At 39.0% G+C, this 144,179-nt stretch overlaps 2 protein-coding genes across 2 annotated transcripts in view; both read left to right on the forward strand.

Moving 5' to 3' along the window:
• Nucleotides 1-8,973, forward strand: part of ptpn9b (protein tyrosine phosphatase non-receptor type 9b) — a 44,807-nt gene extending 35,834 nt beyond the window's left edge. The window contains exons 11-13 of the mRNA XM_061977029.1: nt 316-466; nt 683-890; nt 7,751-8,973. Of these exons, the coding sequence (XP_061833013.1) occupies nt 316-466; nt 683-890; nt 7,751-7,974 (583 nt within the window). The 3' untranslated portion in view covers nt 7,975-8,973. The remainder of the gene's footprint in view (nt 1-315; nt 467-682; nt 891-7,750) is intronic.
• A 16,722-nt stretch (nt 8,974-25,695) lies between these two features.
• On the forward strand, nt 25,696-70,825 carry melk (maternal embryonic leucine zipper kinase). The gene is made up of 18 exons (XM_061977369.1): nt 25,696-25,893; nt 26,059-26,158; nt 29,759-29,844; nt 35,979-36,095; nt 36,163-36,306; nt 36,393-36,461; nt 45,742-45,834; nt 45,966-46,064; nt 54,437-54,505; nt 54,583-54,681; nt 54,795-54,881; nt 59,598-59,729; nt 59,818-59,976; nt 61,768-62,056; nt 69,801-69,897; nt 69,977-70,130; nt 70,196-70,299; nt 70,391-70,825. The coding sequence occupies exons 2-18, from the start codon at nt 26,080-26,082 to the stop codon at nt 70,566-70,568; spliced, it is 2,055 nt and encodes a 684-aa protein (XP_061833353.1). The 5' UTR covers nt 25,696-25,893; nt 26,059-26,079; the 3' UTR covers nt 70,569-70,825.
• Nucleotides 70,826-144,179: the final 73,354 nt, after the last annotated feature.

Genomic DNA, 144,179 nt, shown 5'->3' on the forward strand with positions numbered 1-144,179 from the left:
TATGTATGTATGTATGTATGAAATACTTGACTTGGTGAATTCTAGCTGTCAATATACTCCTCCCCTCTCAACCACGCCCCCCCTCAACCACGCCCCCGTCCCGACCACGCCCCCCCACCCCACCACCTCCCGAAATCGGAGGTCTCAAGGTTGGCAAGTATGCTTTTGGGTCCGAGGAGTAAGTGTGTCTTGTCAGTCTTAAGTTTGCTGAAGGCGTAATGAGCAATAGATGCACACATCATGCATAAAGAAGTAATTATATTCACAAAGGTAGTGGCAATGTGGTCATATGTGTATACATTATTTCCGTTTCAGAGTAGTGGAGCGAGGGCGTGACAAGTGCGGTCAGTACTGGCCGATGGAGGAAGGCAGAACCGAGCAGCACGGATGTTTCCTGGTCAGGAACACACGCATCCAGGTGTTCCAGGACTTCAAACTCTCCCATTTGGAACTCTACAATACTCAAGTGAGTTAGTACTTCTGCATCATGGGTCAGCCATCCGCTCGTTATTGTATTTGGGAGTGTTAATTAAACCGTCACTTATCAAAAGAAAAGAACATACTTGTTATATCTGAGAATAATGTACACTCTCACACTGTATTGACTAGCTTGGTAATAATCTACCTTTTAGTTGGGTAACCAAACAAAAACATTAATTGTCCGCTTTTTTTTTTGTCTTAGTCTGGGGAGAGACGAGACGTCTGCCACTACCTTTATGTCAGCTGGCCAGACTTCGGGGTGCCCAAAAGTGCGTCCGCCATGTTGGACTTTCGCGAGCATGTACTTCAGAGGCAGGACGCCGCCGTCCAGAGTCTGGGCTCCGGTTGGAACGGGGATCCGGGGGGCCCTCCTGTGGTGGTACACTGCAGTGCGGGCATCGGCCGTACAGGTAACATAAATTGTGCAAGTCTTGTCGAAATCTTTTACAAGCACTCAGAGGGCGGCTCGTAATGATTAACGATATATGAATATACCGTATTTTCTGGACTATAGAGCACACCGGTATATAAGCCGCGCCCACTATCTGCTGTAGGACATGGGCATTAAAAGGGTAGTAAAACATGAAATTACCATATTTTCTGGACTATAGAGCACCGGTATAAAAGCCGCACACACTAAATTTTAGTAAAAAAAATGTTTCCATATTTTAGCCGCAGATATATACGTTGTGAAATTAGTTATTTACACAGAAAAATTATGTACATGTTTATTTACATACCTTAAATGTTTCCAAACAGTGTCTAACTTGGCAGTAAAGTGACTGATCTAACAAAACAGAAGTCATGGTAATGGACATAGACATCTTATAAGTAGACGCAGCATTGGCTGCTGTGACGCGAGAAATTGGGCCGCCATCTTGAAGTGGTGATGAGAAGCCGGCGAGCAGCCTAAACTGACAGTCGACAGGTAGAAAAAAAAGATGGTGTTCAGCGTTTTCCTGCTCAAATGAGCGGACTGTTGAAAATAGGAGTCGGGGGATTACTTTTCACAAGTAAGATTTAACATTAACGTACTATTTGTTGTGTTTTGTGAAAAGAATATTACCACAGAGTTGAGAAGGAGCAAAGATCTTCAATAGTACTGAAATCGTAGCCGCTAGCAAACAAGAGTATGACCATAATAGAATTGCTTGTCAATGAAATCAATTCAATTAAAAAATGTCATACTTGAATAACATAAAGTTGAAATAAATGATGAAGATAAAGATTGTAAAAGCCAACGGGTAAAAGTTAGGACCACAGTCCAGATTGTTAGCTAACTAGACAATCAGATGGACAGTGGCTATACAGTATTATACAAGTTAAAATTTAGTCTAGCTTCAAGTAACAATATTCAAATACTAACATTGTTGGGTAATACAGAATTTGGTATTATTCTGAATCCAGTGAAACAGATTGGTGGTTTTAGCTGATATAAAGACTTTCAGGTGTTTATGTTGAAGTATTTGGCAGACGCTTTTATCCAAAGCGACATACTTAAAAAATGCATATAAAACAATCACTGTAAACATTATCATTTAAGGGAATAATGTACCGTATTTTTCGGAGTATAAGTCGCACCGGCCGAAAATGCATAATAAGGAAGGAAAAAAACATATACAGGTAAAAGCCAGTAAATTAGAATATTTTGAAAAACTTGATTTATTTCAGTAATTGCATTCAAAAGGTGTAACTTGTACATTATATTTATTCATTGCACACAGACTGATGCATTCAAATGTTTATTTCATTTAATTTTGATGATTTGAAGTGGCAACAAATGAAAATCCAAAATTCCGTGTGTCACAAAATTAGAATATTACTTAAGGCTAATACAAAAAAGGGATTTTTAGAAATGTTGGCCAACTGAAAAGTATGAAAATGAAAAATATGAGCATGTACAATACTCAATACTTGGTTGGAGCTCCTTTTGCCTCAATTACTGCGTTAATGCGGCGTGGCATGGAGTCGATGAGTTTCTGGCACTGCTCAGGTGTTATGAGAGCCCAGGTTGCTCTGATAGTGGCCTTCAACTCTTCTGCGTTTTTGGGTCTGGCATTCTGCATCTTCCTTTTCACAATACCCCACAGATTTTCTATGGGGCTAAGGTCAGGGGAGTTGGCGGGCCAATTTAGAACAGAAATACCATGGTCCGTAAACCAGGCACGGGTAGATTTTGCGCTGTGTGCAGGCGCCAAGTCCTGTTGGAACTTGAAATCTCCATCTCCATAGAGCAGGTCAGCAGCAGGAAGCATGAAGTGCTCTAAAACTTGCTGGTAGACGGCTGCGTTGACCCTGGATCTCAGGAAACAGAGTGGACCGACACCAGAAGATGACATGGCACCCCAAACCATCACTGATGGTGGAAACTTTACACTAGACTTCAGGCAACGTGGATCCTGTGCCTCTCCTGTCTTCCTCCAGACTCTGGGACCTCGATTTCCAAAGGAAATGCAAAATTTGCATGGTTGGGTGATGGTTTGGGGTGCCATGTCATCTGCTGGTGTCGGTCCACTCTGTTTCCTGAGATCCAGGGTCAACGCAGCCGTCTACCAGCAAGTTTTAGAGCACTTCATGCTTCCTGCTGCTGACCTGCTCTATGGAGATGGAGATTTCAAGTTCCAACAGGACTTGGCGCCTGCACACAGCGCAAAATCTACCCGTGCCTGGTTTACGGACCATGGTATTTCTGTTCTAAATGGGCCCGCCAACTCCCCTGACCTTAGCCCCATAGAAAATCTGTGGGGTATTGTGAAAAGGAAGATGCAGAATGCCAGACCCAAAAACGCAGAAGAGTTGAAGGCCACTATCAGAGCAACCTGGGCTCTCATAACACCTGAGCAGTGCCAGAAACTCATCGACTCCATGCCACGCCGCATTAACGCAGTAATTGAGGCAAAAGGAGCTCCAACCAAGTATTGAGTATTGTACATGCTCATATTTTTCATTTTCATACTTTTCAGTTGGCCAACATTTCTAAAAATCCCTTTTTTGTATTAGCCTTAAGTAATATTCTAATTTTGTGACACACGGAATTTTGGATTTTCATTTGTTGCCACTTCAAATCATCAAAATTAAATGAAATAAACATTTGAATGCATCAGTCTGTGTGCAATGAATAAATATAATGTACAAGTTACACCTTTTGAATGCAATTACTGAAATAAATCAAGTTTTTCAAAATATTCTAATTTACTGGCTTTTACCTGTATAAGTTGCACTGGAGTATAAGTCGCATTTTTGGGGAAATGTATTTGATAAAAGCCAACACCAAGAATAGACATTTGAAAGGCAATTTAAAATAAATCAAGAGTAGTGAACAACAGACTGAATAAGTGTACGTTATATGAGGCATAAATAACCAACTGGTATGTTAACGTAACATATTATGGTAAGAGTCATTCAAATAACTATAACATATAGAACATGCTATACGTTTACCAAACAATCTGTCACTCCTAATCGCTAAATCCCATGAAATCTTATACGTCTAGTCTCTTACGTGAATGAGATCAATAATATTATTTGATATTTTACGCTAATGTGTTAATCATTTCACACATAAGTCGCTCCTGAGTATAAGTCGCACCCCCGGCCAAACTATGAAAAAAACTGCGACTTACAGTCCGAAAAATACGGTAATACAAAATATCAATACAAAGTTTCAAGACAGGATAAACTCTCTGCTGCTGCAGCAACAGAGATACAGTCTATAGGTCCCTAAGATATATAGATATCTAATGTATTCATACATTGTTCATGTAGGACATACGCATGCATATATACCGTATTTTTCGGAGTATAAGTCGCACCGGCCAAAAATGCATAATAAAGAAGGAAAAAAACATAAGTCGCATTTTTGGGGGAAATTTATTTGATAAAAGCCAACACCAAGAATAGACATTTGAAAGGCAATTTAAAATAAATAAAGAATAGTGAACAACAGGCTGAATAAGTGTACGTTATATGAGGCATAAATAACCAACTGGTATGTTAACGTAACATATTATGGTAAGAGTCATTCAAATAACTATAACATATAGAACATGCTATACGTTTACCAAACAATCTGTCACTCCTAATCGCTAAATCCCATGAAATCTTATACGTCTAGTCTCTTACGTGAATGAGATAAATAATATTATTGGATATTTTACGCTAATGTGTTAATAATTTCACACATAAGTCGCTCCTGAGTATAAGTCGCACCCCCGGCCAAACTATGAAAAAAAACTGCGACTTATAGTCCGAAAAATACGGTAACCTAATCATATTGTTTCTTCAACTTAAAAATAGTTGACAGTTTTTTTCCCCCCCTTCTCTGGGATTATATTCCCAGTTTTGATCTCGGACGTCTGGTCACTTATAGCATATAAGAATATTCTATTACTGTTAAGCAAACTATGAATAATAAAACGTGTCCTTTATCATAGCTACACGTATGACAAAAAAACGTGTGAAAATCAGTGGTATTCAGTGAGGTAAGATGAATTAAATGTGCTGACAGTTCATTGTTCCTGCCAAATGAATTGCACTGAGTGGAGCGGATCACCACTCCAAGATGGCGGCCCCGCGTCTCATCAGCGCCAGTAGGCAGTAGCGCTCCATGCTGCGTATACTTATAAGATGTCTATGGTCATGGACCCGCTAGCTGCGGAAGCTGAACAGACTCCATAACTCCACGGTGACGTTTTGGTGAATTTACTGAGGAATTTGGGAAACTGAACCAATACAAAAAGAATGGCATTGTAAGTTAATAACACTAACGTAGACAACTCAATCATGTTAGCATATTAGCTATTGCTAACGACGCTGGCATCATTACATTACGATAGCACGTACAAATATGCATGAAAACACTCCTGCAGACATCACACATGGGACGGTTTCGTAAGTAGCAATTGTTTTAGTTATATTGTAAAACTTACAAACGTCGCTTGGAGTGACGAATGAAGAATCCACACGAGTAGAAACTCTACGGACGGCTAGAAGACGGAACGGCACTTCTACTTCCGGTTGAAATTACTAAATGAAAGGACACTCCAGCACCTGCAGTGAGCAAACTCGTCCAAAAGATGGTGCCATAGCGGAATAAAAACAACACATTTTCAATGTATTTGCTCTTTTTTTTTTTCTTTTTTTTTTTTTAACTATTTGCATCATAGACATCAGTAAAGAAAAATCCCTAAATTAGCCACAGAGTTTTATAAGCCGCAGTGTGCAAAGCGTAGGAAAATTGGTAGCAGTTTATAGTCTGAAAGTTAACCTCTTAAGGCCCAAGCTGTTTGTTTACATGCTTTTTTAATTTCTCTTTGCTATTTGGGCTTATTGGACCCTAATTAGAATAAAAACTAAGTATCATCTTCTTCTTTTTTTTTTAAGAATTTATTAATCAATCAAACAAAACAATACACAACAATACCATAATAATGCAATCCAATTCCAAAACCAAACCCGACCCAGCAACATTCAGAATAGCAATAAACAGAGCAATTGAGAGGACACACAAACACGACACAGAACAAACCAAAAGTAGTGAAACAAAAATGAATATTAACAACAATATCAATATTAGTAACAATTTTAACATAGCAGTGATTAAAAATCCCTCATTGACATTATCATTACAGACATGAATAAAATAATAATTAAAAAAAAAAGAACAATAGTGTCACAGTGGCTTACACTTGCATCGCATCTCATAAACTTGACAACACACTGTGTCCAATATTTTCCACAAGGATATAATAAGTCATATTTTTGGTTCATTTAATAGTTAAAACAAATTTAAATAATGGATCCCATATTCCAATATATGACTCATTATTATCTAAACTAAATGCAGTTCAAAAAAACATCTTTTGATATGATGTACTTAGACTTAAGTAACAAACGTGTACCGTATTTTTCGGATTATAAATTGCTCCGGAGTATAAGTCGCACCGGTCGAAAATGCATAATAAAGAAGGGGGAAAAAAAAACATAAGTCGCACTGGAGTATAAGTCGCATTTTTTGGGGAAATGTATTTGATAAAAGCCAACACCAAGAATAGACATTTGAAAGGCAATTTAAAATAAATAAAGAATAGTGAACAGCCTGAATAAGTGTACGTTATATGAGGCATAAATAACCAACTGGTATGTTAACGTAACATATTATGGTAAGAGTCATTCAAATAACTATAACATATAGAACATGCTATACGTTTACCAAACAATCTGTCACTCCTAATCGCTAAATCCCATGAAATCTTATACGTCTAGTCTCTTACGTGAATGAGATAAATAATATTATTGGATATTTTACGCTAATGTGTTAATAATTTCACACATAAGTCGCTCCTGAGTATAAGTCGCACCCCCGGCCAAACTATGAAAAAAAAATGCGACTTATAGTCCGAAAAATACCGTAATAAAAAATATCAATACAAACTGTCAAGACAGGATAAACTCTCTGCTGCTGCAGCAACAGAGATAGTCTATAAGATATATAGATATCTAATGTATTCATACATTGTTCATGTAGGACATACGCATGCATATATACCGTATTTTTCGGAGTATAAGTCGCACCGGCCGAAAATGCATAATAAAGAAGGAAAAAACCATAAGTCGCATTTTTTTGGGAAATGTATTTGATAAAAGCCAACACCAAGAATAGACATTTGAAAGGCAATTTAAAATAAATAAAGAATAGTGAACAACAGGCTGAATAAGTGTATGTTATATGAGGCATAAATAACCAACTGGTATGTTAACGTAACATATTATGGTAAGAGTCATTCAAATAACTATAACATATAGAACATGCTATACGTCACTCCTAATCGCTAATTCCGATGAAATGTTCTTCCTTGGTGTCGCTTCTAAACAACTCTGCCAACTCCAAAGGGAGACAATGCGCCGTAATGTATTAATCATTTCACACATAAGTCTCTCCAGAGTATAAATCGCACCCCCGGCCAAACTATGAAAAAAAAACTGTGATTTATAATCCGAAAAATACGGTACTTCATGTTTAGTGACATGCTAATTCTTATTTTTACACTTTTTTTTGCCAAATTCCATTGTATGTTATACTCTTCTGACACCACCAGATGGCAGTATAAATGTCCACATAAGTGGCCATAAGACCCCAATTCAGTAGTGTATACAATTTTAAGATAGATTTGCTGACATCTGCAGAAACCCTGGATTGGCTAATGAAAGTATCTCTTTTACCGTTTTTTCCCCCCGCCGATATCGACTTCCTCTCCTATCCCCGCCTCAGGCACCTTCTGCACACTGGACATCTGCCTGTCCCGGCTGGAGGACATCGGCACAGTGGACGTGCGTCAGACAGTGCGGCGCATGCGCACGCAGAGGGCCTTCAGCATCCAGACCTGGGACCAATACTACTTCTGCTACACCGCCGTCATCGAGTACGCCATGCGCCGGGGCAAGCTGAGCCCGGTGCAGTGGTCCGACTCGGACATAGAGACGGACAGCGAGTGAGTGACGCGTCCCAAACGACGTGGTCCGACCTAAGCCATTAGCGCGGGCGTCGTGTTTTTGCTCCGGATGCTGCGATACTTGCTCGTCCCTCACGCCAACTCAGAGAGAGACAGACAAAGTGCTTCCTGGGAGTGGAAATACAGGAAGTGGAGAGTGCGCGCTGCATCTGTGATCAATTCCTGCCAATTTCAGAGTCAAAGCGCAGGGGAGCTGGGCCCGACCTGCACTTGTCTTCTTGACAAGAACCTTGTAGCATTTTTCTATTGACTTGCACATGAGGAGTGGCAAACCTGAAGCCGCCACGACCCTCATCCAGGTTCCTCTCCGCATCCTTCTCAGCCTCAAAACTATTCCTCCACGTCTCAGATCGTCTGGATTTCTATTGGATTATTTGATTTTCGCCCCGTGTTTTTCCTTCATATGTAGACTAGACTTCGCAAAGCCAAAGTCATCCCCTCCAATGGTTGGATGTAGTCCTTACTCAGACTGAAACATGTATATTCTTGTAACGTACAGTCCGTTTATACATCGTTGTGCAGAATAACCTCTTGGAAGAAGTGCAGAAATGCCTTGTTTAATATTTTAGGCTGTAAGAAAAAGAGTTGTATCGGAAGTGATCTCATGCCAAGTCTGACATCTTTACTCTTCGTTCATTTCACATCATTTGGCCTAGAAGTGTTTCTCCTCTTTCTGCATTGAGACATTTTGCCTCAGATAATTGTGCCTTCAAATTTTTCTTGTTTAATGTTGCAGTACAACAGGTATCTAACCGGCCATTGGTCACGGTTTACCTGACACATGAAACGTGACAAATTAGGGGGTGGATACCTTTTGCCTTCAGTGCTGCCGCTTAGAAGTAATGGGACATACAGTAGGAAGGGGATTCATATGGCCTTGTTTGTCACGGTTTACCTGACACATGAAACGTGACAAATTAGGGGGTGGATACCTTGTGCCTTCAATGCTGTCGCTTAAAAATAAAAGGATATACAGTAGGAAGGGGATTCATATGGCCATGCTTGTCACGGTTTACCTGACACAAGAAACATGAACAGTTGGGGGGTGGATACATTTTGCCTTCAGTGCTGCCGCGTATAAATAATAGGACATACAGTAGGAAAAGGTTTCATATGGCCTTGTTTGTCACGGTTTACCTGCCACATGAAACGTGACTAATTCTGGGTGGGCATGTTTTGCTTTCTGAGCTGCCACTTAAAATAGAACATACAGTAGGAAGGGGATTCATATGGCCTTGTTTGTCACGGTTTACCTGACACATGAAACGTGACAAACTAGGGGGTGGATACCTTTTGCCTTCAGTGCTGCCGCATATAAATAATAGGACATACAGTAGGAAAATGATTCATATGGTCTTGTTTGTCACGGTTTACCTGACACATGAAACGTGACAAATTGGGGGGTGGACATGTTTTGCCTTCAGTGCTGCCACTTAGAATAGAACATATAGTATAGGAAGGGGATTCATATAGCCTTGTTTGTCACGGTTTACCTGAAACATGAAACGTGACAAATTAGGGGGTGGATACCTTGTGCCTTCAATGCTGTCGCTTGGAAATAATAGGACATACAGTAGGAAGGGGATTCATATGGCCATGTTTGTCACGGTTTACCTGAAACATGAACAATTAGGGGGTGGATACATATTGCCTTCAGTGCTGCCGCGTATAAATAATAGGACATACAGTAGGAAAAGGATTCATATGGCCTTGTTTGTCACGGTTTACCTGACACATGACAAATTGGGGGTGGGCATGTTTGGCTTTCAGTGCTGCCACTTACAAAAGAACATACAGTAGGAAGGGTATTCAGGTGGCCCTGTTTGTCACAGTTTACCTGACACGTGAAACGTGACAAATAAGGGGGTTGATCCCTTTTGCCTTCAGTGCTTTCGCTTAGAAGTAATAGGAAATACAGTAGGAAGGGTATTCAGGTGGCCCCGTTAGAAGTAATAGGACATACATTAGGAAGGGGATTCAAATGGCCATGTTTGTCACGGTTTACCTGACATATGAAACGTGATGAATTTGGGGTCGACACAGTTTACCTGACACATGAAACGTGACAAATTGGGGGTGGACATGTTCTGCCTTCAGTGCTGCCACTTACAAAAGAACATACAGTAGGAAGGGTATTCAGGTGGCCCCGTTTGTCACAGTTTACCTGACACATGAAACGTGACAAATTAGGGGGTTGATCCCTTTTGCCTTAAGTGCTTTCGCTTAGAAGTAATAGGACATACATTAGGAAGGGGATTCATATGGCCATGTTTGTCACGGTTTACCTGACACATGAAACGTGATGAATTTGGGGTCGACAGTTTACCTGACACATGAAACGTGACAAATTGGGGGTGGACATGTTTTGCCTTCAGTGCTGCCACTTACAAAAGAACATACAGTAGGAAGGGTATTCAGGTGGCCCTGTTTGTCACAGTTTACCTGACACGTGAAACGTAACAAATAAGGGGGTTGATCCCTTTTGCCTTCAGTGCTTTCGCTTAGAAGTAATAGGACATACAGTAGGAAGGGTATTCAGGTGGCCCCGTTCGTCACAGTTTACCTGACACATGAAACGTGACAAATTACAGGGTTGATCCCTTTTGCCTTCAGTGCTTTCGCTTAGAAGTAATAGGACATACATTAGGAAGGGGGTTCATATGGCCATGCTTGTCACGGTTTACCTGACACATGAAACGTGACGAATTTGGGGTGGACACGTTTGACCTTCAGTGCTGCCGCTTAAAAGTAATAGGACATACAGTAGGAAGGGAATTAATTTCGTCTCGGTTTACCTGACTCATGAAACGTGACAAATTAGGGCGGGACACGTTTTGCCTTCAGTGCTGCCACTTAGATGTGATAGGACATATAGTTGAAAGGGGATCAACTTCGTCCTTGTTTACCTGACACATGAAACGTGACAAATTAGGGCTAAATAGTACTATATAGGACTAAATAGGACGATATGTCTTATTTAATAGGACATAAAGTCCTATTAAATAGGACTATATGTCCTATTAAATAGGACTATATGTCCTATTAAATAGGACATATAGTAGAAAGGGGATTAACTTTGTTCTGTTTTTTTACCTGACACATGAAACGTGACAAATTGGGGTGATGGTGTTTTACCTTCAGTGCTGCCACTTAAAAGTAATAGGACATACAGTAGGAAGGGGATTAATTTCGTCTCGGTTTACCTGACTCATGAAACTGTGACAAATTAGGGCTGGACACGTTTTGCCTTCAGTGCTGCCACTTAGATGTGATAGGACATATAGTAGAAAGGGGATTAACTTCGTCCTGGTTTACCTGACACATGAAACGTGACAAATTAGGGCTAAATAGGACAATATGTCCTATTTAATAGGACATAAAGTCCTATTAAATAGGACTATATGTCCTATTAAATAGGACATACAGTAGAAAGGGGATTAACTTCGTCCTGTTTTTTTACCTGACACATGAAACGTGACAAATTGGGGTGATGGCGTTTTACCTTCAGTGCTGCCACTTAAAAGTAATAGGAGCTTCAGTAGGAAGGGGTATGGTTTCGTTTCGGTTTACCTAACTCATGAAACGTGACAAATTAGGGCTGGGCACGTTTTGCCTTCAGTGCTGCCACTTAGATGTGATAGGACATATAGTAGAAAGGGGATTAACTTCGTCCTGGTTTACCTGACACTTGAAACGTGACAAATTAGGGCTAAATAGTACTATATAGGACTATATGTCCTATTTAATAGGACATAAAGTCCTTGGCTACCCCTGTGGTAAATTTTAAATGTGCTTTATAAATAAAGTTGATTTGATTTGATTTGATTTATTAAATAGGATATATAGTAGAAAGGGGATCATCCTGTTTTTTTACCTGACACATGAAACGTGACAAATTGGGGTGATGGCGTTTTTACCTTCAGTGCTGCCACTTAAAAGTAATAGGAGATACAGTAGGAAGGGGTATAGTTTCGTCCTGTTTACGTGACAAATTGGGGGTGGATACCTCTTGCCTTTCAGTACTGCCATGAAGAATAGGACATACAGTAGGAACGGGACTCGTCAGGGTTTACCCGACACATGAAACGTGACAAATTTGGGGAGGTTTCTATCCACTTCAGCTGCCAGCTGGCCGTAGAATGTTGAATATCCTAAAAATGTGTTTTATGGCAAGTGCTACGTGGAGTGGTGCTCTCCGTCATTTTTGGCAGACTAACTCTTCCTCTCGCGCGAGACCCGTATGAATCCCTTTCCCTGCGCCACAGCGAGTCCTTCCTCTTATCATTTGACCTCAGGGTGCAATTTTCTTTTGTTCCTCAAAGATCCGTTACTGCACCGTGCATCTCAATGATCATGAACCATACTTGTTCTTTTGTCCTGCTATATTTATGTCTTCATTAAAAAAACCACCAAAACCCCTGGAATGTTGGTACGAAGCCCAAGAGAATCATGTGACGAGCTGAACAAATGGGATGTATTTTTGGCCCAGTATTTTCACAGGAAGTGTGTTTGTTTGCATGGACGAGAGAGCCTTGAATGTTCTCTTGCTGGCTTCATGTTTGTAACGCCAAAGCCCCAGACTCGCCCTCCACGTCCCCCAGCATGGACCTACCAAGTCCCGGCCTCACTTCCCTCACAGTCTCAGGAGCATAACAAAGGACACGCTACGTGCGTTTCTTTAATGCGTCACACCAACAAAGATCACGGTTCACCATGGATGTTCTTGTGACTGAATGGTTTTATGCCTGGCTGGCCCATTAAAGCAACGCTCTCACTAAAAGTCTCCTTTTTTTACCTTTTTTTTTCAAAAACAAGGGACGATATTCTTTCTTTAGTTTATTTGGAACATGAACACACTTCCATCATAATACATCACACAATTTCATATCATTTCATTTTACATCATGCCCGAAAAGGAGTAGAAAGAAGCAAAGCTTATTTAATCCGACCCCTTTCCCACTTGAAAGCGTTTACAAATATATAGAATCATTTACTGACCTTTTTATATAATACAATAACATCTATGAACTAGTCCTAAGTGTCCCAATACTTGTGTCAAGTTTTAGTCCCAAGTGTCCCAATACTTTTGTCCAGTGTAAGTGTCCCAATACTTTTGTCCAGTGGTAATCCAAAGTTTCCCAATACTTATGTCAAGTTGTAGTCAAGTGTCCCAATACTTTTGTCAAGTTTTAGTCCCAAGTGGCCCAATACTTTTGTCAAGTTGTAGTGCTAAGTGTCCCAATACTTTTGTCCATTTTTAGTCCCAAGTGGCCCAATACGTATGTCAAGTTGTAGTCCTAAGTGTCCCAATATTTTAGTCTATTTCTGGTCGTAAGTGTCCCAAAACTTAAGTCCAGTTTTAGTCCTAAGTGTCCCAATACTTTTGTCCAGTGTAAGTGTCCCAATACTTTTGTCAAGTGATAGTCCCAAGTGTCCCAATACTTTTGTCAAGTTTTAGTCCCAAGTGTCTCAATACTTTTGTCAAGTTGTAGTCCTAAGTGTCCCAATACTTTTGTCCAGTGTAGGTGTCCCAATACTTTTGTCCAGAGGTAGTCCTAAGTGTCCCAATACTTTTGTCAAGTGTAAGTGTCCCAATACTTTTGTCAAGTGGTAGTCCCAAGTGTCCCAATACTTTTGTCCAGTTTTAGTCCCAAGTGTCTCAATACTTTTGTCAAGTTGTAGTCCTAAGTGTCCCAATACTTTTGTCCAGTGTAGGTGTCCCAATACTTTTGTCCAGAGGTAGTCCTAAGTGTCCCAATACTTTTGTCAAGTTTAGGCGTAAGTATCCCAATACTTTTATGCAGTGTAAGTGTCCCAATAATAAAATAACATCTATGAATTAGTATACAACAGTTTTGTAATATGTAATTAATTAATTCAGTCATTATTAACATACTGAGATGAACAGTGACGTGCCATCATGGAAAGAAAAAAAATGTAAAAAGAAAACATTTTTATTAAATTGTTATATGTATCCAGTGATTATACTATAAAGTTATTTTCCATTTAACTTCACCAGTTTTAGATTATTTTTATTCAAAATCGCTGAATTTTCACATTTGCCGTTCAAATACTGAAAAGAGACGGTGCGGTGATCAGCAGCCAGTTGAGGCACGTCACTCAGTGCCTCACCATGGATTGCGCAATGACTCGGCTAACTGCTGGCCTGCTGTGCAGTGAGACTGTATTGCTATATGAACTATATTATACATTTCCATAGTTTAGTTAGCTGAGGTATATAATGTACAGTGTATTTGGTCAACAACTGTATGTGTGTAACGTATTTCTTGTGCTGAGCGATCATAAAACGGCTGCAAAAGACGCACTGGCTGAGGCTCACCTCCTGCACCCCCGCCGTAGAATTGTTATATCAACTAAAGCCCACACTTAAACTTTCCACGTGCAAGATTGAATCTATTTAAAAAAATTATTTCATAAGAAGCCAAAAAGTGCAAAAACAATAATGTTCGTGTTGGAGGAGTTGTGAATGACTGCAGGGCCACAACATTAGGTACACCCGCAGACTGCAGGTGTACCTAATTCACAACTCCTCCAACACGAACATTATTGTTTTTGCACTTTTTGGCTTCTTATTAAATAACTTTTGTAACCTATTTTTATGGGCTTTCCTCTTTGTGATGTTAAGTTCCTGTTATGCGCTGTTATACAGTATATGCCTTGAGCTCTTATTTTGAAGGCGCTAAGAGCGGAAGTGATGCCACGTTGGAGTGGAGCGGAAGTTTTTGAAAGAATGTAAATAAAGTGGTCCTCGTGTAAACTGGAGCCTCCGTGTTTGTTATTTTGTAGTTTCATACAGTATAGGCGACATTTATAAACCCTCCGTTACACTTTTTTAAATAGATTCAATCTTGCACGTGGAAAGTTTAAGTGAGGGCTTTAGTTGCAGCGCATGGACTTAATTTATAAGTAAAGGTAAGACCTCTCGCCACACCTAGTGTGTGTGTGTGTGTGACAATCATTGGTACTTTAACTTTAACTTTTTAATAATAACGTTTTTTTTAAACCCGACCTCGGATAAGCGGAAGAAGATGGATGGATGGATGGATGGCTTTTGTTAAGTCCATGAATACTGCGGCCGCACATTCTTTGGTAATTTCCTCTGTTATTTTGATTAATGCTTTTGATGTTGAGATATTTGCTCGGAATCCATATTGGTTCTCCACAAGCGTCCCACTTTTGTTAATAAATAAATCTAATCGACTATTGAAGAATTTTTCCATGATTTTGGAGAATTGTGGAAGTAATGAAACTGGTGTGTAGTTAGTAAACTGCTGTACGTCTCCATTCTTATAAATTGGTACGATTTTCATTATGTCAGGGAATTTGCCGGTTAAAAATGATACACTGGTGATATATGTCAGAGGTTCTGAAATGTCTTGTATAACCTTTTTTATTGTTACCATATCTCATAGTTGCCAACCTTGAGACCTCCGATTTCGGGAGGAGGGGGGTGGGGGCGTGATCGGGGGTGGGGCCGGGTGTGGTTGGGGGCGTGGTTAAAAGGGGAGGAGTATATTGACAGCTAGAATTCACCAAGTCAAGTATTTCATACATATATATACAGAGGTGGGTAGAGTAGCCAGAAATTGTACTCAAGTAAGAGTACTGTTACTTTAGAGATTTATTACTCAAGTAAAAGTAAGGAGTAGTCACCCAAATATTTACTTGAGTAAAAGTAAAAAGTATGTTGTGAAAAAACTACTCAAGTACTGAGTAACTGATGAGTAACATACACACACATATCATACATATATATATATATATATATATATATATATATATATATATATATATATATATATATATATATATATATATGTATACACACACATTTATATATATATATATATATATATGTATATATATATATATATATATATGTATACACACACATTTATATATATATATATATATATATATATATATATATATATATATATATATACAGTATATAATTTATATTTATTTATTTTGCCGTTTTTGTTTACATGTTAAAGGTGTTTCAATGAATATACATGCATGTTTAACACATATAGATTCCTTTCTTTCATGAAGACAAGAATATAAGTTGGTGTATTACCTGATTCTGATGACTTGCATTGATTGTAATCAGACAGTAGTGCTGATAGCGTCCACGTTTTCAAATGGAGGAGAAAAAAGTTCCTCCTTTCTGTCTAATACCACATGAAAGTGGTTGATTTTTGGCATCTTATTTGTCCAGCTTCCATATTCGTTTTTATACACTTTACAAGAAATACATTGGAGGCAAACTACGTAGCTTGCTAGCTTGTTTGCGCTGGCTTTCGGAGACTCTTGTTTTGAAAGCGCAGGCGCGATGGAGCGGCACTTTTATTGTGAAGACAGGAACTGTGCAGTCAGTCTTCAGGCTTTTGACGGGAAGTACGGTTGAAATAAAAGGGTCTTTTTTCCTTAACACTTTTGATTGATTGATTGAAACTTTTATTAGTAGATAGCACAGTACAGCATATATTCCGTACAATTGACCACTAAATGGTAACACCCCAATAAGTTTTTCAACTTGTTTAAGTCAGGTCATGTGACCACCTGGCTCTGTTTGATTGGTCCAACGTCACCAGTGACTGCATCTGATTGGTGGAACGGAGTGAACGTCACCAGTGACTGTATTTGTTGAAACGCAGGCACTATGACAGACCAAAACAAACAAAGCGTGCATTAACAGATCGATAAAAAATAGTAGCGAGTAGCGAGCTGAATGTAGATAAAAGTAGCGGAGTAAAAGTAGCGTTTCTTCTCTATAAATATACTCAAGTAAAAGTAAAAGTATGTTGCAATAAAACTACTCTTAGAAGTACAATTTATCCCAAAAGTTACTCAAGTAGATGTAACGGAGTAAATGTAGCGCGTTACTACCCACCTCTGTATGTATATATATATATATATATATATATATATATATATATATATATATATATATATATATATATATATATATATATATATATATATATATATATATATATATATATATATATCTACATCCTGAAAATATGCAAACAAAACTGTGTTTAGATAATTGATACTTCAAACTTGTATAAATAAATATTAAGGTACATAACATAATTTGGCTTCTGAGAGTTTCAAAATCCATCCATCCATCCATTTTCTACCGCTTATTCCCTTTGGGGTCGCGGGGGGCGCTGGAGCCTATCTCAGCTACAAAATTAATGAATAAAATGCTAAAGTTGTTGATAAACAAGCAATTATTTTAATAATTAAATATGGTCATTTTAAATGAATTATTATGATAATTTAAAATCAATTATTTCAAACATGTTTATTTTAATGTATAATTCTATGGCTGGATGTAATAAGGAGTCAGGAAAAAACACAAATAAAAATACAATTAATTTAGATGTTTTTAGCAAAATATAGTAAACATGTATTTAGTTGTTTTTTTTGTAAATTAATAAATATATTTATTTTTAGGTAAGATAAACATAATAATACAATTTATCTCTAGTCTGGATGATTTAGTTCTTGTCACCCTGTTGTCCTCCCGTCGTGAAAAAAGGCTGTCCTCACTAAAGGTCCGCATGGAGCTGGAGGGGGCGTGGCTTCCAGCTCCGGCTGAAAATCGGGAGATTTTCGGGAGAATATTGTCCTGGGAGGTTTTCGGGAGAGGCGCTGAATTTTGGGAGTCTCCCGGAAAATTCGGGAGGGTTGGCAAGTATGCCATATCTATTCCATGACAGTCGGTTGAGGTCTTGGATTTACAATTTATTACAATTTTGATTATTTCTGCTTTTGTTACGCTTTTAAGAAACATGGAATCGGGATTTCTGTCTATGAGCTCACTCAAGGCCTCAACTGACCCATCATCTGCATTTGGAATTCTTTGATCCAGATTTTTTCCGATATTGAATTGAAGTACCGTATTTTTCGGACTATAAGTCGCAGTTTCTTTCATAGTTTGGCCGGGCTCCAGTGCGACTTGTATATGTTTTTTTCCTTTTTTATTTTGCATTTTCGGCAGGTGCGACTTATACTCCGGTGCGACTTATACTCCGAAAAATACGGTATTTATTTCAAACCTGCACAATACAACAACACTTTTTTTAATTTTTTTTTTTACATCTTGGCAGAGACATTTATGCAAGGCTTGAAAAGGGATTGGATGAAGCAGATGCTTATAATATCCCAACCCCTCTCACTCATTCCACATTTAACATAAACAATATACAAACCCCGTTTCCATATGAGTTGGGAAATTGTGTTAGATGTAAATATAAACGGAATACAATGATTTGCAAATAATTTTCAACCCGTATTCAATTGAATATGCTACAAAGACAACATATTTGATGTTCAAACTGATAAACATTTTTTATTTTTTTTGCAAATAATCATTAACTTTAGAATTTGATGCCAGCAACACGTGCCAAAGAAGTTGGGAAAGGTGGCAATAAATACTGATAAAGTTGAGGAATGCTCATCAAACACTTATTTTGAACATCCCACAGGTGTGCAGGCTAATTGGGAACAGGTGGGTGCCATGATTGGGTATAAAAGTAGATTCCATGAAATGCTCAGTCATTCACAAACAAGGATGGGGCGAGGGTCACCACTTTGTCAACAAATGCGTGAGCAAATAGTCAAACAGTTTAAAGGGGAACAATTTCAGAAGGGTTAAAACCATTAAAAATCAGTTCTCAGTGACTTATTATATTTTTCAAAGTTTTTTTCAAAATTTTACTCATCACGCAATATCCCTAAAAAAAGCTTCAAAGTGCCTGATTTTAACCATCGTTATATACACCCGTCCATTTTCCTGTGACGTCACATAGTGATGCCAACACAAACAAACATGGCGCATAGAACAGCAAGCTATAGCGACATTAGCTCGGATTCAGACTCGGATTTCAGCGGCTTAAGCGATTCAACAGATTACGCATGTATTGAAACGGATGGTTGTAGTGTGGAGGCAGGTAGCGAAAACGAAATTGAAGAAGAAACTGAAGCTATTGAGCCATATCGGTTTGAACCGTATGCAAGCGAAACCGACGAAAACGACACGACAGCCAGCGACACGGGAGAAAGCGAGGACGAATTCGGCGATCGCCTTCTAACCAACGATTGGTATGAGTTTGTTTGGCATTAAAGGAAACTAACAACTATGAACTAGGTTTACAGCATATGAAATACATTTGGCAACAACATGCACTTTGAGAGTGCAGACAGCCCAATTTTCATCAATTAATATATTCTGTAGACATACCCTCATCCGCGCTCTTTTCCTGAAAGCTGACCTGTCCAGTTTTGGAGTTGATGTCAGCAGGCCAGGGAAGCTAGGGTCGATATTCTTCTCTTGATCATCTTCGGTGGCATAAGGGACGGTGTGAGCCAAGACATCCAGGGGGTTTAGCTCGCTCGTCTGCGGGAACAAACTGCCGCCATTGCTTGCCGTGCTACCGAGGTCCTTTGTCCCTGAATTGCTCACACACTCCGGCAGATTAAATGGGGGTCTGGCGGCAGATTTCTTTGACTTTATCGTTGGAAATGCATCTGCTTTGAGTGTCGCAGGATATCCACACATTCTTGCCATCTCTGTCGTAGCATAGCTTTCGTCGGTAAAGTGTGCGGAACAAACGTCCAATTTCTTGCCACTTTCGCATCTTTGGGCCACTGGTGCAACTTGAATCCGTCCCTGTTCGTGTTGTTGCACCCTCCGACAACACACCGACGAGGCATGATGTCTCCAAGGTACGGAAAACAGTCGAAAAAACGGAAAATAACAGAGCTGATTTGACTCGGTGTTTGAGAAAATGGCGGATTGCTTCCCGATGTGTGACGTCACGTTGTGACGTCATCGCTCCGAGAGCGAATATTAGAAAGGCGTTTAATTCGCCAAAATTCACCCATTTAGAGTTCGTAAATCGGTTAAAAAAAAAAAGGTCTTTTTTCTGCAACATCAAGGTATATATTGACGCTTACATAGGTCTGGTGATAATGTTCCCCTTTAATAACAACGTTTCTCAAAGTGCAATTGCAAGAAATTTAGGGATTTCAACATCTACGGTCCATAATATCATCAAAAGGTTCAGAGAATCTGGAGAAATCACTCCACGTAAGCGGCATGGCCGGAAACCAACATTGAATGACCGTGACCTTCGATCCCTCAGACGGCACTGTATCAAAAACCGACATCAATCTCTAAAGGATATCACCACATGGGCTCAGGAACATTTCAGAAAACCACTGTCACTAAATACAGTTGGTCGCTACATCTGTAAGTGCAAGTTAAAGCTCTCCTATGCAAAGCGAAAGTCATTTATCAACAACACCCAGAAACGCCCGCCGGCTTCTCTGGGCCCGAGATCATCTAAGATGGACTCATGCAAAGTGGAAAAGTGTTCTGTGGTCTGACGAGTTCACATTTCAAATTGTTTTTGGAAATATTTGACATGGTGGAAGCGAACCATCCCGACTGTTATCGACGCAAACATGTTTACAACACAAAGTAATGTCAGTGTTATTTCTATATTTGCAACAATAAGGGGGCCAACTTTACAAACTGGTGCTAGAGGGCAGGAAAAACCCCTCCAAGGTGAGAATGACCTATTTCGGCGGCGCATGGTCGTGTGTTGCATTCTTCTGGGCTGTCAGGGGTCAGTGTGGGGTCACAGCGGGGGGCTTAGGGCCATGTTGTCCCATCAGACAACGCACCTCCATTGCGGGAGCACTGTCATTGGACCAAACAATATTTGTTTACTTTATACAAAATGGTGCATTTTTGTTGTCAAAAGTTGACATACACTTGTAAAGAACATCATGTCATGGCTGTCTTGAGTTTCCAATCATTTCTACAACTCTTATTTTTTGTGATAGAGTGATTGGAGCACATACTTGTTGGTCACAAAAAACATTCATGAAGTTTGCTTCTTTTATGAATTTATTATGGGTCTACTGAAAATGTGCTGGGTCAAAAGTATACATACAGCAATGTTAATATTTGCTTACATGTCCCTTGGCAAGTTTACCTGCAATAAGGCATCACACACACGACTGAAACGCTCTCATACACAACTGGAATACTGTCAGACACACGACTGAAACGCTCTCACTCACACAACTGAAACGCTCTCATACACACGACTGAAACACTTTCATACACCCATGCACACTATTGAGACACACTCATAAACACGACTGAAACGCTCTCATACACACGACTCAAACACTCTCATATACACGACTGAAAATCTCTCAAACACACAACTGAAATGCCCTCATACACACTACTGAAATGCTCTCATACAGTACACACTACTGGAAGTATGAGAGGTCGGGACTTTGCCAAATAGTGTACCGACAATGATGCAAATTGTGCATGAATGACATAAATCATGCGTTGGATGAGCAGACATCCTACCTTGGCTCCGGGACCACCAACACCTGCTGTTGGCTGGATACACAAAAGGTCTGGAGGAGAACCAGCTGCAAGGAGCAAAGGTCCTGCCACCCCATCCAGCCATGGAGAGACTGAGGGAAGGTACACACACACACACACACACACACACACACACACACACACACACACACACACACACACACACACACACACACACACACACACACACTCTTGTATTTCTTAGAAAAATGCCTCCCTCTTTAGGACCAGCCTTTCTAGATATATACAGATTAGTATTGACAACATTAATAATATATACATGCTATGCACATATAAAAAAGCTTGTTGTGAAAAATTATTTGGAATTTCTCAAGAAAAAGGTCACAATTTCACAAGAAAAACTTTTGGCAGTGTTATAATAAAAGTCATAATTTTACTCAACGCAAGTCCAAATTTGACAAGAACAACTGAATATTTGTGCAATGTCGTGATAAAAATTTGAATTTTACAAGAAAAGCTTAAAATGTTGGCAATTTTGTGAAGAGTCGTAATTTTACTTGACAAAAGTCACTATTTCATAAGAGAAACTTAAAAATGTTGGCAATGTTATAATAATAATCGGAATTTTACTTGGCAAAATGATGACAAAAGTTATAATTGTACTCAAAAAATGTCACTGTTTTACAAGAACAACAAAGAAATTGGAAATATTGCGATAAAAGTCAGAAATGTATGACAAATTTCGCCATTTTGCATGAAAAAGTAATAATTTTACATAAAAAAGCAATCATTTATGAGAAAATATTGCAATATTACAGAAACAGAAAGAATAGGAGAACTTGTTTCCAGTTTTATAAGAAAAAAGTTTGTAATTGATTTTTAATCTTCATTATTTACAAGGTTTTACAAAAAAGGTTTCACAATGTCAAAATAATGTTTCACTAACTCAAAATAATGTTTCACAAAGTCAAAAAAAAGTTTTCACAAACTCAAAAAAAGGTTTCACAAACTCAAAAAAAGGTTTCACAAACTCAAAAAAAGGTTACACAAACTCAAAAAAAGGTTTCACTAACTCAAAATAATGTTTCATAAACTCTAAATATTTCACAAAGTCAAAATAATGTTTCACAGAGTCAAAATAATGTTTCACAAAGTCAAAAAAAAGTTTTCACAAACTCTAAAAAAGGTGTCACAAACTCAAAAAAAAGGTTTCACAAACTCAAAAAAAGGTTTCACTAACTCAAAATAATGTTTCATAAACTCTAAATATTTCACAAAGTCAAAACAATGTTTCATAAACTCAAAAAAAAAAGGTTTCACAAACTCAAAAGAATGTTTCACAAACTTAAAAAAGGTTTCACAAAGTCAAAAAAAGGTTTCATAAAGTCAAAATAAAGTTTCACAAAGTCAAAATCAAGTTTCACAAAGTCAAGATCAAGTTTCACAAAGTCAAAATCAAGTTTCACAAAGTCAAAATCAAGTTTCACAAAGTCAAAATCAAGTTTCACAAAGTCAAAATAATGTTTAACAAAGTCAAAATAATGTTTCACAAAGTCAAAATCAAGTTTCACAAAGTCAAAATCAAGTTTCACAAAGTCAAAATCAAGTTTCACAAAGTCAAAATAATGTTTCACAAAGTCAAAATAAAGTTTCACAAAGTCAAAATAAAGTTTCACAAAGTCAAAATAAAGTTTCACAAAGTCAAAAAAAGGTTTCACAAAGTCAAAATAATGTTTCACAAAATCAAAATAATGTTTCACAAAGTCAAAATAAAGTTTCACAAAGTCAAAATAAAGTTTCACAAAGTCAAAATAAAGTTTCACAAAGTCAAAATAAAGTTTCACAAAATCAAAAAAAGGTTTCACAAAGTCAAAAAAAGGTTTCACAAAGTCAAAAAAAGGTTTCACAAAGTCAAAATAAAGTTTCACAATGTCAAAAAAAGGTTTCACAAAGTCAAAAAAAGGTTTCACAAAGTCAAAAAAAGGTTTCACAAAGTCAAAATAATGTTTCACAAAGTCAAAATAATGTTTCACAAAGTCAAAACAATGTTTTCACAGAGTCAAAATAATGTTTCACAAAGTCAAAAAAAAGTTTTCACAAACTCTAAAAAAGGTGTCACAAACTCAAAAAAAGGTTTCACTAACTCAAAATAATGTTTCATAAACTCTAAATATTTCACAAAGTCAAAACAATGTTTCGTAAACTCAAAAAAAAAGGTTTCACAAACTCAAAAGAATGTTTCACAAATTTAAAAAAGGTTTCACAAAGTCAAAAAAGGTTTCACAAAGTCAAAATCAAGTTTCACAAAGTCAAAATCAAGTTTCACAAAGTCAAGATCAAGTTTCACAAGTCAAAATAATGTTTCACAAAGTCAAAATCAAGTTTCACAAAGTCAAAATCAAGTTTCACAAAGTCAAAATAATGTTTCACAAAGTCAAAATAATGTTTAACAAAGTCAAAATAATGTTTCACAAAGTCAAAATAAAGTTTCACAAAGTCAAAATCAAGTTTCACAAAGTCAAAATAATGTTTCACAAAGTCAAAATAAAGTTTCACAAAGTCAAAATAATGTTTCACAAAGTCAAAATAAAGTTTCACAAAGTCAAAATAAAGTTTCACAAAGTCAAAATAAAGTTTCACAAAGTCAAAATAAAGTTTCACAAAGTCATAATAAAGTTTCACAAAGTCAAAAAAAGGTTTCACAAAGTCAAAATAATGTTTCACAAAATCAAAATAATGTTTCACAAAGTCAAAATAAAGTTTCACAAAGTCAAAATAAAGTTTCACAAAGTAAAAAAAAGGTTTCATAAAGTCCAAAAAAGGTTTCACAAAGTCAAAAAAAGGTTTCACAAAGTCAAAATAAAGTTTCACAAAGTCAAAATAAAGTTTCACAAAGTCAAAAAAGGTTTCACAAAGTCAAAAAAAGGTTTCACAAAGTCAAAATAAAGTTTCACAATGTCAAAAAAAAGGTTTCACAAAGTCAAAAAAGGTTTCACAAAGTCAAAAAAAGGTTTCACAAAGTCAAAATAATGTTTCACAAAGTCAAAATAATGTTTCACAAAGTCAAAATAATGTTTCACAAAGTCAAAATAAAGTTTTCACAAAGTCAAAAAAAGTTTTCACAAAGTCAAAATAAAGTTTCACAAAGTCAAAATAAAGCTTTACAAAGTCAAAATAATGTTTCACAAAGTCAAAAAAAGGTTTTACAAAGTCAAAAAAAGGTTTCAAAAGTCAAAATAAAGTTTCACAAAGTCAAAAAAAGGTTTCAAAAGTCAAAATAAAGTTTCACAAAGTCAAAATAAAGTTTCACAAAGTCAAAATAAAGTTTCACAAAGTCAAAATAAAGTTTCACAAAGTCAAAAAAGGTTTCACAAAGTCAAAAAAAGGTTTCACAAAGTCAAAATAAAGTTTCACAATGTCAAAAAAAAGGTTTCACAAAGTCAAAAAAGGTTTCACAAAGTCAAAAAAAGGTTTCACAAAGTCAAAATAATGTTTCACAAAGTCAAAATAATGTTTCACAAAGTCAAAATAATGTTTCACAAAGTCAAAATAAAGTTTTCACAAAGTCAAAAAAAGTTTTCACAAAGTCAAAAAAAGTTTTCACAAAGTCAAAATAAAGTTTCACAAAGTCAAAATAAAGCTTTACAAAGTCAAAATAATGTTTCACAAAGTCAAAAAAAGGTTTTACAAAGTCAAAAAAAGGTTTCAAAAGTCAAAATAAAGTTTCACAAAGTCAAAAAAAGGTTTCAAAAGTCAAAATAAAGTTTCACAAAGTCAAAATAAAGTTTCACAAAGTCAAAATAAAGTTTCACAAAGTCAAAATAAAGTTTCACAAAGTCAAAAAAGGTTTCACAAAGTCAAAAAAAAGGTTTCACAAAGTCAAAATAAAGTTTCACAATGTCAAAAAAAAGGTTTCACAAAGTCAAAAAAGGTTTCACAAAGTCAAAAAAAGGTTTCACAAAGTCAAAATAATGTTTCACAAAGTCAAAATAATGTTTCACAAAGTCAAAATAATGTTTCACAAAGTCAAAATAAAGTTTTCACAAAGTCAAAAAAAGTTTTTACAAAGTCAAAAAAAGTTTTCACAAAGTCAAAATAAAGTTTCACAAAGTCAAAATAAAGCTTTACAAAGTCAAAATAAAGTTTCACAAAGTCAAAAAAAGGTTTCAAAAGTCAAAATAAAGTTTCACAAAGTCAAAATAAAGTTTCACAAAGTCAAAATAAAGTTCCACAAAGTCAGTTGCAACATTGAATCCTTCAATGCTTCATGGCTGCAGTACCTATACCCACCAACAGGAGGCTGGGGGCGTGGCCTTAAACGGAAGCAGAAAGTTAAGGATGACGCCGTGCGAAATTCAAATTAGTTTGACAAACCATTTCGGTCAAAGTGACTTTTTGTCAACTGTTGCTTCACCGAAGACGGATTCAATCGCTTTTAGGCGTCTTGTGCACCCGCTGGCATATTTATAACTCCAACAAACGCCATCTGTTGTAAGTTATGTTTCTTTCATTCTTTTGTTTACGCGCCTCGCTGGGACGAACCTAGCAGAGCTAATTCGTGTTAGCTGCTGGTCTTGACATTTTAGCAACGCACTGGTTTGTAATGCCAACTATTTATGATGTCTCTACTTTAATATCAGTGTTTTGTCCCCCCAGCGAGCGGCTGGAGAAGCGAGGATGCCGGTGGAAAGGAGCGAGCCCCGCTTGGCCGAGGAGCTTCACAAATACTACGAGCTTTATGAAACTATCGGCTCGGGTAAAGTTTGTTGATGCAACAAATGCTGTTATTGCCGGTGTAAATGTAACATTACAATGGTTTTGTTCATAGACATCTTTTAAGTAGACGCAGCATTGGCTGCTGTGACGCGAGAAATTGGGCCGCCATCTTTAAGTGGTGATGAGGAGCCTAAACTGACAGTTGACAGGTAGAAAACAAAGATGCTAAACTGACAGTTGACAGGTAGAAAACAAAGATGATAAACTGACAGTTTATAGGTAGAAAATAAAGATGCTAAACTGACAGTTTACAGGTAGAAAACAAAGATGCTAAACTGACAGTTGACAGGTAGAAAACAAAGATGCTAAACTGACAGTTGACAGGTAGAAAACAAAGATGCTAAACTGACAGTTGACAGGTAGAAAACAAAGATGCCGGGTTGGTGTTCAGCGTTTGCCTGCTCAAATGAGCGGACTGTTGAATATAGGAATCGGGGGATTACTTTTCACAAGTAAGATTTAACATTAACGTACTACTGGTTCTATTTTGTGAAAAGAATATTACCACAGAGTTGAGAAGGAGCAAAGATCTTCAATGGTACTGAAATCGTAGCCGCTAGCAAACAAGAGTGTGATTAGGGCTGCAACAACTAATCGATTAAATCGATTAAAATCGATTATAAAAATAGTTGTCAATTAATTTAGTCATCGATTCGTTGGATCTATGCTATGCGCAGAGGCTACTATTTAAATTTTTTTTTTTTTTTATAAACCTTTATTTATAAACTGCAACATTTACAAACAGCTGAGAAACAATAATCAAAATAAGTATGGTGCCAGTATGCTGTTTTTTTTCAATAAAATACTGGAAAGGATAGAAATGTAGTTTGTCTCTTTTATCCGATTATTAATCGACTAATCGACAGATTAATCGATTATCAAATTAGTTGTTAGTTACTGCCCGAAGTGTGACCATAATAGAATTGCTTGTCAATGAAATTAATTACATTTAAAAATGTCATACTTGAAACCTATGGTGGCATCATGCCTTCAGTGTGCATATTGTATATACCGGTAGTTCTCTGCAAACCTATGAAATTTTCTATTTTGTCTTCATTATTTTTTATATTTGTATGTTAAAATTAAAGTACCAATGATTGTCACACACACACACACACACACTAGGTGTGGTGAAATTTGTCCTCTGCATTTGACCCATCACCCTTGTTCACCCCCTGGGAGGTGAGGGGACCAGTGGGCAGCAGCGGTGCCGTGCCCGGGAATCATTTTTGGTGATTTAACCCCCAATTCCAACCCTTGATGTTGAGTGGGAGGTAATGGCTCCCATTTTTATAGTCTTCGGTATGACTCGGCCGGGGTTTGAACTCACAACCTACCCATCTCAGGGCGGACACTCTAACCACTAGGTCACTGAGTAGGTGAAAATCACAAAGAAATCTTCTGGGGGAGGATGACCCCCCCTACAGGGGTTTGGTTTACAAACTTTCAGCCCCACCTAAAACAAAATTCACCAGCCGCCACTGATTATGATGCATTCTCATTTTAGGCAAAGTATAAGACAATACTTTCTTAACAGTATAATTGTAACCAGGAATAAGTCTTCAAGTAACAATATTAAAATACTAACATTGTTGGGTAAGACAGAATTTGGTTTTATTCTGAACAGAGATACAGTCTATAGGTCCCTAAGATATATATATAGATATCTAATGTATTCAAACATTGTTTATGTAGGATATACGCATGTATACATAACCTAATCATATTGTTTCTTCCATTTAAAAATAGCTGACCGTTTTTTCCCCCTTCTCTGGGATTATGTTCCCAGTTTTGATCTCGGACGTCTGGTCACTTATAGCATATAAGAATATTCTATTACTGTTAAGCAAACTATGAATAATAAAACATGTGTCCTTTATCATAGCTACACGTATGACAAAAAACTGCGTGAAAATCAGTGGTATTCAGTGAGGTAAGATGAATTAAATGCGCTGACAGTTCATTGCTCCTGCCAAAGGAATTGCACTGAGTGGAGCGGATCACCACTCCAAGATGGCGGCCCCGCGTCTCGTCAGCGCCAGTCGACAGTAGCGCTCGATGCTGCGTCTACTTATAAGATGTCTATGGTTTTGTTGATGCAACAAATGGTGTTATTTTTTATGTAAATGTAACATTACAATGGTTTTGTAGATGCAACAAATGGTGTTATTTCCGGTGTAAATGTAACATTACCATGGTTTTGTTGATGCAACAAATGGTGTTATTTCCGGTGTAAATGTAACATTACCATGGTTTTGTTGATGCAACAAATGGTGTTATTTCCGGTGTAAATGTAACATTACAGTGGTTTTGTTGATGCAACAAATGCTGTTATTTCCGGTGTAAATGTAACATTACAATGGTTTTGTTGATGCAACAAATGGTGTTATTTCCGGTGTAAATGTACCATTACAGTGGTTTTGTTGACGCAACAAATGGTGTTATTTCCGGTGTAAATGTAACATTACAGTGGTTTTGTTGATGCAACAAATGTTGTTATTTCCGGTGTAAATGTAACATTACAATGGTTTTGTTGACGCAACAAATGGTGTTATTTCCGGTGTAAATGTAACATTACAATGGTTTTGTTGATGCAACAAATGGTGTTATTTTCGGTGTGAATGTACCATTACAGTGGTTTTGTTGATGCAACAAATGGTGTTATTTCCGGTGTAAATGTAACATTACCATGGTTTTGTTGGTGCAACAAATGGTGTTATTTCCGGTGTAAATGTAACATTACAATGGTTTTGTTGACGCAACAAATGGTGTTATTTCCGGTGTAAATGTAACATTACAGTGGTTTTGTTGATGCAACAAATGCTGTTATTTCCGGTGTAAATGTAACATTACAATGGTTTTGTTGATGCAACAAATGGTGTTATTTCCGGTGTAAATGTAACATTACAATGGTTTTGTTGATGCAACAAATAGTGTTATTTCCGGTGTAAATGTAACATTACAATGGTTTTGTTGATGCAACAAATGGTGTTATTTCCGGTGTAAATGTAACATTACAATGGTTTTGTTGATGCAACAAATGGTGTTATTTCTGGTGTAAATGTAACATTACAATGGTTTTGTTGATGCAACAAATGGTGTTATTTCCGGTGTAAATGTAACATTACAATGGTTTTGTTGATGCAACAAATAGTGTTATTTCCGGTGTAAATGTAACATTACAATGGTTTTGTTGATGCAACAAATGGTGTTATTTCCGGTGTAAATGTAACATTACAATGGTTTTGTTGATGCAACAAATGGTGTTATTTCCGGTGTAAATGTAACATTACAATGGTTTTGTTGATGCAACAAATGGTGTTATTTCCGCTGTAAATGTAACATTACAATGGTTTTGATGACGCAACAAATGGTGTTATTTCCGGTGTAAATGTAACATTACAATGGTTTTGATGACGCAACAAATGGTGTTATTTCCGCTGTAAATGTAACATTACAATGGTTTTGATGACGCAACAAATGGTGTTATTTCCGCTGTAAATGTAACATTACAATGGTTTTGATGACGCAACAAATGGTGTTATTTCCGGTGTAAATGTAACATTGCAATGGTTTTTAGGCGGCTTCGCCAAAGTGAAACTCGGTCGGCACATCCTGACAGGCGAGAAGGTGGCCGTTAAGATCATGAACAAGAAGGACCTCGGGGTAAGTCTACAAATTATGGATCATTTCTTCATTGTTAGGCACCCACTCTGATGAGTTAAGCCACAATAATATTCAAATACTTTTAGGGTGTATTTGTATTTCTTCCTCAACGTCTCAATGAACTCCTTTGTGAGCTGCCACCTTATCAATCAATCAATCAAAGTTTACTTATATAGCCCTAAATCACGAGTGTCTCAAAGGGCTGCACAAGCCACAATGACATCCTCGGCTCAGAACCCACATCAGGGCAAGAAAAAACTCAACCCTATGGGATGACAATGAGATGTCGGAAACAGCGGGAGGAAGTGTGCAGGTAAAAAGGTATCTAATGCTTAAACCAAATATAAACAAAAGGTGAGTGCCCCTAAGAAAAGGTATTGAAGCTTAGGGAAGGCTATGCAGAACAAAACTAAAACTGAACTGGCTACAAAGTAAACAAATACAGAATGCTGGACGACAGCAAAGACTTACTGTGGAGCAAAGACGGCGTCCACAAAGTACATCCGAACATGACATGACAATCAACAATGTCCCCACAAAGAAGGATAAAAACAACTGAAATATTCTTGATTGCTAAAACAAAGTAGATGCGGGAAATATCGCTCAAAGGAAGACATGAAACTGCTACAGGAAAATACTAAAAAAAGAGAAAAAGCCACCAAAATAGGAGCGCAAGACGAGAACTTAAACACTACGCACAGGAAAACAACAAAAAACTCCAAATAAGTCACGGCGTGATGTGACAGGTGGTGACAGTACACCTACTTTGAGAGAAGAGCTATAGTGATGCATGATTGGTTATGGTTTGAATTCATATCCAACAATTGCGACAAGGGCTTTTTACTGTCAACTGAGTTTCATTTTTTAATGATTTCTGCTGGTGGTGTGCGTTCGGATTTTTTCAACGCAAAAAATGTGCCTTGGCTCAAAAAAGGTTGAAAAACAATGCGTTACAGTAGTCGAGACGAGACGTAACGAACGCAGGAATAATGATCTCAGCGTCGCTAGTGGACAAAATGGAACACATTTTTGCGATATTACGGAGATGAAAGAGTACCACTCTTAATGTGTGATTCAAACGAGAGAGTTGTGTGGAAGATAATACCCAGATTCTTTACTGAGTCGCCTTGTGTAATTGTTTGGTTGTCAAATGTTAAGGTGGTATTACTAAATAAATGTCGGTGTCTAGCAGGACCGATAATCACCATTTCCGTTTTCTTGGCGTTGAGTTGCAAAAAGTTAGCAAACATCCATTGTTTAATTTCATTAAGACACGCCTCCAGCTGACTACAATCAGTCAGCTTTAGGGGCTGGTAGAGTTGGGTGTCATCAGCATAACAATGAAAGCTAACACCGTATTTGCGTATGATGTCGCCTAGCAGCAGCATGTAAATACTAAAGAGTGCAGGGCCAAGAACCGAACCCTGGGGAACTCCACACGTTAACATAGTCCGAGGTCACATTATTATGGGAGACGCACTGCATCCTGTCAGTAAGATAAGAGTTAAACCACGACAAGGCTAAGTCTGACATACCAATACGTGTTTTGATACGCTCTAATAAAATATTATGATGGACGGTATCGAAAGCAGCGCTAAGATCAAGAAGCAGCAACATAGATGACGCATCAGAATCCATCGTTAGCAGTAGATCATTAGTCATTTTTGCGAGGGCTGTCTCCGTAGAGTGATTTGCCCTGAAACCGGATTGAAAAGGTTCACAGAGATTGTTAGACACTAAGTGTTCATTTAGCTGCTGTGCAGCAATTTTCATCAAAAAGAGACAGACTATTTTGGAGGGCGGTATCCGTCGTATATACAGTCGTATCTGTGTTAATAGAACCCAGTTGTAGCTAGGATGCGTTGTCTTTAATCTCCTTTTTAATGATTTTTATTAAAGAAATTCATAAAGTCATCTGCCGAGTGGGTGGAGCTACTGGGAGGAGTCCCTTGTTGGGTTAGTGATGCTACTGTACTAAACAAAAATTTAGGATTGTTTTTGTTGAGGCGGATGAGATTTGAGTAGTATTTAGCTTTAGCTAAGGTAAGCATGCGTTTATAAATGATTAAACTATCACTCCATGCTTGATGGAAAACCTCAAATTTAGTCGCGCGCCATTTGCGTTCCAGCTTTCTACATGATAAATAAAAAAAAGGTAGGAAAAAGGTCAAACATGGGGTCAGGCGAATGAGGTGAAAAAAGCAAATCCCAATTTAAGCTCCTATAAGGGGCTTAGTTTGAGACCAGGAAAAAACCTTGAACAAAGCATATATACACATTACAATACACAAAACTCAAGATTTGCAATGGGGCGAAGGGACGGGCATAGGGCCCGGATTCGCTGCCACCAGGGGGCGCTGCTGCCTTCATCATAACACAGGGGTGAGCGGTGAAGGCGTGTTGTGTACTGTATGCGTGCGTAACTGTGGAGGTCGTCCATGGGTGCGTGTTTGTCCGTATGCCTGGAAGTCGCTCCGTTCGGCATCACGGAACAGAGTCAACATTCCATGTGTCTTTGAAAAGGGGGAAGGGATTTAGGGGGTCTTTCGCTGCACTGGTCTCACTGCTGTGTTTGCTGCCAAGGTCAATGCATAGGGAGTTAAATTGTAGATAAGGATTGTTTTGGTTAGGGCAAGCAAACACATTCCAATGTTTTTTGTGCGTTTAGTTATTCGTTCCAGCTGTCAAATTATAATAATTTCGCTTCGCAGATCTTCTCGAAGGTTTTATCCAGTTTGCGATTTAGGCCAGAAACTACAAAAGTCTAGGTACCCAAAGCTTTGACCGTCTTTCAATCGTTTGTGGCAGCTTTAGAGTATCGTGAACGGCTGATAGCATCTTCCAATTCACCGATACACCAATGCAAGGCTTACTCCAATCAACAGATGTCCTGTTATCATGGTTACAAATAGGTTTGAATGATTGATTTAAACATTTTTGTTAGTAGATTGCACAGTACAGTACATATTCCGTACAATTGACCACTAAATGGTAACACCCAACTTGTTTAAGTCGGGGTCCACGTTAATCAATTCATGGTACAAACCCCGTTTCCATATGAGTTGGGAAATTGTGTTAGATGTAAATATAAACGGAATACAATGATTTGCAAATCCTTTTCAACCCATATTCAATTGAATGCACTACAAAGACAAGATATTTGATGTTCAAACTCATAAACTTTTTTTTTTTTTTTGCAAATAATAATTAACTTAGAATTTCATGGCTGCAACACGTGCCAAAGTAGTTGGGAAAGGGCATGTTCACCACTGTGTTACATGGCATTTCCTTTTAACAACACTCAGTAAACGTTTGGGAACTGAGGAGACACATTTTTGAAGCTTCTCAGGTGGAATTCTTTCCCATTCTTGCTTGATGTACAGCTTAAGTTGTTCAACAGTCCGGGGGTCTCCGTTGTGCTATTTTAGGCTTCATAATGCGCCACACATTTTCAATGGGAGACAGGTCTGGACTACAGGCAGGCCAGTCTAGTACCCGCACTCTTTTACTATGAAGCCACGTTGATGTAACACGTGGCTTGGCATTGTCTTGCTGAAATAAGCAGGGGCGTCCATGGTAACGTTGCTTGGATGGCAACATATGTTGCTCCAAAACCTGTATGTACCTTTCAGCGTTAATGGCGCATCTTCACAGATGTGTACGTAAGTTACCCATGTCTTGGGCACTAATACACCCCCATACCATCACACATGGTGCCTTTTCAACTTTGCGTCTATAACAATCCGGATGGTTCTTTTCCTCTTTGGTCCGGAGGACACGACGTCCACAGTTTCCAAAAACAATTTGAAATGTGGACTTGTCAGACCTCAGAACACTTTTCCACTTTGTATCAGTCCATCTTAGATGAGCTCAGGCCCAGCGAAGCGGACGGGGTTTCTGGGTGTTGTTGATAAACGGTTTTCGCCTTGCATAGGTGAGTTTTAACTTGCACTTACAGATGTTGCGGCCAACTGTAGTTACTGACAGTGGGCTTCTGAAGTGTTCCTGAGCCCATGTGGTGATATCCTTTACACACTGATGTCGCTTGTTGATGCAGTACAGCCTGAGGGATGGAAGGTCACGGGTTTAGCTGCTTACGTGCAGTGAATTCTCCAGATTCTCTGAACCCTTTGATGATATTACGGACCGTAGATGGTGAAATCCCTACATTCCTTGCAATAGCTGGTTGAGAAAGGTTTTTCTTAAACTGTTCAACAATTTGCTCAAACATTTGTTGACAAAGTGGTGACCCTCGCCCCATCCTTGTTTGTGAATGACTGAGCATTACATGGAATCTACTTTTATACCCAATCATGGCACCCACCTGTTCCCAATTAGCCTGTTCACCTGTGGGATGTTCCAAATAAGTGTTTGATGAGCATTCCTCAACTTTATCAGTATTTATTGCCACCTTTCCCAACTTTTTTGTCACGTGTTGCTGGCATCAAATTCTAAAGTTAATGATTATTTGCAAAAAAAAAATGTTTATGAGTTTGAACATCAAATATGTTGTCTTTGTAGCATATTCAACTGAATATGGGTTGAAAAGGATTTGCAAATCATTGTATTCCGTTTATATTTACATCTAACACAATTTCCCAACTCATATGGAAACGGGGTTTGTACATCTGGGATAATTTGGCACCATCGCATCTCCAACTGCAATCATTCAATAGATTAGGAGAAAAGCTTGGATTTATATTCTCTTGTTTCGCTTAATCGTTAAATTTTATTTTAACTTTTTACTAATGCACGAATGCTAAATGTGCATTTTTAATGTTGAAAATGGCTAGCATGCTAGTCTTTGTTTATTTACACTGTTTATAAAAGTGTTTTTTATCCCATTACTCAATTGATGGAACAAATTAAGTTTGAGTACTGGATTATAAACATGTTTTCCAAACTATAGAGTATATAAGCCACACCCACTACATTATAGGGAAAACATTTTTTTTTCATACATTAGCCGCACCAGACTATAAGCCGCATATTTATACGTTGTGAGATGAGTTATTTACACAGGAATATTCTGTAAATGTTTATTTATATACCTTAGTTGTTTCCAAACACGGCAGTAAAACGGCTGATCAAACAAAGCAGAAGTCATCGTATTGGACTCTCACACTATTATGTTAGATCCACTATGGACTGGACTCTCACTATTACAGTATGTCAGATCCACTATGGACTGGACTCTCACAATATTATGCTGGATCCACTATGGATTGGACTCTCTCACTATTATGTTAGATCCGCTATGGACTGGACTCTCTCACTATTATGTTAGATCCACTATGGACTGGACTCTCACACTATTATGTTAGATCCACTATGGACTGGACTCTCACACTATTATGCTGGATCCACTATGGACTGGATTCTCACAATATTATGTTAGATCCACTATGGACTGGACTCTCACTGTTATGTTAGATCCACTATGGACTGGACTCTCACTATTATGTTAGAATCTACTTTTATACCCACCTGTTCTCAATTTGCCTGTTCACCTGTGGGATGTTCCAAATAAGTGTTTGATGAGCATTCCTCAACTTTATCAGTATTTATTGCCACCTTTCCCAACTTCTTTGTCACGTGTTGCTGGCATCAAATTGTAAAGTTAATGATTATTTGCAAAAAAAAAAAAAGTTTATTAGTTTGAACATCAAATATGTTGTCTTTGTAGCATATTCAACTGAATATGGGTTGAAAATGATTTGTAAATCATTGTATTCCGTTTATATTTACATCTAACACAATTTCCCAACTCATATGGAAACGGGGTTTGTAGATGTCTTCAACGTCCTTGACTGAAAGAATCACCAGGCTCACAACCCATCACTTCTCCCAAGAGTCCATCGTGCGTCTAACAAACACTCTGTCAGGACAAGCGGGTCGAGAAGATCTTGTCAATTTTGTTGAGAGGCCAGTTGATCAATTCCATTGTTTAGATTTTGGAGAGGGGTGTGAAAAGAGGGTACAAGAAAGTTAAGACAAAACAAAGCAAAGTTGCAAAGCGGTAGAGATCAGGGAGAGGGGAGGGAAAGTGTCCACCTAATTTGAGAGCCAGATTGAAGCACAATGTATTCCAGAGTTTTAGATATACCACACTGTATTACTGACTGTCTTTCCAGGATGATTTGCCTCGTGTGAAGGTGGAGATGGAGGCGATGAAGAACCTGAGTCATCAGCACATCTGCCGTCTCTACCAAGTCATTGAGTCGCCCACTCAGATCTTTATGATACTAGAGGTGAGCATCCATGCTAAACACCCCTGTCCTGTACGTCTTCTCTTATGTTTCTTTTTGTCTCTTGCAGTACTGCCCTGGGGGAGAGTTGTTTGATTACATCATAGCCAAGGACCGTCTGTCAGAAGAGGAGACGAGAGTGTTTTTCAGGCAGATTGTGTCTGCCATGGCCTACGTTCACAGCCAGGGTTACGCGCACAGAGACCTCAAACCGGTAAAAGCAGCTGTCATGTTGAGACAGAACTAGGATTTATGGGCCTGCTCTTGCTGTCTAAAACCTGCTGTCCTTCTGAACTTTAGGAAAACTTGTTGATAGATGGAGACCACAACCTGAAGCTTATAGATTTCGGCCTTTGCGCCAAACCCAAGGTAGGTCAACATATTATGGATGTCATGGTATGAACATTTCTTGTCACGGTTATTGTTAGAGATGTCCGATAATGGCTTTTTAGGGGCGGTATAGCTCGGTTGGTAGAGTGGCTGTGCCAGCAACTAGAGGGTTCCAGGTTCGATCCCCGCTTCGGCCATCCTAGTCTCTGCCGTTGTGTCCTTGGGCAAGACACTTTACCCACCTGCTCCCAGTGCCACCCACACTGCTTTTAATACAACTTAGATATTGGGTTTTCACTATGTTAAGCGCTTTGAGTCACTAGAGAAAAGTGCTATATAAATATAATTCACTTCACTTCACTTGACTTCTTTGCCGATATCCGATATTCTGATATTGTCCAACTCGTAATTACCGATTCCGATATCAACCGATACCGATATATACAGTTGTGGAATTAACACATTATTTATTAAGCCTAATTTTGTTGTGATGCCCCGCTGGATGCATTAAACAATGTAACAAGGTTTTCCAAAATAAATCAACTCAAGTCATGTAAAAAAGTGCCAACATGGCACTGCCATATTTATTATTGAAGTCACAAAGTTCGTTATTTTTTTTAACATGCCTCAAAACAGCAGCTTGGAATTTAGGACATGCTCTCCCTGAGAGCGCATGAGGAGGTTGGGGTGGGGTAGGGGGTAGCGGGGGGTGTATATTGTAGCGTCCTGGAAGAGTTAGTGCTGCAAGGGGTTCTGAGTATTTCTTCTGTTGTGTTTATGTTGTGTTACGGTGCGGATGTTTTCCCGAAAGGTGTTTGTCATTCTTGTTTGGTGTGGGTTCACAGTGTGGCGCATATTTGTAACAGTGGTAAAGTTGTTTATACGGCCACCCTCAGTGTGACCTGTATGGCTGTTGACCAAGTATGCCTGGCATTCACTTGTGTGTGTGTGTGAAAAGCCGTAGATATTATGTGATTGGGCCGGCACGCAAAGGCAGTGCCTTTAAGGTTTATTGGCGCTCTGTACTTCTCCTTACGTCCGTGTACACAGCGGCGTTTTAAAAAGTCATACATTTTACTTTTTGAAACCGATTCCGATAATTTCCGACATTACATTTTAAAGCATTTATCGGCCCATAATATCGGCAGTCCGATATTATCGGACATCTCTAGTTATTGTGACCATAATGATCACGGTTATCATTATTATCGCCATACTTGCCAACCCTCCCGGATTTTCCGGGAGACTCCCGAAATTCAGCGCCTCTCCCGAAAACCTCCCAGGACAAGTTTTCTCCCGAAAATCTCCCGAAATTCAGGCGGAGCTGGAGGCCACGCCCCCTCCAGCTCCATGCGAACCTGAGTGACGTGTCGACAGCCTGTTTTCACGTCCGCTTTCCCACAATATAAACAGCGTGCCTGCCCAATCACGGTATAACCGTAGAATGATCGAGGGCGAGTTCTTGGTTTCTTATGTGGGTTTATTGTTAGGCAGTTTCATTAACGTCCTCCCAGCGCGGTAACAACACACAACAACAGCAGTCACGTTTTCGTCTACCGTAAAACAGTTCGTCTGCCGTAAAGAGCAATGTTGTGACACTCTTAAACAGGGCAATACTGCCATCTACTGTACATGCATATGTGACAATAGCATCTAAGGCTTTTAGAGAGTGCAGTGCACAACTGCGCACACAACAAGGAGACGAAGCAGAATGCATCATCAGAGAGGGTGTTCAGCATGGTTAGAAAAATAGTGACAGAGAATAGAACAAGGATGGACAATTCAACCCTTAACTCAACAATGAGTAGATGAGTGTTATGTGTGTGTATATGTGTAAATAAATGAACACTGAAATTCAAGTATTTCTCTTATTTATATATATATATATATATATATATATATATATATATATATAGCTAGAATTAACTGAGAGTCAAGTATTTCTTATATATATATATATATATAAATGAAATACTTGACTTGGTGAATTCTAGCTGTAAATATACTCCTCCCCTCTTAACCACGCCCCCGCCCCAACCACGCCCCCGCCCCACCGCCGACCACGCCCCCCACCTCTCGAAATCGGAGGTCTCAAGGTTGGCAAGTATGATTATCGCGGTAATTTTAAATGTGCTAAACATTTTCAAAAACTACTTATACTGAAATCCATTAACCACGTTTTATTTAAAATAAACACAACACATTAAAAATGTCTATATGTACCTCAAGTAGAAAGTTGAATGTGCACATGAAAGCAACACGAGCATTATAAACAAAGTAATAATAATAATAATAATAACTGGGATTTATATAGCGCTTTTCTAAGTACCCAAAGTCGCTTTACATGTAGAACCCATCAATCATTCACACCTGGTGGTGGTAAGCTACTTTCATAGCCACAGCTGCCCTGGGGTAGACTGACGGAAGCGTAATATGGCAGAAACACGATAATACTACAAAATAAATCTGAACATTTCGCAAGATGGCACCCTTTTTAAGATAAGACATAACTGCACTTTTTGTCCATATAGATAAAAATAGTGTTCATATATGAGGTCAAGTCTTAAACATAGGACTGCACAATTATGGGCCAAATAATAATTAAGATTATTTTTTATCAATATTGAAATGACGATAATTAAACAGTGTTGGGATGTGAACGCGACGCCATCATGTAATTTGTAGTATCTAATAAAAATGCTCTAGATAAACGTTATCTATATGTCAGGTTCAAACACTGATAACATCGATTTACCAAGACAAGAAGCAAGGAATTAAACAGACAGAATGAAATTTGGCTCAATTGAGGAAAAACGTCTGGGCTGTACTCTTGTACAGTCTCCACCACGCTCTGACGAAAGATTGTATGCATCCTCTTTTATTTGGACTTTCCCTGATTACATGGCAACAGCTGTTTCTAAGGGAGGGGGGTCGTAAACAGCAATCGCCTTTGATTAAAAACAGTTTAAATAAAAGGTTGTAAAACAATTCAAAGAAAAGGTGCCTGGAGGGGAGTCAGGCCCTGCCTCCTCTCCGCTTTGTAGATCTCGAGTCAAGACAATATCTTTCTGTGGATTACAATACATCAAAGAAACCGACGCCTTCATGTCACTTCCCATCCTACACAGTGGAGTTTTACAAGCCTTTTGCTTGGTAGGATCAAAGACAGCTTTTGTCCTCTCGCAGGGCGAGCTGAACTCAATGTAACACAAAGTTTTGTGATAACTTAGATACAATTATTCTGACACTATATATTTAAAGACAAATATTTGTGTTTTAGTTCATTAATAGTATCAGCGTGTCAGCTTTTTTTTATTATATGATATCTTTATCTCTATTTCTAAAATTTCATAGAGAGAGGTATTTTTTAAGTTATTTACACACATTTACATGTACCTGCTGTATCTGGACAGTCTCATTGAGAGTTTAGGCAGGAATCTGTCATGTAGGTATTAATTATACACCATAAATAGGAGTGTAACGGTACACAAAAATTTCGGTTCAGTACATACCTCGGTTTAGAGGTCACTGTTCGGTTCATTTACAGTAAGAAAACAACAAAATATTAATTTTTTGTTTTTTTTATTTACCAAATTTGTAAACAATGGCTTTATCCTTTTAACATTGGGAACACTATAATAATTCTTCCCACGTTAATCCACATTAAACTGCTTCAAGTTGTTGCTCAGATTAAATACAATGACAAAACTTTTCTTCTACATATAAAAAGTGCAACATTAAACAGTTTCAAGTCAACTCATCATGCTTAATTTATTACAGCATTTGGGAAGCCTGTAGTTGATTTTTATTATGTAAATGTTATGTTTTTATCAACATGTGATAGCAGAGACCCTGCCATTCAAAACTAGGCTGCTGCATTACCAATGATTAAAGGGGAACATTATCACCAGACCTATGTAAGCGTCAATATATACCTTGATGTTGCAGAAAAAAAGACCATGTATTTTTTTAACCGATTTCCGAACTCTAAATGGGTGAATTTTGGCAAATTAAACGCCTTTCTAATATTCGCTCTCGGAGCGATGACGTCACAACGTGGCGTCACATCGGGAAGCAATCCGCCATTTTCTCAAACACCGAGTCAAATCAGCTCTGTTATTTTCCGTTTTTTCGACGGTTTTCCGTACCTTGGAGACATCATGCCTCGTCGGTGTGTTGTCGGAGGGTGTAACAACACGAACAGGGACGGATTCAAGTTGCACCAGTGGCCCAAAGATGCGAAAGTGGCAAGAAATTGGACATTTGTTCCGCACACTTTACCGACGAAAGCTATGCTACGACAGAGATGGCAAGAATGTGTGGATATCCTGCGACACTCAAAGCAGATGCATTTCCAACGATAAAGTCAAAGAAATCTGCCGCCAGACCCCCATTGAATCTGCCGGAGTGTGTGAGCAATTCAGGGACAAAGGACCTTGGTAGCACGGCAAGCAATGGCGGCAGTTTGTTCCCGCAGACGAGCGAGCTAAACCCCCTATCGACCCTAGCTTCCCTGACCTGCTGACATCTACTCCAAAACTGGACACATCAGCTGTCAGGAAAAGAGCGCGGATGAGGGTATGTCTACAGAATATATTAATTGATGAAAATTGGGCTGTCTGCACTCTCAAAGTGCATGTTGTTGCCAAATGTATTTCATATGCTGTAAACCTAGTTCATAGTTGTTAGTTTCCTTTAATGCCAAACAAACACATACCAATCGTTGGTTAGAAGGCGATCGCCGAATTTGTCCTCGCTTTCTCCCGTGTCGCTGGCTGTGGTGTCGTTTTCGTCGGTTTCGCTTGCATACGGTTCAAACCGATATGGCTCAATAGCTTCAGTTTCTTCTTCAATTTCGTTTTCGCTACCTGCCTCCACACTACAACCATCCGTTTCAATACATGCGTAATCTGTTGAATCGCTTAAGCCGCTGAAATCCGAGTCTGAATCCGAGCTAATGTCGCTATAGTTTGCTGTTCTTTCCGCCATGTTTGTTTGTGTTGGCTTCACTATGTGATGTCACAGGAAAATGGACGGGTGGGTAAAATCAGGCACTTTGAAGCTTTTTTTAGGGATATGCGTGATGGGTAAAATTTTGAAAAAATCTTCGAAAAATAAAATAAGCCACTGGGAACTGATTTTTAATGGTTTTAACCATTCTGAAATTGTGATAATGTTCCCCTTTAATGTAACTATAGCTGAAGAAATGGTACAATAGCAATAGGAGAGACTATTCATCCCTGAACACCATGGAGTTCATGTAGGCTTTATGATGCAGTTACATTATTATATCAACTATGAGACAGAAATTCTTCATTTAACATAATGTCCTTTTTTGCTGCTTCAACACAGCTCAATCAACACAGAAAAAGGTCAAGTGAAATAACAGACAGACAGGGCTTTGCTGTCCGTAACACACACACCGCAAAATGAGCTAACGTTACGCTAAAAGCGAATTAGCCTTCACCTCAAGCCAGGACTGCGAGCGAGCTGAACTGCCTTTTATGTTTCTAGAAGGTCAGTGGGCTCATAGTGATGTTACTAGTAGTTGACTGGGAGGTGTTTATTATCATTTAGGGAGAGTCCGCTGCCTGATGATTACCTGCTAAACACTAAGCACTGACTACATGCGCTCTGAATACGCACTGCTGATTGGCTGTTACCGCTCTGTTTGTAACCAATCAGATGGTTGTGTGGGTGGGACAATGCTGGGTGCTGTGTAGAGGACTGACAAAGACAGAGGCAGAAGGAAGCGGAGGCGGCTACTTAATATGTTCGTGTGGAAACTCCTTCGGTACACCTCCGAACCGAACCGAAACCCCCGCACCGAAACGGTTCAATACAAATACACGTACCGTTACACCCCTAACCATAAACATTACCAAAATGCTATGTCACATGAATGGTCATTAAATTAATTACTTTGTGGAATGAAAAAAACACAAGAAATGTCAAAAACCTGGTGTTTACTTTTTGATATCGATATAAAACACAAAGCCCGAAGAGGCAACGTGGGTCCCCCCTCCAATGGGCTCACCACCCATAGCAGGGGTCATAGAGGTCGGGTGCGATGTGAGCTGGGCGGCAGCCGAAGGCAGGGCACTTGGCGGTCCGATCCTCGGCTACAGAAGCTAGCTCTTGGGACGTGGAACGTCACCTCGCTGGGGGGGAAGGAGCCTGAGCTAGTGCACGAGGTGGAGAAGTTCCAGCTAGATATAGTCGGACTCACTTCGACGCACAGCAAGGGCTCTGGAACCACTTCTCTCGAGAGGGGCTGGACTCTCTTCTACTCTGGCGTTGCCGGCAGTGAGAGGCGACGGGCTGGGGTGGCAATTCTTGTTTCCCCCCGGCTCAGAGCCTGCACATTGGAGTTCAACACGGTGGACGAGAGGGTAGCTTCCCTCCGCCTTCGGGTGGGGGAACGGGTCCTGACTGTGGTTTGTGCTTATGCGCCAAACCGCAGCTCAGAGTACCCACCCTTTTTGGATTCACTCGAGGGAGTACTTGAGACTGCGCCCCCGGGTCATTCCCTCGTTCTACTGGGAGACTTCAATGCTCATGTTGGCAGCGACAGTGAAACCTGGAGAGGCGTGATTGGGAAGAATGGCCGCCCGGATCTGAATCCGAGTGGTGTTTTGTTATTGGACTTTTGTGCTCGTCACAGATTGTCAATAACAAACACCATGTTCAAACATAAGGGTGTCCATATGTGCACTTGGCACCAGGACACCCTAGGCCGCAGTTCCATGATCGACTTTGTAGTTGTGTCATCGGATTTGCGGCCTCATGTTTTGGACACTCGGGTGAAGAGAGGGGCGGAGCTTTCTACCGATCACCACCTGGTGGTGAGTTGGCTGCGATTGTGGGGGAGGATGCCGGACAGACCTGGCAGGCCCAAACGCATTGTGAGGGTTTGCTGGGAACGTCTGGCAGAGTCTCCTGTCAGAGAGAGTTTCAATTCCCACCTCCGGAAGAACTTTGAACATGTCACGAGGGAGGTGCTGGACATTGAGTCCGAATGGACCATGTTCCGCGCCTCTATTGTCGAGGCAGCTGATTGGAGCTGTGGCCGCAAGGTAGTTGGTGCTTGTCGTGGCGGTAATCCTAGAACCCGTTGGTGGACACCGGCGGTGAGGGATGCCGTCAAGCTGAAGAAGGAGTCCTATCGGGTTCTTTTGGCTCATAGGACTCCTGAGGCAGCGGACAAGTACCGACAGGCCAAGCGGTGTGCGGCTTCAGCGGTCGCAGAGGCAAAAACTCGGACATGGGAGGAGTTCGGTGAGGCCATGGAAAACGACTTCCGGACGGCTTCGAAGCAATTCTGGTCCACCATCCGCCGCCTCAGGAAGGGGAAGCAGTGCACTATCAACACCGTGTATGGTGAGGATGGTGTTCTGCTGACCTCGACTGCGGATGTTGTGGATCGGTGGAGGGAATACTTCAAAGACCTCCTCAATCCCACCAACACGTCTTCCTATGAGGAAGCAGTGCCTGGGGAGTCTGTGGTGGGCTCTCCTATTTCTGGGGATGAGGTTGCTGAGGTAGTTAAAAAGCTCCTCGGTGGCAAGGCCCCGGGGGTAGATGAGATCCGCCCGGAGTTCCTTAAGGCTCTGGATGCTGTGGGGCTGTCTTGGTTGACAAGACTCTGCAGCATCGCGTGGACATCGGGGGCGGTACCTCTGGATTGGCAGACCGGGGTGGTGGTTCCTCTCTTTAAGAAGGGGAACCGGAGGGTGTGTTCTAACTATCGTGGGATCACACTCCTCAGCCTTCCCGGTAAGGTCTATTCAGGTGTACTGGAGAGGAGGCTACGCCGGATAGTCGAACCTCGGATTCAGGAGGAACAGTGTGGTTTTCGTCCTGGTCGTGGAACTGTGGACCAGCTCTATACTCTCGGCAGGGTCCTTGAGGGTGCATGGGAGTTTGCCCAACCAGTCTACATGTGTTTTGTGGACTTGGAGAAGGCATTCGACCGTGTCCCTCGGGAAGTCCTGTGGGGAGTGCTCAGAGAGTACGGGGTATCGGACTGTCTGATTGTGGCAGTCCGCTCCCTGTATGATCAGTGCCAGAGCTTGGTCCGCATTGCCGGTAGTAAGTCGGACACGTTTCCAGTGAGGGTTGGACTCCGCCAAGGCTGCCCTTTGTCACCGATTCTGTTCATAACTTTTATGGACAGAATTTCTAGGCGCAGTCAAGGCGTTGAGGGGATCTGGTTTGGTGGCTGCAGGATTAGGTCTCTGCTTTTTGCAGATGATGTGGTCCTGATGGCTTCATCTGGCCAGGATCTTCAGCTCTCACTGGATCGGTTCGCAGCTGAGTGTGAAGCGACTGGGATGAGAATCAGCACCTCCAAGTCCGAGTCCATGGTTCTCGCACGGAAAAGGGTGGAGTGCCATCTCCGGGTTGAGGAGGAGATCTTGCCCCAAGTGGAGGAGTTCAAGTACCTCGGAGTCTTGTTCACGAGTGGGGGAAGAGTGGATCGTGAGATCGACAGGCGGATCGGTGCGGCGTCTTCAGTAATGCGGACGCTGTATCGATCCGTTGTGGTGAAGAAGGAGTTGAGCCGGAAGGCAAAGCTCTCAATTTACCGGTCGATCTACGTTCCCATCCTCACCTATGGTCATGAGCTTTGGGTTATGACCGAAAGGACAAGATCACGGGTACAAGCGGCCGAAATGAGTTTCCTCCGCCGGGTGGCAGGGCTCTCCCTTAGAGATAGGGTGAGAAGCTCTGCCATCTAGGAGGAGCTCAAAGTAAAGCCGCTGCTCCTCCACATCGAGAGGAGCCAGATGAGGTGGTTCGGGCATCTGGTCAGGATGCCACCCGAACGCCTCCCTAGGGAGGTGTTTAGGGCATGTCCCACCGGTAGGAGGCCGCGGGGAAGACCCAGGACACGTTGGGAAGACTATGTCTCCCGGCTGGCCTGGGAACGCCTCGGGGTCCCACAGGAAGAGCTGGACGAAGTGGCTGGGGAGAGGGAAGTCTGGGCTTCCCTGCTTAAGCTGCTGCCCCCGCGACCCGACCTCGGATAAGCGGAGGAAGATGGATGGATGGATGGATAAAACACAAAGCAGTTTGGCTAATGAAGATAACGTCAAATAAACAAGTTAAAACAAATTTAAATAATGGATCCCCTATACCAATATTCCATTATTATCTAAACTAAATGCAGTTTTTTCTACTGATATCATCTCCATAGTTTATGTATACCAGTCAGTATGAGTTGGACTATCAACATCTGTCCATTTTTGTAATCTTACCCCAGTCTGTGTTTTGTGTTGCACATGGTGTGTGTAGTAACGTTTCCCGTCTGCCACAGGGAGGTCTTGGCTACGAGCTGATGACATGCTGTGGAAGCCCAGCTTACGCTGCTCCAGAGCTCATCCAGGGAAAAGCTTACATTGGTTCCGAAGTAAGTGCCGCTTTTGGGCCTGCGTCTTCCAGCTTCTTTGCAATCCACTCAGGCTGAATTGTCGTTGAGTGATTTGTGAATTGTGAAAGCTATTCTCCTACAGATTCTGACTTGTAACATTTCTCTGGCAGGCTGACGTGTGGAGTATGGGCGTGCTGCTGTTTGCTCTGCTGTGTGGCTATCTGCCCTTTGATGACGACAACTGCATGGTCCTCTACAGGAAAATTACTGTAAGACTTTAGTTTTTCATGCTTTTCATCAGACTTTAGTTTGCTCTTGAGAAAGGGCGTTGGGGTCTCCACTACTATCGGAAAAACTGATTTTCTGGAGCTTATTTTGTGCCACTTTTGCTCACCCTAGACTACTTACTAGGGGTGGGAATCTTTTGGGCAATAATCCCATTCTTGGCGTGACGATTCAATTCAGAATTGATTCTGGATTCAACGCGTAATATATTATTTGGTATATGAAATATAACAAAACATTTTCAAAACAGGTTACAAAAGGCCCTGTTAGCTGCGGACGTACGACTTAAAGGCTTAAAAACGTCTTTTGAAAAATGTATTTTTACAAAAATCACGGAATAGAAAAATGACAATTAAAAAAAAAAAAAAAAAAAAAAAAAAAAACTCCAAACCTATCCTTGCTTTACAATATTTAGGAAAGAAATTCACAAAGCAATTGAGAAGACATACAAAAAATAAATAAATAAATAAAAGCAACAGTATTAATAATAATAACATCAATAATAGTTGTTTAATATTTTTAATCCAAAAATGGTGTCTTTAAAAAAACAAAGAACAAAACATAACTTAAAAAAAAAAACATTCTCCAAAATTATGAATTGATTTAGAATCAAATTAAACAAAAATCGCAATTTGGATGTAAATCTATTTATTTATTTTTTTGGAGCACCCTTACTGTTTACATTTTCATTGTAAGTAGAGATGTCCAATAATGGCTTTTTGCCGATATTCCGATATTGTCCAACTCTTAATTACCGATTCCGATATCAAGCGATACCGATATATACAGTCGTGGAATTAACACATTATTATGCCTAATTTTGTTGTGATGCCCTGCTGGATGCATTAAACAATGTAACAAGGTTTTCCAAAATAAATCAACTCAAGTTATGGAAAAAAATGCCAACATGGCACTGCCATATTTATTATTGAAGTCACAAAGTGCATTGTTTTTTTTAACATGCCTCAAAACAGCAGCTTGGAATTTGGGACATGCTCTCCCTGAGAGAGCAAGAGGAGGTTGAGGTGGGCGGGGTTGGGGGTAGCGGGGGGTGTATATTGTAGCGTCCGGGAAGAGTTAGTGCTGCAAGGGGTTCTGGGTATTTGTTCTGTTGTGTTTATGTTGTGTTACGGTGTGGATGTTCTCCCGAAATGTGTTTGTTATTCTTGTTTGGTGTGGGTTCACAGTGTGGCGCATATTTGTAACAGTGTTAAAGTTGTTAATATGGCCACCCTCAGTGTGACCTGTATGGCTGTTGACCAATAATGCATTGCATTCAATTGTGTGTGTAAAAAGCCGTATATATTGTATGATTGGGCCGGCATGCAAAGGCAGTGCCTCCAATATTGTTGTCTGGGTGGAAATCGGGAGAAATTCGGGAGAATGGTTGCCCCTGGATATTTTCGGGAGGGGCACTGAAATTCGGGAGTCTCCCGGAAAAATCGGGAGGGTTGGCAAGTATGATTGGGAGACGCAACTGCTCTGTACTTCTCCCTACGTCCGTGTACCACTCCATACAGCGACGTCATACATTTTACTTTTTGAAACCGATACCGATAATTTCCGATATTACATTTTAAAGCATTTATCGGCCGATAATATCGGCAGTCCGATATTATCGGACATCTCTAATTGTAAGGATAAAAAAATCCATTAATTTTGCCTTTAAACATCAATGTTGTAGTAGTTCTAGTATTTTCTTTGGACATGTTCAAAACCAAAAATAACAATAAAAAGACAAATTAACAGCAAAACAAACAAATACTTCACAATAAAAAACACATAACACATAAGGTTTAGGTATTTCATTACTAAAAGTGAGTGGGAAGAAAGTTTTAAAGTTAAAGTACCAATGATTGTCACACACACACTAGATGTGGTGAAATTTGTCCTCTGCATTTGACCCATCCCCTTGATCACCCCCTGGGAGGTGACGAGAGCAGTGAGCAGCAGCAGTGGCCGCACCCGGGAATAATTTTGGTGATTTAACCCCCAATTCCAACACTTGATGCTGAGTGCCAAGCAGGGAGGTAATGGCTCCCTTTTTTATAGTCTTTGGTATGACTCAGCCGGGGTTTGTTAACTGGCCTCATCTTGCAGTCGACTAGTATCTCTTAGGTGTGACTGACATCTACTGGTCACACTTATCATTACACCATGTACAAAATAAAATATCTTTGAGGTCGGTAAGCACAACCAGAATTATTCCGTACATTAGGCGCACCGGTTTATAAGGCGATATTTTCGATTTTTGAGAAAATGAAAGGATTTTAAGTGCGCCTTATAGTCCGAAAAATACGGTATGTATTATGTACCGCAAGAAGGAAATGTCAAACCATAAAAATTTACCTAAAACTCACTTTGTATCTTTTTTGTACCCTTTTTGAGGGAAGGAACATGCAACCGAAATACACTATATTGCCAAAAGTATTTGGCCACCCATCCAAATGATCAGAATTGTGGTGTGGTGTTGTTTTCCAGGGCTTGGCCCCTTAGTTCCAGTGAAAGGAACTTAGAATGCTCCAGGATACCAAAACATTTTGGACAATTCCATGCTCCCAACCTTGTGGGAACAGTTTGGAGGAGGCCCTTTCCTCTTCCAACATGACAAGGTCCATAGACATGGATGACAGAGTCTGGTGTGGATGAACTTGACTGGCTTGCACAGAGTCCTGACCTTAAAGTTAAAGTACCAATGATTGTCACACACACACTAGGTGTGGCGAGATTATTCTCTGCATTTGACCCATCACCCTTGATCACCCCCTGGGAGGTGAGGGGAGCAGTGGGCAGCAGCGGTGGCCGCGCCCGGGAATCATTTTGGTGATTTAACCCCCAATTCCAACCCTTGATGCTGAGTGCCAAGCAGGGAGGTAATGGGTCCCATTTTTTTATAGTCTTTGGTATGACTCGGCCGGGGTTTGAACTCACAACCTACCGATCTCAGGGCGGACACTCTAACCACTAGGCCACTTTTGGGATGAATTACAAACCCTGTTTCCATATGAGTTGGGAAATTGTGTTAGATGTAAATATAAACGGAATACAATGATTTGCAAATCATTTTCAACCCATATTCAGTTGAATATGCTACAAAGACAACATATTTGATGTTCAAACTGATAAGCATTTTTTTTTTTTTTTTTTTGCAAATAGTCATTAACTTTAGAATTTGATGCCAGCAACACGTGACAAAAAAGTTGGGAAAGGTGGCAATAAATACTGATAAAGTTGAGGAATGCTCATCAAACACTTATTTGGAACATCCCGCAGGTGAACAGGCAAATTGGGAACAGGTGGGTGCCATGATTGGGTATAAAAGTAGATTCCATGAAATGCTCAGTCATTCACAAACAAGGATGGGGCGAGGGTCACCACTTTGTCAACAAATGCGTGAGCAAACTGTTGAACAGTTTAAGAAAAACCTTTCTCAAGCAGCTATTGCAAGGAATTTAGGGATTTCACCATCTACGGTCCGTAATATTATCAAAGGGTTCAGAGAATCTGGAGAAATCACTGCACGTAAGCAGCTAAGCCCGTGACCTTCGATCCCTCAGGCTGTTCTGCATCAACAAGCGACATCAGTGTGTAAAGGATATCACCACATGGGCTCAGGAACACTTCAGAAACCCCACTGTCAGTAACTACAGTTGGTCACTACATCTGTAAGTGCAAGTTAAAACTCTCCTATGCAAGGCGAAAACCGTTTATCAACAACACCCAGAAACGCCGTCGGCTTCGCTGGGCCTGAGCTCATCTAAGATGGACTGATACAAAGTGGAAAAATATTCTGTGGTCTGACGAGTCCACATTTCAAATTGTTTTTGGAAACTATGGACGTCGTGTCCTCCGGACCAAATAGGAAAAGAACCATCCGGATTTTTATAGGCGCAAAGTGGAAAAGCCAGTATCTGTGATGGTATGGGGTGTATTAGTGCCCAAGACATGGGTAACTTACACATCTGTGAAGGCGCCATTAATGCTGAAAGGTACATACAGGTTTTGGAGCAACATATGTTGCCATCCAAGCAACGTTACCATGGACGCCCCTGCTTATTTCAGCAAGACAATGCCAAGCCACGTGTTACATCAACGTGGCTTCATAGTAAAAGAGTGCGGGTACTAGACTGGCTTGCCTGTAGTCCAGACCTGTCTCCCTTTGAAAATGTGTGGCGCATTATGAAGCCTAAAATAGCACAACAGAGACCCCCGGACTGTTGAACAACTTAAGCTGTACATCAAGCAAGAATGGGAAAGAATTCCACCTGAGAAGCTTCAAAAATGTGTCTCCTCAGTTCCCAAACGTTTACTGAGTGTTGTTAAAAGGAAAGGCCATGTAACACAGTGGTGAACATGCCCTTTCCCAACTACTTTGGCACGTGTTGCAGCCATGAAATTCTAAGTTAATTATTATTTGCAAAAAAAAAAAAAAAGTTTATGAGTTTGAACATCAAATATCTTGTCTTTGTAGTGCATTCAATTAAATATGGGTTGAAAAGGATTTGCAAATCATTGTATTCCATTTATATTTACATCTAACACAATTTCCCAACTCATATGGAAACAGTGTTTGTAGAACGGAGACTGAGAGCCAGGCCTTCTCGGCGAAAACATCAGTGTGTGACCTCACCAATGCGCTTTTGGAAGAATGGTCGAAAATTCCTATAAACCCACTTTGCAACCTTGTGGACAGCCTTCCCAGAAGAGTTGAAGCTGTAATAGCTGCAAAAGATGGACTGACATCATTACAGTGACGTGCGGTGAGGTTGATGGCTGGTGAGGCACTGACTTCATCACAGTCAGATTTACAAACATATGAACCCTAAAGAGTATCTTATTCACCATTTGATTGGCAGCAGTTAACGGGTTATGTTTAAAAGCTCATACCAGCATTCTTCCCTGCTTGGCACTCAGCATCAAGGGTTGGAATTGGGGGTTAAATCACCAAAAATGATTCCCGGGCGCGGCGCCGCTGCTGCCCACTGCTCCCCTCACCTCCCAGGGGGTGATCAAGGGGATGGGTCAAATGCAGAGGACACATTTCATTACACCTAGTGTGTGTGTGTGTGACAATCATTGCTACTTTAACTTAACTTTAACTTTACACATACAAACTGTAGCACACAAAAAAGCACATTTAATAAAAAAACACGTTATTATGGTCTTACCTTTACTTATAAATTAAGTCCATGCGCCGCTGTTGTGCTGGATTAATGAACCCGCTGACGGGAGTGTTATATCAACTAAAGCCCTCACTTCAACTTTCCACGTGCAAGATTGAATCTATTTAAAAAAGTGTAACCGAGGGTTTATAAATGTTGCCTATACTGTATGAAACTACAAAATAACAAACATGGAGGCTCCAGTTTACACGAGGACCACTTTATTTACATTCTTTCAAAAACCTCCGCTCCACTCCGTGACATCACTTCCGCTCTTAGCGCCTTCAAAATAAGAGCTCAAGGCATATACTGTATAACAGCCCATAACAGGAACTTAACATCACAAAGAGGAAAGCCCATGAAAATATGTTACAAAAGTTATTTAATAAGAAGCCAAAAAGTGCAAAAACAATAATGTTCGTGTTGGAGGAGTTGTGAATTAGGTACACCTGCAGTCTGCAGGTGTACTTAATGTTGTGGCCCTGCAGTCATTCACAACTCCTCCAACACACTTTTTGGCTTCTTTTGAAATAACTTTTTTAAATAGATTCAATCTTGCACGTGGAAAGTTTAAGTGTGGGCTTTAGTTGATATAACAATTCTACGGCGGGGATGTAGGAGGCGGGATTACTGGAGCCTCAGCCAGTGCGTCTTTTGCAGCCGTTTTATGATCGCTCAGCACAAGAAATACGTTACACACATACAGTTGTTGACAAAATACACTGTACATTATATACCTCAGCTAACTAAACTATGGAAATGTATAATATAATTCATATAGCAATACAGTCTCACTGCACAGCAGGCCAGCAGTTAGCCGAGTCCGTCCATGTTGAGGCACTGAGTGACGTGCCTCAACTGGCTGCTGTTCACCGCACCGTCTCTTCTCAGTATTTGAACGGCAAATGTGAAAATTCAGCGATTTTGAATAAAAATAATCTAAAACTTGTGAAGTTAAATGGAAAATAACTTTGTAGTATAATCACTAACATATAAATGATAAATAAATAAATGGGTTGTACTTGTATAGCGCTTTTCTACCTTCAAGGTACTCAAAGCGCTTTGACACTACTTCCACATTTACCCATTCACACACACATTCACACACTGATGGAGGGAGCTGCCATGCAAGGCGCTAACCAGCACCCATCAGGAGCAAGGGTGAAGTGTCTTGCTCAGGACACAACGGACATGACGAGGTTGGTACTAGGTGGGGATTGAACCAGGGACCCTTGGGTTGCGCACGGCCTCTCTCCCACTGCGCCACGCCGTCCGTATAACAATAAAAATTTATTTATTTATTTTTTTTTTACTTTTTTTTTCTTTCCATGATGGCAGGTGAGGCGGAGCCTCACCTGCCTCTAGTGACTGCACGTCACTGCATCATTATGAACCCTATGGGTTAGGAATGAGATGGCACTTCAAGTTCATATGTGAATCAAGGCAGGTGGCCAAATACTTTTGACAATATAGTGTATGTTGCCATCCAACCTACCGTATTTTCCGCACTATAAGGCGCACCTAAAAACCACAAATTTTCTCAAAAGCTGACAGTGCGCCTTATAACCCGGTGCGCTTTATATATGGATAAATATTAAGATTCATTTTCATAAAGTTTAGGTCTCGCAACTACGGTAAACAGCCGCCATCTTTTTTCCCCGTAGAAGAAGCGCGCGGTGCATGCTGGGATATGTGACGTTTCATTTCCATTTGTGTGTTTATGTAAAGACCCCAAAATGGCTCCTATTAAGTGTGTTGTCTGTCTAATTATAAATAATGCAGACGAGGCGTGTTAACTGAGTTCTCAACGTTTACTTACAGCGTGCTCATAACCACATTCTAACTCCCAGCATACAACAACGCTTCTCAGGGCTACCGCGCATGCTCGTAACTATCGTTGCATGCTGGGTAGTGTAGTTGTTATATTTGCTAGCTCATAACAGCACATTGAGAGACACGCTTACGCGCTTAATTCAATACTCGCCGTCATTCCGGGTGGATTGACAAAAGACCTCCAGCCGCTAGATATTGGTGTCAACAGGGCATTCGAAGCTAGACTGCTAACTGCGTGGGAACAGTGGAGGACGAAGAAGCGCGCGGTGCATGCTGGGATATGTGACGTTTCATTTCCATTTGTGTGTTTATGTAAAGACCCCAAAATGGCTCCTATTAAGTGTGTTGTCTGTCTAATTATAAATAATGCAGACGAGGCGTGTTAACTGAGTTCTCAACGTTTACTCACAGCGTGCTCATAACCACATTCTAACTCCCAGCATACAACAACGCTTCTCAGGGCTACCGCGCATGCTCGTAACTATCGTTGCATGCTGGGTAGTGTAGTTGTTATATTTGCTAGCTCATAACAGCACATTGAGAGACACGCTTACGCGCTTAATTCAATACTCGCCGTCATTCCGGGTGGATTGACAAAAGACCTCCAGCCGCTAGATATTGGTGTCAACAGGGCATTCGAAGCTAGACTGCTAACTGCGTGGGAACAATGGAGGACAGAAGGCGAACACACCTTCACTAAGACGAGGAGGCAGCGCCAGACGACGCCAACATCTGCCAGTGGATCGTAAATTTGCCCAACTTTTCACTTCGGACACCGAAGACGAAGGATTTACGAATGAAGAATAACTTCAGAAAGTGAGCGCTATGTTTATTTTGTGTGTTGTGACATTAACGTTCGAGCAACATTATGTTGCTATTGCTCTGCACTATTTTGAATTTTACTATGTTTGTGATTGCACATTTGCGTACATTTTGGGAGTGAACAGAGTTGTTAGAACGCTGGTTTTTAATATATTATTAAAGTTTGACTGACCTATCTGACTGTTTTTTTGACATTCCCTTTAGCGCAGCGTAGGCGCGGCTTATAGTCCGGGGCGGCTTATTGGTGGACAAAGTTATGAAATATGCCATTCATTGAAGGTGCGGCTAATAATCCGGTGCGCCTTATAGTGCGGAAAATACGGGTACTACTGACCACAAATCACGAGCCTGACACTAACAAGCGACTGTCAAACTGCTCTTTCATCATTTGGAGCAGCAAATGATTCAGTTGTCAGGATGAGAGAATAAAACACGTTCTTGTTTGAAGGGCCACCTAAAAAAAAAACGAGCTCATCTGGAAATGCAGCACTACTAGTTGATATTTCAAGTTTTGGGAAGACAAATGTTTGTACTTGCAGAAAGGAAAATATGACAACCCCAACTGGCTCTCCCCGGGCAGCGTCCTCCTGCTCAACCAAATGATGCAGGTACCACCAATACATGTTTGAGAAATAAAGGTGAGTGGGATGTATTTGTAGGTGTAGTTACCATTTGTATCCTGCAGGTGGACCCCAAGCGGCGTGTGACAGTGCGCCAGCTGCTGGACCACCCGTGGGTGACCAAGGACTACAACAGCCCCGTGGAGTGGTACAGCCAGCAGCCGGTACTCCCTAAAAGTCGACTTCAGACCGAATTCAATCAAATACTTTTACTGAAGATCCATTTTAAGTTGAGAGTATGCAGTTTTGGATTCATGCCAGGTGTGTTGTTTTGTAGCTGGGTCACATAGATGAGGACTGCGTCACAGAGATGGCCGTCAACATGAAGCGATCCAGAGAGAGCACCACCGCGCTCATCAGGGAGGTAGGGCACATTGTCTTAACCTTTCTGACCTCGGGGCCCAACCTTTCCAATACAGAGGAAATGTGGAATATTCAAATATAAATACTGAACTAATAATCTTACTCTTGATTTTCATCACATTGTTTAATAATTATATCAAACTTACTTGGAGTTTAACTGGATAAAGTAAGTATTTATAAAGCGCTTTTCACAGATAAAATCCCAAAGGTCTGTACAAAACATAGGTGAAGTAAAACAACAATTCAATTCAAACAGGATGCCATCATAAAAAGTAGAGATGTCCAATAATGGCTTTTTTGCCGATATCCGATATCATACCTGCCAACTACTCCGGTTTTCCCGTAATTAGTACGGTTTTCATCAATTGTTGCAGTGATTAAAAAATACGGTTTTTCATTAATTAAATTTTTTTTTTTTTTTTAAAGTTTTATTCACGAAATTGCGTAACAACAATGACAATCGACACTGCTTCCCGTAACTTCCTATCGAGCCATTCCGAATGCTATGCGCGAGGCTATTTATAGCACCGCTGCCAAGCACGAGGCACCTGTTGCCATTGTTTCCAAATGAGCGAACGATCATGGAATCAGCCGGAGAAAAATCGCAAACGAGTCTTAAACCGAAAAGAAAACTGCAGTCATTCCGTGAAGAATATTCAAAAGCCTATCCGGGAATAATTATCCGTTCCAAAAAGGGTGAAAACTACGCGAATTGCACCTTGTGCAGACAAGATTTTTCGATCGGACACGGAGGAATTAGCGATGTAAAAGACCACGTTGGGACAAAAAAACACAAGTCTAATGCCGTTGCTAGCGATACAAGTGGAAAACTTTAAACGTTTTTCGGATTTTAGCCACAAAAAGGTAATGACACCAATTTTATCTATTGGAATTGTTTAGTACTGTTATACTGTTAAAAGTGTTTATACTATTTATGCTTTCAAGTCCAAGTTTGAAGAAATCTTGTTAAATGTTGACAGCATAACTACCAAAATACAGAAGTATGTCCTTAATATTTTTGCAGTGCTATTTCTGTTGAAAAGTTAAAATGATTACATTAGAGATGTGATGTGCCACTTTTCAAGTGTCTGATGGCTTAAATTAATTTTCATTAATTTTTCATATTTTGAATTCTTTTGAAAGGCTTACAAAAAAACTACATTTGAATTGTAATTCCATGCTATTGACAGGACTATTAATTTTAATGAAGTTAGCTTACCATGTTTACAGTATGATAATTGTGATAGAAATGTGAATTTTAGGCACAGAATATTTTTTACAATTGAACAAGGCAGTAGATTATGCAAGCTTGGACAGAAAGTTAATAATGACACCAATTTTTTTTTTTAATGGAATTGTTTAGTACTGTTTTACCATTTGTTTACTGTAAAAAGTGTTTATACTGTTTATACTTTCAATTAACAAATTGAAGTCTTGTGAAAGGTTGACAGGATAACTGGCATTAACTGTCAAAATAATTTCAAACTATTGAAGTTAGCTTACAGAATAAACATGTCAATCAACCCATATGATTTTTGCTGTAATATTTTTGTTTTGAAAAGTCACTGTGACTGATAGAAAAGTGATGGTTTTAGCAACATTTTAACCTGTCTGAATGCTAATAATCATTTTGCGTCGGGGGGCGAACCTGAACCCCCCACCAGGACTTTGTCCTGGACCTACCGGGGCCTGCGGCCCCTGGACCCTGGCTACTAGGTTTTTCTGATTTCAAAAGTTGGCAGGTATGCGATATTGTCCAACCCTTAATGACCGATATCTACCGATATATACAGTCGTGGAATTAAGTTTAAAGTTAAAGTACCAATGATTGTCACACACACACTAGGTGTGGTGAAATTTGTCGTCTACATTTGACCCATCCACTTGACCACCCCCTGGGAGGTGAGGGGAGCAGTGAGCCACAGTGGTGGCCACGCCCGGGAATCATTTTTGGTGATTTAACCCCCAATTCCAACCCTCGATGCTGAGTGTCAAGCAGGGATGTAATGGGTCCCATTTTTATAGTCTTTGGTATGACTCGACCGGGGTTTGAACTCATAACCTACCGATCTCAGGGCGGACACTCTAACCACTAGGCCACTGAGTAGCATAATTAACACATTATTATGCCTAATTTTGTTGTGATGCATTAAACAATGTAACAAGGTTTTCCAAAATAAATCAACTCAAGTTATGGAAAAAAAGTGCCAACATGGCACTGCCATATTTATTATTGAAGTCACAAAGTGCATTATTTTTTTTAACATGCCTCAAAACAGCAGCTTGGAATTTGGGACATGCTCTCCCTGAGAGAGTATGAGGAGGTTGAGGTGGGGGAGTAGGGGGTATCGGGGGTGTATACCTGTATATATGCACCTTATTGCTTTTTTTTATCCTGCTCTACCATGAGCTTATGTAATGAAATTTCGTTCTTATCTGTGCTGTAAAGTTCAAATTTGAATGACAATAAAAAGGAAGTCTAGGTCTAATATTGTAGCGTCCCGGAAGAGTTAGTGCTGCAAGGGGTTCTGGGTATTTGTTCTGTTGTGTTTATGTTGTGTTACGGTACGGATGTTCTCCCGAAATGTGTTTGTCATTCTTGTTTGGTGTGGGTTCACAGTGTGGCGCATATTTGTAACAGTGTTAAAGTTGTTTATACGGCCACCCTCAGTGTGACCTGTATGGCTGTTGACCAAGTATGCATGGCATTCACTTGTGTGTGTGAAAAGACGTAGATATTATGTGATTGGGCCGGCACGCAAAGGCAGTGCCTTCAGGGTTTATTGCCGCTCTGTACTTCTCCCTACGTCCGAGTACCACTCCGTACAGCGGCGTTTTAAAAAGTCATAAATTTTACTTTTTGACACCGATACCGATAATTTCCGATTTTACATTTTAAAGCATTTATCGGCCGATAATATCGGCAGTCCGATATTATCGGACATCTCTAATACTAATCAAACATACTGCAAAGGAACTGATGAAAAAACCCCATTAAAATACAATTACACAGTGCTAAAATGAATAAACTCCAACAAAATGTATGATAGAAAATAATTTAGGTTTCTTAAATAAACTGTCAATAAAATTTAAGTACAAATAAAAATGAAGTTTCATCACATTAGTCATCATTTTTGCGCTTAATAAACTTCTTTATGACTATAGCTCCAGACTTCTTCTGTTTGTTTGATATTGTCTTTACTGCCACAAGTGGTGGAATAGGGTATTACAACTAGAGATGTCGATAAATGCTTTAAAATGTAGTATCGGAAATTATTGGTATCGGTTTCAAAATTATCGGTATCGGTTTCACAAAGTACAATTCATGACTTTTTAAAACGCCGCTGTGTACGCGGCATACTTACCAACCCTCCCGATTTTCCCGGGAGACTCCCGAATTTCAGTGCCCCTCCCGAAAATCTCCCGGGGCAACCATTCTCCCGAATTTATCCCGATTTCCACCAGGTCAACAATATTGGGGTCGTGCCTTAAAGGCACTGCCTTTAGCGTCCTCTACAACCTGTCGTCACGTCCGCTTTTCCTCCATTCAAACAGCGTGCCGGCCCAGTCACACAATATATGCGGCTTTTACACACACATAAGTGAATGCCCTGCATACTTGGTCAACAGCCATACAGGTCACACCGAGGGTGGCCGTATAAACAACTTTAACACTGTTACAAATATGCGCCACACTGTGAACCCACACCAAACAAGAATGACAAACACATTTCGGGAGAACATCCGCACCGTAAAACACAACATAAACACAACAGAACAAATACCCAGAACCCCTTGCAGCACTAACTCTCCCGGGACGCTACAACATACACCCCCCACTACTCCCTACCCCTAAACCCCCGCTCCCCGCCATGCTCTTTCAGGGAGAGAATGTCCCAAATTCCAAGCTGCTGTTTTGAGGCATGTTAAAAAAAAAAAAAGCACTTTGTGACTTCAATAATAAATATGGCAGTGCCATGTTGGCATTTTTTTCCATAACTTGAGTTGATTTATTTTGGAAAACCTTGTTACATTGTTTAATGCACCCAGCGGGGCATCACAACAAAATTAGGCATAATAATGCGTTAATTCCACGACTGTATATATCGGTATCGCTTGATATCGGAATCGGTAATTAAGAGTTGGACAATATCGGAATATCGGCAAAAAAGCCATTATCGGACATCTCTAGTTATTATCAAGGCTTAGGTCAGGTTGCAAAAATAAATACTAATCAAACATACTGCAAAGGAACTGATGAAAAAAAAACCCATTAAAATACAATCATACAGTGCTAAAATGAATAAATTCCAACAAAACTTATGATAGAAAATTATTTAGGTTTCTTAAATAAACTGTCAATAAAATATAAGTGCAAATAAAAATTCAGCTTCATTACATTAGTCATAATTTTTGCGCTTAATAAACTTCTTTATGACTATAGTTCCAGACTTCTTCTGTTTGTTTGATATTGTCATTACTGCCACAAGTGGTGGAATAGGGTATTACAACTGAGTACCGCTGCGGCCCATACGCACCACAGCTGAGAAACAGATATTTTTTAGCGCCCCAACAATGGACTGTAGGCTTTATGGTTAAGAAAAAAAGTCTGCAGTGCACTATTTGCCCCAAAACCCTTTTTATGGCTCCAATTAATATTCATTGACTCTGATCAAGTTGACAATGCAGTGATGTAGGTGCACTGTCATGTGTTCAGTGGCACTACGACCACCTCACGGCCACATACATGCTGCTCCTGTCAAAGAAGCAGAGGGGCAAGCCTGTACGTCTCCACCGCGAGCCCCTCGCCAGCGAAGACGCCATCTCTCCACTACATGGGCGATCACAGGTCACTCTCCCAGCATGCTTTGCTACACTGCCTTCTTTCAACTCAGTGCAGAGTATTTAATTTTTGGAGATTTTTCTTTCTTTCCCAGACTAAAAAAACTCTTCATTTCACCGATGACGACGATGCTGTCATTCTGGGTCGCGTGGACCTTTGCTCAGACTACATGGACGACTGCCCGTGGGTATCTGTCACGCGGCACACCCCCCAAGGAGCGGGAGAGAAAACGCAGCGCACTATAGATGATAAGGTTGGTGCAAGTGTATGTTTTGTATGTTCTAACGTTTTCCAGCGAGGGCTGCATACCGTATTTTTCGGAGTATAAATCGCTCCGGAGTATAAGTCGCACCGGCCGAAAATGCATAATAAAGAAGGAAAAAAACATATATAAGTCGCACTGGAGTATAAGTCGCATTTTTGGGGGAAATGTATTTGATAAAAGCCAACAGCAAGAATAGACATTTGAAAGGCAATTTAAAGTAAATAAAGAATAGTGAACAACAGGCTGAATAAGTGTACGTTATATGAGGCGTAAATAACCAACTGGTATGTTAACGTAACATACTATGGTAAGAGTCATTCAAATAACTATGACATATAGAACATGCTATACGTTTACCAAACAATCTGTCACTCCTAATCGCTAAATCCCATGAAATCTTATATGTCTAGTCTCTTATGTGAATGAGATAAATAATATTATTTGATATTTTACGGTAATGTGTTAATAATTTCACACATAAGTCGCTCCTGAGTATAAGTCGCACCCCCAAACTATGAGAAAAACTGGGACTTATAGCCCGAAAAATACTGAACTATTTTTTGTGCTGTTTTTAACCCATGATGTGTTTATTTTCTCTTTAAATGTTAAGTTAAACTACCAATGATTGTCACACACTAGAGATGCGCGGATAGGCAATTATTTCATCCGCAACCGCATCACAAAAGTCGTCAACCATCCGCATCCACCCGAACTAACATTTAATCAAAACCGCACCCGCCCGCACCCGCCCGTTGTTATATATCTAATATAGACGATGCAAGGCATTAGTGAGGTTATAAAGCTTTTGCCTGTTAAAGAAAGGATACTGATCCAATGTAGCAGAGACATTCAATGCGTGCCACGCTGTCACGGCCCAGACGCACACCAGTGCGCAATCATCTGGGAGCCGCGCTGAGCGCACCTCCAAGCGCGCTCGCGCCACTCAAACTGCTGCAGGCAGCTGCGTTCTATCTTGTTTTAACATCCTGTGGCACACTTCTGGGATCACGGCGGACGAAACTGCTCATGCTCAGGGTGTTTGTGGAGGTTCGGGGTTTTGCACAAATGTGATGCACCATGTTAGATGTCCCGGATTTGTGACTGTCGTAGACATAAACAGCGTCGCAGCTCTTGCAAATCACGTAGCCAGCATTACTATCATCCTGATTTACAACCTCATAAAAACGAGTCCACGCTGAACTTTTCTGGCCTTTTTTTCCCCTGGTCTTTAGTATTCCCTTTTTTAGTTTGTCGCGTACCACGTTTGCTGCCGGCGTTGCCATCTCTTTTTTTTTTCTTCTTCTGTTGTGGCATATGCTGCAGGTGCCTGCTCGTTTTTCGTATGTGGGTAACAACATTTAACTATGTATATATATTTCCGAATTGGTTTAACTGCCACCCGCCTGAATCTACTTAAAATCTAATTTTTTTTAATTTCAACCGCCCGACCCGACCCGCGGATAAAATCAAATTTTTTTTATTTCAACCGCCCGACCCGCGGATAATCCGCGGACTCCGCGGTTGTGTCCGCAAACCGCGCATCTCTATCACACACACACTAGGTGTGGCGAAATTATTCTCTGCATTTGACCCATCACCCTTGCTCACCCCTTGCAGTGAGCAGCAATGGTGGCCGTGCCCGGGAATGATTTTTGGTTATTGAACCCCCAATTCCAACCCTTTAAATGTGTTGTAGTCCACGTAAAAACAACAGTGTGCAAATGTCCCTCAGCCATTTGTTCTAAACTAATCTCAACCTCCATCTTGTCTTTCCCAAAGAGGCTGGCGTCTCCCCTCGTGGAGAACAGATGTGTTCAGACCACGACCCCTGAAAAGGGTCACGCCCCGGCGCAGCACCGCCAGGAGAGGAAACGCCGAGACCGCGACCCGACCTGCGAGAACAAGGAGAATGTGGCCCTGCAGGAGACTGACGTGGAGATATTTGCGCTGCCTCCGCCTCGCACTCCCGCCTCTGGCAAGAAGCACCCACGCCCCGGCAGGAATGTGCTGACCACGCCCAATCCAAGCTTGTCCAATGGTACCAGAGGCACTGCTCTTACACCTAAAGGTAGGAGGAAGACTACTGTATCTGTCATCCCAATACTGTATTTTCCGGACTGCAAGGCGCACTTAAAATCCTTTTTTTCCCCCTCAAAACTCGACAGTGCGCCTAATATACAGAATAATTCTGGTTTTGCTTACCGTCCTCGCAGCTATTTTATTTGGCACTTGGTGAAACAATAAGTGTGACCAGTAGATGGCAGTCACACATGGGACGGCGTGGCGCAGTGGGACAATGGCCGTGCGCGACCCGAGGGTCCGTGGTTCAATCCCCACCTAGTACCAACCTCGTCATGTCCGTTGTGTCCTGAGCAAGACACTTCACCCTTGCTCCTGATGGGTGCTGGTTAGCGCCTTGCATGGCAGCTCCCTCCATCAGTGTGTGAATGTGTGTGTGAATGGGTAAATGTGGAAGTAGTGTCAAAGCGCTTTGAGTACCTTGAAGGTAGAAAAGCGCTATACAAGTACAACCCATTTATTTATTTATTTATAAGAGATACGTGTACATTGCAATATGACTCAAGTGAACAACACTAACATTTGATATGTTCAATTGAAAGTATAGAACATTACACACGGCGCCCCAAAATGTATCAAAATGTTTTTGTTACGTTGGGGGAGCATGGCTGCGCTGGTAGTAGGGGTGTAACGGTACACAAAAATTTCGGTTTGGTACTTGGACTTAGACAAACTTTAATGATCCACAAGGGAAATTGTTCAACACAGTAGCTCAGTTACAATGATGAAAAGTGTAAGGATGGAAAGGACAATGCAGGTATAAATAGACTAATATAGCGATAAAAAATCTAACATGTATACAAATATATACATAATATGTGTACAGAATAATATATATACAGATTAGGGATGTCCCGATCCAGGTTTTTGCACTTCCGATCCGATATTGTTTTTGCACTTCCGATCCGATACCGATACTGACCGATACTGGCCTATCCGAGCATGTATTAAAGTTTAAAGTTATTTAGCCTACTTAGTTGTCAGAATCATGTTGAAAAGGGTTTTAGTACTCTTGATAACAACTAGCCAGCTGAATTAGGGGAGTTTGAATAATACACAATGGTTGGTAACAAGAAACTGACCTGTTTATTCAAGGATAAACACAAAATAGACAAAATTATACATGACAAACAGAAATGGCGTCATTGAACTAGGGCTGGGCGATATGGCCTTTTTTTAATATTGCGATATTTTAAGGCCATATTGCGATACACGATATATATCTCGATATTTTGCCTTAGCCTTGAATGAACACTTGATGCATATAATCACAGCAGTATGATGATTCTATGTGTTTTGATTGATTGATTGAGACTTTTATTATTAGGTTGCACAGTGAAGTACATATTCCGTAGAATTGACCACTAAATGGTAACACCCAAATAAGTTTTTCAACTTGTTTAAGTCGGGGTCCACTTAAATTGATTCAAGATACAGATATATACTATCAGATATATACTATCATCATAATACAGTCATCACACAAGATCTTTATCTTTTATCTTTCTTTATCTTTATTTATATAGCCCTAAATCACAAGTGTCTCAAAGGGCTGCACAAGCCACAACGACATCCTCGGTACAAAGCCCACATACGGGCAAGGAAAAACTCACCCCAGTGGGACGTCGATGTGAATGACTATGAGAAACCTTGGAGAGGACCGCATATGTGGGTAACCCCCCCCCCTCTAGGGGAGACCGAAAGCAATGGATGTCGAGTGGGTCTGACATAATATTGTGAGAGTCCAGTCCATAGTGGATCCAACATAATAGTAAGAGTCCAGTCCATAGTGGGGCCAGCAGGACACCATCCCGAGCGGAGACGGGTCAGCAGCGTAGAGATGTTCCCAGCCGATGCACAGGCGAGCGGTCCACCCCGGGTCCCGACTCTGGACAGCCAGCACTTCATCCATGGCCACCGGACCTGTGCCCCCCCCCTCCTCAAGGAAAAGGGGAGCAGAGGAGAAAAGAAAAGAAACGGCAGATCAACTGGTCTAACAGGGGGGCTATTTAAAGGCTAGAGTATACAAATGACTTTTAAGATGGGACTTAAATGCTTCTACTGAGGTAGCATCTCTAATTGTTACCGGGAGGGCATTCCATAGTACTGGAGCCCGAATAGAAAACGCTCTATAGCCCGCAGACTTTTTTTGGGCTCTGGGAATCACTAATAAGCCGGAGTTCTTTGAACGCAGATTTCTTGCCGGGACATATGGTACAATGCAATCGACAAGATAGGACGGAGCTAGACCGTGTAGTATTTTATACGTAAGTAGTAAAACCTTAAAGTCACTTCTTAAGTGCACAGGAAGCCAGTGCAGGTGAGCCAGTATAGGCGTAATATGATCAAACTTTCTTGTTCTTGTCAAAAGTCTAGCAGCCGCATTTTGTACCAACTGTAATTTTTTAATGCTAGACATAGGGAGACCCGAAAATAATACGTTACAGTAGTCGAGACGAGACGTAACGAACGCATGAATAATGATCTCAGCGTCGCTAGTGGATAAAATAGAACGAATTTTAGCGATATTACGGAGATGAAAGAAGGCCGTTTTAGTAACACTCTTAATGTGTGATTCAAACGAGAGAGTTGGGTCGAAGATAATACCCAGATTCTTTACTGATTCGCCTTGTGTAATTGTTTGGTTGTCAAATGTTAAGGTGGTATGATTAAATAAATGTCGGTGTTTAGCAGGACCGATAATCAGCATTTCCGTTTTCTTGGCGTTGAGTTGCAAGAAGTTAGCGGACATCCATTGTTTAATTTCATTAAGACACGCCTCCAGCTGACTACAATCCGGCGTGTTGGTCAGCTTTAGGGGCATGTAGAGTTGGGTGTCATCAGCATAGCAATGAAAGCTAACACCGTATTTGCGTATGATGTCGCCTAGCGGCAGCATGTAAATGCTAAAGAGTGCAGGGCCAAGAACCGAACCCTGAGGAACTCCGCACGTTACCTTAACATAGTCCGAGGTCACATTATTATGGGAGACGCATTGCATCCTGTCAGTAAGATAAGAGTTAAACCACGACAAAGCTAAGTCTGACATACCAATACGTGTTTTGATACGCTCTAATAAAATATTATGATCGACGGTATCGAAAGCAGCGCTAAGATAATCACATTGAATTATTTACATTATTTATAATCCAGGGTGTGGAGGGGGGCGCCGGATGTAAGTGTCAAAAAGACAGCCAAAAGAGTTTGATATGAGAATAAATCTAAAGTTAAAATATAGGGTAGAAATGCACCCATTTGCAGGAAATGTAGTCTTGATTTTCAAAATTTTCTTTCAAGGCTTGCATGTCTACATTAAAACATTCTTCTTCATCCTGCATTAATATATGCTACTTTTAAACTTTCATGCAGAGAAGGAAATCACAACTAAAAAAAAAAATCACAATTTTTTTTCATACGGTGTTGATGTGGAAATTTTTGCCTCAGCATTTTGATGGTGTGGGCGTGTGGCACCGAACGGAGATAAGCGTCTCGACAGACGTTACAATATTTGAACAATGATGATGAAAACTGTTTTCTCTGTCGTGTCAGTGTGTCGAAAATTGTTATGCGCTTATTTTTTTATTTGATTTTGTGCGTGGCATATAATTGCTATGCGCAGAGGACGCTTGAGCAGTGCGCAATTGCACAGGCGCGCACCTTTAGAGGGAGCGTTGGTTACACGGCTGCGCTAGCATCACAGCTAACGTTAGCCATGCTGCTACCTCTCTGCTGGGAAAGGGCGTATACGTATGTGACGTATGACGTGACAGTATATGACGTATGACGTGACAGTATGTGACGTGTGTAAGAAGTTGCGCTTGCTGTCTGTGAGAGGGAGACACAGAAAAGAGTGAGAAGAGCCTGTAATGTAATGTCCGCAGCTAAAAGCAACTGCGTGAGAACGTATACTCGAATATCACGATATAGTCATTTTCTATATCGCACAGAGACAAACCCGCGGTATATCGAGTATATCGATATATCGCCCAGCCCTAGTTAGGGGTGTATATTGTAGCGTCCCCGAAGAGTTAGTGCTGCAAGGGATTCTGGATATTTGTGCTGTTGTGTTTATGTTGTGTTACGGTGCGGACGTTCTCCCGAAATGTGTTTGTCATTCTTGTTTGATGTGGGTCACAGTGTGGCGCATATTTGTAACAGTGTTAAAGTTGTTTATACGGCCACCCTCAGTGTGACCTGTATGGCTGTTGACCAAGTATGAAGTGCATTCACTTGTGTGTGTGAAAAGCCGTAGATATTATGTGACTGGGCCGGCACGCAAAGGCAGTGCCTTTAAGGTTTATTGGCGCTCTGTACTTCTCCCTACGTCCGTGTACACAGCAGCGTTTTAAAAAGTCATAAATTTTACTTTTTGAAACCGATAATTTCCGATATTACATTTTAAAGCATTTATCAGCCGATAATATCGGCAGTCTGATATTATCGGACATCTCTAGTTCTTACTTATATCTGTCAGTAAACTCGCCATGGAAGCGCTAAAACATACCGGTATAGTGAGTTTACATTATTCACCCAAGGAACTTTAGTTATTAGAGACATTTCCGGCGTTGTTGTTGCACTAGTGAGCCACGGATGAGGAGATGTAGACCACAAGGACGTGTTTTCAATTTAGAAAAACATATATATATATATATATGACTCCTTTAATGCGCCCTATAATCCGGTGTGCCTTTATATATGAAAAAAGATCAAAATAGACCATTCATCGGCAGTGCACCTTATAATCCGGTGCGTCCTATGGTCCATACTTTAGTTCATACTAGCAGTTGACATAATAATCACGTCGTCCATTTATGGGTTGTTATAAATCTGTTTTTGAAGCAATCAAAACAAAATTGAGTGCGCTACTTGTTGAGTCACTCGCAACTTGTTCGCCGTCTTTGGCCGTGTATTTCTGCTCCAAGGAAACAGGAGGCCAGAACATTCAGAAAACAATCCTCCACTCCCCAAAATAAACAATTAAACGCCCGTTACTTCTCCCCAATATGGTCCATGTGTTTGTGCTAGCGGCCCTTCCTCTCTCTCGCCGCCTTTGATTATCTGTCTCCTCGCCGTCCTAATGGCAACAGCGCCACAAACCACATGACACGTGTTTGCAAGGAAATTATGTTGTTATTGAGTCATTTATTACTGGACTGGTGTTTTCGCCACTCCGTCCAAAGCAATTTTCTTTTTCTCTGATTCCTCCCTCATTATTTTCCACTTAAAAATGAACACACACACACACACACACACACACACACACACACACACACACACACACACACACACACACACACACACACACACACACACACACACACACACTTGTCACTGTCAACCCGGCTTATCTGGAGCAAATTCTGCTGGCTCAAGTGAAAGAGACGACTAGAAGTGGAGTGTTGGTGAAGACTTAATTAGGAAAGTGATAGTGACCCACTCACCTCTGGTGTTCCTGGTAATGCATATCCAAACTACTGGAGAGATGACCGATATTTGGCATTTTAATCTATATCATTATCTGCCTTTTTAAGTATTTCTTTTTTATTTTCTTTATATTCTGAATTTGATAAATAGTGTTTGAATGTTCTCTATATCCAACATTATGTATTATAATAACTAGAGATGTCCGATAATGGCTTTTTTGCCGATATCCGATATTGTCCAACTCTTAATTACCGATTCCGATATCAACCGATATTGGTATATACAGTCGTGGAATTAACACATTATGATGCCTAATTTTGTTGTGATGCATTAAACAATGTAACAAGGTTTTCCAAAATTAATCAACTCAAGTTATGGAAAAAAATGCCAACATGGCACTGCCATATTTATTATTGAAGTCACAAAGTGCATTATTTTTTTTTAACATGCCTCAAAACAGTAGCTTGGAATTTGGGACATGCTCTCCCTGAGAGAGCATGAGGAGGTTGAGGTGGGCGGGGTTGAGGTGGGGGGCAGCGGGGGGTGTATATTGTAGCGTCCCGGAAGAGTTAGTGCTGCAAGGGGTTCTGGGTATTTGTTCTGTTGTGTTTATGTTGTGTTACGGTGCGAAATGTGTTTGTCATTCTTGTTTGGTGTGGGTTCACAGTGTGGCGCATATTTGTAACAGTGTTAAAGTTGTTTATACGGCCACCCTCAGTGTGACCTGTATGGCTGTTGAATGCATTTGCATTCACTTGTGTGTGTGAAAAGCCGCAGATATTATTTGATTGGGCCGGCATGCAAAGGCAGTGCCTTTAAGGTTTATTGGCGCTCTGTACTTCTCCCTACGTCCGTGTACACAGCCGCGTTTTAAAAAGTCATAAATTTTACTTTTTGAAACCGATACCGATAATTTCCGATATTACATTTTAAAGCATTTATCGGCCGATTTTATTGGACATCTCTATTTTTAACTCAATTAGCTGAAATAACATAATCTCCCACAGCACACCAGACTGTATCTCACCGCACTTGCTCTAAAGCCGGGGTCCACACCATGTTAGACAGAAGACCACTGGACTGTTCAATCGTCATCAACAGGTTGATCTCAAGTATCTTCCCAGCTTGCAAATTGCCCCACAAAATGAAGTGCGGTAAAGTAAGGCTAGTTCTCTAAGGTACACTATGGGTATTTTTGTACACACACACAGAGAAGGGATATGTGTGTGTGTGTCCCTGGACAGGCTGTGTGACAGGTGTAGCTGTCTCCCCCCCCCCCCCCACTCTCTGTCCCACGTGGGCTGTAGTGATGTGCTCCCTGAGCTCTTCCTCTGACTCGGTGTGTGCGTTCCCAACTTTGCTGTCAAACATCAGAGACCAGCACATTAAACCACACACAGTGTTCCTCTTTTGCTTCCCCTACAAGTCACTCCAAGGTCGACTTGACCTCGTCATCAAACCAGCACACAAATAATACATTAAAAGCAGACTTTTTTTCAGATTTAATTTTCTCAAAACTCGAAAGTGCGCCTTATAACCTGGTGCGCCTACTGTACGGAATCATTTTGGTTGTGCTTACCGACCTCAAAGCTATTTTATTCGGTTCATGATGAAATGATAAGTGTGACCAGTAGATGGCAGTCAAACATGTGCTGGATGCAAGAATTTGTCATGTTATTGAATATTCAACATTATTGTCTTTGAGGTCCCAAATGTGAATCAAAGGTAACACGCAAGGACATCAACACATCCGACACATATGTAGGATTAACCGAGGGAGAGTTTAAAACCAGATGGAACAATCACAAGGCTTCTTTCAGGAACCAAAACCTGCGGAATACTACAGAACTCAGCAAACACATTTGGGACCTCAAAGACAATAATGTTGAATATTCAATAACATGGCAAATTCTTGCATCCAGCACACCTTACAATAGTGGTAATAAAAGATGCAACCTATGCTTGAAAGAGAAACTATTTATTATATACCGCCCAGACCTGTCATCCCACAACAAGCGCAGCGAAATTGTATCAGCATGCTAGGTCTAAAAGTTTGTAAAACGAGGTTCCAGTATTTATAATACTTGCAAATGAGGCACAGAAGTGTAGGAAAGCAAAATAACTGGACACTGTTGAATTAAAGAGTGAGTTTTTTCGTTAAAAAAATTGACATTTATTAACACATTTGAACACACTGAAAAATAATACCGGTATTGATTCCTGGGTACCGGGAATCGGTAGTCAATTATGAAAGGTACCCACCTCTAATCCTGTGTGTGTCTGTGTGTGTGTGTGTGTGTGTGTTGCAGTTGGAGGCAGCGGTTCTAAAGAGCTGGTTAAGAAGAAGGCAGCAGAGAGCAAAGAGTCGACGAACCTGGAGATCCTTGCTTTCAGCCCTGAGCGAAGGTGAGCCCCATCCTGGTTCAAGACGAGAACCATCAGGTTTTAAAAACCAGGACCACCTGCTCTCCATATCCCTCCACAGGTCTCGCTCCCTAGACATGGCGGCCAGCGACAGCGGCAAGAAGAAGAAAGCAGGCCGAGTGTTCGGCTCCCTGGAGCGAGGCCTGGACAAGGTGATCACCATGCTCACCCCCGGCAAGAGGCGGGCGCTACGCGACGGCCCGCGCAAGATCAAGGTAGGTTGAGGAAGGTGGCACGTTTCCTCGCGCGGTGCCTTGAGTGCCGTCCTCTACCACCCCAGGCTCAGTACAACGTGACCCTGACCGGGCAGACCAACCCAGACCAGGTGCTCAATCAGATCCTCTCCGTCCTGCCATCCAAGCACGTGGATTTCAGCCAGAAAGGGTACGAAAATGCGTCTCCGTCTCCAAGCAGAACACAAGTCCACATCACATCACATCACATCACATCACGCGCCCTCTCCGGTCCCCTCCAGGTACACGGTGAAGTGTCGGACCTGGGACGACTTCGGCAAGGTGACCATGGCCTTTGAGCTGGAGGTGTGTCTGCTGCACAGGCCAGAGGTGGTCGGGGTGCGTCGACAGCGCCTGAAAGGAGACGCTTGGGTCTACAAGCACCTGGTGGAGGACATCCTCTCCACATCCAGCATCTGAGCAACAACCCGCTCCTTTTTACACCCTTCATGTACAGGTAGTCCCTTTTTATATACATTAATGTACAATTATTTCTGCATCTCTCAAAGTCTGCTTGACTTATGAGCATGAATACGCTTAATATACTTGCTGTCTTTTTCATGTGCATTAGGCGAATATTTGTATCAGTATATGTATGTCTGACCTGTTGGTCACCAAATATGTTACATCTACGGACTGAATAATAGTACTTTTTAATAAAAAACATTAAATATTTGAAAACGGACCCCATTTGTTCTTTGAGTTTGTGGTTTCTTCCAGTGATATTTAAAGTGGATCATCTTTAAATTTAGAGATGTCCGATAATATCGGCCGATAAATGCCTTAAAAAGTAATATCGGAAATTATCGGTATCTGTTTCAAAAAGTAAAATTTACGACTTTTTAAAACGCCGCTGTACGGAGTGGTACACGGACGTAGGGAGGAGTACAAAGCAGTTGCGTCTCCCAGTCATACTTGCCATCCCTCCCCATTTTCCTGGGAGACTCCCGAATTTCAGTGCCCCTCCCGAAAATCCCCCGGGGCAACCATTCTCCCGAATTTCTCACGATTTCCACCCAGACAACAATATAGGGGGCGTGCCTTAAAGGCACTGCCTTTGCGTGCAGCCCCAATCACATAATATCTACGACTTTTCACACACACAAGTGAATGCAAGCATACTTGGCCAGCCATACAGGTCACACTGAGGGTGGCCGTATAAACAACTTTAACACTGTTACAAATATGCACCACACTGTGAACCCACACCAAACAAGAATGACAAACACATTTCGGGAGAACATCCGCACCGTAACACAACATAAACACAACAGAACAAATACCCAGAACCCATTGCAGCACTAACTCTTCCCCACCCCGCCCACCTCAACCTCCTCAAATTCCAAGCGACTGTTTTGAGGCATGTTAAAAAAAATAATGCACTTTGTGACTTCAATAATAAATATGGCAGTGCCATGTTGGCATTTTTTTCCATAACTTGAGTTGATTTATTTTGGAAAACCTTGTTACATTGTTTAATGCATCCAGCGGGGCATCACAACAAAATTAGGCATCATAATGTGTTAATTCCACGACTGTATATATCGGTATCGCTTGATATCAGAATCGGTAATTAAGGATATCGGGAAAAAAAGCCGTTATCGGAAATCTCTATTTAAATTACTTAACATGGATGGATGTATGTCTATATTTTCTTACTTTATGACAGAGGTGTCAAAGTCGTTTTTACTGAGGGCCACATCGCAGTTATGTTTGGCCCCAGAGGGCTGCTTCTAACAGTGAGTACTATTATTTCACCATTTTTTAATGCATTTTATTAGTAGATTTTTTTTTAAACTAAAATGTAAAAAAGATATTTTTTGCAGTGATTTCACCTCAAAATGTAGTGTATATTACTGTAAATGGAAAAACAGTACTGTAGTAAAAAAAAGGCAGCTAAATGGCCAGAATTTTACTGTAAAATTTTATTTTTTTTACTGTAAATAAAAAAAAAAGAAGCAATTTTATAGTAAAATTTGGGCACTTGAGCTGCCACTTTGTTTTTTTTTGTTTTTTTACCGCAAATCAACAAGTGTAGATTTTTCGGTGTATTGCTGTAAATGTCAAAAGACATCCACAGTTTATTACAGTAAAAAAAGTATTTTTTTAAATTTAGAGAAAAATGCTGTAAAAACCAGAGTAAATTTCACAATTTTACCATGGAATGTATTGCTACTTTTACATTGCACAATTTGATGGATAACTTGCTTTGAAATCATTATTATTAGCATTTATTTCTATTTAAAAAACGGCTTGAATGTTTGATAATATAATTTTGCATAATTAGACAATATTTGCGATTACATGGAGTACATATATATTTTTTCTCCCAAAATAGAAAAAAAGAATACATTTAGTAAGAAAAGTTACAGCTATTTTATTGATACATATTATTTCCAGGCTTTCCAGGGCCAAATAAAATGAAGTAGCGAGCCACATCTGGTGCTTTATGACATCATTTGTAGTTATATTTACTGCTGTATGTTTACAATGAATTAATTAACGTGGACCCCGACTTAAACAAGCAGAAAAAGTTATTGGGGTGTTACCATTTAGTGGTCAATTGTACGGAATATGTACTGTACTGTGCAATCTACTAATAAACGTTTTAATCAATCAATCAAAGCCATTTCATTATCGTTTGTTTTGTTATACAGATTGTTCTGTGACATACTGCAATGTTTAAAACGGTCAAAATTAACAAGTTAACTCGTGATTAATCACAGAAAAATTACCGCATTAACCATGAACGCACTTAGATTAATCATGCATTTTATTTTGGCTGTACATGAAACGGTCAGTGATCAGGTCAATGTATGTCAGTACAAAAATGAGTGAGGAGACGCCGACTGGCAAATGTCACTCCAACATACTCGCTGATACGGAGCCCCTAAAGCAGGGGTCGGCAACCCGCGGCTCTAGAGCCGCATGCGGCTCTTTAGCGCCGCCCTAGTGGCTCTCTGGAGCTTTTTCAAAAATGTTGTTATAAATTGTTATAAATCCCACTGTTTATATTAAACCTGCGTCACTGATTCGAGTATTTGGTGAGCGCCGTTTTGTCCTACTAATTATGGCGGTCCTTGAACTCACCGTAGTTTGTTTACATGTATAACTTTCTCTGACGTGTTTTATGCCACGTCTCATTTTGTCCACCAAACTTTTAAGGTTGTGCATGAATGCACAAAGGTGAGTTTTGTTGATGTTATTGACTTGTGTGGAGTGCTAATCAGACATATTTGGTCACTGCATGACTGCAACCTAATCGATGCTAACATGCTATTTAGGCTAGCTATATGTACATATTGTACATATACATCATTATGCCTCATTTGTAGCTATATTTGAGGTCATTTAGTTTCCTTTAAGTCCTCTTAATTCAATTTATATCTCATGATACACTATCTGTATGTAATATGGCTTTTAATTTTTTGCGGCTCCAGACAGATTTGTTTTTGTATTTTTGGTCCAATATGGCTCTTTCAACATTTTGGGTTGCCGACCCCTGCCCTAAAGGGACATGGGGGAATTTTTATTTATTTTTATTTATTTATTTTTTTTAGACATGTATCTCGTGCGCACGAGAACATTTTTATAAAATTATTTAAAAAAAAATAAAAAAATGTATAATTATTATTATTATTTTTTTAGACATGTACCTTGTGCGCATGAGAAAGTTTCTCGTGCACACGAGATACATTAAAAAAAAATATATATATATTATTATTATTATTTTTTTCAAAATCATTTTATAAAAAGTTTCTCGTGCGCACAAGATACATGTCTAAAATAAAATAAAAATTATACTCTATACAAAACCAATAAAGTTGGTACGTTGTGTAAATGGTAAATAAAAACAGAATACAATGATTTGCTAATCCTTTTCAACTTATATTCAATTGAATAGACTGCAAAGACAAGATATTTCATGTAACTGAGGAACTTCATTTTTCTTTTCCTTTTAACAACACTCAGTAAACGTTTGGGAACTGAGGAGACACATTTTTGAAGCTTCTCAGGTGGAATTCTTTCCCATTCTTGCTTGATGTACAGCTTAAGTTGTTCAACAGTCCGGGGGTCTCCGTTGTGCTATTTTAGGCTTCATAATGCGCCACACATTTTCAATGGGAGACAGGTCTGGACTACAGGCAGGCCAGTCTAGTACCCGCACTCTTTTACTATGAAGCCACGTTGATGTAACACGTGGTTTGGCATTGTCTTTCTGAAATAAGCAGGGGCGTCCATGACAACGTTGCTTGGATGGCAACATATGTTGCTCCAAAACCTGTATGTACCTTTCAGCATTAATGGCGCCTTCACAGATGTGTAAGTTACCCATGTCTTGGGCACTAATACACCCCCATACCATCACACATGCTGCCTTTTACACTTTGCACCTAGAACAGTCCGGATGGTTCTTTTCCTATTTGGTGCGTAGGACACAACGTCCACAGTTTCCAAAAACAATTTGAAATGTGGACTCGTCAGACCACAGAACACTTTTCCACTTTGCATCAGTCCATCTTAGATGATCTCAGGCCCAGCGAAGCCGGCGGCGTTTCTGGGTGTTGTTGATAAATGGCTTTGGGTTTGCAAAGTAGAGTTTTAACTTGCACTTACAGATGTAGCGACCAACTGTAGTTACTGACAGTGGGTTTCTGAAGTGTTCCTGAGCCCATGTGGTGATATCCTTTACACACCGATGTCGCTTTTTGATGCAGTACCTTCTGAGGGATCGAAGGTCCGTAATATCATGGCTTACGTGCAGTGATTTCTCCAGATTCTCTGAACCCTTTGATGATATTACGGACCGTAGATGGTGAAATCCCTAAATTCCTTGCAATAGCTGGTTGAGAAATGTTGTTTGTTGTTTGTGAAAGACTGAGCATTTCATGGAATCTACTTTTATACCCAATCATGGCACCCACCTGTTCCCAATTAGCCTGTTCACCTGTTGGATGTTCCAAATAAGTGTCTGACGAGCATTCCTCAACTTTCTCAGTCTTTTTTGCCACTTGTGCCAGCTTTTTTGAAACATGTTGCAGGCATCAAATTCCAAATGATCTAATATTTGCCAAAAAAAAAAAAGTTTCCCAGTTCGAACGTTAAATATCTTGTCTTTGCAGTCTATTCCATTGAATATAAGTTGAAAAATGATTGTATTCTTTTTTTATTTACCACTTACACAATGTGACAACTTCACTGGTTTTGGAGCAACATACGTTGCCATCCAAGCAACGTTATCATGGACGCCCCTGCTTATTTCAGCAAGACAATGCCAAACCACGTGTTACAACAGCGTGGCTTCATAGTAAAAGAGTGCGGGTACTAGACTGGCCTGCCTGTAGTCCAGACCTGTCTCCCATTGAAAATGTGTGGCGCATTATGAAGCCTAAAATAGCACTTTATTGCCACTGGACACTCCTGTTATTTGGAGAACAATTTTTTCCGAGGTATAAAATAGCAGTGCGCACAAAAGCAGCAACAATAAAAGTTTATACACATTTTAAAATGATGCCAATAAAGCATGAGGTCAGGCTGTCACAGTGGTGATCCTCCACTCCACCAGGAGGCGCTCTAACACCAAGCCTGGAGCTCAGCCTGTCAGATAGATGAAGGAGAAAATAGCTTTGGTTGGTCAAGAGCTAAAACCTTTCAAGCTTTTCTTGTTTTGAAGTAAAAAGTTCTTTGCAGCGGGTTAGAAAAAGATGAGGCTCCTGCTGGCAGTCGCTCTCATGTTGCTCTTTTTATGTAAGTTTGCATGCGTTTTATATAAGTTAGCATGTTTTAAGTTAGTTTACATGTGTTTTATACAAGTTTCAATGTATTTTATATAAGTTAGCATGTTCTTTATGTTGGTTTGCATGTCTTTTATGCAAGTTTGCATGTGTTTTATGTGAGTTTGCATGGGTTTTATACAAGTTTGCATGTGTTTTATTGAAGTGTGTGTTTTATATAAGTTTGTATGTGTTTTATTTAAATTTCAATGTATTTTATATAAGTTAGCACATTCTTTATGTTAGTTTGCATGTGTTTTATACAAGTTTGCATGTGTTTTATTGGAGTGTATGTTTTATATAGGTTTGCATGTGTTTTAAGTTTGAATGTGTTTTATGTGAGTGCATGTGTTTTATGCAAGTTTGCATGTGTTTTATTGAAGTGTGTGTTTTATATTAATTTGCATGTGTTTATTCAATGTTGAATTTATTTTATGTAGGTTTGCATGTGTTTCATACAAGTTTGCATGTGTTTTATTTAGGTTTGTGTTTTATATTAGTTTGCATGTGTTTATTTAATTTTGAATGTATATTATATAGGTTTGCATGTGTTTCATATAAGTTTGCATGTGTTTTATTTAAGTTTGCATGTGTTTTATTTAAGTTTGAATGTGTTTCATTTAAGTTTGAATGTGTTTTATTTAAGTTTGAATGTGTTTTATATAAGTTTGCATGCGTTTTAAACAAGTTTGCATGTGTTTTATTTACGTTTGTGTTCTATATAAGTTTGCATGTGTTTTATTTAAGTTTGAATGTACTTCATATACGTTTGCATGTGTTTTATGTGAGTTTGAATGTATTTTATTTAAGTTTGTTTTATATAAGTTCGCATGTGTTTTAAGTTTGAATGTATTTTATATACATTTGCATGTTTTATTTAAGTTTGTGTTTTTTATAGGTTTGCATGTATTTTATATAAGTTTGAATATATTTTATATAACTTTGCATGTATTTTAAGTTTGAATGTGTTTCATATAAGTTTGCATGTGTTTTATTTAAGTTTGCATGTGTTTTATGTGAGTTTGCATGCGTTTTAAACAAATTTGCATGTGTTTGATTTAAGTTTGTGTTTTATATAAGTTTGCATGTGTTTTAAGTTTGAATGTATTTTATATAAGTTTGAATGTATTTTGTATAAGTTTGAATGTGTTTTATATAAGTTTGCATGTATTTTATATAATAATAACTGGGATTTATATAGCGCTTTTCTAAGTACCCAAAGTCGCTTTACATGTAGAACCCGTCAATCATTGACACCTGGTGGTGGTAAGCTACTTTCATAGCCACAGCTGCCCTGGGGTAGACTGACGGAAGCGTGGCTGCAATTTTGCGCCAACGGCCCCTCCGACCACCACCTATCATTCATCATTCAATTCACCGGTGTGAGTGGCACCGGGGGCAAAGGGTGAAGTGTCCCGCCCAAGGATACATGTATATAAGTTTGCATGTGTTTTATATAAGTTTGGATGTATTCTATACGCTTGCATGTATTTTATTTAAGTTTGAATGTGTTTTATATAAGTTTGCATGTGTTTTATTTAAGTTTGAATGTACTCTATATTAGTTTGCATGTGTTTTATTTAAGTTTGTGTTTTATATAAGTTTGTATGTGTTTTAAGTTTGCATGTGTTTTAAGTTTGAATGTATTTTGTATAAGTTTGAATGTATTTTGTATAAGTTTGAATGTATTTTGTATAAGTTTGAATGTATTTTATATAAGTTTGCATGTGTTTTATTTAAGTTTGAATGTGTTTTATATACAGTAAGTTTGTTTTATTTAAGTTTGTGTTTTATATAAGTTTACATGTATTTTATATAAGTTTGAATGCGCTTTATATGAATTTGAATGTATTTTATATAAGTTTGAATGTATTTTATATAATCCATCCATCCATTTTCTACCGCTTAGTCCCTTCGGGGTGGCGGGGGGCGCTGGAGCCTATCTCAGCTACAATCGGGCGGAAGGCGGGGTACACCCTGGACAAGTCGCCACCTCATCGCAGGGCTTTATTTATTTTATATAAGTTTGAATGTATTTTATATAAGTTTGCATGTGTTTTATATAAGTTTGGATGTATTTTCTATACGCTTGCATGTATTTTATTTAAGTTTGAATGTGTTTTATATAAGTTTGCATGTGTTTTATTTAAGTTTGAATGTACTTTATATTAGTTTGCATGTGTTTTATGTGAGTTTGCATGCATTTTATTTAAGTTTGTGTTTTATATAAGTTTGTATGTGTTTTAAGTTTGAATGTATTTTGTATACGTTTGAATGTATTTTATATAAGTTTGCATGTGTTTTATTTAAGTTTTAATGTGTTTTATATAAGTTTGTTTTGTTTAAGTTTCTGTTTAATATAAGTTTGCATGTATTTTATATAAGTTTGAATGCATTTTATATAAATTTGAATGTATTTTATACAAGTTTGCATGTTTTATGTGAGTTTGCATGCGTTTTAAACAAGTTTGCATGCGTTTTAAACAAGTTTGCATGCGTTTTAAACAAGTTTGTGTTTATATAAGTTTGTGTTTTATATAAGTTTGAATGTATTTTATATAAGTTTGCATGCATTTTATATAAGTTTGCATGTGTTTTATGTGAGTTTGCATGCGTTTTATACAAGTTTGCATGTGTTTTATTTACATTTGTGTTTTATATAAGTTTGCATGTATTTGATATAAGTTTGCATGGGTTTTAGGTGAAGTTTGAGCTAATATGTGAAGGCTGTTGTACTTGTTTGCTGATGACAGGGCTGTACACAGCATGGACGTCCAACAGCACCTTAAATGGAGCTCCATGTAAGGTAAGTTGCTGGAGAAAAGACGTTGGCCTTCTGTTGACTAAAAAAAAAAAAAATCTAGTTTCAAGTGTATGTGCTAAATAACTATTTTTCCTGTTGAATAAAGAGCAAGCATAGCAGCGACTCGGCCCACAGAAGGTTTGTGTTAACTAGCTCATCTATTAGCAGGTCACTTACTGGTTCAAGGAGGTAGTTTGGTCAATTCTTGAACAGTACTGCTTTATTGAGACTCAAACATCACAAAAAGATAACAAAATGAGTTTGTCAGTTTGTTTAAATGCAAACAGTCGTAGGTTGATTCCTGGTTGCAAAAGGATGGCTCCATTTTGATTGTGAGGAAATGGTTCCTTCATGAACAATATAAGAAGAACACCAGCAGCGAGCCTATGTTCCCATTAGTGCAGTGCACTGTAAACCAACAAAGGATGTTCAGTTAACAGACAGTGGCCATCAGATGACAAGTTGTTGACAGTAGTGTTGTGTTTGAACCAGTTGTTCCTCCCAGGGAATTCAAGTTTCTGGTCGCTCCCAAGCTCTTTTATGACACTGAAAGCTGAGTAGAAGAACCACCAGAGACAGAATAGGTATTTTGTAATTTATTTCCAAAGCTTTGGAAATATAATGAGACCAGTCCAGCATAGAACATTCAATCGCGCAGCTAAGATGGTCTAATCTAAAATATGGAAACCTTCTCTTCTATCAAGTGTCTCTCCCTCCCACCCTCGTTGTCTTGTCTCTCTTTCCAGCCCAAACACATGCCCATTGTCCTCCTCAGCTGGACACAGGAACAGATAGGAAAAAGGAGTATCTCTCCTCCTTACATTCCTAAAGTGAAGGTTAGCACACAGTACTTGCAGACAATTAAAAGATAACAAATAATAAAGAACACTAGCTGTTTTGTACTATGACTAATGGTTAAAAAGAAGTAACACACAAATATGGATACATCTAATTATCTGCCTCCGTCAGTAGCCTTACGTGGAACGTGACTGTGATTGGATACTCACTTGTCACTCCCAAGTATCCAATCGCAAGTTGTGATTTACGAAAGCAGAAAGTGGCACCGGAGCCAGACCCGGCCAGCGGAGAGATCAGCGGTACTCACTTTCTTTAACCAACAAAGAAGCAGAGCAAAACGTTGATTAGATAGATAGATGGATAGTACTTTATTGATTCCTTCAGGAGAGTTCCCTCAGGAATCCCACAGGATTTGGTGGCATATACGTATTTGCAAGGCCATTTTCAAGAAGGATATTTAAAGAGAAACTACAAACCCCGTTTCCATATGAGTTGGGAAATTGTGTTAGATGTAAATATAAACGGAATACAATGATTTGCAAATCCTTCGCAACCCATCTTCAGTTGAATATGCTACAAAGACAACATATTTGATGTTCAAACTGATAAACATTTTTTTTTTTTTTGCAAATAATCATTAACTTTAGAATTTGATGCCAGCAACACGTGACAAAGAAGTTGGGAAAGGTGGCAATAAATACTGATAAAGTTGAGGAATGCTCATCAAACACTAATTTTGAACATCCCACAGGTGTGCAGGCTAATTGGGAACAGGTGGGTGCCATGATTGGGTACAAAAGTAGATTCCATGAAATGCTCAGTCATTCACAAACAAGGATGGGGCGAGCGTCACCACTTTGTCAACAAATGCGTGAGCAAATTGTTGAACAGTTTAAGAAAAACCTTTCTCAACCAGCTATTGCAAGGAATTTAGGGATTTCACCATCTACGGTCCGTAATATCATCAAAGGGTTCAGAGAATCTGGAGAAATCACTGCACGTAAGCAGCTAAGCCCGTGATCTTCGATCCCTCAGGCTATACTGCATCAACAAGCGACATCAGTGTGTAAAGGATATCACCACATTGGCTCAGGAACACTTCAGAAACCCACTGTCAGTAACTACAGTTGGTCGCTACATCTGTAAGTGCAAGTTAAAACTCTCCCATGCAAGGCGAAAACCGTTTATCAACAACACCCAGAAACGCCGTCAGCTTCACTGGGCCCGAGCTCATCTAAGATGGACTGATACAAAGTGGAAAAGTGTTCTGACGAGTTCACATTTCAAATTGTTTTTAGAAACTGTGGACGTCGTGTCCTCCGGACCAAAGAGGAAAAGAACCATCCGGACTGTTATAGGCACAAAGTGTAAAAGGCAGCATGTGTGATGGTATGGGGGTGTATTAGTGCCCAAGACATGGGTAACTTACACATCTGTGAAGGCGCCATTAATGCTGAAAGGTACATACAGGTTTTGGAGCAACATATGTTGCCATCCAAGCAACGTTACCATGGACGCCCCTGCTTATTTCAGCAAGACAATGCCAAGCCACGTGTTACATCAACGTGGCTTCATAGTAAAAGAGTGCGGGTACTAGACTGGCCTGCCTGTAGTCCAGACCTGTCTCCCATTGAAAATGTGTGGCGCATTATGAAGCCTAAAATAGCACAACGGAGACCCCCGGACTGTTGAACAACTTAAGCTGTACATCAAGCAAGAATGGGAAAGAATTCCACCTGAGAAGCTTCAAAAATGTGTCTCCTCAGTTCCCAAACGTTTACTGAGTGTTGTTAAAAGGAAAGGCCGTCTAACACAGTGGTGAACATGCCCTTTCCCAACTACTTTGGCACGTGTTGCAGCCATGAAATTCTAAGTTAATTATTTGCAAAAAAAAAAAAAAAGTTTATGAGTTTGAACATCAAATATGTTGTCTTTGTAGTGCATTCAACTGAATATGGGTTGAAAAGGATTTGTAAATCATTGTATTCCGTTTATATTTACATCTAACACAATTTCCCAACTCATATGGAAACGGGGTTTGTATATACACATATATATGTATGTGTATATATATATATATATATATATATATATATACGCATATGTGTGTGTGTATGTGTATATATATATATATATATATATATATATATTTATATATTATACATATATATTATATATATATATAATCTTTTTTTTTTCTGTTTTTGAAATTTATGAATCCAGAATCTGAATTTTCATAATATTTTGTGCACCTCTAACACAATAACTGTAACATTTGTTCTTCCAGGCAGCATCGGCGAGCGAGACCGTGATCTCCCTCCTCCTGTCCCCGCTGTCCTTGTACTCCAGCCTGACCTTGGCCCTGGTCAGACTGCTCCTGTCTCTCCCAGCGCTCGTCTGCAGCGCCCTCCAACACTCCGCGGCGCTTCTGGCGGCCGCGCCTCTCTGCATGCTCGTGCTGCTGGCGTCCCTGCTGCTCACCTGCGTGCACGTGGCCCTCTACCTGCTGCACATGGCCCTGGTCGGCCTCGTGGCCCTTTGGACCCTCGGCGACCAAGTCCGGCACCAGAGGAACAGCGGGCCCTTTGCGCCTGTGAAGCCAAGCTAAGTTTGCCCTTTTTTCTTGTCTTCACTTATTAAAGCGACACACAGTTTAAATTGGCCAGCAGTGATTAGGCGAGCGCCTAAAAGAGAGTGAAAACACGTTGGGGCTTCCACTTATGGATCTCTTTCAAACGACCAGCCCCAATTATGTGAGGATTGTGCACAACTCTTTTCATTAGACTTGTCCGTCAAATGGAGAGGGGAGAAAATAAAACGACGACAACAACAAAAAAGGAGGATTTATTTGTGTTTTTGCACACATACAGTCCCGGTCAAAAGTTTACGTACACTTGTAAAGAACATCATGTCATGGCTGTCTTCACTTTCCAATACTTTCTACAACTTTTCTGTGATTGGAGCACATACTTGTTGCTCACAAAAAACAAGACCAGACTCCCCTCCAGGCACCGCTTTTTTGAACTCTTTTACAACCTCTTTTTGAACTCTTTTACAACCTCTTTTTGAACTCTTTTACAACCTCTTTTTGAACTCTTTTACAACCTCTTTTTGAACTCTTTTACAACCTCTTTTTGAACTCTTTTACGACCTCTTTTTGAACTCTTTTACGACCTCTTTTTTAACTCTTACGACCTCTTTTACGAACTCTTTTACAACCTCTTTTTTGAACTCTTTTACGAACCTCTTTTTGAACTCTTTTATGTCCTCTTTTTTGAACTCTTTTAGAACCTCTTTGAACTCTTTTACGAACTCTTTTTTTGAACTTTTTTACGAACCTCTTTTTGAACTCTTTTACGACCCTCTTTTTGAACTCTTTTACGACCCTCTTTTTGAACTCTTTTCAAACCTCTTTTTTTTTAAACTCTCTTACGACCTCTTTTTTGAACTCTTTAACGTCCTCTTTTTTGAACTCTTTTACGACCTCTTTTTTGAACTCTTTAACGTCCTCTTTTTTGAACTCTTTTACGACCTCTTTTTTGAACTCTTTTACAAACCTCTTTTTTGAACTCTTTTACAAACCTCTTTTTGAACTCTTTTACGAAGCTCTTTTTGAACTCTTTTATGACCTCTTTTTGAACTCTTTTACGACCTCTTTTTTTAACTCTTTTACGAACTCTTTTTTTGAACTCTTTTACGACCTCTTTTTTTTACTCTGTTACGGCCTCTTTTTGAACTCTTTTTTACGACCTCTTTTTTTTACTCTTTTACGGCCTCTTTTTGAACTCTTTTTTACGACCTCTTTTTTTAAACTCTTTTACGACCTCTTTTTGAACTCTTTTACGACCTCTTTTTTTGAACTCTTTTACGACCTCTTTTTGAACTCTTTTACGACCTCTTTTTTTAACTCTTTTACGACCTCTTTTTTTAACTCTTTTACGACCTCTTTTTTTAACTCTTTTACGAACTCTTTTTTGAACTCTTTTTACGACCTCTTTTTGAACTCTTTTACAAACCTCTTTTTGAACTCTTTTATGACCTCTTTTTTGAACTCTTTTAGGACCTCTTTTTTGAACTCTTTTAGGACCTCTTTTTGGAACTCTTTTATGACCTCTTTTTGGAACTCTTTTACGACCTCTTTTTTTGAACTCTTTTACAACCTCTTTTTGAACTCTTTTACGACCTCTTTTTTGAACTCTTTTACGACCTCTTTTTGAACTCTTACGACCTCTTTTACGAACTCTTTTACAACCTCTTTTTTGAACTCTTTTACGAACCTCTTTTTGAACTCTTACGACCTCTTTTACGAACTCTTTTACAACCTCTTTTTTGAACTCTTTTACGAACCTCTTTTTGAACTCTTTTATGTCCTCTTTTTTGAACTCTTTTAGAACCTCTTTTTGAACTCTTTTACGTCCTCTTTTTTTGAACTCTTTTACAAACTCTTTTTTTGAACTTTTTTACGAACCTCTTTTTGAACTCTTTTACGACCCTCTTTTTAAACTCTTTTACGACCCTCTTTTTGAACTCTTTTCAAACCTCTTTTTTTTAAACTCTTTTACGACCTCTTTTTTGAACTCTAACGTCCTCTTTTTTGAACTCTTTATTGAACTCTTTTACGACCTCTTTTTTGAACTCTTTTACAAACCTCTTTTTTGAACTCTTTTAGGAACTCTTTTTTGAACTCTTTTACAAACCTTTTTGAACTCTTTTACGAAGCTCTTTTTGAACTCTTTTATGACCTCTTTTTGAACTCTTTTACGAACTCTTTTTTTGAACTCTTTTACGACCTCTTTTTTTTACTCTTTTACGGCCTCTTTTTGAACTCTTTTTTACGACCTCTTTTTTTTAACTCTTTTACGGCCTCTTTTTGAACTCTTTTACGACCTCTTTTTGAACTCTTTTACGACCTCTTTTTGAACTCTTTTACGACCTCTTTTACGACCTCTTTTTGAACTCTTTTACGACCTCTTTTTTGAACTCTTTTACGAACTCTTTTTTTGAACTCTTTTACGACCTCTTTTTTTGAACTCTTTTACAAACCTCTTTTTGAACTCTTTTATGACCTCTTTTTTTGAACTCTTTTAGGACCTCTTTTTGGAACTCTTTTACAAACCTCTTTTTGAACTCTTTTATGACCTCTTTTTGGAACTCTTTTATGACCTCTTTTTTTTAACTCTTTTACGACCTCTTTTTGAACTCTTTTACGAACCTCTTTTTGAACTCTTTTACGACCCTCTTTTTGAACTCTTTTCAAACCTCTTTTTTGACGGCGTGGCGCAGTGGAAGAGTGGCCGTGCGCAACCCGAGGGTCCCTGGTTCAATCCCCACCTAGTACCAACCTCGTCATGTCCGTTGTGTCCTGAGCAAGACACTTCACCCTTGCTCCTGATGGGTGCTGGTTAGCGCCTTGCATGGCAGCTCCCTCCATCAGTGTGTGAATGTGTGTGTGAATGGGTAAATGTGGAAGTAGTGTCAAAGCGCTTTGAGTACCTTGAAGGTAGAAAAGCGCTATACAAGTACAACCCATTTATCATTTAACTCTTTTTTTGAACTCTTTTACAAACCTCTTTTTGAACTCTTTTACGAAGCTGTTTTTGAACTCTTTTACGACCTCTCTTTTGAACTCTCTTTTACGACCTCTTTTTTGAACTCTTTTACAAACTTTTTTTTGAACTCTTTTACAAACCTCTTTTTGAACTCTTTTACGACCTCTTTTTGAACTCTTTTACGACCTCTTTTTGGAACTCTTTTATGACCTCTTTTTTTTAACTCTTTTACGACCTCTTTTTTTGAACTCTTTTACGACCTCTTTTTTGAACCGACCTTTTCTTTTGAACTGTTTTGTAATCAACGGCGATGGCTGTTTACGACCCCCGTCCCTTTGGAAGCAGCTGTTGCCATGTGGTCAGGGAAGGTCCAAATAAAAGGAGGAGGCGTGCAATCTTTTGGCAGAGCGTAATTACACTGTACAAGGGTACAGGTGTACACGTTTCTCCTCACTCAGCCAAATTGAATTCTGTCTCTATTTGATTCTTTGCCTCTTGTCCTGTTTAATAGATGTCATCAGTGTTTGAACCTGACACCCAACCTCCGAGCTGATGATTTTAGGTTGTCCTGAAGAATTTGGAGGTAATCCTCCTTTTTCATAGTCCCATTTACTCTCTGTAAAGCACCAGTTCCATTGGCAGCAAAACAGGCCCAGAGCGTGATACTACCACCACCATGCTTGACGGTAGACATGGTGTTCCTGGGATAAAAGGCCTCACCTTTTCTCCTCCAAACATATTGTTTTTTGTGACAAGTATGCACTCCAATTACTCTATTACAAAAAAATAAGAGTTGTAGAAATGATTGGAAAGTCAAGACAGCCATGACATGATGTTCTTTACAAGTGTATGTATATTTTTGACCACACGCTGAAAATGAAGGGAGTTAGGGAGGGAGGGAAATGGAGACGTTGCGAAGGCTATTTGCTTAATTCAAAGAGGCAAAAATCAATTGGAGCGGCGAGCAATTTACACAGCAACAGCACATAAAAAGTAATGAGTGAACTTTGCGTGCGAACAAGACAGACAGAAGGGGGAAATGAGGCGGGATCATAGAGATTTATTACGTGTCCGCCGCCTTCTCATTTGCATAAAGACTGGACCGGCCCATTCAAGCAGAGAATTAAAAAGCCTAATTGTGCTGTCAGCCTTCCCCTCTATCGCCGCTGCCTCGGCTCCTTCATATAAAGGAGGCCCGCCGCACTGATGCAGATTAATTGTTAGTGATAAACGGGAGACGGGTTGGTTGTAATTGTCTCTGCGACGGCCGGGAGGAGGAAGAAAGTCCGGCGACACGTTGACCGGCTGAGCAGGAAGGAACCTGCTTGATTTCTAGTGCACAAATATTACATAATTTACTCGTGGTAATTGCTAGGACACCCTTTGCTAAATTATTAAACCCCAAAAGTTTGATTGACTTGAAATTTCTCGCACAGTTTTATGCCCTCCACTGTAACTTTAGGGTAATAACTCTCAATTATTTTCTGTCGATCCTGTCCATCCTTTGTAACTGAGCTACTGAGTGCAATAATTTAAGTCACGTCCTCCCGAGGGGGCAGAATGTTTTTCACGCCCGCCAGATTGAAAAACTATAAGAACCTGACTTTGATTTAATTATCCGAATGTGTTAAAAGGAATTTACACTTTTTTATTTCTTATTTTAAGGAATTTTCATTCACAATCCTTATGCAAGACAAAAAGACACTTTTTTTATGCATTCTAAATCGTAAATAAATGCTAGCAAGAGTCTACAATGGAGGTAATAGAAGTTGCTCTATGCCGCCTATAAAGCGCTCCAAAAACCTCCACCATCGTTTTACATACATGCTGTAAGTATATATGTCATGTAGTAACATTCATAATAACATGTAATATATACATGATGTAAGTATATATGTAATGTAGGAACATTCATAATAACATGTAAAATATACATGATGTAAGTATATATGTCATGTAGGAACATTCATAATAACATGTAATATATACATGATGTAAGTATATATGTAATGTAGTAACATTCATAATAACATGTAATATATACATGATGTAAGTATATATGTAATATAGTAACATTCATAATAACATGTAATATATACATGATGTAAGTATATATGTCATGTAGTAACATTCATAATAACATGTAATATATACATGATGTAAGTATATATGTAATGTAGTAACATTCATAATAACATGTAATATATACGTTTTGTACGTAAATATGTAATGTAGTAACATTCATAATAACATGTCATATATACATGATGTAAGTATATATGTCATGTAGTAACATTCATAATAACATATATATACCGTGCATGCTGTAAGTATATATGTCATGTAATAACATTCATAATAACATGTAATATATACATGATGTATGTATATATGTCATGTAGTAACATTCATACAAACATGTAATATATACATGATGTAAATATATATGTGTCATCTTCAAACACTGATGACATCTATTAAACAAGACAAGAAGCAAGGAATTAAACAGAGACAGAATTCAATTTAGCTCAATTGAGGAGAAACGCGTAGACACTGTACCCTTGCACAGTGTCGTCCCACGCTCTGACGAAAGATTGTACGCCTCCTCTTTTATTTGGACTTTCCCTGATTACATGGCAACAGCTGTTTCTAAGGGAGGGGGGGTCGTAAACAGCCATCGCTTTTGGTTACAAAACAGTTCAAAGAAAGGGTCGTAAAACAGTTCAAAGAAAAGGTGCCTGGAGGGAGGTCAGGCCCTGCCTCCTCTCCGCTTTGTAGATCTCGGGTAAAGACACAATCTTCCTGTGGATTACAATACGTCAAAGAAACCAACACCCTCATGTCGCTCCCCATCCTACACAGTGGAATTTTACAAGCCTTTTGCTTGGTAGGATGAAAGACAGCTTTTGTCCTCTTGCAGGGCGAGCTGAACTCAATGTAACACAAAGTTTTAGATACAATTATTCTGACAATATGTCATGTATTAACATTCATAACATGTAATATATGCATGATGTAAGTATATACAGTATGTCATGTAGTAACATTTATAATAACATGTAAAATATACATGATGTAAGTATATATGTAATGTAGTAACATTCATAATAACATGTAATATATACATAATGTAAGTATATATGTCATGTAGTAACATTCATAATAACATGTAAAATATACATGATGTAAGTATATATGTAATGTAGTAACATTCATAATAACATGTAATATATACATAATGTAAGTATATATGTCATGGAGTAACATTCATAATAACATGTAATATATACATGATGTAAGTATATACAGTATGTCATGTAGTAACATTCATAATAACATGTAATATATACATGATGTAAGTATATATGTCATGTAGTAACATTCATAATAACATGTAATATATACATGATGTAAGTATATATGTCATGTAGTCCATCCATCCATCCATCTTCTACCGCTTATTCCCTTTTGGGGTCGCGGGGGGCGCTGGAGCCTATCTCAGCTACAATCGGGCGGAAGGCGGGGAACACCCTGGACAAGTCGCCACCTCATCGCAGGGCCAACACAGATAGACAGACAACATTCACACTCACATTCACACACTAGGGCCAATTTAGTGTTGCCAATCAACTTATCCCCAGGTGCATGTCTTTGGAAGTGGGAGGAAGCCGGAGTACCCGGAGGGAACCCACGCAGTCACGGGGAGAACATGCAAACTCCACACAGAAAGATCCCGAGCCTGGGATTGAACCCAAGACTACTCAGGACCTTCGTATTGTGAGGCAGATGCACTAACCCCTCTGCCACCGTGAAGCCATGTCATGTAGTAACATTCATAATAACATGATATATTATGATGATTATTATGATATATTATGATGATTATTTAAATTGTTATTTCATATGTTGACCAGAGGGGGAGCACTTTTAAAAGCGGCACACAGTCAATTAGAAAAATCCCTCCTTTTTGGGACCACCCTCATTTTGATAGATGTCACCAGCAGGGGTGCAAATGAGACATTCTCTATTAGATGCAATGTTATTGGGACCATGATTTATGTCATCACTTGTATAGGTATAGCTCGGTTGAGGGTTCCGGGTTCGATCCCCGCTTCCGCCATCCTCGTCACTGCCGTTGTGTCCTTGGGCAAGACTGCCCACACTGGTTTAAATGTAACTTAGATGTTGGTTGTCACTATTAGAGATGTCCGATATTATCGGACTGCCGATATTATCGGCCGATAAATGCTTTAAAATGTAATATCGGAAATTATCGGTATCGGTTTCAAAAAGTAAAATTCATGACTTTTTAAAATGCCGCTGTGTACACGGACGTAGGGAGAAGTACAGAGCGCCAGTAAACCTTAAAGGCACTGACTTTGCGTGCCGGCCCGATCACATAATATCTACGGCTTTTCACACACACAAGTGTATGCAATGCATACTTGGTCAACAGCCATACAGGTCACACTGAGGGTGGCCGTATAAACAACTTTAACACTGTTACAAATATGCGCCACACTGTGAACCCACACCAAACAAGAATGACAAACACATTTCGCACCGTAACACAACAGAACAAATACCCAGAACCCCTTGCAGCACTAACTCTTCCGGGACGCTACAATATACACCCCGCCCACCTCAACCTCCTCATGCTCTCTCAGGTAGAGCATGTCCCAAATTCCAAGCTGCTGTTTTGAGGCATGTTAAAAAAATAATAATGCACTTTGTCACTTCAATAATAAATATGGCAGTGCCATGTTGGCATTTTTTTTCCATAAATTGAGTTGATTTATTTTGAAAGACCTTGTTACATTGTTTAATGCATCACAACAAAATTAGGCATAATAATGTGTTAATTCCACCACTGTATACATCAGTATCGCTTGATATTGGAATCGGTAATTAAGAGTTGGACAATATCGGCAAAAAAGCCATTATCGGACGTCTCTAGTCACTATGTAAAAGTGCTTTGAGTCAATATTTTACTTCACTTGTTCACACCTCCTCATATGGAAGCTACTTTTCCCTTCTTAGTGTCTCAAGGATAGAAATACAAGAACACACACTTGTGGATAAAAGTGCACCCTTCAACTTTCCACTTTGCCCCACTCCCGCTACCTGCTTCTTAACCTCTCTGCCCTTCCTCTCTCCTCCACTCTGCGCACCTCTTCCCTCCCTGCCTCTAATTGGTGTGCAGGCAGACAAACCCTCAGGGAGCCAGCAGGGGATGGACGGAGTCAGATGTGAGGGCGAGAGGGTCTACCGCTTGTCAACCGCCTCCCCTTCCTCTTTTTTTTTTTTCTAAACCTCACCGCTTTTGCCATCACTTCATAGACTTTTGCCCAAGAAAGAAAAGGGGAGACAGATTAGTCGGGCCATTAGTTCAACATGCGAGCGCTGTTTGTGTGACAGTGAGTGACATGCAAGTAAATGTACACATTAATGAGTACACTATCGTGTGTGTGTGTGTGTGTGTGTGTGTGTGTGTGTGTGTGTGTGTGTGTGTGTGTGTGTGTGTGTGTGTGTGTGTTTAAAGGGCAATGAGAAGCATGTAGAGGCTGATTCTGTGGGGTCCAAATGTCTGCTGTGAAAAGGTCAAACTTGATGTTTTCCCACTCAGAGTGTGTGTGTGTGAGTGTGTGTTTCTCTTTATTTGATGAGTTGACAGCCCGGGCGAGCTCTCGCCAAGTTTAAAACTATTTATGATGTACGATTGAACATGTTTAATGATGGATTAGTCCAGGGGTCGGCAACCTTTACCAGTCAAAGAGCCATTTTGACCAGTTTCACAAATTAAAGATAGCAATGGGAGCCACAAAATTTTTTTGAAATTTAAAATGAAATAACACTGCATAAAAAGTATTTTTTTTGCTTTGGGCTATGTATAAACCAAACCAGGGGTCTCAGACACGCTGCCCAGACCTTAATATGGCGTGTATATTGTAGCCTGGAAGAGTCAGTGCTGCATGGGATTCTGGGTATTTGTTCTGTTGTGTTTATGTTGTGTTAAGGTGCAGATGTTCTCCCGAAATGTGTTCAAAGTTGGTTCAAAGTGTGGCGCATTATTAGTAAGAGTGTTAAAGTTGTTTTATATGGTCACCGTCAGTGTAACCTGTGTGGCTGTTGACCAAGTATGCCTTGCTGTCGCGTACGTGTGCGAGCTGAAGATGCAAGCTGCATAACAAGGGGTTGGGCTTGCACGCTGTTAATACAGATGCTGTTAATGCAGATGTAGAGGGCGCCAAATGCTGCACTATCATGGCACGCACTTATTATAACTGTAAGTGTGAAAATCGGAGAATATTAATCCCGGGAGTTTTCTGCGAGAGGCATTAAAATCCGAAAGACTCCCGGGAAACGGGGGAGGGTCGGCAAGTAAGCTGCTGAGCCGCATCAGAGTGATCAAAGAGCCGCGGGTTGCCGACCCCTGGATTAGTCACTTCGTCCACTGATGTGTCATTGTGTTATTTTGTCTACTTTTTCCAGGGTTAAGTTAAAGTAGCAATGATTGTCACACACACACACTAGGTGTGGTGAAATTTGTCCTCTGCATTTGACCCATCACCCTTGTTCCACCCCCTGGGAGGTGAGGGGAGCAGTGAGCAGCAGCGGTGGCCACGCCCGGGAATCATTTTTGGTGATTTAACCCCCAATTCCAAGCCTTGATGCTGAGTGCCAAGCAGGGAGGTAATGGCTACCATTTTTATAGTCTTTGGTATGACTCGGCCGGGGTTTGAACTCACAACCTACCCATCTCAGGGCAGACACTCTAACCACTAGGCCACTGAGTAGTGAGGTTATTAAAGGGGAACTGCACTTAAATTTTTGTTGTTGTTGCCTATTTCACATTTTTACTATGCATTCTAAGTCGTAAAATGCAACAAGTAAGAGGTGGCTAACAATGCAGGTAATAGTAGAATAGAATGGACTTTATTGTCATTTGCATATAACGAGATTAAGGACTCCAACTTAAGGTGCGGTAGTGGTAACAAATATGGGGTAAAAATAAATAACACAAGAGGTAATAAATAGGGATGTCCGATAATGGCTTTTTGCCGATATTCCGATATTGTCCAACTCTTTAATTACCGATACCGATATATACAGTCGTGGTATTAACACATTATTATGCCTAATTTGGACAACCAGGTATGGTGAAGATAAGGTACTTTTTAAAAAAATGAATAAAATAAGATAAATAAATTTAAAAAAAATTCTTGAATAAAAAACAAAGTAAAACAATATAAACACAGTTACATAGAAACTAGTAATTAATGAAAATGAGTCAAATTAAGTGTTAAAGGTTAGTACTATTAGTGGACCAGCAGCACGCACAATCATGTGTGCTTACGGACTGTATCCCTTGCAGACTGTATTGATATATATTGATATATAATGTAGGAACCTACCAGAATATTAATAACAGAAAGAAACAACCCTTTTGTGTGAATGAGTGTGAATGGGGGAGGGAGGTTTTTTGGGTTGGTGCATTAATTGTAAGTGTATCTTGTGTTTTTTATGTTGATTTAATAATGAAAAAAAAAAAACGATACCCATAATAAAAAAAAAAAAATGATATAGATAATTTCCGATATTACATTTTAACGCATTTATCGGCCGATAATATCGGCCGGCCGATATTATCAGACATCTCTAGTAATAAAGAAAAAAACTAACAATTGAAATAAACAGACTACTATCCAATAAAAATAATAAGCAATCCTGTACAATATACAAAACACTATAGATATACAAAATACTGTACAATATACAGAACAATATAGATATACAAAATACTGTACAATATACAGAACAATATAGATATACAAAATACTGTACAATAGTGATGGGTCCGGCAACACCGATGCATCGGCGCATGCGTCAAGCTCATAGAGCGAAACCCTGTGTCGGTGCGCGTACCGCTTTTAGAAAGTCACGTGACCGATCATGAGCTGTTTTGGTCACGTGACCGATACGCGAACTGTGTCGCACTGACGCGTCCTCTGTGCCCTGTGAGCGGGTCTTTTCTACAGCCGGAGAAATAATAACTAAGAAGAGAAAGCGTCTAAAATTGAATACGTTGGGAAAAACTGTTTTTTAAAAAAATAAAAATGTGTAAAAAAAAAAATAAAAAAAAATTTCCAGGTCCACAAGCATCCTCATTCACAACACGTTCTGTTAGATTTCCATGTTATGATACATGTTCACATTATTTATTGACTGTATCTAAAAAAGACAAAAAATATATTTTTATTTAAATGAAGTTATGAAATAATCCTAAATGAAATACAATGACTTGGTTTATATTATTGTTTATACTAGGTCAGTGGTTCTCAACCTTTTTTCAGCAATGTACCCCCTGTGAATTTTTTTTTTAATTCAAGTACCCCCTAATCAGAGCAATGCATTTTTGGTTGAAAAAAAAAAGATAAAGAAGTAAAATACAGCACTATGTCATCAGTTTCTGATTTATTAAATTGTATAACAGTGCAAAATATTGCTCATTTGTAGTGGTCTTTCTTGAACTATTTGGAAAAAAAAGATATAAAAATAACTAAAAACTTGTTGAAAAATAAACAAGTGATTCAATTATAAATAAAGATTTCTACACATAGAAGTAATCATCAACTTAAAGTGCCCTCTTTGGGGATTGTAATAGAGATCCATCTGGATTCATGAACTTAATTCTAAACATTTCTTCACAAAAAAAATAAATCTTTAACATCAATATTTATGGAACATGTCCACAAAAAAATCTAGCTGTCAACACTGAATATTGCATTGTTGCATTTCTTTTCACAGTTCTTTTTGACAGACATTTTAGTGACAAACCTGAGCTTGTGCTTCACTGAGTTTATGAACTTACATTCATATTTTGTTGAAGTATTATTCAATAAATATATTTATAAAGGATTTTTGAATTGTTGCTATTTTTAGAATATTTAAAAAAAATCTCATGTACCCCTTGGCACACCTTCAAGTACCCCCAGGGGTACACGTACCCCCATTTGAGAACCACTCTACTCGGTCATAAAATCAGTGTCAGTTGAGTCGGTCCATAGGTTACCTGTAGGGATTTTTAATGTCCAGCAGATGTCAGTATTTAGTGACACAGTATCGACACAGTATCAATACAGTTTTGCAATGTGTCGAAACGCTTCATGACGCCTCATCAACCCATCACTACTGTACAATATTTTGTATTTCTAGGACTACTCTATTTGTCAAGACTTGGTCCTGGGTGTTTGCTTTTCCGCAAGGCAACGGAAAGTTGGCTGGGGCGAGACTGGAATGTAAGTACATAATTTATTTTATAATTACTAAAACAAAAAGAAGTAAACAAAAGGCGCGCACAATGGCGGAGAACAAACTATGAAACCAAAAAGACTATAAACATGGAACAAAAACTTACTTTGGCACGGGACATGAAGCATGATCTAAGAGGATGAAGAGTGTGTAGAGCATAAATGCAATGTTGCCAGAAAGACAAACTGAAAACAATGAACTTAAATACTACAGACATGATTAGTGAAAACAGGTGCGTGACGTGACAGGTGAAAACTAATGGTTGCTATGGTGACAAAACAAACAAAAGTGCACAAAAAGTCCAAAAACAAAACCGAACATGACTAAAACAAAACATGAACACACAGACATGACACTATTTCGCCCATGAAGTCCTGTAAAAAAAACAAAAACAAACAATACTTGTGGTCAAAAGTTTACATACTAAAGAACATAATCATCTGACATCACATGGACAAAGATAAGACCTTCTGGAGGAAAGTTCTGTGGTCAGATGAAAGAAAAATGCCACAATACCCAGCAATATGTTTGGAGGAGACAAAGTGGGGACTTTAATCCCAGGACCACCATGCCTACCGTCAAGCATGGTGGTGGTAGTATTATGCTCTGGGCCTGTTTTGCTGCCAATGGAACTGGTGCTTTACAGAGAGTAAATGGGACAATGAAAAAGGAGAATTACCTCCAAATTCTTCAGGACAACTTAAAATCATCAGCCCGGAGGTTGGGTCTTGGGCGCAGTTGGGTGTTCCAACAGGACAATGACCCCAAACACACCTCAAAAGTGGTAAAGGAATGGCTAAATCAGGCTAGAATGAAGGTTTTAGAATGGCCTTCCCAAAAGTCCTGACTTAAACGTGTGGACAATGCTGAAGAAACAAGTCCATGTCCGAAAAGCAACACATTTAGCTGAACTGCAGCAATTTTGTCAAGAGGAGTGGTCAAAAATTCAAGCAGAAGCTTGTGGATGGCTACCAAAAGCGCCTTATTGCAGGTAAACTTGCCAAGGGACATGAAAGCAAATATTAACATTGCTGTATGTATACTTTTGACCCAGCACATTTGCTCACATTTTCAGTAGACCCATAATAAATTCATAAAAGAAGCAAACTTCATGAATGTTTTTTGTGACCAACAGTCTTCTGGCCGTCCATTGCATTTCTACTTGTACGGAGTCTTTATTTTTCATTCCAAGCAACGTTTGTAAGTTTTACAATACAACTAAAACAATTCGTACTTACTAAAGTGTCCCATGTGTGATGTCTGCAGGAGTATTTTCATGCGTATTCGTACATGCTATCGTAATGTAATCAAGCCAGCGTCGTTAGCATTAGCTAGCATGCTAACACGTTTACGAGTGTCCGTGTTCGCATTATTGACTTACAACGGCATTCTTTTTTTCTTACATTTTTTGTCAGGTTCAAACACTCACGACGTCTATTAAACAAGACAAGAAGCAAGGAATTAAACAGGGACAGAATTACATTTTGGCTCAACGAGGAGAAACGCGTACACCTGTACCCTTGCACAGTGTCACCACGCTCTGACGAAAGATTGAAGTGCATTATATTTATATAGCGCTTTTTCTCTAGTGACTCAAAGCGCTTTACATAGGGAAACCCAATATCTAAGTTACATTTAAACCAGTGTGGGTGGCACTGGGAGCAGGTGGGTAAAGTGTCTTGCCCAAGGACACAACGGCAGTGACTAGGATGGCAGAAGCGGGGATCGAACCTGCAACCCTCAAGTTGCTGGCACGGCCACTCTACCAACCGAGCTATACCGATTGTACGCCTCCTCTTTTATTTGGACCTTCCCTGATAACATGGCAACAACAACTTGTTCTGTATATTGTATAGTATTTTGTATTTCTACAGTGTTTTGTGTATTGTACAGGATTGCTTATTTCTATTGGATAGTAGTCTGCTTATTTCAATTGTTAGTTTTTTTTCCTTATTACCTTTTGTGTAATTTACTTTTACCCCATATTTGTTCCCACTACCGCACCTTAAGTTGGAGTTCTTAATCTTGTTATATGCATATATAATGACATTAAAGTCTATTCTATTCTATTCAACAGCTGTTTCTAAGGGAAGGGGGTCGTAAACAGCCCATAGCCTTTGATTACAAAACAGTTCAAAGAAAAGGTCGGTTCAAAGAAAAGGTCGTAAAACAGTTCAAAGAAAAGCTCGCCTGGAGGGGAGTCTGGTCCTGCTTCCTCTCCGCTTTGTAGTTCTCGGGTCAAGACAAAATCTTTCTGTGGATTACAATACATCAAAGAAACCGAACACCATGTCGCTTCCCATCCTACACAGTGGAGTTTTATAAGCCTTCTTCTTGGTAGGATAACAACTTGTTCTGTATATTGTACAGTATTTTGTATTTCTACAGTGTTTTGTATATTGTACAGGATTGCTTATTATTTTTATTGGATAGTAGTCTGCTTATTTCAATTGTTAGTTTTTTGCCCTTATTACCTCTTGTGTAATTTACTTTTACCCCATATTTGTTCCCACTACCGCACCTTAAATTGGAGTCCTTAATCTCATTATATGCAAATCTAATGACATCAAAGTTTATTCTATTCTATTCAACAGCTGTTTCTAAGGGAGGGTGTCGTAAACAGCCCATCGCCTTTGATTACAAAACAGTTCAAAGAAAAGGTCGGTTCAAAGAAAAGGTCGTAAAACAGTTCAAAGAAAAGCTCGCCTGGAGGGGAGTCTGGTCCTGCTTCCTCTCCGCTTTGTAGTTCTCGGGTCAAGACAAAATCTTTCTGTGGATTACAATACATCAAAGAAACTGAACACCTTCGTGTCGCTTCCCATCCTACACAGTGGAGTTTTACAAGCCTTCTTCTTGGTAGGATAACAACTTGTTCTGTATATTGTACAGTATTTTGTATTTCTACAGTGTTTTGTATATTGTACAGGATTGCTTATTATTTTTATTGGATAGTAGTCTGCTTATTTCAATTGTTAGTTTTTTTTCCCCCTTATTACCTCTTGTGTAATTTACTTTTACCCCATATTTGTTCCCACTACCGCACTTTAAGTTGGAGTCCTTAATCTCGTTATATGCAAATATAATGACATAAACACAACAGAACAAATACCCAGAAGTCCATTCTATTGTATTCTATTCAACAGCTGTTTCTAAGGGAGGGGGGTCGTAAACAGCCCATCGCCTTTGATTACAAAACAGTTCAAAGAAAAGGTCGGTTCAAAGAAAAGGTCGTAAAACAGTTCAAAGAAAAGCTCGCCTGGAGGGGAGTCTGGTCCTGCTTACTCTCTGATTTGTAGTTCTCGGGTCAAGACAAAATCTTTCTGTGGATTACAATACATCAAAGAAACCGAACACCTTCATGTCGCTTCCCATCCTACACAGTGGAGTTTTACAAGCCTTCTTCTTGGTAGGATCAAAGACAGTTTTTGTCCTCTCGTTGAACTCAATGTAACACAAAGTTTTGTGATAACTTCGATACAATTATTCTGACATTTTTACTGTTTTATTTGTTTAGATATGTTATTAGAAAAGGTTTCAATTATAGCAGACACATTAGGTATACAGTATTTGCACAAAGTATCGGCTCGGTATTGCTGAATTTGACTCGATATTGGACCTGTGGTATCGCACGTGCATGTCAGACACGCAAATAAATACGCAACACGTGCGTTATTTCAGCACCTCGTTGTCAGATTCTCCTCCTTCTTCCTGCTCGCTCGTCCGATATCTCCTGAGCGTCGACGCTTCGCTCTCCCCCCTCCCTTGCTCGTCAGTTAATCAGCTGAGGCCCAATTATACTCAGCTGGCCCCGCGGCGCCTCTCTTAAGGGGGCTCTGGAGGGCCAAAAAACACAGACGCTGATTGACGTTAATTTGCACGACTCCCTGGCCTCCGTAAGTATCGCCGCTGTCTGTCATCTGGTTTTGTGGAGGAAGGGCACGGGAGGAAGGGGGAGGGGCTCCGACGTCGTGTTATGTCATCTGAAGTGATTAAGGAACTTGTGTCTTTAGCGTGGTACTTATTTCCCACCTCCTCACACGCTGATACCACCGATTGCTCAGGGAAATGATCAGTGTTGTTGTTGTTGAAGGGGAAAGTGAGCGTTATGATGCATCTGTGACATTAATGTGCCGCAGTTTGCTTAAAATCAGCAACATACGTAAATATTACCTAATATTATAATGTTACTATTAGAGATGTCCGATAATGGCTTTTTTGCCGATATCCGATATTGTCCAACTCTTAATTACCGATTCCGATATCAAGCGATATTGATGTATACAGTTGTGGAATTAACACATTATGATGCCTAATTTTGTTGTGATGCATTAAACAATGTAACAAGGTTTTCCAAAATAAATCAACTCAAGTTATGGAAAAAAAAATGCCAACATGGCACTGCCATATTTATTATTGAAGTCACAAAGTGCATTATTTTTTTTTAACATGCCTCAAAACAGCAGCTTGGAATTTGGGACATGCTCTCCCTGAGAGAGCATGAGGAGGTTGAGTTGGGTGGGGGCGGGGTGTATATTGTAGCATCCTGGAAGAGTAGTGCTGCAAGGGGTTCTGGGTATTTGTTCTGTTGTGTTACGGTGCGGATGTTCTCCCGAAATGCGTTTGTCATGGTGTGGGTTCACAGTGTGGCGCATATTTGTAACAGTGTTAAAGTTGTTTATACGGCCACCCTCAGTGTGACCTGTATGGCTGTTGACCAAGTATGCATGCATTGACTTGTGTGTGTGAAAAGCCGTAGATATTATGTGATTGGGTCGGCACGCAAAGGCAGTGCCTTTAAGGTTTATCAGCGCTCTGTACTTCTCCCTACGTCCGTGTATACAGCGGCGTTTTAAAAAGTCATACATTTTACTTTTTGAAACCGATACCGATAATTTCCAATATTACATTTTAAAGCATTTATTGGCCGATAATATCGGACATCCATCCATCCATCCATCTTCTTCCGCTTATCCGAGGTCGGGTCGCGGGGGCAGCAGCCTAAGCAGGGAAGCCCAGACTTTCCTCTCCCCAGCTACTTCGTCCAGCTCCTCCCGGGGATCCCGAGGCGTTCCCAGGCCAGCCGGGAGACATAGTCTTCCCAACGTGTCCTGGGTCTTCCCCGTGGCCTCCTACCGGTTGGACGTGCCGAGGGAGGTGTTTAGGGTGGCATCCTGACCAGATGCCCGAACCACCTCATCTGGCTCCTCTCCATGTGGAGGAGCAGCGGCTTTACTTTGAGCTCCTCCTGGATGGCAGAGCTTCTCACCCTATCTCTAAGGGAGAGCCCCGCCACCCGGCGGAGGAAACTTATTTCAGCCGCTTGTACCCGTGATCTTGTCCTTTCGGTCATGACCCAAAGCTCATGACCATAGGTGAGGATGGGAACGTAGATCGACCGGTAAATTGAGAGCTTTGCCTTCTGGCTCAGCTCCTTCTTCACCACAATGGATCGATACAGCGTCCGCATTACTGAAGACGCTGCACCGATCCGCCTGTCCATCTCACGATCCACTCTTCCCTCACTCGTGAACAAGACTCCGAGGTACTTGAACTCCTCCATTTGGGGCAAGATCTCCTCCCCAACCCGGAGATGGCACTCCACCCTTTTCCGGGCGAGAACCATGGACTCGGACTTGGAGGTGCTGATTCTCATCCCAGTCGTTTCACACTCGACAGCGAACCGATCCAGTGAGAGCTGAAGATCCTGGCCAGATGAAGCCATCAGGACCACATCATCTGCAAAAAGCAAAGACCTAATCCTGCAGCCACCAAACCAGATACCCTCAACGTCTTGACTGCGCCTAGAAATTCTGTCCATAAAAGTTATGAACAGAATCGGTGACAAAGGGCAGCCTTGGCGGAGTCCAACCCTCACTGGAAACGTGTCCGACTTACTGCCGGCAATACGAACCAAGCTCTGACACTGATCATACAGGGAGCGGACCGCCACAATCAGACAGTCCGATACCCCATACTCTCTGAGCACTCCCCACAGGACTTCCCGGGGTACACGGTCGAATGCCTTCTCCAAGTCCACAAAGCACATGTAGACTGGTTGGGCAAACTCCCATGCACCCTCAAGGACCCTGCCGAGAGTATAGAGCTGGTCCACAGTTCCACGACCAGGACGAAAACCACACTGTTCCTCCTGAATCCGAGGTTGGACTATCCGGCGTAGCCTCCTCTCCAGTACACCTGAATAGACCTTACCGGGAAGGCTGAGGAGTGTGATCCCACGATAGTTGGAACACACCCTTAAAGAAAGGAACCACCACCCCGGTCTGCCAATCCAGAGGTACCGCCTCGGGGCCTTGCCACCGAGGAACTTTTTAACTACCTCAGCAACCTCATCCCCAGAAATAGGAGAGCCCACCACAGATTCCCCAGGCACTGCTTCCTCATAGGAAGACGTGCAGGTAGGATTGAGGAGGTCTTCGAAGTATTCCCTCCACCGATCCACAACATCCGCAGTCGAGGTCAGCAGAACACCATCCTCACCATACACGGTATTGACAGTGCACTGCTTCCCCTTCCTGAGGCGGCGGATGGTGGTCCAGAATCGCTTCGAAGCCATCCGGAAGTCGTTTTCCATGGCCTCGCCAAACTCCTCCCATGTCCGAGTTTTTGCCTCTGCGACCGCTGAAGCCGCACACCGCTTGGCCTGTTGGTACCTGTCTGCTGCCTCAGGAGTCCTATGATATATATGATAATATCGGACATCTCTAGTTACTATATTACGTAGAGTCCAGATCAAATGTTTACGTACATTTGAAAGAACATAATGTCATGGCTGTCTTGAGTTTCCAATCATTTCTACAACTCTTATTTTTTTGTGATAGAGTGATTGGAGCACATACTTGTTGGTCACAAAAAACATTCATGAAGTTTGCTTCTTTTATGAATTTATTATGGGTCTACTGAAAATGTGCTAGGTCAAAAGTATACATACAGCAATGTTAATATTTGCTTTCATGTCCCTTGGCAAGTTTACCTGCAATAAGGCGATTTTGGTAGCCATCCACAAGCTTCTGCTTGACCACTTGACCACTCCTCTTGACAAAATTGGTACAGTTCAGCTAAATGTGTTGGTTTTCTGACATGGACTTGTTTCTTCAGCATTGTCCACACGTTTAAGTCAGGACTTTGGGAAGGCCATTCTAAAACCTTCATTCTAGCCTGATTTAGCCATTCCTTTACCACATGGGTGTCAAACTCTGGCCCGCGGGCCAAATTTGGCCCTCCGTGTAATTTCATTTGGCCCTTGAGGCAATATCAAATTAACATTAGAGCTGGCCCGCCGGTATTATACAGCGGCGCATTCACCGCTAATACTCATACTTGCCAACCCTCCCGATTTTCCCGGGAGACTCCCGAATTTCAGTGCCCCTCCCGAAAATCTCCCGGGGCAACCATTCTCCCGAATTTCTCCCGATTTCCACCCAGACAACATTATTGGGGGCCTTAAAGGCACTGCCTTTAGCGTCCTCTACAACCTGTCGCCACGTCCGCTTTTCCTCCATACAAACAGCGTGCCGGCCCAATCACATACTTTATGCGGCTTTTACACACAAGTGAATGCAAGGCATACTTGATCAACAGCCATACAGGTCACACTGAGGGTGGCCGTATAAACAACTTTAACACTGTTACAAATATACGCCACACTGTGAACCCACACCAAACAAGAATGACAAACACATTTCGGGAGAACATCCGCACCGTAACACAACATAAACACAACAGAACAAATACCCAGAACCCCTTGCAGCACTAACTCTTCCGGGACGCTACAATATACACCTCCCGCTACCACCAAACCCCGCCCACCTCAACCTCAACCCCCCATACACTTTCTCTTGCTACTTCAAGGCTTGAATGTTTGATTCATTCATTATTGTTATTTTAGTTTCAAATGTATTAGCCTGTGGATAAAGTTGATTTTGATATTTACCTCAGAAGGCTGCAAATAGAAAAGAGGCATTAAATTTTTATTTAAATTGTATTTGATATGCCATTGATATCTTTTGATTATTATTATTATTATTTGAAACTCGATTTTGCATGTCACTATAAAGTTATATAAGCCTTGCTGGTTCAATATTCAATGCAAAACTTGTTTGGGTCCCTATTAAAAGGTTCATTTGTTCAACCTTGGCCCGCGGCTTTGTTCAGTTTTACATTTTGGCCCAGTTTTACATTTTGGCCCATTTGAGTATTTGAGTTTGACACCCCTGCTTTACCACTTCTGACGTGTGTTTGGGGTCAATATCCTGTTGGAACACCCAACTGCGCCCAAGACTCAACCTCCGGGCTGATGATTTTAGCTTGTCCTGAAGAATTTGGAGGTAATCCTCCTTTTTCATTATCCCATTTACTCTCTGTAAAGCACCAGTTCCATTGGCAGCAAAACAGGCCCAGAGCATAATACTACTACCACCATGCTTGACGGTAGGAATGGTGTTCCTCGGATTAAAGGCCTTACTTTTTCTCCTCCAAACATATTGCTGGGTATTGTGGCCAAACAGCTCTATTTTTGTTTCATCTGACCACAGAACTTTCCTCCAGAAGGTCTTATGTGATGTCAGGCAGGCTGCTGCTATCTAATTAGATCAATAAGTTACTTGTCACTGTGTCTGTGATACCACAAATTTGGGTATCGATCCGATACCAAGTAGTTACATTGGTCAGGGACGTATTTCCTGAGTTTATAAACATAACAGTAAAAAAAAGTTGATAAAAATCTCGATGTAATCTTTGTAGCATCGTCGAGATACGGTTCTTGTACTTGATATCATTACAATTGATATCTGTGTAGACCCACCCTTTTGTTTACATTGAGGAGCACTAGCTTGCTGTTAGCGATTAGCTATTGTATCCTCCTACGGTGTGTAGTGAAGCATGTTTAGCTATTCCTCGTCCTGCAGTGATAATGATACTTGTTAGAAACTTACTTTATTTGTCGCCATGGAGACAAGGATTAGAGGTAACTAAAACACTACGGCGAGGTGTTAGCTGCTAGCTGGCTCTTAGCTAGCTGTGTTTTTAAGCACCTTTTTTTAAAAAGTAGTATAGCACCGGTACACCGTACAACCCTCGTGTCTATGATCCTTACCTGTTGAGCATAAAAACACGCTCACCCTTATAAATGACGACAAAAATGATTGAGCGCAAAAAATATGACTAAAGTGGTGAGGCTGTATTTTCAATTACACTTTAATGTTATTTACAGTTTATTTTAATGCAACATAAATGTATGTACATTTATTTTCTGTGTGATAATATTTGAGTGGGGCCCCGGGCCCTTTTGTAGTGGAAAAGTTGGACTCCGAGGTCAAAAAGGTAAAGAACTCCTGTCGTAGACCGCGAGGAAGTGTTTTAAATGTAGAAAAAAATCATAATATGAACCCTTTAAAGGAATTTTGTCCATCATTAACAATCCTTTTGTAAGACAAGATTTTTTTAAGCATTCTAAATCGTAAATAAACGCTAGCAAAAGTCAGCTAACAATGGAGCTAATGGGAGTTGCTCTATTCCGCCTATAAAACGTTCTATAAACATCCAAAAACCTCCTTCAACATTCTATATGTATATATGTAACATCCATCTTAACAAGTAATATTTAAGTATTTTGCTCATTTTAAGCATACAACGGCGTATTATTCCTGAGACGCATCACGATATACAAACTATGAACATAATAAAACAATCACTTGCTGTACAATGTCTGCTCTCACTGGGATACAGGCTGATGGGATGTTTATATCTTCCCGTTTAGATGAAGAATTAATTAGAATCCTTTTGAAGGTTTAAAAATGTGACGCAAACGAGCGTGTTTTTGTGTCTTTCTCGCCACGAATACGTCAGAGTTGACCAACTTCTCGGTTTGTGTCCACAACCTTCTGTTATCCTTCTATTATTTTCTGCGAAAACGCAAAAAATCTGCATTTTTAAATTATTTTTTTTGCGTCAAAATATCACCTCACTTCTGTGTTTTTTAGTAAAATATCAATAAAAACACGATCCAAAGGGATTGGTGGTTATTCTCTGGATTTGAACAAACAGGTGTTTCCCGCCGTTTAATGCTCCGACACTTAGTCGGTGTCACAGTTCTGTTGCTCGAGGGTGGCGAGCTCAACGCCAACAAATGACGAGCGTGGCGAAAGTTAACCTTGAAGTCCTGATGTTACGGGAGTCAACTGTTGATAAAACACAACCAAGTTTTGTGATTGACAGGATTGATAAATCGATATGTAAGATAACAGTAACAAATTGTTTGTCTGCGTTAGCGCTTATAACAACAATATAATATCCAGGTCACGACATGTAAATGGAGCATTGTTAGCGATTTTTGGATGGGTCTTTTTAAGGCTTTATGGGCGCAACTCATTAGCTGCATTGTTAGCCACCTCTTGCTTGACGTATTTTACGACTTAAAATGCATAAAAAAGACAAACAAAACGTCTTTGCTACTTTGATTCATTTCCTACGGCCTGTGGGGAACACGTTTTATGGGTATGATTAGGGATGATGTTCGACTCGAATCCCTTTTTGAGAACCGGTTCCCGTTATCAAGGCCACTATAGTAAAGAAAAAGAGTTGGTTCTTTATTCGAATCCCTGGGAACGAATCCCTTCCCACAGGAAATGCCCTGTGGTACGGCAAAGTTATGCCCATTTGATTGTAGACTCTTACTGACACCTTGTGGCGATATGAAAATACTTCACGTCATTAGTTTGGGCACTTCCGGGTTGGCGACGTCACTTCAGTTCATGAGACAATTGAGAAGTAGACAAGTTGTGTTAGCTCTTACAAGCCTTGGAAAAGATAAGTCTGTAAGTAAACTGTTTAACTTGTTTATGTAACTCAATATTAAGGTGGAAAGTGGTTAAGTTTGATACTAAGATGTTTATTGAAAAACGATTTTTATGCACTGTTTCAATAGATGTTTTGAGGACTTAAAATGGCTACCAGTCGTATATTTCCACCATCGAAATAGTTTCAACACAGAAGTCATTGTTTGATGATAGTACTGTATATTTGTGTGAAGCTAATATTTACATATTGTGTATTACATTTCAGTATGTTAACTGAATCACATAGCTTATACATTTGTCATTGTGTGTATTTCAGTTTAAAAAAAACAGTCCAGTGCAAGACAAAAGTAAAGATAGGAAAAGACAAAGCAAGATCAACAACAATAAAGAGCCTGAATGGATTAATCTGCTTTGGAACTTTATTAGACGTCTTGGATTGTTTTTTAGCTTTCTGCCTGTGTGTATAGTTAGTATGTTCCAATAGCAGCAGAAGTGCACTTCTTGGAGAGCTGTATTATTTTCAGTTTTGTGCTCAAGGGACTGATTTTATTTAACACTATATTCAAATCAAATCAAATCAACTTTATTTATAAAGCACATTTAAAATTTACCACAGGGGTAGTCAAAGTGCTGTACAATGAACAGGTTAAAAGATAAAACGAGTACCGAGCAAACACAACACAAACAGAACACGATAAAAAATAAATAATTAAAATAGAATTAATAAAAACATAAAAACATAAAAACAGGATCACAGCAGGTGTATTATGGGGCGCCATTGCAGGATGGATATCACTCAGTGTTAAAAAAAAAAAAAGTTTAAAAAATAATAATAATAAAAAATAAATAATAAAAATATTATTTATACACCTATAGTGATCACAGAGACAGGTTGTTTCTGTGTTACTGCATATATTTGTTTTTCTGAAAAATCCCACTTAATATACTTTGGGTAACAACAGTCAATATTTATTTATTTTATTTTTTTAGGGGGGTTAACAGTCAATATTTATTTATTTATTTTATTTTATTTTTCCATATACAACAACCTATCTGGATTCGATAAGAGAATCGATAAGGAATCGGTTTGATAAGAGGATTCGATAATGGGCTCGAACTCCATAATTTCTTATCAAACATTATCCCTAGGTATGATTGTGATTTGGAACGCACCACGTTCACCGAAGTAACTTTTTGGATAAATTGTACATGTCAGAGTACTTTTAATGCAACATAATTTTTACTTGAGTATTTTCGTGAAGTAATGACAATATCAAACAAACAGAAGAGGTCTGGCACTAAAGTCACAGAGAAGTTTTCTAAGTGCAAAAATGATGACTAAAATAGTGAAGCTGTATTTTCATTTGCACTGTGATTTTTATTAATAGTTTATTTAGGAAACATGTATTTTTGTTGGTTAATTTAGTTAGAATTTATTCATTTTAGTACTGCGTAATTCTATGTAAATCATTTTGCAGTGTATTTGATTATTTTTGTAATTTTTGTGAGTAACACATGCTTGTCAAGGTTTATCCTGTTAAATTGTAAGTAGGTTAGATATAATGATTAAAATCAAGAATAAGATGACCATATTCCAGTAGGCCCCGGGCCCCTGTGTAGTGGAAAAGTTGGGTTAAGAACCCCTGATTCATGCTATGTTATCATTTGAAATACACAACTTTTTACATTTTACCTTTTACTCTTTGCGCAAATGTACCTATTTTATCGGTATCGCCGATACCAGCCTGATTTTTACTCAGTATCGGATCGGCGAGAAAATCAGCAGTATCGCATGTCACCAGAGTCTGGGCAAACACCCAAACTGTGGACAGCCTGGTCGTTGTCTCAAGCTGGCGATGTGCTGGTTTTTTGTGTTGTCGCCATGTCATGTCTTGTGTCCTATTATCTCTTACCCACTACCCCTCCTTCTCCCACACACACACACACACACACGACCCTGGAAGGACAGAGGTGTGTGTGTGTGTGTGTGTGTGTGTGTGTGTGTGTGTGTGTGTGTGTGTGTGTGTGTGTGTGTGTGTGTGTGTGGACCGGGCTATGTGCCAAAAAGTACAGAAATGGGACCCTTGATTCTCCTCCTTTTTCGGAGAGGAGTGGATGTTGAGACCGAGGCTGCGAACGTGTCAAGGAATGTGACATTTCCACCTGTGTGTGTGTGTGTGTGTTTTCTTGTATTTCTACCCTTCTTGAGACATCAAGAAGGAAAAGTATCTTCCATATGAGGAAATGTGAACAAGTTAGGACATAAATCATTGTCCCAATACGGAAAACCATTGCATCTAATAGAGAGCCAAATACTAGAGTCCGTGAACATTGCTCCAAAGTCAGGATTTTTTTTTGTTGATTTAATGTGCATACAAAAGTAAACATCGACAGGTGCAAAGGCAGCAATATATGATAAAACAAGATAAAGAAGGACTTCCCTATTCATCCCCGGAAAAACCCCGCCAGCTGATTTTACGACTTCCGGTGCTGACGTAAGACCACCCGCGTCCCATATGTGACCATACGGTACTAAGACTATAGTAGTCATTAACTGTTAGCTTCTACAGCTGGGTTGCCCAAAGTGAATCACAGGGTACCATCTGTGGTCCGTGATTCCTTTGTCATCGGCCTTAAGCACATTACGAAAAACAAAAACAAAATAGAGATTTCATTAGCAACCCCGGTGGTGAAATATGAAATAACAAGTGTGTGTAGAAAATTTAAGTGCTCCCCCTCTGGTCAACATATGAAATAACAAGTGTGTGTAAGAAATTGAAATGCGCCCCCTTTGGGCAAAATTAATCCAAAAAATGTAAAATAAATATGTATATAGAGACATACTGTAATAGCTTGAAGTAAATAATGAATATTAACCAATTACAAACAAAAAATAAACAATTAAACTTTTTTTTTACTAAAAGCAGTCTTTTTCTCACAATGCGTCGACTTTTTTCTTATAAAATTGGGAACAATTTCTAATTTTCTTTCTGTTTCTGTAATATTGCAATATTTTCTCGTAAAATTATTACTTTTTTTTTAATGTACAATTATTACTTTTTAATGCAAAATGGTGACGTTTGTCATAAAATTCTGACTTATCACAGTATTGCCAATTTTTTTGTTGTCCTGGTAAAATAGTGATATTTTTGGAGTACAATTATGACATTTGTCATCATTTTGCCAAGTAAAATTCCGATTATTGTTATAACATTGCCAACATATTAAACTTTTCTCATAAAATTGTGACTTTTGTCGAGTAAAATGACGACTCTTTTCATAAAATTGCCCAAATTTTACGGTTTTCTTGTAAAATTGCGACTGTCATTGAGTAAAATTCCGACTTTTATCATAACATTGCAAAAATGCTGCAGTTTTTCTTGTCAAATTTTGACTTGCGTTGAGTATATGGACGACTTTTATACTGCCAAAATTCAAAGTTTTTCTTGTGAAGTTGTGACCTTTTTCTTGTGAAATTCCAACTCATTTTTCACAACAAGCTTTTTTATATTTGCATAGTATGTATATATTATTAATGTTGTCAATACTAATCTTTATATATCTAGAAAGGGTGGTCCTAAAGAGGAGGGATTTTTCTAATTGACTGTCGGTTTTAAAAGTGCTCCACCTCTGGTCAACATATGAAATAACAAGTGTGTGTAAAAATTGGAAGTGCTCTCCCTCTGGTCAACATATGAAATAACAAGTGTGTGTAAGAAATTGAAATGCGCCCCCTTTCGGCAAAATTAATCCCAAAAAAATAAATAAATATGTATATAGAGACATACTGTAATAACTTTAAGTAAATAATGAAAATTAAAAAACAATTACAAAAAAAATAAAATAAACAATTAAAAAAAAAGAACTAAAAGCAGTCTTTTTCTCACAATGTGTTGACTTTTTTCTTATAAAATTGGGAACAATTTCTCATTTTCTTTCTGTTTCTGTAATATTGCAAAAATGTTCTCGTAAAATCATTACTTTTTTTTTAATGTACAATTATTACTTTTTAATGCAAAATGGTGACATTTGTCATAAAATTCTGACTTTTATCACAGTATTGCCAATTTTTTTGTTGTCCTGGTAAAATAGTGACATTTTTGGAGTACAATTATGACATTTGTCATCATTTTGCCAAGTAAAATTCCGATTATTGTTATAACATTGCCAACATTTTTAAATTTTTCTCATAAAATTGTGACTTTTGTCGCGTAAAATGACGACTGTTTTCATAAAATTGCCCAAATTTTAAGGTTTTCTTGTAAAACTGCGACTGTCATTGAGTAAAATTCCGACTTTTATCATAACATTGCACAAATGCTGCAGTTTTTCTTGTCAAATTTTGACTTGCGTTGAGTATATGGACGACTTTTATACTGCCAAAATTCAAAGTTTTTCTTGTGAAGTTGTGACCTTTTTCTTGTGAAATTCCAACTCATTTTTCACAACAAGCTTTTTTATATTTGCATAGTATGTATATATTATTAATGTTGTCAATGCTAATCTTTATATATCTAGTAAGGGTGGTCCTAAAGAGGAGGGATTTTTCTAATTGACTGTGTGTCGGTTTTAAAAGTGCTCCCCCTCTGGTCAACATATGAAATAACATGTGTGTGTAAAAAATTGAAGTGCTCTCCCTCTGGTCAACATATGAAATAACAAGTGTGTGTAAGAAATTGAAATGCGCCCCCTTTGGGCAAAATGAATCAAAAAAATTAAAATAAATATGTATATATGCACCTGGGGATAGGTTGATTGGCAACACTAAATTGGCCCTAGTGTGTGAATGTGAGTGTGAATGTTGTTTGTCTATCTGTGTTGGCCCTGCGATAAGGTGGCGACTTGTCCAGGGTGTACACCGCCTTCCGCCCGATTGTAGCTGAGATAGGCTCCAGCGCCCCCCGCGACCCCGAAGGGAATAAGCGGTAGAAAATGGATGGATGGATGGATGTATATAGAGACATACTGTAATAACTTTAAGTAAATAATGAATATTAAAAAACAATTACAAACAAAAAAAGAACTAAAAGCAGACTTTTTTCTTATAAAATTGGGAACAATTTATCTTTTTCTTTGTTTCTGTAATATTGCAATATTTTCTCGTAAAATTATTCCTTTTTTTTAAATGTACAATTATTACTTTTTAATGCAAAATGGTGACGTTTGTCATAAAATTCGGACTTTTATCACAGTATTGCCAATTTTGTTGTTGTCCTGGTAAAATAGTGACATTTTTGGAGTACAATTATGACATTTGTCATCATTTTGCCAAGTAAAATTCCGACATTTTAAAATTTTTCTCATAAAATTGTGACTTTTGTCGAGTAAAATGACGACTCTTTTCATAAAATTGCCCAAATTTTACGGTTTTCTTGTAAAACTGCGACTGTCATTGAGTGAAATTCCGACTTTTATCATAACATTGCACAAATGCTGCAGTTTTTCTTGTAAAATTTTGACTTGCGTTGAGTAAAATGACAAGTTTTATTATAATACTGCCAAAATTCAAAGTTTTTCTTGTGAAGTTGTGACCTTTTTCTTGTGAAATTGTGACCTTTTTCTTGTGAAATTGTGACCTTTTTCTTGTGAAATTCCAACTCATTTTTCACAACAAGCTTTTTTTATATTTACATAGTATGTATATATTATTAATGTTGTCAATACACATCTTTATATATCTAGAAAGGGTGGTCCTAAAGAGGGAGGCATTTTTCTCAGGTCTCAAGAAGGTAACAAATACACAAACGTGTGTGTGTGTGTGTGTGTTTTTGTGCCAGTGTACAAACGTCCCGAAAAAATTATGATTTGTTTTATTTTTTTATTGTGAATGAGCAATAAAATGATGGCCAATATTTACAAATGATGAGCTCTTATCTTCACATCACAGGTACACAAGTGGAGTAACACAGACTGTCGAGCACTTCACAGTGTGAACATAAGAAAGTAACAATAAGATGAGAAGAATAACGGTCATTCACCGGTGAAAGCAGGAGTGATGCGATGATATCTTTGGCAAGTTGGCACTGCAGTCAAAAACATTGCAATATTCAGACGACACACGACACGCCAAGAGGGAGAAACACCAAGTTTTCTTTTGCAACGACTAAAAAAGTGGATAAAAAACATACACATTTTCTTTTACATCTTTTTTTTTTTTTTTATCCCCCCATCCTTCCAGGATATTTGAAGGCATTTTCTTGTCTTCGCTTTTGTGGTCAAGTTTTTTTTTTTTTTTTTTTTTTTTTAAGAGGCTACGCAGGTTTTGGTGAATGTTGCAGGTGTTCTTTTAAAGAGGCAGAAGGGGGCGGAGTTTGTCTCCATTTTGTTGCTCGCTCACGTCCTTATTTGGTACTTTGCTAAACATATCAGCTGTGGTCCAAAGGTGCTGTTTGCAAATGTCCCCATTGAAGTCTAGCCTGGACACGTTTTTAATTTGGGGGCCACTTCGAAATGATGCCTCAACTAAACTGAATTTATAGGAATATAAACTGAAATGTTGTGGTGGGCCACATAAAATAATGGGGCGGACCACATCAAATGTTATGGTGTACTACATAAAATGATGTGGTGTACGCCAATAAATGACATTGCTGGCCACATAGAATCATTTGGCGGCACGCCTAAAATTACGTGGTGGGCCACTTGAAATTATGTGGTGGACCACTTCAAATTATGTGGTGGGCCATGTAAAATAATTGGGCAGACCACATAAAATTAAGTCTTGGGCCACCTAAAATAGATGTGGTGGAGCACTTGAAATTATGTGGTGGGCCACATAAAATTAAGGTCTTGGGCCAACTAAAATAGATGTGGTGGAGCACTTGAAATAATGTGGTGGGCCACATAAAATATTGTGGTGGACCACTTCAAATTATGTGGTGTGCCACATAAAATAATTGGGCAGACCACATAAAATTAAGTCTTGGGCCACATAAAATAGATGTGCACATAAAATGTTATGGTGTGCCACATAAAATAATTGGGCAGACCACATGGAATTAAGTCTTGGGCCACCTAAAATAGTTGTGGTGGAGCACTTGAAATTATGTGGTGGTCCACCTAAAATAGATGTGGTGGAGCACTTGAAATAATGTGGTGGGCCGCATAAAATGTTGTGGTGGACGACTTGAAATTATGTGGCGGGCCACATAAAATGACATGGCGGACCACATAAAATGAGGTGGTGTACTACATAAAATGATGTGGTGGGCCACATAAAATAATGGGGCAGACCACACCAAATGAGCTGGCGGACCACGTCAAATGTAATGGTGTACTACATAAAATGATGTGGTGTACCCCAATAAATGACATGGCTGGCCACTTGGAATCATTTGGCGGCACGCATAAAATTACGTGGTGAGCCACATAAAATGTCGTGGCGAGCCGCTTAAAATGATGTAGTGGACCACTTCAAACTATGTGGTGGGCCATGTAAAATAATTGGGCAGACCACATAAAATTAAGTCTTGGGCCACCTAAAATAGATGTGGTGGAGCACTTGAAATTATGTGGTGGGCCACATAAAATTATGGGGTGGACAACTTTAAATTATGTGGCGGGCCACATAAAATGTTATGGTGTGCCACATAAAATAATTGGGGACACCACATGGAATTAAGTCTTGGGCCACCGACAATAGATGTGGTGGCGCACTTGAAATTATGTGGTGGGCCACCTACAATAGATGTGGTGGAGCACTTGAAATAATGTGGTGGGCCGCATAAAATGTCGTGGCAGGCTGCATAAAATGTTGTGGTGGACCACTTGAAATTATGTGGCGGGCCACATAAAATGATATGGCGGACCATATAAAATTAAGTCTTGGGCCACGTAAAATGAGGTGGTGTACTACATAAAATGTTGTGGTGGGCCATGTAAAAAAAGACGTGTACTACATAAAATTATGTGGCGGGCCACATCAAATGTTATGGTGTGCCACGTCAAATAATTGGGCAGACCACATAAAAATTAAGTCTTGGGCCACCTAAAATAGATGTGGTGGACCACTTGAAATTATGTGGTGGGCCGCATAAAATGTCGTGGCGGGCTGCATAAATGTTGCGGTGGACCACTTTAAATTATGTGGCGGGCCACATAAAATGTTATGGTATGACACGTAAAATAATTGGGCAGACCACATGGAATTAAGTCTTGGGCCACCTACAATAGATGTGATGGCACACTTGAAATTATGTGGTGGGCCACCTAAGATAGATGTGGTGGAGCACTTGAAATAATGTGGTGGACCACTTGAAATTATGTGGCGGGCCACATAAAATGATATGGCGGACCATATAAAATTAAGTCTTGGGCCACATAAAATGAGGTGTTTTACTACATAAAATGTTGTGGTGGGCCACGTAAAAAAAGACGTGTACTACATAAAATTATGTGGCGGGCCACATCAAATGTTATGGTGTGCCACATAAAATAATTGGGCAGACCACATAAAATTCCGTCTTGGGCCACCTAAGATAGATGTGGTGGACCACTTGAAATTATGTGGTGGGCCGCATAAAATGTCGCGGTGGACCACTTGAAATTATGTGGCGGGCCACATAAAATGTTATGGTGTGCCACATAAAATAATTGGGCAGACCACATAAAATTAAGTCTTGGGTCACGTAAAATGTTGTGGTGGAGCACTTGAAATAATGTGGTGGGCAACTTTAAATTATCTGGCGAGCCACATAAAATGTTATGGTGTGCCACATAAAATAATTGGGCAGACCACATAAAATTAAGTCTTGGGCCACCTAAAATAGATGTGGTGGACCACTTGAAATTATGTGGTGGGCCACGTAAAATGTTGTGGTGTGCCACGTAAAATGTTGTGGTGGAGCACTTAAAATAATGTGGTGGGCTGCAAAAATGTTGTGGTGGACCACTTGAAATTATGTGGCGGGCCACATAAAATGACATGGCGGACTATATAAAATTAAGTCTTGGGCCACATAAAATGAGGTGGTGTACTACATAAAATGTTATGGTGTGCCAAATAAAATAATTGGGCACACCACATAAAATTAAGTCTTGGGCCACCTAAAATAGATGTGGTGGAGCACTTGAAATAATGTGGTGGGGCCACGTAAAATGTTGTGGTGGGCCACATAAAATGATGTGGTGGACAACTTTAAGTTATGTGGCGGGTTACATAAAATGTTATGGTGTGCCACATAAAATAATTGGGCAGACCACATGAAATTAAGTCTTGGGCCAGCCATAAATATAGATGTGGTGGCGCACTTGAAATTATGTGGTGGGCCACGTAAAATGTTGTGGTGGAGCACTTGAAATAATGTGGTGGGCCGCATAAAATGTCATAGCGGGCTGCATAAAATGTTGTGGTGGACCACTTGAAATTATGTGGCGGGCCACATAAAATGACATGGCGGACTATATAAAATTAAGTCTTGGGCCACATAAAATGAGGTGGTGTACTACATAAAATGTTATGGTGTGCCAAATAAAATAATTGGGCACACCACATAAAATTAAGTCTTGGGCCACCTAAAATAGATGTGGTGGAGCACTTGAAATAATGTGGTGGGGCCACATAAAATGTTCTGGCGGGCCACATAAAATGATGTGGTGGACAACTTTAAATTATGTGGCGGGCCACATAAAATGTTATGGTATGACACGTAAAATAATTGGGCAGACCACATGGAATTAAGTCTTGGGCCACCTACAATAGATGTGGTGGCGCACTTGAAATTATGTGGTGGGCCACTTGAAATTATATGGTGGGCCGCGTAAATGTCGTGGCGGGCCGCTTAAAATGTTGTGGTGGACCACTTGAAATTATGTGGCGGACCACATAAAATGAGGTGGTGTACTACATAAAATGTTGTGGTGGGCCACATAAAATAATGGGGCGGACCACACCAAATGAGCTGGCGGACCACATCAAATGTAATGGTGTACTACATAAAATGATGTGGTGTACCCCAATAAATGACATAGCTGGCCACTTGGAATCATTTGGCGGCACGCATAAAATTACGTGGTGGGCCACATAAAATGTTGTGGCGAGCCGCTTAAAATGATGTGGTGGACCACTTCAAATTATGTGGTGGGCCATGTAAAATAATTGGGCAGACCACATAAAATTAAGTCTTGGGCGACCTAAAATAGATGTGGTGGAGCACTTGAAATTATGTGGTGGGCCACATAAAATGTTGTGGTGGGCCGCATAAAATGTAGGTCTTGGGCCACCTAAAATAGATGTGGTGGAGCACTTGAAATAATGTGGTGGGCCACGTAAAATATTGTGGTGGGCCGCGTAAAATGATGTGGTGGACCACTTCAAATTATGTGGTGTGCCACATAAAATAATTGGGCAGACCACATAAAATTAAGTCTTGGGCCACCTAAAATAGATGTGGTGGAGCACTTGAAATAATGTGGTGGGCCACTTAAAATGTTGTGGTGGGCCGTTTAAATGATGTGGTGGACAACTTTAAATTATGTGGCGGGCCACAAAAAATGTTATGGTGTGCCACATATTATAATTGGGCAGACCACATGGAATTAAGTCTTGAGTCACATAAAATAGATGTGGTGGAGCACTTGAAATTATGTGGTGGGCCACCTAAAATAGATGTGGTGGAGCACTTGAAATAATGTGGTGGGCCGCATAAAATGTTGTGGTGGACCACTTGAAATTATGTGGAGGGCCACATAAAATGACATGGCGGACCATATAAAATTAAGTCTTGGGCCACATAAAATGATGTGGTGTACTACATAAAATGTTGTGGTGGAACACATAAAAAAAGAGGTGTACTACATAAAATGTCGTGGTGGGCCACTTAAAATAATGGGGTGGACCACTTCAAATGAGCTGGCGAACCACATCAAATGTTGGTGTATCCCAATAAATGATATGGCTGGCCACGTAGAATAATTTGGCGGCACGCATAAAACTACGTGATGGGCCACATGAAATCATGTGGTGAGCCACTTTAAAATGTTGCGGTGTACCCCATTAAATGTTGTGGTGTACTCCATTAAATGACATGGCTGGCCCCATAAAATAATTGGCGGACTACATAAAATGTGGTCTGTCACTTGAAATGATGTGGTGGGCCACATAAAATTGTGCGGTGGGCCACATAAAATGACGTGACGTACCCCATTAAATGACAGGGCTGGCACCATAAAATAATTTGCGGGACGCATAAAATGTGGCAGACCACATAAAATGTTATGGTGTGCCACATCAAATAATTGGGCAGACTACATAAAATTAAGTCTTGGGCCACATAAAATAGATGAGGTGGACCACTTGAAATTATGTGGTGAGACACGTAAAATGTTGTGGTGGGCCGCAAAAATGTCGTTGCGGGCCGCATAAAATTATGCGGTGTACCACGTGAAATTATGTGACGGGCCACATAAAATGAGGTGGTGTACTACATAAAATGTTGTGGTGGGCCACATAAAAAAGAGGTGTACTACATAAAATGATGTGGTGGGCCAATTTAAATGATGTGGTACCACATCAGATGACTTGTATGTCGGCTGGGCCACTTTGAATGACATGACGGGCCACCTTGAATGACGTGGCGGGCTAGGTCTTTTTATGTGGCCCCTCTTCCTGGTGCGACCATATAAGCCACGCCCACTAACAAACCACGCAGGCAAGAAAAAGATGATGATTATTAGGATTTATCCATCAGTTCAACAAAAAGCATCTTTTTTCAATTTGAAGTCACTCATGAGAGTCGTGTACAACAAACATGAACGCCGGGCAATTTTCTTTTTCAAAATTCATTGTCAATAGGGAGAAAATTCCAGGAAAATCGGGAATTTTGGGAAAGGGAAAACATGTTTTAAGTTAGATATTTTGGAAGAGTAGTGTGGGTGGATGGTTTAAAAGTAGGACTCGGGTTTAAAAATGGCGTAACATTTAGAAAATGTAGGACATTGTAGAGCTAGGAGTATGTCCATTCATTTGAAGGGGAAAACCGGTAATTTAAAAAAAATATTGATACTAGCACAATTGTCCTAAAGGATATGAATGGGTTGGTGTTGACATAGTAACAGTTTGAATTGAGAATGGGTAATTCAGAATTCCTGGAATTTTGGAAACAATTTAATTTGGACAAAAATAAAGGAGCGTTTATTGTCTCAACTAAGAGGAATGTTTTGAGGGTGGAATGGTCGAAAACGGTTGAAATATGTGGGTTGGGAAAATATTCCAGAAAGAGGTGAAAATAAGGATTTGGAAAACTGTGAATTCCAGGAATTTTTTTAAAATCTTGGAAATGGCAGTCTGATTGTCCAGGATGAGTGGAGTGTGTGGATGTTGGAGCGCTTCCAATCTGGTCAGAAATGTGGGATGTGCAGTCGATTGTATAATGACCATTCATTGTCAATAGGGAGAACATTCCAGGAAAATCGGGAATTTTGGTAAAGGGAAAACATGTTTTACGTTCGATATTTTGGAAAAGTAGTGTGGGTGGATGGTTTAAAAGTAGGACTTGGGTTTAAAAATGGCGTAACATTTAGAAAATGTAGGGCATTGTACAACTAGGAGTATGTGCATTCATTTGAAGGGGAATTTCCTGGAAATTTGAGGACTTCGGGAAAACCGATAATTTAAAAAAAATATTGATACTAGCACAATTGTCCTAAATGATATAAATGGGTTGGTGTTGACGTAGTAACAGTTTGAATTGAGAATGGGTAATTCAGAATTCCTGGAATTTTGGATTTTTTTTTAATTTGGACAAAAATAAAGCAGCGTTTATTGTCTCAACTAAGAGGAATGTTTTGAGGGTGGAATGGTCGAAAATGGTTGAAATATGTGGGTTGGGAAAATATTCCAGAAAGAGGTGAAAATAAGGATTTGGAAAACCGTGAATTCCAGGAATTGTTTTTTTAATCTTGGAAATGGCAGTCTGATTGTCCAGGGTGAGTGGAGTGTGTGGATGTTGGAACGGTTCCAATCGGATGAGAAATGTGGGATGTGCAGTCGATTGTATAATGACCATTCATTGTCAATAGGGAGAAAATTCCAGGAAAACCGGGAATTTTGGTAAAGGAAAAACATGTTTTTACGTTTGATATTTTGGAAGAGTAGTGTGGGTGGATGGTTTAAAAGTAGGAATCGGATTTAAAAATGGCGCAACATTTAGAAAATGTAGGGCATTGTAGAACTAGGAGTATGTCCATTCATTTGAAGGGGAATTTCCTGGAAATTTGAGGACTTCGGGAAAACCGATAATTTAAAAAAAATATTGATACTAGCACAATTGTCCTAAATGATATGAATGGGTTGGTGTTGACGTTGTAACAGTTTGTGTGAATTGAGAATGGGTATTTCAGAATTCCTGGAATTTTGGAATTTTTTAAAATCCGTACAAAAAAAAAAGAAGCATTTGTTGTCTCAACTAAGAGGAATGTTTTGAGGGTGGAATGGTCGAACACGGTTGAAATATGTGGGTTGTGAAAATATTCCAGGAAGAGGTGAAAATAAGGATTTGGAAAACCGTGAATTCCAGGAATTTTTTTTAAATCTTGGAAATGGCAGTCTGATTGTCCAGGGTGAGTGGAGTGTGTGGGTGTTGGAACGGTTCCAATCTGGTGAGAAATGTGGGATGTGCAGTCGATTGTATAATGACCATTCATTGTCAATAGGGAGAAAATTCCAGGAAAACCGGGAATTTTGGTAAAGGGAAAACATGTTTTATGTTCGATATTTTGGAAGAGTAGTGTGGGTGGATGGTTTAATAGTCGGAATCTGGTTTAAAAATGGCGCGAGTTCTGAAAACACAATGATGCTAGTTTTGAAAACACAAGGATGCTAGTTCTGAAAACACAATGATGCTAGTTCGGAAAACACCATGATGCTAGTTCGGAAAACACCATGATGCTAGTTCTGAAAACACCATGATGCTAGTTCGGAAAACACCATGATGCTAGTTCGGAAAACACCATGATGCTAGTTTGGAAAACACCATGATGCTAGTTCTGAAAACACCATGATGATAGTTCTGAAAACACCATAATGCTAGTTCTGAAAACACAATGATGCTAGGTCTGAAAACACAAGGATGTTAGGTCTGAAAACACAATGATGCTAGTTCTGAAAACACAAGGATGCTAGTTCTGAAAACACAATGATGCTAGTTCTGAAAACACCATGATGCTAGTTCTGAAAACACCATGATGCTAGTTCTGGAAACACATTGATGCTAGTTCTGAAAACACAAGGATGCTAGTTCTGAAAACACCATGATGCTAGTTCTGAAAACACCATGATGCTAGTTCTGAAAACACAAGGATGCTAGTTCTGAAAACACAATGATGCTAGTTCTGAAAACACCATGATGCTAGTTCTGAAAACACCATGATGCTAGTTCTGGAAACACATTGATGCTAGTTCTGAAAACACAAGGATGCTAGTTCTGAAAACACATTGATGCTAGTTCTGAAAACACCATAATGCTAGTTCTGAAAACACAATGATGCTAGGTCTGAAAACACAAGGATGTTAGGTCTGAAAACACAATGATGCTAGTTCTGAAAACACAAGGATGCTAGTTCTGAAAACACAATGATGCTAGTTCTGAAAACACCATGATGCTAGTTCTGAAAACACCATGATGCTAGTTCTGGAAACACATTGATGCTAGTTCTGAAAACACAAGGATGCTAGTTCTGAAAACACATTGATGCTAGTTCTGAAAACACCATGATGCTAGTTCTGAAAACACCATGATGCTAGTTCTGAAAACACAAGGATGCTAGTTCTGAAAACACCATGATGCTAGTCCTGAAAACACAAGGATGCTAGTTCTGAAAACACAAGGATGCTAGTTCTGAAAACACCATGATGCTAGTTCTGAAAACACCATGATGCTAGTTCTGAAATCACCATGATGCTAGTTCTGAAAACACAATGATGCTAGTTCTGAAAACACAATGATGCTAGTTCTGAAAACACAAGGATGCTAGTTCTGAAAACACAAGGATGCTAGTTCTGAAAACACAAGGATGCTAGTTCTGAAAACACCATGATGCTAGTTCTGAAAACACAAGGATGCTAGGTCTGAAAACACCATGATGCTAGTTCTGAAAACACAATGATGCTAGTTCTGAAAACACAATGATGCTAGTTCTGAAAACACAATGGTGCTGGTTCTGAAAACACAATGGTGCTAGTTCTGAAAACACAATGATGCTAGTTCTGAAAACACAATGATTCTAGTTCTGAAAACACCTTGATGCTAGTTCTGAAAACACAAGAATGCTAGTTCTGAAAACACAACGATGCTAGTTCTGAAAACACCATGATGCTAGTTCTGAAAACACCATGATGCTAGTTCTGAAAACACCATAATGCTAGTTCTGAAAACACCATGATGCTAGTTCTGAAAACACATTGATGCTAGTTCTTAAAACACCATGATGCTAGTTCTGAAAACACCATGATGCTAGTTCTGAAAACACAAGGATGCTAGTTCTGAAAACACAAGGATGCTAGTTCTGAAAACACAAGGATGCTAGTTCTGAACACATAATGGTGCTAGTTCTGAAAACACCATGATGCTAGTTCTGAAAACACAATGATGCTAGTTCTGAAAACACAATGGTGCTGGTTCTGAAAACACAATGGTGCTAGTTCTGAAAACACAATGATGCTAGTCCTGAAAACACAATGATTCTAGTTCTGAAAACACCTTGATGCTAGTTCTGAAAACACAAGGATGCTAGTTCTGAAAACACAACGATGCTAGTTCTGAAAACACCATGATGCTAGTTCTGAAAACACCATGATGCTAGTTCTGAAAACACCATGATGCTAGTTCTGAAAACACATTGATGCTAGTTCTGAAAACACCATGATGCTCGTTCTGAAAACACAATGATGCTAGTTCTGAAAACACAATGATGCTAGTTCTGAAAACACAATGATGCTAGTTCTGAAAACACATTGATGCTAGTTCTGAAAACACAAAGATGCTAGGTCTGAAAACAAAAAGATGCTAGTCCTGAAAACACCATGATGCTAGTTCTGAAAACACAACGATGCTAGTTCTGAAAACACCATGATGCTAGTTCTGAAAACACAATGATGCTAGTTCTGAAAACACCATGATGCTAGTTCTGAAAACACCATGATGCTAGTTCTGGAAACACATTGATGCTAGTTCTGAAAACACAAGGATGCTAGTTCTGAAAACACATTGATGCTAGTTCTGAAAACACCATGATGCTAGTTCGGAAAACACCATGATGCTAGTTCGGAAAACACCATGATGCTAGTTCGGAAAACACCATGATGCTAGTTCTGAAAACACCATGATGATAGTTCTGAAAACACCATAATGCTAGTTCTGAAAACACCATGATGCTAGTTCTGAAAACACCATGATGCTAGTTCTGGAAACACATTGATGCTAGGTCTTAAAACACAAGGATGTTAGGTCTGAAAACACAATGATGCTAGTTCTGAAAACACAAGGATGCTAGTTCTGAAAACACAATGATGCTAGTTCTGAAAACACAAGGATGCTAGTTCTGAAAACACAACGATGCTAGTTCTGAAAACACCATGATGCTAGTTCTGAAAACACCATGATGCTAGTTCTGAAAACACATTGATGCTAGTTCTGAAAACACCATGATGCTCGTTCTGAAAACACAATGATGCTAGTTCTGAAAACACAATGATGCTAGTTCTGAAAACACAATGATGCTAGTTCTGAAAACACATTGATGCTAGTTCTGAAAACACAAAGATGCTAGGTCTGAAAACAAAAAGATGCTAGTCCTGAAAACACCATGATGCTAGTTCTGAAAACACAACGATGCTAGTTCTGAAAACACCATGATGCTAGTTCTGAAAACACAATGATGCTAGTTCTGAAAACACCATGATGCTAGTTCTGAAAACACCATGATGCTAGTTCTGGAAACACATTGATGCTAGTTCTGAAAACACAAGGATGCTAGTTCTGAAAACACATTGATGCTAGTTCTGAAAACACCATGATGCTAGTTCGGAAAACACCATGATGCTAGTTCGGAAAACACCATGATGCTAGTTCGGAAAACACCATGATGCTAGTTCTGAAAACACCATGATGATAGTTCTGAAAACACCATAATGCTAGTTCTGAAAACACCATGATGCTAGTTCTGAAAACACCATGATGCTAGTTCTGGAAACACATTGATGCTAGGTCTTAAAACACAAGGATGTTAGGTCTGAAAACACAATGATGCTAGTTCTGAAAACACAAGGATGCTAGTTCTGAAAACACAATGATGCTAGTTCTGAAAACACCATGATGCTAGTTCTGAAAACACCATGATGCTAGTTCTGGAAACACATTGATGCTAGTTCTGAAAACACAAGGATGCTAGTTCTGAAAACACATTGATGCTAGTTCTGAAAACACCATGATGCTAGTTCTGAAAACACCATGATGCTAGTTCTGAAACACAAGGATGCTAGTTCTGAAAACACCATGATGCTAGTCCTGAAAACACAAGGATGCTAGTTCTGAAAACACAAGGATGCTAGTTCTGAAAACACCATGATGCTAGTTCTGAAAACACCATGATGCTAGTTCTGAAATCACCATGATGCTAGTTCTGAAAACACAATGATGCTAGTTCTGAAAACACAATGATGCTAGTTCTGAAAACACAAGGATGCTAGTTCTGAAAACACAAGGATGATAGTTCTGAAAACACCATGATGCTAGTTCTGAAAACACAAGGATGCTAGGTCTGAAAACACCATGATGCTAGTTCTGAAAACACAATGATGCTAGTTCTGAAAACACAATGATGCTAGTTTTGAAAACACAATGGTGCTGGTTCTGAAAACACAATGGTGCTAGTTCTGAAAACACAATGATGCTAGTCCTGAAAACACAATGATTCTAGTTCTGAAAACACCTTGATGCTAGTTCTGAAAACACAAGAATGCTAGTTCTGAAAACACAACGATGCTAGTTCTGAAAACACCATGATGCTAGTTCTGAAAACACCACGATGCTAGTTCTGAAAACACCATGATGCTAGTTCTGAAAACACCATGATGCTAGTTCTGAAAACACATTGATGCTAGTTCTTAAAACACCATGATGCTAGTTCTGAAAACACCATGATGCTAGTTCTGAAAACACAAGGATGCTAGTTCTGAAAACACAAGGATGCTAGTTCTGAAAACACAAGGATGCTAGTTCTGAACACATAATGGTGCTAGTTCTGAAAACACCATGATGCTAGTTCTGAAAACACAATGATGCTAGTTCTGAAAACACAATGGTGCTGGTTCTGAAAACACAATGGTGCTAGTTCTGAAAACACAATGATGCTAGTCCTGAAAACACAATGATTCTAGTTCTGAAAACACCTTGATGCTAGTTCTGAAAACACAAGGATGCTAGTTCTGAAAACACAACGATGCTAGTTCTGAAAACACCATGATGCTAGTTCTGAAAACACCATGATGCTAGTTCCGAAAACACCATGATGCTAGTTCTGAAAACACATTGATGCTAGTTCTGAAAACACCATGATGCTCGTTCTGAAAACACAATGATGCTAGTTCTGAAAACACAATGATGCTAGTTCTGAAAACACAATGATGCTAGTTCTGAAAACACATTGATGCTAGTTCTGAAAACACAAAGATGCTAGGTCTGAAAACAAAAAGATGCTAGTCCTGAAAACACCATGATGCTAGTTCTGAAAACACAACGATGCTAGTTCTGAAAACACCATGATGCTAGTTCTGAAAACACAATGATGCTAGTTCTGAAAACACCATGATGCTAGTTCTGAAAACACCATGATGCTAGTTCTGGAAACACATTGATGCTAGTTCTGAAAACACAAGGATGCTAGTTCTGAAAACACATTGATGCTAGTTCTGAAAACACCATGATGCTAGTTCGGAAAACACCATGATGCTAGTTCGGAAAACACCATGATGCTAGTTCGGAAAACACCATGATGCTAGTTCTGAAAACACCATGATGATAGTTCTGAAAACACCATAATGCTAGTTCTGAAAACACAATGATGCTAGGTCTGAAAACACAATGATGCTAGGTCTTAAAACACAAGGATGTTAGGTCTGAAAACACAATGATGCTAGTTCTGAAAACACAAGGATGCTAGTTCTGAAAACACAATGATGCTAGGTCTGAAAACACAATGATGCTAGGTCTTAAAACACAAGGATGTTAGGTCTGAAAACACAATGATGCTAGTTCTGAAAACACAAGGATGCTAGTTCTGAAAACACAATGATGCTAGTTCTGAAAACACCATGATGCTAGTTCTGAAAACACCATGATGCTAGTTCTGGAAACACATTGATGCTAGTTCTTAAAACACAAGGATGCTAGTTCTGAAAACACATTGATGCTAGTTCTGAAAACACCATGATGCTAGTTCTGAAAACACCATGATGCTAGTTCTGAAAACACCATGATGCTAGTTCTGAAAACACCATGATGCTAGTCCTGAAAACACAAGGATGCTAGTTCTGAAAACACAAGGATGCTAGTTCTGAAAACACCATGATGCTAGTTCTGAAAACACCATGATGCTAGTTCTGAAATCACCATGATGCTAGTTCTGAAAACACCATGATGCTAGTTCTGAAAACACAATGATGCTAGTTCTGAAAACACAAGGATGCTGGTTCTGAAAACACCATGATGCTAGTTCTGAAAACACAAGGATGCTAGGTCTGAAAACACCATGATGCTAGTTCTGAAAACACAATGATGCTAGTTCTGAAAACACAATGATGCTAGTTCTGAAAACACAATGGTGCTGGTTCTGAAAACACAATGGTGCTAGTTCTGAAAACACAATGATGCTAGTCTTGAAAACACAATGATTCTAGTTCTGAAAACACCTTGATGCTAGTTCTGAAAACACAAGAATGCTAGTTCTGAAAACACAACGATGCTAGTTCTGAAAACACCATGATGCTAGTTCTGAAAACACCATGATGCTAGTTCTGAAAACACCATGATGCTAGTTCTGAAAACACATTGATGCTAGTTCTTAAAACACCATGATGCTAGTTCTGAAAACACCATGATGCTAGTTCTGAAAACACAAGGATGCTAGTTCTGAAAACACAAGGATGCTAGTTCTGAAAACACAAGGATGCTAGTTCTGAACACATAATGGTGCTAGTTCTGAAAACACCATGATGCTAGTTCTGAAAACACAATGATGCTAGTTCTGAAAACACAATGGTGCTGGTTCTGAAAACACAATGGTGCTAGTTCTGAAAACACAATGATGCTAGTCCTGAAAACACAATGATTCTAGTTCTGAAAACACCTTGATGCTAGTTCTGAAAACACAAGGATGCTAGTTCTGAAAACACAACGATGCTAGTTCTGAAAACACCATGATGCTAGTTCTGAAAACACCATGATGCTAGTTCTGAAAACACCATGATGCTAGTTCTGAAAACACATTGATGCTAGTTCTGAAAACACCATGATGCTCGTTCTGAAAACACAATGATGCTAGTTCTGAAAACACAATGATGCTAGTTCTGAAAACACAATGATGCTAGTTCTGAAAACACATTGATGCTAGTTCTGAAAACACAAAGATGCTAGGTCTGAAAACAAAAAGATGCTAGTCCTGAAAACACCATAATGCTAGTTCTGAAAACACAACGATGCTAGTTCTGAAAACACCATGATGCTAGTTCTGAAAACACAATGATGCTAGTTCTGAAAACACCATGATGCTAGTTCTGAAAACACCATGATGCTAGTTCTGGAAACACATTGATGCTAGTTCTGAAAACACCATGATGCTAGTTCTGAAAACACATTGATGCTAGTTCTGAAAACACCATGATGCTAGTTCTGAAAACACATTGATGCTAGTTCTGAAAACACAAGGATGCTAGTTCTGAAAACACCATGATGCTAGTTCTGAAAACACAATGATGCTAGTTCTGAAAACACAACAATGCTAGTTCTGAAAACACAACAATGCTAGTTCTGAAAACACCATGATGCTAGTTCTGAAAACACCATGATGCTAGTTTTGAAAACCCCATGATGCTAGTTCTGAAAACACAATGATGCTAGTTCTGAAAACACCATGATGCTAGTTTTGAAAACACCATGATGCTAGTTCTGAAAACACCATGATGCTAGTTCTGAAAACACATCGATGCTAGTTCTTAAAACACCATGATTCTAGTTCTGAAAACACCATGATGCTAGTTCTGAAAACACAATGATGCTAGTTCTGAAAACACAATGATGCTAGTTCTGAAAACACCATGATGCTAGTTCTGAAAACATCATGATGCTAGTTCTGAAAACACAATGATGTTAGTTCTGAAAACACAAGGATGCTAGTTCTGAAAACACAATGATGCTAGTTCTGAAAACACAATGATGCTAGTTCTGAAAACACCATGATGCTAGTTCTGAAAACACCATGATGCTAGTTCTGAAAACACCATGATGCTAGTTCTGAAAACACCATGATGCTAGTTTTTAAAACACCATGATGCTAGTTCTGAAAACACCATGCTAGTTCTGAAAACACCATGATGCTAGTTCTGAAAACACAATGATGCTAGTTCTGAAAACACAATGGTGCTGGTTCTGAAAACACAATGCTAGTTCTGAAAACACCATGATGCTAGTTCTGAAAACACAATGATGCTAGTTCTGAAAACACAATGGTGCTGGTTCTGAAAACACAATGGTGCTGGTTCTGAAAACACAATGGTGCTGGTTCTGAAAACACAATGATGCTAGTCCTGAAAACACAATGATTCTAGTTCTGAAAACACCTTGATGCTAGTTCTGAAAACACCATGATGCTAGTTCTGAAAACACCATGATGCTAGTTCTGAAAACACATTGATGCTAGTTCTTAAAACACCATGATGCTAGTTCTGAAAACACCATGATGCTAGTTCTGAAAACACCATGATGCTAGTTCTGAAAACACAATGATGCTAGTTCTGAAAACACCATGATGCTAGTTCTGAAAACACAATGATGCTAGTTCTGAAAACACCATGATGCTAGTTCTGAAAACACCATGATGCTAGTTCTGAAAACACAATGATGTTAGTTCTGAAAACACAAGGATGCTAGTTCTGAAAACACAATGATGCTAGTTCTGAAAACACCATGATGCTAGTTCTGAAAACACCATGATGCTAGTTCTGAAAACACCATGATGCTAGTTCTGAAAACACCATGATGCTAGTTCTGAAAACACAATGATGTTAGTTCTGAAAACACAATGATGCTAGTTCTGAAAACACCATGATGCTAGTTCTGAAAACACAATGATGCTAGTTCTGAAAACACCATGATGCTAGTTCTGAAAACACCATGATGCTAGTTCTGAAAACACAATGATGTTAGTTCTGAAAACACAAGGATGCTAGTTCTGAAAACACAATGATGCTAGTTCTGAAAACACCATGATGCTAGTTCTGAAAACACCATGATGCTAGTTCTGAAAACACCATGATGCTAGTTCTGAAAACACCATGATGCTAGTTCTGAAAACACAATGATGTTAGTTCTGAAAACACAATGATGCTAGTTCTGAAAACACCATGATGCTAGTTCTGAAAACACAATGATGCTAGTTCTGAAAACACAATGATGCTAGTTCTGAAAACACCATGATGCTAGTTCTGAAAACACCATGATGCTAGTTCTGAAAACACAATGATGCTAGTTCTGAAAACACCAGGAAGTTGAGCTCACGTCAGCCAGCAGAAAACAGATTGTGCCTCTAATTGCTGTCAGGATGTGATGCTGAAATCCCGGCAGACTTTAGAGAGCAACGTAGTCTGCCATCTTCATCAAGTGGTGTTCAGGGTGTGTGTGTGTACATAAATCCCAATGATGGGGAAAAAAAAAAAGAAGCTCACTTGCTTTTATTAGAATTTGGAGCCAGTTTAAAACGTGCGGATTCCATTTATTGTAGGGTCATTAAATGCAACACAAACAATAGTCGCAGGGACAGGATTAGTACAGAACTGTCCAAAGTGCGGCTCTTTTTTGAACCACTGCAACTTATTCTATGAATACTATTACAAAAATACATTAAAAAGTGATGTAAAAAAGCAAATGTGAAATGTAAAAAGAAAAAAGTTGCAATGTTGACTAATAACACAATAATAATGAATCAAAACCAATGTTGTTATGAATTATTGTCCTATTGAAGGCTCCAATTACTTCACATCAAATATTCCAATTAACAAATATTTTTTGGGGAAAACATTTTATATTTTGTGTTTTTCCCATATATAACAACTTTTTGTTTTTTTTTACAAAAATGGGAAAAAAACAGAAAAAAAAACATGAATATTTTATAAAAACGTAGAATCGACGGATAGTTTTTTCTTGCCCTTATGTGGGCTCTGTACCAAGGATGTCATCGTGGCTTGTGCAGCCCTTTGAGACACTTGTGATTTAGGGCTATATAAATAAACATTGATTGATTGATTGATTGAAGTTGATCTAGAGACTCCTCTATGAAAATGTAAGACTTATTTTTAACACTTTTATGAGCGGGGCCCTTTTGTATCTCCAATAATTTTAGCTGGACTATTTTTTTTTAACTATCATACTCAAAAAATATAAATGAAATTAATTAATGTTTTACAAATTATTGACTACTAAAGGCTCCAATTACTTCACATCAAATATTCCACTTAGAAAATATTTCATATTTTGTGTTTGCCATATAAAAAAATGTTTTTTTTGTGTTTTTTTTTTTTTTTACAAAAATGGGAAAAAAACATGAATATTTTATAAAAAACATATAATGGAGGGATAGATCTGAAGTTGATCTAGAGACTTGTATGAAAATGTAAGACTTATTTTTAACATTATTATGAGCGGGGCCCTTTTGGATCTCCAATAATTTTAGCGGGACCTTTTTCTTTTTAAACTATCATGCTCAAAAAATAATAATGAATCAAAATCAATGTTGTTATGAATTATTGACCTAGTGAAGCTTCCAATTACGTCACATCAAATATTCCACTTAAGAAATAATTTTTGGGGAAAATATTTAATATTTTGTGTTTGCCATAAGAAAAAAAGATGTTTATTATACATTTTTTTTTTTTTACAAAAATGGAAAAAAACAAAAAAAAAACATGAATATTTTATAAAAACGTATAATGGATGGATAGATCTGAAGTTGATCTAGAGACTTCTATGTAAAAGTAAGACTTATTTTTAACACTATTATGAGCGGGGCCCTTTTGGATCTCCAAGAATTTTAGTGGGACTTTAAAAAATTAAAAAATATCATGCTCAAAAAATATTAAATCAAAACCAATGTTGTTATGATTTTTTTAATGATTGAAGTCTCTAATTACTTCACATCAAAGATTCCACTTAAGAAATATTTTTTGGGAAAAATATTTCATATTTTTGTGTTTGCCATATAAAAAAATAATGTATTTTTATTTTTTTAAATGGGAATAAAACAGAAAGAAAACATGAATATTTTATAAAAACGTACAATGGATGGATAGATCTGAAGTTGATCTATAGATCGTATGAAAATGTATGACTTATTTTTAACACTTTTATGAGCGGGGCCCTTTTGGATCTCTAATAATTTTAGCGGGACTATTTTTTTTTTTAACTATCATATACAGAAAATATAAATGTATCAAAATTAATGTTGTTACAAATTATTGACTACTAAAGGCTCCAATTACTTCACATCAAATATTCCACTGAGAAAATATTTCATATTTTGTGTTTGCCATATAAAAAAAATGGTTTTTTTTTTGGTTTTTTTACAAAAATGGGAAAAAAACTTAAAATAAACATGAATATTTTATAAAAACATATAATGGATGGATAGATCTGAAGTTGATCTAGAGACTTGTATGAACATGTAAGACTTATTTTTAACACTTTTATGAGCGGAGCCCTTTTGGATCTCCAATAATTTTAGGGGAACTTTTTTTTTAAACTATCATGTTTAAAAGATAATAATGAATCAAAATCGATGTTGTTACAATTACTTCACATCAAATATTCCACTTAGAAACATTTTTTGGGGGAAAATATTTCATATTTTGTGTTTGCCATATAAAAAAAACTTAATTATTTTTTTTTTTTTTACAAAAATGGGAAAAAAACAGAAAAAAAAACATGAATATTTTATAAAAACGTATACTCCATGGATAGATCTGATGTTGATCTAGAGACTTGTATGAAAATGTAAGACTTGTTTTTAACACTTTTATGAGCGGAGCCCTTCTGCATCTCCAATAATTTTAGTGCTCAAAAAATAACAATGAATAAAAATCAATGTTGTTATGAATTATTGACCTATTGAAGGCTCCAATTACTTCACATCAAATATTCCACGTAAGCAAAACTTTTTGGGCAAATTATTTAATATTTTGTGTTTTTGCCATATAAAAAAACAAAGTTTTTTTTTTTTTTTTTACAAAAATGGGAAAAAAACAGAAAGAAAACATGAATATATTATAAAAACGTATAGATCTGAAGTTGATGTAGAGACTTCTATGAAAATGTAAGACTTATTTTTAACACTAACTACAAGCGGGGCCCTATTTTATTCTCCAAGAATTTTAGTGGGACTTTTAAAAAAACAAAACTATCATGCTCAAAAAATAATAATGAATCAAAATCAATGTTATGAATTATTGATCTATTGAAGGCCCCAATTACGTCACATCAAATATTCCACTTAAGAAATATTTTTTGGGGAAATTATTTCATATTTTGTGTTTGCCATATAAAAAAATAAATAAATAATATATACATATATATATATATATATATATATATATATATATATATATATATATATATATATATATATATCCATCCATTTAAAAAAATAAATAAAATAAAAAAAAAATATATATATATATATATTTCTTTCTTTTTTTTTTTACAAAAATGGGAATAAAGCAGAAAAAAAACATGAATATTGTATAAAAACATATAATGGATGAATGGATCGGGAGTTGATCTAGAGACTTGTATGAAAATGTAAGACTTATTTTTAACACTTTTATGAGTGGAGCCGTTTTGGATCTCCAATAATTTTAGCGGGACTATTTTTATTTTTTTTAAACCATCCTGCTCAAAAAATAGTAACGAATCAAAACCAATGTTGTTATGAATTATTGACCGATTGAAGGCTCCAATTACTTCACATCAAATATTCCACTTAAGAAATATTTTTTGGGGAAAATATTTCATATTTTTGTGTTTGCCATATAAAAAACTTTTTTTTTTTTTTAAATGGGAATAAAACTGAAAGAAAACATGAATATTTTATAAAAATGTATAATCCATGAATAGATCTGAAGTTGATCTCGAGACTTGTATGAAAATGTAAGACTTATTTTTAACACTTTTATGAGCGGAACCCTTTCGGATCTCTAATAATTTTAGCGGGACTATTTTTTTTTTTTTTTTTTTTAACTATCATGCTCAAAATATAATAATGAATCAAAATCAATGTTGTTATGAATTATTGACCTATTTAAGTCTCCAATTACTTCACATCAAATATTCCACTTAAGAAATCATTTTTGGGGAAAATATTTCATATTTTGTGTGTTTTTTTTTTTACAAAAATGGGAATAAAACAGAAAAAAAAACTTGAATATTTTATAAAAACGTATAATGGATGGATGGATCTAAAGTTGATCTAGAGACTTGTATGAAAAAGTATTACTTATTTTTAACACTTTTATGAGCGGGGCCCTTTTGGATCTCCAAGAAATTTAGTGGGACTTAAAAAACAAAAACAGACTCAAAAAATAACACATTGAAATCAATGGTGTTATGAATTATTGACCGATTAAGGCTCCCATCACATTACATCAAATATTACATTTTGAAATACATATTGGGAAAAGATTGCATATTTTGTGTTTGTCATAAAAAAAATGGGTTTTCTTTGACAAAAAGGGCATTAAACAAACAAAACGCATGAAAAAACAATTAAAAAAAACGTATAATTGACTTAAGACTTAAGCACTGAAAGTCAAAACAAAACAAAACAACTATGACTTATTTTGAACAATTTTATGAGTAGGACCCTTTTGGATCCCCAAGATTTTTAGTGTTTTTTTTTAACTATAATGCTCAAAAAGTAATAATAAATCACAAATATCATCAAAAATTCCACTTTGAAATATTTTTGGGGAAAATGTTGTGTTTAGTGTGTTTGCCATGAAAAACAAAGTTAATAATAATAATAATAATAATAACTGGGATTTATATAGCGCTTTTCTAAGTACCCAAAGTCACTTTACATGTAGAACCCATCAATCATTCACACCTGGTGGTGGTAAGCTACTTTCATAGCCACAGCTGCCCTGGGGTAGACTGACGGAAGCGTGGCTGCAATTTGCGCCAACGGCCCCTCCGACCACCACCTATCTTTCATCATCCAGTTCACCGGTGTGAGTGGCACCGGGGGCAAAGGGTGAAGTGTCCCGCCCAAGGACACAACGGCAGCGATTTTTGGATGGTAAGAGGCGGGGAGCGAACCTGCAACCCTCAGGTTTCTGGCACGGTTGCTCTACCCACTACGCCATGCCGCCCCGTTGTATTTGGGTGTAAGATATAAACAAAACATAAAAAAACTGTTGATCCAGAGATTTAAATGTTGAATAGGAAACATTTATGTAGACTTATTTTGTAAAAATGTTATGGCTGGGACTGGACCTAGACCAAACTTGAGGGCCAAAGGTAAAAAAAAAATTGATATATTGTATTGGTTTTAAAAAAAAGAAAAATATCAAAATGGCCCCCACATGCTTTGATTTTTCTAGTGTGTGGCCCTCAGTGGAAACGCGAGGACGCCCTGGATTAGTAGACGTGTGTGACCGAGAAGGAGAAGGTCACCGGCCTGAAATCCAAGAGAATAGTTTAATATTCCTCATCCTACTGGGGAGATGTGATGAGATTAGAGTTGAGCAGAGATGGGAAAGCGTAGAAAAAGAAGACAGGATGAGCTTCTGATGGCGCAGCAGGTTTGGCGTCCCCGGGGGGAACACGGGGCCATGAGAGCCAGGAGCTCAAAGGACAAAAGCAGTGTTCTTCTATCTACTGTAAGTGCAGTGTGGTACGGCACAGTACCCCCCACTCAATGTCACGCTTGGGGAAGACGGCCGGCCAATGAGAGGCCTCCCTCAGCCGGTGTCAGCCAATTAGGTCAAAGCTGCGGCAAGGTGCGAGAGATGTGAGCCCGACAAATAATCCTCTTAATTTATCAGCGGGCTGACGTTGGGCCACCTTGGTGCTGAGGCCCCTCCTCAAGGAGAAAGTCCCTCGATCGATGAAGTGTTGAGAATGTCATTGACGAGAGGTTTGGCTTGGATATCAAATCAATATCAGATAGAATTTTGCAATTCCGGTAGGAGTTGCGTGTGAACGCCCCATGTGCGCGAACCTCCGATACGCGGAGTGGAACTGAAAGGCTTGAATGTCCAGGGTGAGTGGAGTGTGTGGATGTTGGAACCGTTCCAATCGGTTGAGAAATGTGGGACATGGAGAGGTTTGTATATCGTATTCATTGTCAATGGGGGAAATTCCTGGTAATTTCAGGTAATCGGGGAAATTTCTGAACCGGGAAACATGCTGGCTTAAATGTCCAGGGTAAGTGGAATGTGTGGATGTTGGAACGGTTCCAATCGGATGAGAAATGTGGGATGTGCAGTCGATTGTATAATGACCATTCATTGCCAATAGGGAGAAAATTCCGGGAAAACTGGGAATTTTGGAAATGGGAGAACATGTTTTACGTTTGATATTTTGGAAGAGTAGTGTGGGTGGATGGTTTAAAAGTAGGAATCAAGTTTAAAAACAGCGCAACATTTAGAAAATATAGGGCATTGTAGAACTAGGAGTATGTCCATTCATTTGAAGGGGTATTTCCTGGAAATTTGAGGATTTCGGGAAAACCGGTAATCTTTAAAAAACATTGATTCTAGCACAACTGTCCTAAATGATATGAATGGGTTGGTGTTGACATACAGTAGCAACAGTTTGAATTGAGAATGGGTATTTCAGAATTCCTGGAATTTTGGAAAAAATTTCATTTGTACAAAAATAAAGGAGCATTTATTGTCCCAGGTGAGGGGAATGTTTTGAGGGTGAAATGGTCAAAAACGGTTGAAATATGTGGACTGTGAAAATATTCCAGGAAGAGGTGAAAATAGGGATTTGGAAAACTGGGAATTCCAGGAATTTTTTAAATCTTGAAAATGGCAGTTTGATTTTCCAGGGTGAGTGGAGTGTGCAGATGTTGGAACGGTTCTAATCGGATGAGAAATGTGGGATGTGCAGTCGATTGTATAATGACCATTCATTGTCAATAGGGAGAAAATTCCAGGAAAACCGGGAATTTTGGTAAAGGGAAAACATGTACGGAAGAGTAGTGTGGGTGGATGGTTTAAAAGTCGGAATCAGATTTAAAAATGGCGCAACATTTAGAAAATTTAGGGCATTATTGAACTAGGAGTATGTCCATTCATTTGAAGGGGAATTTCCTGGAAATTTAAACATTTTGGGAAAACCAGTAATTTAAAAAAAAATATTGATACTAGCACAATTGTCCTAAATGATATGAATGGGTTTGTGTTGATGTAGTAACAGTTTGAATTGAGAATGGGTATTTCAGAATTCCTGGAATTTTGGAAAAACATTTAATTTGTACGAGGAGAAAAAAAAGAAGCGTTTGTTGTCCCAGGTAGAAGGAATGTTTTGAAGGTGGAATGGTCAAAAACGGTTGAAATATGTGGACTGTGAAAATATTCCAGGAAGAGGTGAAAATAGGGATTTGGAAAACCAGGAATTCTGGGAATTCCAGGAATTTTTATTACATTTTGGAAATGGCAGTTTGATTTTCCAGGGTGAGTGGAGTGTGTGGGATGTTGGAACGGTTCCAATCTGGTGAGAAATGTGGGATGTGCAGTCGATTGTATAATGACCATTCATTGTCAATAGGGAGAAAATTCCGGGAAAACCGGGAATTTTGGAAATGGAAGAACATGTTTTACGTTTGATATTTTGGAAGAATAGTGTGGGTGGATGGTTTAAAAGTAGGAATCGGGTTTAAAAACCGCGCAACACTTAGAAAATGTAGGGCATTGTAGAACTAGGAGTATGTCCATTCATTTGAAGGGGAATTTCCTGGAAATTTGAGAATTTCGGGAAAACCGAGAATTCAAAAAAAATATTGATACTAGCACAATTGTCCTAAATGATATGAATGGGTTGGTGTTGACGTAGTAACCGTTTGAATTGAGAATGGGTATTTCAGAATTCTTGGAATTTTGGAAAAACATTTAATTTGTACGAGGAGATAAAAAAGGAGCGTTTGTTGTCCCAGGTAAAAAGAATGTTTTGAAGGTGGAATGGTCAAAAACGGTTGAAATATGTGGACTGTGAAAATTTTCCAGGAAGAGGTGAAAATAGGGATTTGGAAAACCGGGAATTCTAGGAATTTTTTTAAATATTGGAAATGGCAGTTTGATTGTCCAAGGTGAGTGGAGTGTGTGGATGTTGGAACGGTTCCAATCGGATGAGAAATGTGGGATGTGCAGTCGATTGTATAATGACCATTCATTGTCAATAGGGAGAGAATTCCGGGAAAACTGGGAATTTTGGAAATGGGAGAACATGTTTTACGTTTGATATTTTGGAAGAGTAGTGTGGGTGGATGGTTTAAAAGTAGGAATCGGGTTTAAAAACAGCGCAACATTTAGAAAATATAGGGCATTGTAGAACTAGGAGTATGTCCATTCATTTGAAGGGGAATTTCCTGGAAATTTAAAAATTTCGGGAAAACCGGTAATTTAAAAAAAATATTGATACTACCACAATTGTCCTAATTGATATGAATGGGTTGGTGTTGACGTAGTAACAGTTTGAATTGAGAATGGGTATTTCAGAATTCCTGGAATTTTGGAAAAAATGTAATTTGTACGAAAATAAAGGAGCATTTGTTGTCCTAGGTAAGAGGAATGTTTTGAAGGTGGAATGGTCAAAAACGGTTGAAATATGTGGACTGTGAAAATATTCCAGGAAGAGGTGAAAATAAGGATTTGGAAAACTGGGAATTCTGGGAATTCCAAGAATTTTTTAAATCTTGAAAATGGCAGTTTGATTTTCCAGGGTGAGTGGAGTGTGTGGATGTTGGAACGGTTCTAATCGGATGAGAAATGTGGGATTTGCAGTCTATTGTATAATGACCATTCATTGTCAATAGGGAGAAAATTCCAGGAAAACCGGGAATTTTGGTAAAGGGAAAACATGTTTTACGTTCGATATTTCGGAAGAGTAGTGTGGGTGGATGGTTTAAAAGTCGGAATCGGATTTAAAAATGGCGCAACATTTAGAAAATGTAGGGCATTGTTGAACTAGGAGTATGTCCATTCATTTGAAAGGGAATTTCCTGGAAATTTGAGAATTTTGGGAAAACCTGTAATTTCTAAAAATATTGATACTAGCACAATTGTCCTAAATTATATGAATGGGTTGGTGTTGACGTAGTAACAGTTTGAATTGAGAATGGGTATTTCAGAATTCCTGGAATTTTGGAAAAAATTTAATTTGTACGAAAAAAAAAGGAGCATTTGTTGTCCCAGGTAAGAGGAATGTTTTGAAGGTGGAATGGTCAAAAACGGACTGTGAAAATATTCCAGGAAGAGGTGAAAATAGGGATTTGGAATTCTGGGAATTCCAGGATTTTTTTTCAATCTTGGAAATGGCAGTCTGATTGTCCAGGGTGAGTGGAGTGTGTGGATGTTGGAACGGTTCCAAACTGGTCAGAAATGTGGGATGTGCAGTCGATTGTATAATGACCATCATTGTCAATGGGGAGGAAAACTGGGAATTTTGGAAATGGGAGAACATGTTTTACGTTTGATATTTTGGAAGAGTAGTGTGGGTGGATGGTTTAAAAGTAGGAATCGGGTTTAAAAATCGCGCAACACTTAGAAAATTTAGGGCATTGTAGAACTAGGAGTATGTCCATTCATTTGAAGGGGAATTTCCTGGAAATTTGAGAATTTCGGGAAAACCTGTCCATCCATCCATTTTCTACCGCTTATTCCCTTTTGGGGTCGCGGGGGGCGCTGGAGCTTATCTCAGCTACAATCGGGCGGAAGGCGGGGTACACCCTGGACAACCTGTCATTTCTAAAAATATTGATACTAGCACAATTGTCCTAAATGATATGAATGGGTTGGTGTTGACGTAGTAACCATTTGAATTGAGAATGGGTATTTCAGAATTCCTGGAATTTTGGAAAAACATTTAATTTGTATGAGGAGATAATAAAGGAGCGTTTGTTGTCCCAGGTAAAAGGAATGTTTTGAAGGTGGAATGGTCAAAAACGGTTGAAATATGTGGACTGAAAATTTTCCAGGAAGAGGTGGAAATAGGCATTTGGAAAACCGGGAATTCCAGGCATTTTTTTAAATCTTGGAAATGGCAGTTTGATTGTCCAGGGTGAGTGGAGTGTGTGGATGTTGGAACGGTTCCAATCTGGTGAGAAATGTGGGATGTGCAGTCGATTGTATAATGACCATTCATTGTCAATAGGGAGAAAACCGGGAATTTTGGAAATGGGAGAACATGTTTTACGTTCGATATTTCGGAAGAGTAGTGTGGGTGGATGGTTTAAAAGTAGGAATCGGGTTTAAAAATGGCGCAACATTTAGAAAATGTAGGGCATTGTAGAACTAGGAGTAAGTCCATTCATTTGAAGGGTAATTTCCTGGAAATTTTAAAATTTTGGGAAAACCTGTAATTTCTAAAAATATTGATACTAGCACAATTGTCCTAAATGATATGAATGGGTTGGTGTTGACGTAGTAACAGTTTGAATTGAGAATGGGTATTTCAGAATTCCTGGAATTTTGGAATTTTTTAAAATTTGTACAAAAATAAAAGAGCATTTGTTATCCCAGGTAAGAGGAATGTTTTGAGGGTGGAATGGTCAAAAACAGTTGAAATATGTGGACTGTGAAAATATTCCAGGAATAGGTGAAAATATGGATTTGGAAAACCCGGGAATTCCATGAATTTTTTTAAATCTTGGAAATGGCAGTTTGATTTTCCAGGGTGAGTGGAGTGTGTGGGTGTTGGAACGGTTCCAATCTGGTGAGAAATGTGGGATGTGCAGTCGATTGTATAATGACCATTCATTGTCAATAGGGAGAAAATTCCGGGAAAACCGGGAATTTTGGAAATGGGAGAACATGTTTTATGTTCGATATTTCGGAAGAGTAGTGTGGGTGGATGGTTTAAAAGTAGGAATCGGGTTTAAAAATGGCGCAACATTTAGAAAATGTAGGGCATTGTACAACTAGGAGTATGTCCATTCATTTGAAGGGGAATTTCCTGGAAATGTTAAAATTTTGGGAAAACCTGTAATTTCTACAAATATTGATACTAGCACAATTGTCCTAAATGATATGAATGGGTTGGTGTTGACGTAGTAACAGTTTGAATTGAGAATGGGTATTTCAGAATTCCTGGAATTTTGGAATTTTTTAAAAATATGACGAAAATAAAGGAGCATTTGTTATCCCAGGTAAGAGGAATGTTTTGAGGGTGGAATGGTCAAAAACAGTTGAAATATGTGGACTGTGAAAATATTCCAGGAATAGGTGAAAATAGGGATTTGGAAAACCGGGAATTCCATTAATTTTTTTTAAATCTTGGAAATGGCAGTTTGATTTTCCAGGGTGAGTGGAGTGTGTGGGTGTTGGAACGGTTCCAATCTGGTGAGAAATGTGGGATGTGCAGTCGATTGTATAATGACCATTCATTGTCAATAGGGAGAAAATTCCAGGAAAACCGGGAATTTTGGTAAAGGGAAAACATGTTTTACGTTCGATATTTCGGAAGAGTAGTGCGGGTGGATGGTTTAAAAGTCGGAATCAGATTTAAAAATGGCGCAACATTTAGAAAATTTAGGGCATTGTTGAACTAGGAGTATGTCCATTCATTTGAAAGGGAATTTCCTGGAAATTTGAGAATTTTGGGAAAACCTGTCATTTCTAAAAATATTGATACTAGCACAATTGTCCTAAATTATATGAATGGGTTGGTGTTGACGTAGTAACAGTTTGAATTGAGAATGGGTATTTCAGAATTCCTGGAATTTTGGAAAAAATTTAATTTGTACGAAAATAAAGGAGCATTTGAAATTTGAGAATTTCGGGAAAACCGGTCATTTTTAAAAATATTGATACTAGCACAATTGTCCTAAATGATATGAATGGGTTGGTGTTGAGTCGATTGTATAATGACCATTCATTGTCAATAGGGAGAAAATTCCAGGAAAACCGGGAATTTTGACTAATAGTTAGCATGTGTCAAGTACCAAGTAATATGGGTCTGAAGTGTTTGACTGCAAAATTGGCTGAAAAAGTTAACATGCTAATGTCAGTAATGCTGCCTGAGGCTGAACCAATCAGTGGCCCCGATACTGATTGGTTGACTCAAACACGTATTTTTACTTCATTTAGACATGTTTGATTTATGGCAAAACTACGTAGAATATGCTGCGATACGGATACCAGAAAGCTAAGATATGGATATCGTGTTCAGAGAGTTTAGCACATATTGGTTTTGGCATCTTTTAATGTCCAAAATGTATCAAAGTGGCCCCCGCGTCCTTCAGTTTTTATTTAAGCGGCCCTGGCTGGCAAAGCTTTGGACACCCCTGGACCAGAACGTGAGGAAGGGACTAAGAAGTCCATCCATGGTTTATCCTGGCCTGCCTGCTACTGGATTGGTCAGTTTTTTTAGTGTCATGTGGTCACTTGTGGGCGCTGTCAAAGGCACTGTCCTCGTTTTTCAGCTGGTGCGGTTCAGGTTTTTAATAATGCCTCAGAAAGATCTGGGAAGAAAGACAGAAATAAGGAAAAGGCGTGTGCAGGCAGCAATAAGACAGCTGACAAGAGCGTTTCCTTTCAACCGCCCAAAATAATCTGCTCTCTTTCCTATGTGCAGCCCTGGGATGCACGGGCAAGAAAAAGCCCATAACATGGGAAGTGAAGCCTTACAATTAAACCAACATATGCACAAACCCATTGCTACGTTTTAATCTCTCGGAAATCTTCATTTCTAAAAATCGAAACTCAAACGGGACGTAATAAATGTTGTATGAATGGAGGTAAAACAGGAAGTGCAACAAAATAAACCTTAGAACCCCAAAATATTTCACCTACAATTGCTAATAAATAATACTGAATACACAGGTGAAACTCCCAAAAAAATGTGAATATCAAACTAAGTTGGTTCATACCAGCAATTATATTTACAAGGTGAAACTAATATGTGACATGCAAGTCGGGATATTTCAAGACTTCTTTTGGATATGGAGAATTTTGGATATTGCCCGTTCATTGTCAATGAGGAGAAATTCCTGGTAATTCCGGCTAATCAGGGTATTTTTCTAAACTAATATGTGACATGCAAGTCGGGATATTTCAAGACTTCTTTTAGATATGGAGAAGTTTGTGTATCGCCCATTCATTGTCAATGAAAATAAATTCCTGGTAATCAGGGAATTTTTGAAACATGCTGGCTTGAATATCCAGGGTGAGTGGAGTGTGTGGATGTTGGCACGGTTCGAATCGGATGAGAAATGTGGGATATGGAGAAGTTTGTATATTGCCCATTCATTGTCAATGAGGAGAAATTCCTGGTAATTCCGACTAATCATGGAATTTTTCGAAACTAATATGTGACATGCAAGTCGAGATATTTCAAAACTTATTTTAGATATGGAGAAGTTTGTATATTGCCCATTCATTGTCAATGAGGAGAAATTCCTGGTAATCGGGGAATTTTCAAAACATGCTGGCTTAAATGTACAGGGTGAGTGGAGTGTGTGGAAGTTGGAACGGTTCGAATCGGATGAGAAATGTGGGATATGGAGAAGTGTATATATTGCCCATTCATTGTCAATGAGGAGAAATTCCTGGTAATTCCGACTAAACAGGGAATTTTTCGAAATTAATATGTGACATGCAAGTCGGGATATTTCAAGACTTCTTTTGGATATGGAGAAGTTTGTGTATTGCCCATTCATTGTCAATGAAGAGAAATTCCTGGTAATCAGGGAATTTTTGAAACATGCTGGCTTGAATGTCCAGGGTGAGTGGAGTGTGTGGATGTTAGAACGGTTCGAATCGGTTGAGAAATGTGGGATATGGAGAAGTGTGTATATTGCCCATTCATTGTCAATGAGGAGAAATTCCTGGTAATTCCAGCTAATCAGGGAATTTTTCGAAACTAAAATGTGACATGCAAGTCGGGATATTTCAAGACTTCTTTTAAATATGGAGAAGTTTGTGTATTGCCCATTCATTGTCAATGAAGAGAAATTCCTGGTAATCAGGGAATTTTCGAAACATGCTGGCTTGAATGTCCAGGATGAGTGGAGTGTGTGGATGTTGGAACGGTTCGAATCGGATGAGAAATGTGGGATATGGAGAAGTTTGTATATTGCCCATTCATTGTCAATGAGGAGAAACTCCTGGTAATTCCGGCGAATCAGGGAATTTTTCGAAACTAATATGTGACATGCAAGTCGGGATATTTTAAGACTTATTTTAGATATGGAGAAGTTTGTGTATTGCCCATTCATTGTCAATGAAGAGAAATTCCTGGTAATCAGGGAATTTTCGAAACATGCTGGCTTGAATGTCCAGGGTGAGTGGAGTGTGTGGATGTTGGAACGGTTCGAATCGGATGAGAAATGTAGGATATGGAGAAGTGTATATATTGCCCATTCATTGTCAATGAGGAGAAATTCCTGGTAATTCCGGCTAATCAGGGAATTTTTCGAAACTAATATGTGACATGCAAGTCGGGATATTTCAAGACTTCTTTTAGATATGGAGACGTTTGTATATTGCCCATTCATTGTCAATGAGGAGAAATTCCTGGTAATCAGGGAATTTTCTAAACATGCTGGCTTGAATGTCCAGGGTGAGTGGAGTGTGTGGATGTTGGAACGGTTCGAATCGGATGAGAAATGTAGGATATGGAGAAGTGTGTATATTGCCCATTCATTGTCAATGAGGAGAAATTCCTGGTAATTCCGGCTAATCAGGGAATTTTTCGAAACTAATATGTGACATGCAAGTCGGGATATTTCAAGACTTCTTTTAGATATGGAGAAGTTTGTATATTGCCCATTCATTGTCAATGAGGAGAAATTCCTGGTAATCAGGGAATTTTCTAAACATGCTGGCTTGAATGTCCAGGGTGAGCGGAGTGTGTGGATGTTGGAACGGTTCGAATCGGATAAAAAGCGGCGCAAAATTTTGGCCTTCGTAGAACTTTGAATATGTCCTTTTATGTGAATGGGAATTTCCAGGGAATTTCGGGAAAACCTTGAATTTTTGTAAATCATTGATACTAGCACAATTGCCCTAGAAGATTTGAACGGGTTGGTGTTGGAATTTTTCGAATCAGTTGAAAAATGTTGACGTAGTAACAGTTTGAATTGAGAATTGGTATTTTTGGAATTCCTGGAAATTTGGATGGGCATACACAATAACTTGACAATTGTTATTGTGTGAATGTTAGGACACTCACACAATAACAACTTCACAATTGTTATTGTGTGAATGTTGGGACACTCACACAATAACAACTTCACAATTGTTATTGTGTGAATGTTGGGACACTCACCCAATAAATTGACAATTGTTATTGTGTGAATGCATGGACATTCACACAATAACAGCTTGACAATTGTTATTGTGTGAATGTTGGGACACTCACACAGTAAATTGACAATTATTGTGTGAATGTTGTGACACTCACGCAGTAAAATTGACAATTGTTATTGTGTGAATGTTTGGACACTCACACAATAACTTGACAATTGTTGTGTGAATGTTGGGACATTCACACAATAAATTGACAATTGTTATTGTGTGAACGCATGGACACACACAATAACAGCTTGACAATTGTTATTGTGTCAATGTTGGGACACTCACACAGTAAATTGACAATTGTTATTGTGTGAATGTTGTGACACTCACACAGTAAAATTGACAATTGTTATTGTGTGAATGTTGGGACACTCACACAATAACTTGACAATCGTTATTGTGTGAATGTTTGGACACTCACACAATAACTTGACAATTGTAGTGTGAATATTGGGACACTCACACAGTAAATTGACAATTGTTGTGTAAATGTTGGGACACTCACACAATAAATTGAGAATTGTTATTGTGTGAATGCATGGACACACACAATAACAATAAAATGTGTGAATGTTGGTACACTCACACAGTAAATTGACAATTGTTATTGTGTGAATGTTGTGACACTCACACAGTAAATTGACAATTGCTATTGTGTGAATGTTGGGACACTCCCACAATAAATTGACAATTGTTATTGTGTGAATGTTTGGACATTCACACAATAAATTGACAATTATTATTGTGTGAATGCATGGACACTCACACAATAACAGCTTGACAGTTGTTATTGTATGATTGTTTGGACATTCACACAATAACAACTTGACAATTGTTAGTGTGAATGTTGGGACACACAATAACTTGACAATTGTTATTGTGTGAATGCATGGACACACACAATAAATTGACAATTATTATTGTGTGAATGTTGGGACACACACAATAAATTGACAATTGTTATTGTGTGAATGCATGGACACACAATAACAACTTCACAATTGTTATTGTGTGAATGTTGGTACACTCCCACAGTAAATTGACAATTGTTATTGTGTGAATTATGGGACACTCACACAATAAATTGACAATTGTTATTGTGTGAATGCATGGACATTCACACAATAACAGCTTGACAATTGTTATTGTGTGAATGTTGGGACACTCACACAGTAAATTGACAATTGTTATTTTGTGAATGTTT

The sequence above is a fragment of the Nerophis lumbriciformis genome, linkage group LG16 (genome assembly GCF_033978685.3).
Source record: "Nerophis lumbriciformis linkage group LG16, RoL_Nlum_v2.1, whole genome shotgun sequence".
Taxonomy (NCBI): Eukaryota; Metazoa; Chordata; class Actinopteri; order Syngnathiformes; family Syngnathidae; genus Nerophis; species Nerophis lumbriciformis.

What these genes read in the sequence shown, in the direction of transcription:
- melk (XM_061977369.1), top strand. Translation starts at nt 26,080, where the DNA reads ATGCCGGTGGAAAGGAGCGAGCCCCGCTTGGCCGAGGAGCTTCACAAA. An exon ending in TTATGAAACTATCGGCTCGG is followed by an intron (nt 26,159 to 29,758) that starts GTAAAGTTTGTT and finishes AATGGTTTTTAG; the next exon opens with GCGGCTTCGCCAAAGTGAAA. An exon ending in AGCGCACTATAGATGATAAG is followed by an intron (nt 59,977 to 61,767) that starts GTTGGTGCAAGT and finishes TCTTTCCCAAAG; the next exon opens with AGGCTGGCGTCTCCCCTCGT.